The 138418-nt window shown below is 52.4% G+C and overlaps 6 protein-coding genes across 10 annotated transcripts; 2 read left to right on the forward strand and 4 right to left on the reverse strand.

Annotated features, from left to right (window-relative positions):
- Positions 1–941: 941 nt before the first annotated feature.
- CCND3 (cyclin D3) lies at positions 942–49016 on the reverse strand. 3 transcript variants are annotated; one of them, XM_075174457.1, is made up of 5 exons: positions 48842–49016; positions 14747–14962; positions 6566–6725; positions 5802–5944; positions 942–2796 (listed from the first exon to the last, which is right to left on the reverse strand). In XM_075174457.1, the coding sequence occupies exons 1-5, from the start codon at positions 48848–48850 to the stop codon at positions 2635–2637; spliced, it is 690 nt and encodes a 229-aa protein (XP_075030558.1). In that variant the 5' UTR covers positions 48851–49016; the 3' UTR covers positions 942–2634. The 3 variants fall into 3 exon arrangements, with proteins under 3 accessions (XP_075030558.1, XP_075030559.1, XP_075030557.1); XM_075174458.1 differs by lacking the exon at positions 48842–49016 and adding an exon at positions 47859–48068; XM_075174456.1 differs by lacking the exon at positions 48842–49016 and adding an exon at positions 16765–17056.
- Positions 48849–55194, forward strand: TAF8 (TATA-box binding protein associated factor 8). Of its 3 annotated transcripts, none has more exons than XM_075174452.1 (8): positions 48849–48908; positions 49650–49806; positions 50519–50617; positions 50911–50973; positions 51429–51553; positions 51875–52022; positions 52795–52937; positions 53393–55194. In XM_075174452.1, the coding sequence occupies exons 1-8, from the start codon at positions 48849–48851 to the stop codon at positions 53534–53536; spliced, it is 939 nt and encodes a 312-aa protein (XP_075030553.1). In that variant the 3' UTR covers positions 53537–55194. The 3 variants fall into 3 exon arrangements, with proteins under 3 accessions (XP_075030553.1, XP_075030554.1, XP_075030555.1); XM_075174454.1 differs by lacking the exon at positions 48849–48908 and adding an exon at positions 48959–48978; XM_075174453.1 differs by lacking the exon at positions 50911–50973 and having other exon boundaries at positions 48865–48908.
- Positions 55195–57008: 1814 nt separating this feature from the next.
- Positions 57009–59532, reverse strand: CIMAP3 (ciliary microtubule associated protein 3). Its single transcript, XM_075174355.1, has 6 exons — positions 59508–59532; positions 59008–59150; positions 58578–58676; positions 57898–58031; positions 57496–57622; positions 57009–57077 (listed from the first exon to the last, which is right to left on the reverse strand). The coding sequence occupies exons 1-6, from the start codon at positions 59530–59532 to the stop codon at positions 57009–57011; spliced, it is 597 nt and encodes a 198-aa protein (XP_075030456.1).
- Positions 59533–60007: 475 nt separating this feature from the next.
- LOC142093191 (acidic mammalian chitinase-like) lies at positions 60008–64888 on the reverse strand. The gene is made up of 11 exons (XM_075174117.1): positions 64795–64888; positions 64109–64138; positions 63088–63289; positions 62653–62709; positions 62382–62547; positions 62148–62272; positions 61552–61675; positions 61240–61425; positions 60965–61084; positions 60724–60865; positions 60008–60368 (listed from the first exon to the last, which is right to left on the reverse strand). The coding sequence occupies exons 1-11, from the start codon at positions 64817–64819 to the stop codon at positions 60091–60093; spliced, it is 1455 nt and encodes a 484-aa protein (XP_075030218.1). The 5' UTR covers positions 64820–64888; the 3' UTR covers positions 60008–60090.
- A 24831-nt stretch (positions 64889–89719) lies between these two features.
- BTG2 (BTG anti-proliferation factor 2) lies at positions 89720–94280 on the forward strand. The gene is made up of 2 exons (XM_075174385.1): positions 89720–89960; positions 91024–94280. The coding sequence occupies exons 1-2, from the start codon at positions 89798–89800 to the stop codon at positions 91362–91364; spliced, it is 504 nt and encodes a 167-aa protein (XP_075030486.1). The 5' UTR covers positions 89720–89797; the 3' UTR covers positions 91365–94280.
- A 10561-nt stretch (positions 94281–104841) lies between these two features.
- FMOD (fibromodulin) lies at positions 104842–112015 on the reverse strand. Its single transcript, XM_075174259.1, has 3 exons — positions 111625–112015; positions 108260–109270; positions 104842–106159 (listed from the first exon to the last, which is right to left on the reverse strand). Exons 2-3 carry the CDS (start codon positions 109248–109250, stop codon positions 106008–106010), a joined length of 1143 nt encoding a protein of 380 aa, XP_075030360.1. The 5' UTR covers positions 109251–109270; positions 111625–112015; the 3' UTR covers positions 104842–106007.
- Positions 112016–138418: the final 26403 nt, after the last annotated feature.

A 138418-nucleotide genomic window follows, 5' to 3' on the forward strand; every position in this document is an offset into this window, starting at 1 on the left:
ACGTGCTGGCCTGCTCGTGGCAACCTGCCCACGCACACACGCCACCTCCCACTGGGTTTGCCAGCAGGGCTTTTCCTCCCGTGTCCCACGAGGAGCTGCACTCACCTTGGGGAATCGCTGGCGGTGACGCTGCGATGCTGCAAGGTTTGCGCGTTGCAAGTTCCTGGCCTTGCTCCTGAAACCAGCACAAAGTCCTGCTGGTGCTGCCCACAGAGAAAAGCCCCTGCAGCTTCCCAGGCTGTGCTGAGGACAGCTGCCTCCTGCCTTTGCTTCTCTCGAGAGTTGGCACCTTCTCCCGTGACGGCAGCAGCGGCAGGAGCAGAAGCCACGTGAAGCGGAGCAGCACGCAAAGCCTGGCCGCCCGGGCTGGTTGCATGCCGCAGCGCCTTTTCCCTGGCTTCCTGATTTTTATCTCTTTTTCTTTAAAGAAACCAGAAGCTGATGAGCGCAAGAGATAGCCCGAACTCGCGCAGCGCATCCAGCACGCTCTCGCCTGCCTGCAGCACCGCCTGAGCTGCCACCGCGCTGATCGGCGAGCGGGAGGCTTCAAAGCTGCCGGGGGCGTGAAGTCGCTGCCTCCTCTCCAGCGGCCGCTGTGCAGGCAGGCACCTTGCCTGCAGGAAGGCGTTCGGTTCCCCGTTCATCCACTGCCATCCGTGAGCTGCCGAGGGCCTCGGCGAGCGCAAGGTGTCCCTCAGCCATCTCCCCTCCGCCGCCTCAGCTGGCTGCCCGTGTCCTGCCTGCCCGCTCCCCGTTTCATCCTGCTCTTGTGGCTCCAGGAACCGCAGGGCTGGAGCCTCCAGGAGCAGCCTGAGGGGATCCTCCAGCTGATGGGGTCCCACCCCAGGAGCTCTGCGAGGGAAGAGGAGGCCGAGGTCGTCCCTGGGCGGCCCAAGGCACAGCGCAGAGCGGGTCGCGAAGGGAAACCCTGAAGGCGTTCATACTTGTTTAAAATACTTTATTGCAACATCATACGATCATCTGTTTCTCCCAGCAGCGGGACGCTTGCTTGTGAACACTAAACGAGTTTACTCTTAAATTAAAACTCCTTTATATATATAAAAAAAAAAAATGTTTCTTTCTGTACAGGCAGGCTCTGCACACCTCAGCCCCCCTGCTAGCAGGAGTCAGCAGTAGATGGCTCTTCTTGACAAATCAGGCTAGTGGAGGAACAGCAGCCCCATCTTTTTCTACCTGATAAGACTTTTGTTTCTAGTAGCATCCGAAAAGGAAGATTTCTACCTCCTTTTCCACATCCCCCACGGGAGGACAACAGCCACAGATCCACATGTCCAGCGGTCACCAAGCAGCAACAGTCTGCCTCCCATCCCTGCAGAGTCTCTCTGGCTTCTCCTCGTTAATACAATTCTACTATTTAATGGTTTTCTCTTAGAAAAGCAGCATTATTTTTTTTTTTTTTAAAACACTCTTTATAAAAACTACCAGACGGGATCAACAACAACAATACAAAAATGCAATCGCTTTCCAACCCAAGTGTGCAGATTTTCCACCCGATGAGGATACAACTCGGACCCACATGGATATATATGCAATGCAGCCCCCTCCTGAACGTGATCCGAGCTCCCTGCCTTGGAGGAGTGAAGATGCATTTCAGACTATAGCAGCACATTCAAACGTCTGTCTTAAAACCTAGGCTGGTGTCTAAGCTACCTAAAAAACCAATCAGCTTTCAAGTGAGAGTCTCCCATTGCCCAGGGAGCTGGGGAAGGGGACAAAGGGTGAAGGCACTCTTTCGGAAGGAGAGGAGACCAGCATCCAGGCCCCACACCAAGGAGCTGCAAAGTCTTCCTCCCTCCTGATTCCCAGCGGTTAACAATAAATTAAGCAGCCTCGGTGGGGCAGCGGAAAGCCAAGGGGATTGCGCCCAAACCTCGCCCAGGAGGCTGCTCCCCGAGGCAAGGACTTCTCTTCTGCTGTCCACGCAGACGGGGAGCACGTCCCCCAAGCAAGCCGAAATCCCAAATCTAACGCCAACATGAAACAAGCCACACGTTTCTCTTCCAAGCAGAAGCCGCCACCCCTCCAGGAGCCACAGCAATCTGGCACGAAGCAATTGGGACCAAGGGGCCAACAAGCACCTGCTCCCTCCTCCCGGACACTCGGTTGTCTCCTGTGAGCCACGCGGGCCTGTAGCACCCCGGGCCGGGGAGGGAGGTTGGGGTGGTTATAAGGATTTTGGTCACGTAGGCCAGCGTAAGAGGCTTAATATCCATGATTGATGGCCCACACGGGGCTGGAAGTCGTCACAGTGAACACCCCCGAGGAGACGGCGAACAGCAGCCAGCCGGGCTAGAAGGAATACAAACTGAGAAACATTTTACAACTTCATTTTGGGTCCTGCTCCCCCTCCCCAGCAATCCTTGTGCCCTGCCACCATGAAAACGGTTGCTTCACCCCGGCCACCTGACGAGCAGTGTCGAGCAGCGCCAGCCCGGCTGCCCGCTCCGACAGACGAGCGTGGATCCTGCTCTGCGCTCCCAGCGAGCAGAACAAATCCTCAGCGGGCGTCGGATGGGGCTGACGGATGGGTGGGTGGGATGCAGCGACCTTTCGGTGTCCAGGGCGAGGTCCTGCTGCGGCAGGGCCGGGCGGCTCTCGGGAAGGGGAGGCTGGTCACAGGTTGATGTCCGTGACGTCTGTAGGCGTGCTGGTGGGCTGGCTGGCCGGGTAAGCAGCAGTCTTGGCGGCGCTGTATTCCTGTTGGGTTTGGGACGCCTGTTTCAGACTCTCGGCTAAGGCTGCCTCAATCTGCTCCTGACAGGCTTTCAGGCAGTCCTGCGGGAGAGGGAGTGAGACAAGAGGCCTCAGTTCTCCGCTGCTCAGAGGTGGGAGCCTTATAAACAGCTCTGAGCAGCTGCTGGGCTACATCTCTGGCCCCCGGAGCATCTAAACACACAAGACAAAGCAGCCTTTCCCCGGCAAGGGGCATCTGCGCTTTAGGCCCCTCCCCAGGAGAAGCCCCACGCTCTGGTTGTCTTCTCCTCACCTCCCTGCTTGACCACATTCTCGAGGAATAGATGTTGTGCCAGTCAGAGCTTCCCAAAGCATCCGGGCTCGTGCCTGGATGCAGTGTGTGATTTCAGCATCACGGCAATCAGCTGCTGCTGACAGGAGGGTAGAGCAGAGCAACTCTGCGCAGGCTGCTATCAACCTTTACAACCAAAACTTCCCAGATCCACGAGCGATGGCCGGCGTGCAGCACCACGGATGCACACAGGGACCTTGGAGCCCCACCTGCCTCCCCCAGGCCCTACATCCCAGGTCTCCCAAAGCTTGGCGTGGTCCTGTATCTCTGCGGTTACCCACCCGCTGCAGAGAAGCTGCGCGCAGCTCTGCCCACGTCCGAGCCAGGACAAGGCGAATCCCTGCTGGGTGCCCTGGCTGACGCACACTGCATCGCTCTGGGGATCTTGGAAGGCAGCTGGACCCGACCCTCTCAGACCCAACAGCCACCCCTGCCACGTGTTCCTACAACATCGCTGGGTCATTAGAAGAACGATGCTGCGGCCACGTAGCTTCTCGCAAGGCTTTTACCCTCCTGCTGTCCCCCAGGGAGCCCCGTGTGACTCACCCGCACCTCCCCGGGGCCCAGGGAACCCAGCGCTGGGGGACACAGCAGCCCCACAAACAGGAAGGCGCAGGGGACTGCAAGCAGTGGCATATCACTTGTAATAAAAGCAAACCCACCTCCGTTTTCTCCCCACACAAGCTGTAACCGGAGGAGGAAGCTCCTCCACTTCGACACCAGAGCACCATGACGCACCGAGAGCCGCGGGAGGCATCGCCCACCCCAGACCGGCTCCTACACTGCGTCTCGGCTCTCACCGAGGGGTAAGAGGTGGCATTTTGCACCTCGCGGCCGGAGCTGAGCTGGACGCCGGGGCCACGCGCGCTCGCTGGGTATTGTCACAGACCGAAATCTCTTACCAGGAATCCACTGCCGGTTCTTAGAAACTGACAGAGGATGTGGCGAGCGAAAATAGCAACGCCCACCTCCCCTTCCCCACGCAGCTTCCCGTCAGCGCAGCCTCCAGCCCGCCTGCCCGCAGCCCCGGGGCAAGCTCGCTGCAGGGCCTCGCGCCACGGCCAGCCCGTCCCCGGGCTCTCCGCAACCAGGCTCTCCGTCAGCAATTTCGGCAGAGATGCTAAAAGCTGGCTTGGCCACAGGCAGCCAGGCTCTTTCGCTGGCTGGTGAAGCCTCGGGGGCTACCTGGGAGGCAGCTCAGCTTGCCCCAGCCTGCGTGCCCCCTGCTCCGCAGGGCAGCCATGCTGTGGGGCTCTGGCTCAGGCACACGCTGGGGGCTGGTCCTGCTCCGTGAGGGATGAGGACTGATCCAGAGCGGCTCCAAGTTGCACCCGAAGCGCTGGCACAGCCAGCAACGAGCCAGCCTCAGCGCGGCAGTGCAGCTCCCGCCAGCCACAGAGCTGGTACAGCCCTGCACCATCATCCCGCTCCGTCCCTACGGACTCCCCACACCCCCAGCACTGCCCGGCTGAGCCTTGGCAGCTGCAGGAAGGGGATCGCTCCTCCAGTGCTGAACCAAAGGGGAAACTGAGTCACAGCCCAGGGGCACTGCGAGGCCGGGTTCAGGGAGAAGCATCACCACAAACACGGGAGGCCGAGACCAGGTGCTTCCCCCGGGAGCCCTGCAATGCTGTGGACACATCCCCAGGGCTTCCTCCTGCTACAGGACCCACGGTCCAGCCTGGGCAGGGGCTGTTTGTGCAGCACCTGGCACCCAGGCGGGCTGTGGGGCAGAACAGATGCCCTCTCCGGGATGAGAAGGGAGAGGAGTGGGCCGGAGGGCAGCAGAGGTGTGCTGGGCTCCGTTTCAGCTCCCCTCCCTCCGCGGTGCCCTCCCTGCTTCCCACCTGTTCCCTCCACCAGCCCCAACCCCGAGCAGGTTTCAGCCCCTGCCCCATTCACCGCAGCAGCTTGAGAGCAGCTGGCTGCGCTGATTCACTCTTCAAAAAGACTCCGGCTAACAAAAAAAATTAAAGCTGCACAAATAGATCAGGACGCCCTCCTGCCCCGTCCCCTCTCTGCCTGGACAAAGCCTGGTCGCAGCCTCCCACCCACCGGGGCACCGGCACCTCTTCCAATTCCCGGCGCTGCTGTCAGGGGACTGTAACTAACCCCGCGCCCGGCTGCCGGCATTAGCGCTCGGGCAGAAGAAAAGATCAAAAGGGGCCCCTGGCAGAAGAAAGGCTCCCGATTGCTTCACTGCAGCAGGAGCGACCTGGGAACGGGGAGCCTGACAGGGTCCCCCTTCCCCATTTAAAGGGCAGCAGAGGGGCAGGCAGATGCCCCCCACCATCCCAACGTCCCCAGCAAAGCCGCTGTGCCAGCATCCTGAAATACTTTGTGTGCCTGACCCCCTTCCCGCCCCGGTCTGGGCACCTGCAACCAGACACCGCCGGAGGTTAGCAGATGCCGAGCCCAGCTTCTCCCTCTGCCCCATCCCACCTTGTCAACCCGATCCCACCAACACCTGCCCGCGCAGGGAACAGACGCTCCCCTTTGTGCTGCTTTTCAAAGGCTCCCGAGCTCGCCCCGCTCTGCAGCTCGGAGGCAGGAGCCGACTGCAGCCACAGGACTGACCAAGGGTGCTGCATTTAGAGATGCTCACTCATCTCTAGGCGCTCCTCAAACCAAGGTCAGCATCGTTATGAACAGCTTAATTTCCTCTCCCTCTAAGAAGAGCAAGCAGCAGAAAGAGGAAGGGTTTCCACCAGATCCAGCAGCAAAACCGCTTTGCCGTTCTCCCGTGAATACTCACCACCTCCGTGCCAGTGATGCTGGCCAGCAGCTCGGTGATTGCCTCGCCGGTGAAATCGTTCACGGAGACCGTCAGGCCGTGGATTGCCGCTCCGATACTGCCTGTCGCAATCATGGAGGGGGGGTACATGGCAAAAGTGTAGTCTAGAGCCAGGACAGGGACACGGGGGGCAAAAAGAAGAAGCTGTTAGCAAGGATGCGCATGGTAAGTTCTTGGGACTGCGATTTCCCTGGAAGACTAGAGAGGGCCAGGCAGAGGGGTCTCTCCTCTTAGTGGGGAGAAACGGGGGTGAAGCGACAGGAAACAGGCTGAGCATCAGAGCAGCGAGCTTCATTAAGCTATTTCTCTGGGCCTATCTCACCAAAAGAAGTTCTGAAGATGAGGTTGCCCTAATGACTTAGAGCAAGGCTGATAAAAGCTCAGATTCAACCCTGCCTTTACCCTGGACGCCCTCCCGCAGTCGCAGCCTGCGCAGCAAGGGGTAGCATGGCAGCTTTGCTCTTTCCTGGCATCTTCCAGGCACCTCCTAAGAGCCCCCAGGACCGTTATCCCACTTTGTCAGGGATAGAAAACATGTCATGGAGCAGCAAAACGCTCTGATTTGAATGAAAACAGGCATTCAGCTCCCCAGAAAGCCAGGGCATTGGAGACCAGCCCCAAGTTACCCAGCAAGCCTGACTCAAGCCCAGGCTATCCCGCTTGCAGTGGCCAGCCCACCCTCCCCAGCATCCTGGCGGGTGGCTCCAGCGGGAGCAGGCACCCACCTGTGGCACACAGGGCGATAAAGGTCTGTGCATGTTTCTTCACCAGCTCCATCTTGTCCTTAGGCAGCGGGAGGTGATGGAGGATGTGAGCCAAGAAATCATTTGCTATCACTGAGACCAGGTCCCACTTTAGCTTCTCCAGGACTAGAACCTCCCAATCCTGCAGAGTCAGACAGACAGCACGTTACTCAGCGGGGCTAGGCCAGGCTAGAAACACTCGCCAGATTCAAGGGCAGATAAGGCCAGTGCTTGGGGAAGGGCCAGTAAAACAGTACAATCCATGAGACAGGGAAGAAAAGAGGGAACGTCCCTGCTCTGCGACTATGGCACAAATCCAGCCTTGAGCTGTTGCAAAGCCTGGAGTAAAGATCAAAAGAGGAAGCGATAAATCTGGTTTCTTCTTTCCAAGGTGCAGTCGGATTAGCCTTCGACACTCCTCTGCTTTGCAAGGTTGCTGCAACAGCCCACATAGGAAAACCAGGGCAAGGAACAGTAGGCACACCATTCCCATATTCCTTTTCTACTCCCAAAAGGAGAGGCTGATGTCCAGGCTCCCAGGAACAATCCAGCTTGGGGCTAACACCACTACAGCAAAGAGAAAACAGAAGCTCACCTCTCTGTGTGCCCCTTGGAGCCGGCCAGTGCGCTGACTCCCTCCTACTCGGTGGCCCCTTGGCCACCGAGCCGCAGGAGGCAATAGCTGCCCTGCAGCCAGCCCCTTTGCACAACACCTTGAAGCAAGGGAAGGTGGGGGAAACACAGCTGAGCTTTCAGGGCTGCATCGAGACAGCCCAAGCTCCCGTATGAGATCTTCAATCCCTACAGAGCTCAGGGGCTGTGAAGAGGTGCTGAGGTCTTCAGCCCAACAAACACTGGGCACGCAGCCCTACGGAGGAGGTGCAGGCAGAACCTCCCCTACTCATCATGGCTCTTCTCTGCCAAGAGAGCCTTCAGCCATGCTCAACAGAGCATCCTCAGCAACTTCTCGAGGGCAGAGGCACTAAACAGCCATGCTAATGCCCACCTCTCCCACTGACATACATGCAACAGCTCACCGGTGCTTCCCAGGTACATGCCAGGTGGCTGCGGATGTCTCCGTCCCATGTTGGGGTGCTCCCTCTAAACATCTAACAGAGATTTCTGCAATATCTTCCACGAGCCAGGCTCTGTGCAATCTGCAAGCTGGGGAACAGATGGCAGGAAGGCCGGGTGCCCCCCACAGATTTCAGCTGGAGCCCGGGCTGCTCCTCTCATCTGCTCAGCCTCTTGCAGGCGCTTCCAGCTCTGGGCATTAGTCCTAACACCGACAAGGAAACCAAAGTGCAGAGCAGCCACAGGCAAGCGCTTGGCAGCGTCATCGCCCAGCAAGTCCTGCAGAGGTTTGGTACCAAAGCACTCATCTGGCAAGGTATAAGCAAGGAGAACTCCACGACTAGAGCTTTAGCACAGAATTTGGGACCCCTGCATTCAGTTCCCCGCTCTGCCATCAATGTCAAGGTCTACGTGACTTAGCTAGAGTAGCAAACTCAGAGGCCACACACGTACTGGTCTCACTGGGCTGGGCAGCTTTGATGTTACGTCTGGGTACGACTATGCCACCGACAGAGCAGTCTCAGGAGAGGAGAGCGCGGCGTCTTCCCAGGATTGTTTCCCTTCCCATCCCAGCAGGAATGTCACGAGCAGCCCACACCCAGCCGCCCAAGCTTCTCTGCCGGTCCCAATTCCCCCACGTCCCGAGCCACGATGAAGTTCTCTGGCCTCCAATTTCTCATCCTCTGCATCAGCAGCAAATCTGGTTTTGGCAACAGGGTCCAGGTACGCCAGAAAGGCCGCAGAAGATGCCCCCATGTCCCTCCTCCCTGCTAGTGGAGGGGGGGTGACAGCAGCCCTGAAGATGGAAAACACCCCGCAGGAGCTGAAGCTCCAGGTTTGGAAGGACAGAGCTGAATTGGGATTGGTATCAGATATCTCCATTTCAGGGCCTTGTCCTACCCAGCAGAGCATCTATTCTTTTTCCAAGTAGTCTAGGATTACAAGGTCAATGCTGCCCACAGACGTGCCAAAGGGCTGCCAGAACAGATGGATTTGAAGAAGTGAGATTTTTCGTAAGGGCAGATCTTCATTTTCTCTCTCTTTTTTTCTTTTTTTTAAACCCACTCTTTCCCCTTACACAACAATACCAGTTTTGAGTTGCTTAAATGAGCAGCATTGCTCAACCTGCTCCAAGTCCCCCATGAGGCCAAACGCGCCGTTTGCCATTTCACAGCCTGCACTTTTCCAACCAGAAAACGGTGCTTTGCTAGCGCACGCTTGCTAGTCTCCCATATGGATGGCCAGCCTGCTAGTCTTTCTATATTTTTAAGCCAAACCCACAGGATAAAAGCAAGAAGAAACTTAGCAATGAGCTCCAGAGCCTGAGGATCACAGCACAGGTCACCGAGGATGGCTGGTTCAACGGGGGGATTGGAACAGCGGGGAGAGATCAGGCTTGGGTAAAAGAAGAAAGAGCAGGTAGTGCTGGCCACTGGTTGAACTGCAGAAACACAGCAAGGCGACACAACAAAAGAGCCACTGGAGATGGAGAGCTCTGTGCCTTGCCCCTGCCTGTCGCTCATCTGTCCCTACCTGTCAAGGGCAGCAGGCTGGGAAAGCCGGCTGCTTGCCCGTGCATGAGCCCCCTTCCTTGGGAAGGGGCACAGGACACCGCTGGCACCTTCGGCAGGCACTGCCCCAAGGGCGAGAGGCCGAGGCAGCTCCAGCCTGACTTCACACAAGCTGGGAGCATGGCCCTTTTGCAGACCCAGGGAGAAGGTCAAAAGGAGAACCTGGAGATTGCTGCTCATGAAGCAAACCCAAAAGCGATCACCACACCTGAGAGGGGAGCTCCTGAGCACATGAAGCAAACCCAAAAGCGATCACCACACCTGAGAGGGGAGCTCCTGAGCACAGAGAGGACACCAGCCCAGCGTCATCTGGGCTCTTGCTCTTTGCCTTTCCTCCCAGAGCTGCAAGCCAGCTACTGGGAGTCACCAGAAGCACATGGTGTCCACACTGGTGTGGCAGAGAGCCTGTCCCTGCTGGGACACATTTTGTCCTAAGAAGATCTGGAGTGCAAGTCAGCTCAGCGGTGAGACCTCACCTGGGAGAAGCTGGCTCCTGCCACACCAGGACTGATCCAGGACAACAGCCTGTCCCTTCGCAATGCACAAAAGCAGCTCTTTTCCAGCTACTACAGAGGTTCATCGTCTTCTTAAAAACCTCGTTGTTACAAAAGGCCTGATCCCGAGACCCAGCCGGCACTCGAGATGCCAGCTGAAGGCGGCAGGCGCCAAGGACTGTCACCAGCTCACAGGATTTAGCTCAGGGAAGCCTCTCTCCTGCCAAACCACCCTGCTCCTCGCTTCTCTCCTGCTAACCCTGGGGACTTCCCGCTCTCAGAGCAGCATGTCAGAATCTCTGAATCACTTTATCTGTGGAAGAAGAAGAACAAAAGGCTGCAAGAGATAGGCAAGCAGGTTTGCAACAACAGCACCACGCAGTACAGCAAACATCCTTTTCCTGGCATTTTGTTTTGCACCTAATTGAATCAGTCTTTGCCTGGCTAATGAAAGAGAGGAAGAAAGTGGAAAATGTTCCTTTGTTTCTCCAGCCGGCAGAGCCCACCCTCTTCGTGGAAGGGCTGCAAGCTGCCAGCGCTGCCCACCGAGCATCCCATTGCTGGGAATGCACCAGGTCCTCCTTCTGCAAGATCCCCCAGGGCAGAGCTTGATCCCTCCTGGCTGCATCCCACAAGAAAGGGAATTAAAAAAAAAAAAAAAAAAGGAAGGAAAGCAGCTACCATTTCCCATTGCCTCCCCTGCTCTGACAAGGTGATCTCAGAGCACAGTCCTGTTCCAGCGAAACAGCCTCAAGCCCCTGGTTGCTGCCTCTGCACCCTCTCACTAAGACAGATCCGAGTCACAAGTAGAGACTGTTTTACTCAATTTACAGCTCTGCAAACGCATACTGGGATGTGACAGTCACACCAGCTTCTCTGCTTTTCATATAGTGACAGTCACTCTGTACATCAAGCTCTACCCTCAGCAACACCCACACACCCGCTATGCCTACAAGGACCCTGTGTAAACCTAGCTGACGAGGCCGCACAGGGAGCAGAGAGCCCAGCTCCTCTCTGCAGCAGCCCTGTCTGCAGGAGAAAAGGAAGTTGCGCTCGATTTTGTCACTCAAGTTGATAATTTTACATTATCACAGGCTTGATGAGACGCCAGCAAAGCAGGAGCAGGCTGCACTCCGTTGTGCTCGCGAGCTGACTCAAAAAGAGGGTGGAAAGAGCTGCTGATGTTGCTGCTGGCCACCCACCCTACCTGGCAGCTGAGACACAGCTACAGAAATGAGCAGCCATGAAAGTCCATTTGCAAATAGGAAATCTGGGGCAAACGTTTGTTTCCATCCCCTGACCAGAGTGCAAGACTGGATGTCAAGGGTAAAGGTGCCAACTTCAGATAAAGAAACAGTCACATCTATCCCACCCATGCAACAAGCAGAAGGTAAAACAGTAAAACACAAGCATGTCTTCTGGAAAGTCAATGCTCTATCACAAGTGAACATCCCCTTTTACTCAGCTGTTACCTCCTTCTCTTATTTTCACTCCTCACGGCCTGCTGTCACTGCTGCTCCCTTCACTATCTACCTCGTGGCTTGACCCTGCTTACTGTCTTTGCTAGGAAATACTTGGCAGTTTGCAAAACTGACCTTAGGTCAAATGTATTAGGAGCAAACCAGGCAGATGAAAGTGACCTACAACTGCTCTCCCCAACCTTCAAGCAGCTGAACACCCTCTTGCACAGGCCAGAAAAGCCTTTATTAAAAAAATAAAAAAGAAAAGAAAGGTAGGTTAGATAACGCCCTTGACGGAAATCCAACTTCCTCCAAATGGACAAGTCCCTCGTTGCATCATTTCCTTCTCCCTAGAATAACTTCATCAAGATTTTGTTTCAAATGTGTCCCTTCTAAACCGCTGAGCTGGTGCCAAGCATCCCGGCAAGAGGAGGAAGCAAACGTACTGGGAAAGTGAGCCAGCTTCCTCTGAAAGGCCGGGGACAACACGCTGGAAGCTGAAATGGCACCGATCCATGAGAAGAGGCCAGGATGCACCATTGTCCAAACCTTGATGAAGAAGCTCCTCTTCCCCTCCCCACCCTCTTCCACTGCAAGATTGTGAAAGAGAAGTAACATTACCACGATTAGCACAGAGGAGGAAAACAGCAGCTCGCCCTGGTTTTGTAATCAGGGTATTAACTCTTGTCAGGTCCCACAGCGAAGACAAATCCTTCACATATCTTCAGATGTTACCTCCACTCCCTATTTACAGTGTGGAGCAATGACAGACTGGAGCAGGATCTGCTCCAAAACAGGGTTAAACATCTACCGAAAGCAAGCCTTGTGGCGGGCAGGGAAAGATGACCTCCAGATCACAGGTTACAGAGCATCTCCTGCCCAGACACCTGCAAACGCCTCAGCACCTCTCCTTAAGGGCTGTGGCTGGTTTGTGATGCCTTCTGCTCCGCCCTTTGGCTAGCACCAATTACCAGGAATAAACCCCTGCACTGCTGAGTGCTCACGGCCATCCCCTTGGGAAGGAGAAAAGGGATCCTATTTGCCTGAAAAAGCTATTTTCAGCTATCCCAAGAAAGGACTTTTGACGCCCGAAACGAGGCCATTCTTGTCCACCTCAACTGCATATTGATTCCGGAGCACAATGATGAAAGAGATCCGTGCCAACCATCCGGCTGTGCCTCCTGTTGCACTGAGAGCAACCCAGGATCCTGGTGGGAAAAAAGTACAGGGAAGGAGAACTCCAGTACCGAGACCTGCACAATCAGAAGTGAGCAACAGGCGGCAGACAGCGCTTTCCTCCTTCATCTCCACCCCAATGCTGCCAGGAGGAGGGAGAAGGGAAGATTAACGTTGTGGCACTGCTTAGCCACAGCTTCCTGCTGACAAACCTGCTGGGGGGAAGAAATAAAAAAGACTCTGCATGAGGAGGCATCGGCATTCGAGGGTGAGAGTGAAGGAAAGCCTCCAGGGATGTTGCACATGCTCTGCCCACTACCCACCTGCATATCTCCTAACTGTTCTCCTTTGGAAGGAGCCTGCTACAAACACAGCTCAAGATTCAACTGAAAAAAGCAAATCCTCACCAAGAATAAATCACCAAATAAATCAGAATGAAATACTGGGATCCATGGCAGATATGCACGAGGTGCCCACCAAGACCAATTCCTTGTAGCCCAAGGTCCACACTGCAGAAATCACTAGCATTTGCTGTGACGATCTCCCCTAGTCTTCAGGGATGATGACAGGACTCCCTGTAAAGTCTGGATGAGAGAGGGAGATAGAGGTGAAGCATGGCAGTAAGTTCACCTTCCTGCAACCCATATTCCTGTTGGACAGAGAGCTTATCCATCATTCTGAAGGGACAGAAATCTGACACTGGCCCACAACATGCATTTGGATCAGCTTCATGCTCCTGAGGGCATTGAGAGCACTGTCCCTGCTTTGAAATGCAGCCTGCTTGCCTACAAGAAGCCTGTTAGGCACCTTCTGCTCAGCTTGCTGCCTCTGCAAGGAACAGAAGCAACTTTTGCTGGCCTAGCAGAAAAGTGAATGCAAACCAACTCCCATTCCCCCCTGCCTTTTTTCCCAGCTAAATGTTAACCCCCTCATTATCACAGGGCCAACAGGAACCCTCCTGTTATAGGCTGGGATTAGATTCATGTGATAGATCCCAGTCCTGGGAGGATACCCACGCAGAATCCATCACTGGATGAGAAGGTGCTCTCAGGGATGAAGCTTTACTGACAAAGCAAGAGAAAGCCTTTGCACACAGAGATTTTCTGGCAGCCCCCCGCAGCAGGATGCCGTGGCACGACCACAGCTCAGCATCCAGAGAAGCAACAAGCACTTGTGTTTCCTCTGTGCATTCCCATCCCTCACCACTATTCATGGTAATGATCCTTTTTTCCATGAGTGCTACTTAAGGTAACAACCACCCACAAATGACTACAGGGAGAAAGGTATGGAGGTGAGGGGATTTTCCCCAGCCTTCACTGGCACTTGGAAAAACCATGTTCATACTAGAGTTCCCCAGTTACCAGAACTGCCTTCCGATTCACATCTGAAAGTTTTGTGGGTTCACTCCCCACCCTGGGGACAAATCACACTCAGATCATCTCACCCACCCCAGCCCAAAAAAACAGATATTTAATAAAGCGATGACTAACCCTGAGAAATTCTCATAGGCAAACCATCTCCAGGGATGTTTGTTACTCGAAGCGAGGTGGCCGTTTCCTCCCAAGGGCTCTGATCTACCAGCACGGAAGGCCCCCAAGAAAAGGGGTTCTCCAATTTCCTCCCCCACTGGCAAAGCTGAATTCAGAGGTTTGGATCTTTGCTTTGAACTTTTATCAGACGAGAAAACGCTTTGCCTTTCAAAGCCTACACAGCTTCTGCCTGAGTGTACGATGAGAGAGGCAAAGTAGCCCTGCTTTAACTCAAGGGCATGGAGCAGGACCCTTGAGCAGCAGCAAGGTCCCACTCACTTCCACCACCTTGGCAGCACTGTCAGCCTCGACGGTACAACCCAGCCAGCTGGATCCCAGGTCAGAAAAGCTCCCACCCATACTTCTGGTTAACTCTCCACTTAAAGCGTCATTTCTCCTACTGGTGTGGAAATGCATCTCCCACATCATGCCCCTTTGCAACCGGGGCAAGTGAGAGCCGCACGCCCCAGCGGCAGCCCCCGCCTCGTGCCCCGCCGGCTGCGCAGACAGGAGCCTTTGTTCTCTGGAGCTGTCACTCGAGAGCGAACAAGCGCCTGGGAGCGGGCTCAGCATGGCAGCTCCACGCTGGCAACGAGCACAGGGAACTTTCTCTATAACCCGGAGGTGACAAAGCTGCTTCCCACAGCAGGGAGTGAGTGTCTGCCCAGGATGGAAAGGTCTCCACCAACAGATATTACACTGGGGCAAGGAGGTGAGAAGGTTGGTTGGGGAACACAGAAGAAATGGGAGAAAGAAAACAGGAGGAGACGCAGAGGCAGGTATGCTGCCAAGTAGCAGGATGCAGGAGATAAGAGAGCTGGGGAGGAGGTAGAGGGCTCTTTGAGATAGGAGTGGTTACCAGGAGCTGCTTAGGCGTGATGGAGTTGTCTGTATAAATGCAGAGTTTCTCCACAGTCAGGGGCATGGTTTCTCGCAGCTTGGAAGCCAGGAGCATGCAGACCGCTCCCAGAAGCTGCAAGTGATTTTTCCGCATGGGGACTGACGACAGGTAGCGATCCACGTAATTCATGGCCAAGGGGAAGACCTCTTCTTCGCACTTCTGCTCCTCGCACACCTGACAAAACCCAATTACAAAAATAAAAAAATAAAAGGAAGTTTTAATCAGCACAGGACTCCCCAGATCCTGCCTGCACCGCAGCTTCAAAGCTTCTGGTGATGATGGTGTTTCACACTTATCTGCAGGGCTTTGAAGGCACCTTGGTGCTAAGGAGTAAATTAGCTACAGGCATTTAAGCCTATAACTTCAGTGGGATTACACCAGCAACAAGTTTGACCAATGCCTTAAGACTTCACCTTCCTGTGGAAAGCTGCAGAACTTACTCTTTTTAGCTACATATAAGTTAAGACCAAAATTGCTTTATTTGGCCCCTTTTTTAATGTTCCTTGTTGGGGATGTCTCCAGCCAGCTGTACAGCAACGCTGCCATTTTCTGCTCTGTGGGGACTGGGGACCTCTGGAGAAAATGAGCAGCTCCAGCATATCTCCAGCTGGAGATCTAATAGTGCAGGATCCACAGCCACTTCTGGCAATTCCACCTTAAGTGGTCCAGAGACACGAGAAGAATCAATGGAAGAGCCCAAATCAATGGTTGAGTCCGAAAGCCTTCCTCCTCCCTCAGCCACATTTGTACCACAGCCACAAACAGAATCCAGGAGCTCTGAATTTCAGTCCTCTGCTCTTATCTCTCAACCAGCATCAAAACACTGGTCATATTTAACTTCCTTCTTTCAACGCAACCATAAAAATATTGAGGTTTCTCCTCATACATCAGCACACACCACCACTCTCCTTCCAGCAGCGACTGCCTCCCCCTGCAGACTGCCATAGTGCCGGGGACACCGACACGCACAGTCATGACAACTGCCAAGTGTCATCCACTTCTTGACCGCCTTTAGGGCTTCACAAGAACAGGCTCCAAAGCAGCATTTATCTAACTACCCTTCTCAGAAAGGCAACTGCAGAAACAGAACAATAATAGCAGGCCAAAAAAAAAAAAACTTTAAAAAGCAAGATGTTCATTATTTCTTTTGACAGAAGCAGGCAGCTTCTTGCAACAGCGGCCGGGGTGGAGAGCAGGCAGGCTCGATCCCAACGTCATTTGTCCTCTGCAGAATCTGTTCTTTCTTTCTCTATTGAGACTGTTCACTCTGATCATTTCATGAAGAGGCCCATGAGATTTTCCCCCACTGAACTGTATCCCACAGAGAACCGCATTCATTTTTAATTTAAGGAAGTAAATGGTAGTGATATTATTTTCCCCCTTTAACCAGGCATTTTCAGCCCCGTTCAGGAAACGCAAGTCTCTAGCCTGCCGGGCACACAGCTGAGCTCTCTGCCCAGAATTTTTTGGGAGCAGGGTGCGAACATGGGCTCCGATAGCAGCGTGGCAGCACACCTCCAGGGTGGCGTGAGCAGAGGCTGTGGGTTCGGGGGGGGGGTCTGCTCCTCCTGCATGGGGCAATCACATCTTCCAGCACAACCAGCACTCACAGAGATACTGCCCCGCCGCAGACTGCCCTCCTCACGCGCCTCCGGACCCTCCATGTGCAGCCCCCTTCCTCCCTACCGGCATAACACACCCTCCCCCCCCATACCGGAGATCTGACCTCCGGCGCATACCAAGCCCTGGGACTTCACGGCTTTCCTGTCGCCTGGATTGTCCCTTGCACCCCTGCACAAGGCGACCTCACTGAACCCCCCAGCGAACACGAGTCGGGTGCTTCTGTCCTGTGCTTCCCCCCGCCGCCAGCTCTCTCCCGCCGGAGCAGGAGCGCGCACGCGAGCAAGGAAAAGCGCCGGTGGCCGGGCAGGGAGCCGGAGCTGCGGCGGGAGAGGAGGCAGCAGGGGGTCCCGTACCTCCAGCATCCAGAAAGCCAGCATCTTCCGCATGTAGGGCTTGATCTCCCGCTGCACGCAGTGGAAGTAGGAGACGCGGGGGCTGTAGCGTTCCTCCTGGCTCAGCAGGTTCTGCAGCACGCGCCGGTCCCCCAGGAGCTGCGGGTCGCGCCCGGCGCGGGGCACGCGGGGGACGGCTTCCACGCACAGCAGCTCCATGGGCGCGGGCACGGCGGGCAGCGCGGGCAGGCAGGCAGGCGGGCAGGCAGGCAGGCGGGCAGGCACCCCGCCGGCTCCGCTGCAGCCGCCGCGGGACGCCGGGAACTGGCCGCGCTCCCAGGGGGCGGGGCCGCCGCCCACCCCGGGGCGACCCGCCGAGCCCGGGCGGCCGAGGCGCGCCGAGGGGCGGGGCCACCACCGCCTCCCACCAATTCCCGGGCCGACCGGCACCGACGCGCCGAAACCGGGCGGTGACCACGCCTCCAGGGGGCGGGGCGAGAGGCGCGCCGGCGGGCTGACAGCACGTGGGGCGGCCGCGGGGCGCCGCTGCCATGTTGGGGGGGGGGGGGGAACTGGGACCGGCCACCGCCGGGGCTCGGCCCGTCCCTCCCGTCCCAGCACCAGCGACCGCACATTTCTCCTGGTACCCTCTTTGCTTCCAGGGACCGCTCCCCGGTGCCCAGGCTGTGTCGAGCTCTCTGCAGGCCAGCCAGGCTGCCGAGGGAGACGGTCCCGGAGCTTGCCGGGAGGCTTCTGTCAACCCAATCTTCACAAATTTCTAAGAGTAATTTTTTCAGTATTTAGTTCTATACCTTTATTTTTTTGTGTCTGACCAAAGTCCTTCAACGCTATGAAAATAATCAGCTGCTTACATACTTGGAGTTGGTCCGTACTCAGCCTGCTGTCTTCGAAAAGTTACCCTCACGTTACTACTGGTGCAGCTCCATGGGAGATAGCAACCTCAGTGTCTGCCGAGATAAGGGTTTGGCTGGTTTTTCAGAATAATTAACAATTGTTTGCCAATTGTACACTGAATGGCTACTTACTGCAGCAATTTTAAAGTCTTATGAATAAGTTTGAACTGTGACTTCTACAGCATAGGATTTGCTCGGTACTGGTACCTGAGTCTGCTTCTAGTTCACCAGCAATAATTGCTTTCTGGTATGGGAAGTCAAAGACAACAGGCTGTAATTCTGGCCACGTTGCTCTCTGATGTTTGTTACTGGCTACAAAAACTGAGATGTCTTGACTTTGCTAGTGCCACCGGGAAGGGTCAGAAAACAGTATAAAATATACAACAGCTTCTCTAATTGGAAGGGGGAATGGATTGCCTTCAAGCTTGCAAATTAAAAGCTCCTCACTGAGTTGAGAGAATTAGCTCAGGAGGTCCATTTTTTATTAAGGTTCCCAATACTGGTTGCGAAGGCAACGTGCCCGAATGGGATGACCTGCCTGTATAAGCCTCTTCGCCAGCAGGATGGTGCCGCAATGTGGCATTTACAGCAGCAGTTGCAACCAAATGATTATAATCACCAATGTGAGAGGTGGGAAATACATTCCAGACCAGCAGCATCTCTTGCTTTGCTGACATCATTCCCTGCCAATCCTGATTGCCCTACCCTCTGAAATGAAGCACCTCAGCAGTACGCACTCCTGTAACACTTCATTGCACAGGGCAGTATATTCCATTTTACAGTGGAGTATTGCTGGGCTGAGAGCATGATACAGGGAATCGGATGGAGACAAGCCCAAATTCAACTCACAGCAATAATCCGTATCTGCGATCCTGGGGAGCAAGCTGCTCGTGTTCAGAAGGGAACGGAGCAATGGCATTTGTAGAAATGGAGAACTTTTGGGATGCGATATCATATGAAGGGGACTCAGCTGGAACACCTCTGACCAGTTCTGCTGGAGTTTTCCTCAGTATATACACTTGTATGTATTTTTCAGCTAAGGAACAAAGAACCAAAGGAGTTAGCAGTGGAGTGATTGGCCACAATAGCTACTCCCCACACACAAGTTACTTCAATGTGTGCCACTTTGACACATTTAGTACTTTTTTTGTATTTTCAGTCATATAAAAAGAGTCTTTTAATGAAGAACAAACATACGAAGTTAATAAGCATAAGTAAAACAAGACTGAAGTCTTTGTTCTCCCTGCTCAGGATTTTTTTTGTGTTGAAAATGAAAAACATCTTTTTGATCAGAGGTTTAGAGGCTCAAAATACTACTCATGACAGTGAACACAAAGGTCACATACATAACACACATTTCACGCGCTGGAATCCCATTTCTACACTTGTACAGATGGCTTTCATTTTCTGCAAGGTATATGATACATTGCAAATTTTTAATGATGCCATCAGCGTTGATTTGTTGTGCTGAATGCCCTGAGAACGACATACAGTACGGTGATGCGGAACTGGAGAAAAGAAAGGGGGAGAGAATTAGATCAATCCCATTCCTGCCTTAAAAAGAAAAAGAGGAATTTTTGTAGGTGAGATGAGATTCCCAAATCCCTTTCTCAACTAACTTTCTTTCACCTTACAAATAAATCTTCCAGTGGTGTGGGCAAGAAATATTTGAAGAATCTATGGGAGAGATTTCTGTGGACCAGTCAGCTGGTTTTAATCCGGGATGACCCCCCCTGTGCCACTCCCCCCTCCTTCTTTGTGAGCAGCATCCCCCATTTGTGCAGGGGAAGAGAAGGGCCCCATGTCCCACATTTTTAGTAAAAATAGACAGCAGCTATTTTCTTTAGTCAGGCAAAGGGAAACCACAGCACTGGGTTCTTGGTCCTTCTGGTTTCTGGGCTGTGCCTCTTGAAATTGAAAGTTTCAGGCCCTTTCCCAGACTTCATGGTCTTCCTCCTGTTTCCCAAGTGTCTGCACGGCGGTTCTGACACAGCCCGTTCAGATGGAGCTGGGCTCGGTGGCAACCGTGGGCCATAGGACACCGAAGAGGAAAATGAAGCCTGTTGCATAAGAAAGTGTTCCTTCCAGATGATGACTTGGCAAAACTGATGCCTCTGCAAGCCACATTATCAGGCTAGAAAGGCAAATTACAGACTGCAGGCATCCTAAAAAGCCTATTGTGTGGGTGTGCGGAGGGAAAAGAGAAAATTCCAGGAAAACCAAATTTTGGTCACTGTTGTCCATAGATAGTCAGCTTCCTGGCTTTGGCAAGAGAGAGCACAGCAACATTAAAAAAGGAAATTCCTTCAGAGTAAAAATTAAAAAACCTGATGGCCTCCAGACTTCCAGGATCTCGAACCAGCAATGTTATTCTTTGCTGAATCATAAAGGGGGCTCATTTTTTTGGTATGTTGATGATGAATTAAAAAGAGTGACCAGCAGCTGGAGCTTTTAAAGGGGCAATGCAGATGCAGGTCTGATTCTGATGGGCAGCTGGTGTCACACGCGAGCTTGGATCGAGGCTAATGCCATTTATCGGCGTGGCCATTCAACAGGGGCATGTCTGTAAGCTCTTCGTCGCAGAAAGTTTTTTATTTATGTCAGTTTGCATCAGCAGTGGGCCTGGCCCCAAAGGCTGTCAACAAAGATGATCAGTACCTTTTCTGCACTGGTTTCTATGTCTTATATTTTAGATCTACCTTCTGTCCAATTTTGATCTACCAAGAGCTAAGCCATCTTCTTCCTTGGTCATACTGCAACTGCAGTGTCATCAGTGACATCAAAATGAAACTGCTTAAACATAGATGAAGGACTTAAAAACCAAATCCAATGAGCAAATAACTATATAATTTGCTGTAGGAAATCCCCAAAATAAAATGAAAAACAGGTACCATTTTGTGTATGTGTGAGAAAGAGTGAAGGCAGTATTTCACACTTTCTGGTTTGAGGATTTGAAAGCACTTCAAACATCCTAATCTATTATATTTCACATCCAGTTTTCCCTAAAGCGGAGAATTATTGCAACTATTCCCAGCAGGAAAGAACAAGGGCTCTGGCACTCAAGCGTGCCGTGGCAATTTGGTGTCACAGTCTGCGCTTGCCAGAAGTCCCTGCTGCTTTAGAAGGAGATGGCCCAGTTTATGGTCCATCATACGCACTTAAACTGCTGATAAAGATGGACTGGTACTAGCAGGTCAGGCCACGGGGTGCAGCAGCCGGGGAGTGCACAGCTTCATCTGCTGACATGGCAGCAGCAGGGCAGATTGCTGCAGGGACGCAGCACGTCGGCCCATCGCAGAGGTTTGCTCTGGCGCACATGAAACGGAGCCCACAGGCACAGGGAGCTGAGGCATCCTCCCCACTCATCCAGCCATTCCCTGGGCCAGTGGGCAGGAGAGCTGAGGATTTCCTGGTCTCGGTCCCATGCTTAAACGCAAGACTGCTGTCTCCCTCTCCTTTCTCATATCTTTCTCATTCTTAACTTAGAAAAAATGCTTTCACTGAATTGAAGGGAAGTTTGGTTGAGTAGAAGTTTAATGTTTGACCCAGGGGACGTGTTTCCTAATATCTTTCCCATTACTGGCAACCACTGCATTCCCTTTCCTCTGACTTGGTCAGACTTTTGAGTACAACTAATTAGTTCAGAGTGAGATCATCTGAATACTGAATCTCTGCAATGCTTAGATATATCCAGAAATGATATACGTAAGAATTCTGAAGAAGAAAGCTTGCTGCTTCAAAAGTCAAAATACAGATTTTTCATTGACTTAAATCCCCTTATTGGAGCAGCTTTTGGTACAATTTGGACCAATTTTCTATTTAAACAAAAATAAAAGTGTGACTGTTGATACTGTTTGGGTTTATGCTCTATCCATCACTTCTGATCTAAGCGTGCCTGTTCCTGGGATATATATATCAATTTAATAATATGAGTTCCTTAACCAAGATTATTAAAGGAGAGAAACAGTTGGATGTAGGGAAGGCCTTCGCTTAGGTGGCTTCCAGAACAGAACAAAGTGATTGGAAAGAGGTATGAATGGATGAAAAGAGCTACATTTGTAAACAAGCACTTAGCAAGCAATTCACTACATCTTTTGGCAAATCATTTAGGAGAAAATTTGCAGAAGTGGCTATGGCTTTGGAGTGTCTCCATTTCACAGCAGCTGGGCCAGATTTGACTCCAGTGGAGCCAGCTCAGTTTGCCTCAGCTAACAATTTAGACCAGCAGAGATTTAAATGTAGTTTCACCTGACTTTTTATGAAAAGCATTAGAACAGGTTTGTCTTCATCTGTCATTTTAGCAGCTGTTTTCTGCCTTAGTTCCCTTTTCCTAATGAAATCTAAAATTAAGTCACATTTTCATTGACTCAAACTCGTACCGTAGTGAGCCATCCCCAGGTGAATGTTCAGTTTTGCTCCCAAATCAGGCATTTTAGAAACCAGCCAAATTCAGCTGGTAAAGATAGAAAAAAAGACCATAGAAAAAAATGCAAAGCTGAAACCAATCAATTTCAGAAAGCAAACTGGGCTTGGAAAGCCCCCAGTTGTGATATATTTAGTTCATTTCAGGGGATTATCTGTGGTTGCCAATTATGCAAATTGTTAAAAAATACTGCCCTGAAATTTTGCATATAAAATACATCTTTTTTACAACACCCTTCCCTTGTCCATCCTTCCTGCCTTTTCCTGCCCTGCCCTAAATTGATCTTGTTGCCTACGTCTTGTGCACCCTATTTGGTAGATTAGATGCGTTTGGGTTTTTCTAAGAATTTTTGCTTGCATGATATTTTTCATTTGATGTGGCAAGCCCAGAGCCTAGCGCCCGTTTGCCAACGCAAACTGCCAGTCAGCGAGTCAGAGCCAGCTCAAGGCTTCTCAGCAGTGCAGACAGAAAGGGAATTTGCCATGGCTGTACTGGAGAAAGGATCCGTCCTGCCTGGTGAAGTGGTGAGGAAGGGGGGACTGGCCCAGCTGGAACAGGAGCAGGGAGAAAGCAAAATCCTCGAAAGCTGGGTTTGGTGCTCCTGCTGCAAGAAGTTGCGTCTGCTATGGGATGAGGCTGTTTGCAGCACCGCAAGCCTGTGTCCCAGCTGGTCACTGCACAGTAGCACGCAGCCACATTTTCCAGGACCCCACTAAGCAAAGCAGGCAGCAAAATCATGGCAGTAGGGCTGGAGCCAGCCAGCACTCCTGAGAAAATGGGGTGTGATAGACTGAGCACTGGACTGGCAGGCAGGATGACTGGATTTTAATCTTGGCTTGGCCAGGTGGTAAATGGGGATGGAGACTGGGCAGGTCTCTGCCCAAGTCTGGACTAGGAGGATTGTTCCCTTTACAGGGGCAGAGGGGATCACGTCAGGACAGGAGGGAGGGTGGGCTCGGAGGGGGTGTGCTACCCCGCTGCCGGCGTTGCAGTGGAAATACCGCGAGACCGAGCTCTGGGGTGCCAGCAATGGGCAGGCAGGAATCTCATCAGATCAGTCGAGTCTGCTAGATTTGGTTCCTTGGAGGGACGGAGGACTATGCTGTGAGCGTGCGAGTGTTTTGGGGGGTAGAAAGAAAACGATTGATACCCCACTGACTTCCCTCACTTGTGGTGCACCTGGCTTGCTGTTACCTTACAGCACTCATATACATATATATATGTAGGGCTTTGAACTAGAGGCAGACCTCGCAGGCGAGAAGCCTTTACCATGAGGTTGCTGGCTGCACTCGGTTCACCCTTGGTGTAACTGAAAGGAAACATCTTGTACCAACCCCACATCAGCCAGAATATGCCTACGCAGCCAGCGGGCGCCGAGCTGAGCTGCTCTCACGTCCAGCACAGCAGCTGCGTCTGTGTGCAGACCCTCTGCTCTGACACCCCAGGGACCATCCCAAAGCCCACCATCTTTACTGCCAACCTGGCTTTACCACATTAAGCCAACGCATGCATAACATATGTGTCTTCCCCCACCTAGGCAGTGAAGAAGTACGCTCATCCCTCCAGTTGAAACTGCAAAGCCGAAGAAGGAAAATTTTAAGGACCTACAAACCACAGTGATTAAGTACAGGCGAAGAGGAATGTCACACCACTGTGTTAATAAATGGAAATAAAATACAATCCACACAGCAGCACAGCCATCGTTCAGATAACCTGCAGCTTTGAAGACAAGTCTCCTTCTCTAAGTATTAGACTATGCTCCCAGAACACCTTTCCCTGAAGGCACAAATGTCACTGTATTTCTTGTGATTGTCACAGCCAGGTACCTCTGTATATCCCAACAGATGTATAGAGATCAAATTCACTGAGATGCTAGTATCCGTAATAAAATATGGATGCATTCTCCCAGCAGTTCTGGTAGTTGTATATTATCTACATATGCTTCTGCATTCATATCATCAATAATTACTGACATTAACAACATGCTAATGAGATACACTCTGTGAACACATACACATCACTGGGCAAGCAGTATTCCCACTGTATTTAGGCAGATCTTTGGTGGAGCGATTCCAGCAGTCGCCCGATACGTTAACCATTTCTTCCCACACTAACCTACTGCTTTGCTTTTGCTCTAAGCCTTATAGCATAGGAGTTGTTGCTCCTGCTTGTCCACTCTGCCTTCTCCTAGCATCACAGCAGTGAAGAAGATGCCTTCTGAGACACCATAAGCTGAAATCAGTAGTGGTTTATATGGCTGGCTGAGTTAGGAAAAATGGTATATTGTCCTATTCAACTATTCCTACTAGAGAGCCAGGCTTCAGCCACCCCAACTAGACCTGCTGCCAAAAGTAAGTCCACACCTTACACTCCTGCCCTGTATGGGTGAGCAGAAATTCTATCATTGTCACTTGGCTACAAAAGCCTGAGCAGAAGGGAATCAGATCTACTGCAGTGCGACATCAGTCAGCCTCCTACCAGGATATTGCCTGTAGCAATTAAAATATGAACGAACTTCCCACTGTGAACTGACAAACAAAGAGGTTCCTGCAATCAGGCATGAGTGCTTCTGAGTTTATTTTTGTAGCTCTTCAGCATTATTTATAAGGTGAGCTGGCAGACCATGTCCCCAAAACAAGTGTTAACGTCTGGACAGTGAACAGCCTGCTGCGGGTGTTAGGGGCCGGAACAGACAGCTTGCAGGGGTGGAGGACCTGAAATTCAGCTGGATATGCTCTACTCTGGGTGGCTGCTGACACAGGGATGAATCCATGGTATCTGGTCCACCCTGAAGAAGCCTCTGTTGCTACCAGTATTTTGAAACTGCACAACATAAGCTGCTGGGGAAGGAGAAGAGATGAGGGCATGGCAGTGCTTAGCAAACCTGCAAAGGAACGCAGGAGCATCCCCGCTTACCGATGAGGAAACTGGGGCATGGGGCACTGAAATGACTTGCTTATCACTCCCCGGCAGATGAGTGCCAGGCCTAGACAGGGAGCCTGCAACTTCCAAGTCCCAGCGTGGTGCTCTGTCTACCAGAGCCCCACCACAATCGAAGAGGTCGCGTGCACAACATCAGCACCATGTCCTGCTCAGGCATGCTCTGGTGTGCTTGGTGTTGGTGACGCAGCGCTCTGCCCCAAGGACTGATCTGTATAGCACTCACTTGCACGTACTTTCCACTGCTCTGCAATGTAGGGCTGTAAAGATGCTGAGCAGTCACTCCTCCCTGGGTGATTTTCCATAGCCCAGCAAACACAGGGACCTTGCAACTGTTGTTGGCTCTTCTTCACCTCTTTGGTGAGGGAGACTCCCTGCTGCACGGCCACCTTGCCAGTCCCCGTCCAGGCTCAGAGCAATGATAAGTGCAGAACTGCTGAACGGCCCCGTCATCGGAGCCACTGATTATCTGCGCAGCTTGGGTCAGGCCGTAAGGAGTGCAGGGCTTGCCAGGCCTGCTAGGAACTGTCATTACCATAAAAATGACCCCTCCTTCCTAATGTATTTGAGCCAAAGCCCATTGCAAGCAGCTGAAGGATGCTGGCCCAGCAGCTTTAGAAGCAGCTGGAGATGCTGGAACTAGAGATGCTATTTTGGACCCGTAAGGTATTACATGGCCAGATAAATGGCTGTCACGGGGCACAGCAGTGCCAGGGGATGTAACCTCTCCGGGAAGCCATGGTCCTTGCCTGCTGAAAGCCTATGAGGGAATCAGGAGCATGTGACAGATGAACACACAAGGAACGTGGGGTCAAGGACACATGGGTCGTCACAGCCTGGTGGGTGCAGCGGTGTTAGCTTTGCTGTTCCTTGACCTGGAATGCCCCCTGCCTTTGTTCTGCAAGCGTGACTCTGGAACAAAGATCTCTGGAGTCTCTCCTTTGGATTCTCCTTCTGTGTTTTGGACCAGCCTGGTCCCCTGGCCAAGCTGAACTTGCTAATGTGACCCCAGGGAGAGGAAAAGGAGAGATAGACCTCTACCACCCAGCGCACCAGGGCAAGCAGGGGAGAACTGAATGGGTGGAGAGCTGCAAACAGCAAGTGGAGGAAGCACACAGAGAACTGGGCAAAGCAAGGAAGATGAACTGTATTGCTCTGCTCATCCTGTGACAAATGTGTGAGGCTCAGCTGGCAAGGTGACAGGAGGAGATGGCTGGTCACATTCAGCCAAGGAACTTTCATTTCCCAGGCTGAGCTCCGAGCGGTGCATGTGATGGAAAGTAGAGTGACTTGTTTCTCCTCCCACCTGAGCTCCAGGGGCTTCTTGCATTCAGAAAAGGCAAACGTGAAATTGGCACAAGATTTTGACTTCTCAGCCCAGGCTGAGACAGAAACTGGGAAGATGCATGCATGCTTAGAGAGCCAGAAAAGAAAGAAAGGGAGGACAAGGAGAGAAAAATAAAAGCTAGATCAAGGGCTGAATTTTCAAAGGCACTCAGCAGCCAGCAAATCTTTTTGTTCTCAATGCAGTGGTGGAAGAAGCAGGGTCTGGATTATTCTCAGCAAAAGCTGAGCTTTTTTGGAAACCTGCCCCCTCCCCTTCCATGCCTACAATGAGGATTTCACAGAGTATGAGATCTGTTTGATTTAAAGGTATAATCCTGTGGTCATGGATGTAATGCACAGTTCTGGGTGTCTGAACAGAAGCTGCAAGAGACTCACTGCCCCCCTTACAGCAGCCATCTGGGAACACATGGCAGCCCCAGTGTGCTCTGAAGTGACTTGGCCATTGTCTCCTGGAGGACCTGGCCTCTCAGTTACAGGCTGCGCTGTATGAGCACCACTGTCTTGCCCTGTTTGGCAGCTTACAGACCTTGTAGTGCAAAACATGTAAAGACACGGGGACTGGCCGAGCCAGCCTTTCGATAATGGTCTGCAAACTCGGGAGAGAGTCAAACACACAGCACAGCAGGTAATTCCTGGGAAACGGTGACTGACTGATGAGTTCAGCTTCTGCCTTGACCTCATCGAGACTGGGGAGTACAGTCAGTTTGCAGCTGCCTCTGAGAGTTACCAAAAGACTCCAGGTCAGCTGGGATCTTGCCTTTTCCTTGCCAGAAAAGAACAAACTCCTAGTAACTACAGAGGAGGAAAGAACAGGAGGCTTTAGAGGGATGTAAACAAGTTGGAAGTGAAGGGAGATGACAGTTAGACCTCACTGCTACTTAAATGTCTTGTATGCCCTGTAATTCAAGGGCCTTAGCCAAGGAAACTGGAGTTACGCCTGGCTCCTGTGAGTCCCTCCAAGGAAACAGCTACTGAAGGAGGACTCTCCTCCCTGCCTGATGTTGGGAACAGCCTCTTGGGAGATGCTGAGGCTGCACCCTGAGGCATGAGAGAAGAGAAAGCAAGACCCTCCTTCAGTATTGGCTTGGGAAGGACGTTTCCTCTGCAGTGGCTGTGCCCAGCAAATACACAAGCAATAAGGAGACCCTGGGAGTCTCCCCCAGGCCCTGCCACCACCAAGGCCCGGGGGTCCGCCCGTGAAATCCGTTGAATCGCCTGGAACTGCTGAAGGGCATCAACGCATCACTTGCTATTTTGGACAGAGCCCCTTTTCTGTGGTCACGCTCCAGGGCAGAAGAGTTGTATGCACATTAGCAGTTACCGCTTGGCTGCCTGGTTCAAGATGCAGCTGTTTGGTCACTCGGGGGAATCAGTCAGCCCCCTCCCAAGCATGGAGGGTTAGCAGGAGCTCCCTCGTACCCAGGCAAGGATCAGGCGATGTGTTACTGCATAAAGCACAGCTGAATACGGAAGGGCTTAATTTTTGAACAAAAGCTGTGACCAGCTTCAGTGGAGCCAGGAGCAGATTCTACTTGGGAAAAAAAAACCCTTTCTGCTGGCAACCATAGTGAAAGGAATGAGATCTGGGTCTTCTTAGCAAACTGCTGGGCCTGGGAGTGCTTGAAAGGTTTCCTAGAGACAACAGTGCAGTGCATGGAAATGTTTTCCATTTGCAACAGCACTCCTACCTCGTTCTTCTCAGTGCACCAACCTAAGCATGACCTTTGGGGGTTTGACAGCTAACAACCAGTCCTGGCTCCTGCCACTTCCTTTTGAGCCTACAATGCCAACTTCTTGTGATTCCTAAGCAAGATTACAAGCCAGAAAGAGCTTGGATATTCTCTGGATATCAAGACTATCTTGTGTTCTAAAATGCATGAGAGGAGATGCTAAACCACATGCTTCAGAGTCAACACCAATAACAGTTCTTGCAAATTATCCGTAGTCTACTTGTGCAGGGTTCTTCTGCCTTCCTCTGAGCCAGCTAATATTGGCCTTTCGGATAGAGAGGAGACTGTTAAATGAGCCTTAGGTTTCATCAGCACAGCAATTTCTATTTTCTAGTATCTTAACAAGTTTCCCAGAGAGAATGAGCAGCATTATTCCCTTCACCCAGATAATATGATGTACAAAAAAAAAGTAATAAATGTTCACAGTGAAAAGAAAACGTATGTATTGGAAAGAGCCAGGAAGTGTCAGGGCTTGGGGATTGATTTCCTAGCTCTTTTCTGCCTTGCTTGGTAGCCTGGGCAGACCACTTACGTGCTACATGCCTCAGTTTCCCTCCAGCCAAATAAGATAATGGGAGATACATAAGTCTCCATTGAATTCAGTGGAACTCCTGCCAGATACTCCAGAGTACACGTGTGCAAGTGGAACTCCAGCAAATGCATTTATTCTGCACTTACCTGGCACTAAGCCTACTCCATTCATATTTAGGTGATTAATCATTAATGATGTTCGTTTATTAATTGTGTTAAAGGCCTTCAAGATGGTAGAAAATTCCCAGGTGAAAGATCCTACAAGATTATGTCTTTATAAACACGTAAGCAAAGGATTAATGTTCCCTGAAAATGATATCGTGCAATGGAATGACTGGATCAGACCCTTGGAAAGGGACCTAGTAATTAACTTGGTGTAAATTAATCAGCTTCAGTCAGGATTTAGAGACTTTAATAGCTGAGTGCTAGCTTTTATAGTGACAACTCCCAGAATGTACTTTGAAGTGGCCTGCCTGCTTGAAGTGGTACAAGCTCCAGGACGTGGGAACCAACAGCTATTATTTGCCTTACAAGGGGTATAAAAGCACCCCCCACCCCGAGATCTGGGCCTTTCGGGCCCTGATGCACACAAGGAGTGACTGAGGAGGTGCCAGCCTCGCTAGATAAGGCGGACAAAGGAGGTGCGTGAGAAACAACTGCATAGGGAGAGCAAGGACAGTCTAGGATCTGGTTTCCTGGGTGAAAATGCTGAAGTCCGGGCTGCTGCCAAAGGGGCTGTCCTGCTCTCCCCCCTGCCCGATGCCAGTCCTCCTCCCTTCCTTGCACCGCGGCTGGTCTTTGTGCTGGCTGCCCTGTTCTGACCGGGTTACCTTCTGCCAGATCAGGGGCAAGACCTGGCTGGCTGCAAAGCTGCGTTACTGAATGGGCAAGTGCAGACAGGAAAGCTGTGCCTGGGAGAGATTTAGGTCGGCTTTGTCTCCGAATCAGGTGGGCTTCTCCATTTGCTCCATCCAGATAAAAGCTTTACTCTTTTCATCATGCAAAGGATACTGTGGTAGCAAAACCATTTAAGTAGAACTATATTTAAATCAGTATATATGTAAAATAAACCATGTTAATGTAAAGTATGACCATATTTGTATAAGAGCATCTACTGCTCTAACTATGCTGGCAAATAAACCTCCCACAGCTCAGGAACAATTTACATTGGTGAAGCACAGACTAGACCTACATCTTCTGAGCCCCAGTGGTTACCAGGGCAGGCAGCCATTCTGGGGAGCAGACAGATATGCTGCCTAAGTGATAGCCATAAAAAAGGAAATGCTCATTACTATGTGAAATAAAAACAGAGACTACTGCAATTAATTAAAAAAGAAAATCAGAGCTGGGTCACTAGAACCTAAACATAGAAGGGGGGGGGGAAACAATCTGGGGAAAAAATAACAACAACATTCTCAAGGCCCCACAAAGATAACTATCGCAGGCTACACCCCAGCTGACCCCAAGTCACCCTGGTACATGGCTACTGAAAGTGCAACTCCTCGGCTGGCAGGGTGGGGCTGCCAGCATCTGTACCGGGGATCCATCCCTCCGCCCGCCACAGCGGCAGCTGGAAACGGCTCGAGAGAAAGAGAAGCCTCAGCAAAACAAGAAACTTTAGAGGATGTTTTTCTTCAAAGAGGCTGGGAAAGTGTTTGATTTTTCTACCTGAAAATAAATAATATCTGTATGTTATATTCTGCCCAGTTAACCTCTCTCTTCTTGTTTACCTCAAGGTCATGCTGTACTGCCTGTCCTTTGTGGAGTGGAAGCAGGAGGATTTGGCTGTGATACCATAAAGGGGAATTTTTACTGAGGCTGCTGGACATAAACACACCCTGTGGTCCTCTCTGTCTGTCCAGGCCCCATCGCTGCAGCCCAGGCTTACCGCAATGGGTCTCCCTACGCTGCGGCACGGACTGGAGCTGGGCAGGAAACATTTTTCCCATCCCACAAAAATCTTCCTGTTCTGCATCAGGATGAACCCAAGACCTTTCAGCGCTTCTAGCCTTGTTTTCTAAAGAAACAAGCCATATGCAATCCTGCTGCTTGTGTCTGTCCTCCCTTTCCCATAAATTCTTAATCCTTTGGCCAATTTCAACCAAGTCTGACTGACTTGATCAGGTAAAAGTACCAACGGTGTTACATTCCCGCAAGCCTCATACAAACAGGCAGCTCAGGAGAAGAGAGACCCCTCAGCATCCACTGAGAAACAGATTCAGTCCTTCACAGATACCAGAACACACAGAAGAGCTTCAGTTTTATTGGAAACCAGCCGTGCCTGGCCTTCCTGCTCATAGTAATAGCGTCTAGAAAGCTCTTACACACTGTGGCATGGCCTGGGATGTGGGAGGACAAAGCTCAAGTCCAAGACTTGCTTCTTCCTGGCCACGATTCTCAGTCTGTGCCCAAAGGGGTGGCTACCGCCAGGGCAGCGGGGCCACCCTTTCTCTCATCCTAATACACTTCCAAGCTCATAAAGAAAAATCAGCATTTTCTTCCAAATGTTTGCACTGGGCAGTTTCAGCCAGCTCCAGTACAGGTATAGCGAGCAGAGGGGTGGGCTGCTCACCACTGCCCGCAACTGGTGGAGCAGGGCTGGGTTTTGCGGAGCGGGGCATTGGTTGGGGGCAGCTTTTCTCCAGCATCCAGCTCATTACACTCTTCATCAGCAAGAAACTTGCAAAGGCCACAAATGCTTCCTTGACCCTTTGGCAAAGACCCTCCTGCTGCCCGGACTGGGGTAGTGCCCACCACATCCCTCTATCCCGGCTTTTCACCACACTTTGCAGAGGAGACTTCCCTTATTGCTTTTTTCTCCCTTCACTGCCACCTCACAGGTCTTTACGAGGTCTTTGCAGACGGTGTCTCAACGCCTAATCGTGCATGCCAGCGTTTGCATTATCTGGGCCCTGGAGGCCACCCTGCGACACACGTCCATGCCAGAAAGGTCAGAGATAAGCAAAAGGTCCTTTTGTGCTCCTGTCTCCCTGGCTGCAGCTCCCTGCCTGGGTTTCTTAGAATCTAGCTGCCCTCAAAAAGAGAAAGAAGACAAACAACTGCACGGCTACAGTGACTAATAGTGCTTCAGCAAGTCCCTGGCACTGTCTTTTAATGCCCAGACAAGATGGAGAGGTTGCTCTAAGGTATTGGCAGGCTCATATCCCTAGGCGCAGAGAAGACTAAGGGCAGCAAGGTGGGGGAAAGAGCCAATTGCACTTTTAGAGGTAGCTATGCAATCAAAATTGCAGGCCAAGCAGCCGATCAGCTTGCATAGGGAGATATATACAGACACAAGAGAATCCACCGGTGGCCTTTAAGAGGTAGAGATGCATTGCACTAGTGCACATCAACTGCTGCAAACTGCAGGCTGGCAGGAAAGTCTATGAACAAAAGTAGCACTTAAAGAGAGCAAGATTCATGCAAGTGCTGAGAAGTAGCACAAAGCCTCAGGCTTACCTCCACACCCCAAGCTGAGGTTGGTGATGTGTAAAAGGGATGGGACACTGAGCTAGTGTCTAGGCTAAGGCACAGAGAAAAATTCATTGCTGATTATCGGCTCTGAGCTGGGGAGGGGCAGTTATCAGGGAGACAGCACTGGAGGGGTCTGTGAACTGATTGCTGAACTGAGTGAAAATAACCTCCTGCTTTTAATCAGTGATAAGTTAGAAGGTACTTTGATGATGGTGAATGGAGAAGTGAGATCATACATACTGAATCACATCTCCCTAGGCCTGTGTATTTTAAAGTGTGCTTAACTTTATTTCCATCACAGCTGCTGCGAGTTTTACTCCCAGCTTAGGCCGATAATGACAGCTTTGGAAAATCCCATCACTGCAGTTTAACAATGATGAATTAGTCTGTACCTGTAAAGTGCTTTGATGATGTAGATTTCTCAAGCAGGCAGTGCAAATACTGCTGCTGCTTCTGGATGAAGAAAACACATGGGATACATGTTTAGCTTATAACTGGAACAAAACATAAATGTCCCTGCCAGTTGTACTGCCTGACCCCTTCCCCTCTCACTAAGAGCAGAAGTGAGGAGCATGAATGTCTAAGAACAGCTGTATCAGTTTGTGTTCATCCCTGTAGGGTTGATGTTCTGCATGACCCTCAGCAGATGGACTCCATGCACCATGCCTCAGTTTCCCCTTCCGTAGTACTTTGAGGCTGCTGGCAGGACACCTTCACAGAACTCAACATTTTTGTAATTCTTGCATTTTGTGGCTTTTTTTTTTTTTTTAATTCTTGACTGGGCATATAAATACCAGCTGCCCAAGGCTATAGTGCAGAAAGTGAAAGGCGTATGTCTTTGATTTATGAGGTCTCCATTCAGTTCAGTTTGCCTCCCCCTGTAGTTCCCATGGGAAAAGTTGCTCTTCACTTCCTATCCAAAATCTCTTGTATGGTATGGCTGGGAGCTGTTAGACAACCACCTCTTTCCGCCTCTGCTACAATTTTCTCAGAAAAGTGAGCTGGACATGCTGCTTCTCCCTTCTGCTGTGCTGAATTTGTTGAAGAAACAAAGGTACCAGATTAACAGGAAATGCAGGCACTATGGTTTTGCTTAGTGAGGTGGTGACCAGGTTAAAAATCTTGGTTATCCAACCTAATGCACAATGCAGAGGAGGAAATCAGCATGTGTAAACACTGATGGAAAACATCCTACCTGCACAGAGCACCCCACTACTGTATAAAACTGCTATACCACAACCTACAGAAACACTGAAATATCCAGTCTTCTTCTGCTCCCAGGAGAAAGGCTGGTGCCAAAGCTAAAGGCTGGCGTAGGACTCAAGAGAACTCATTCAACGCCAAAAACATGTGTGACAAGTCTCTGCCCCCAATCTTTTTGCTTTAAAATGGACACAATACCTGTTGCTTTGGCTCCCTACACTGCCCCAGTAAATCCATTCGGCCTTATTGTCTGTATGCACAGTGCTTTGGAGAGCCACGCTGCCAGGGCCTGGGGCTATTACAGCAAGTGATTTTCAATAACCTCCAATACTAATATTTGCACTTTTTTGTCTCCACAGGGAAAAGCCTTTTTTTGTAGAGACTCCTCAGTCTCCTGCCAGGGCAGCTCCCTTCTCCTACAGCTGTGCTCTCCTCTGTATCACTGTCCCCTGCTACTGGGTTGTTATGAAGTGATGCAAGTGTCTGCATGAATTGTTTCAGGACAGAGATTATGGTCTATCTGAAAGAGGGGAGACACATTCATTTAAGTGCCAGCTATTACTGTGAACGCATCAACCAGAGACACCAGAAACACTAACTATGTGCCCTGGAAACTCCTACTTAGGTCAGTAGATTTGCTCAGCTCTGTGTATCAATTTGATGTCTATGGAAGCTGTAGATCTTTCATTTTCAGGCATACACTGCTTGAGATTACTGTTGATCCTAATTAGCTAAAAAACTGTAAACCAGGAACTGTGCATTTGTACTTCTGAACCTGACAGGGCTCTCCTCCTAGATGGGTTCAGGAGATGCTGTAAGACAAAGACCAGACTCCTATCTTTTGCAGTTATAACCATCAAAATCCTGGATGATTCCTTCCCTGATGCGAGCAAGAGAGCGCTCAGCCCCTGCACACCCAAAAGCAGGAAGGTTAGCCTATGACTAAAGATGGCAGGGCTGCAGGGTACCATTCCCTTGTGCCAGCAGCTGGGACAGCGAGATATAAAAGGCTTAAAGACAGGGCTGATGTTTGCCATGAGTTATACCCTTGAGACCCCCTTGATTTCAATGGGCTCCCATGGGCAACATGAAGTAGCTCTCAGCCCATTCAGCCCCACAATATGCAAACTTATTTTTACCACCATTACCTGACAAATATGTTAAAAGTATGCATAAGTGTTTATTTACTTCCTGCACAGTAAAAGTTAAGGAGAAAATAGATGCTCAGCAACGATCTCTGCTCACCTGCAGAGATTGATGGTTGGATGCACAGCTTAAAACTACAGTAGTGCCCTAAAGACAGACTAGTTTCCACTCCCCATTTCTTGTCACTTCTTGCACCTGCAGATCTGGCTCAGCCAAGCACATGCAGGCACAGCGAGGTGCCTAAGGAAGATATATCTGGTTGCACACGTGGATGATGCTTTGAGCTAAACCTGCAAACCACTGCTTTGGAGCAGAGATAGCATTGAGAACAGCGATTATGCTGGTAGTCCTCAGCCACCAAAGAGGTCTGCTGTGTTTAGGCCCACTCTGTGTCCTGTGCTTAACCCTTCAGCTTTGCCAGCTGACAGTTTCAAAGAGCTTTAACAGTTGCATCAGAGTTGAAAAACAACTGCAAGCGAGGCAGAAAACTTGTGGCACAAGACCTTTGAAGAGAGATGGTAGCATGAACATTACACAACGTATCTCAGCAGTAGTTTCCCTGCACACACCGTCACAGCTATAAACACATAAGATTTTTCCAGTTCTGGTGTGTCACCACTGCTCTCATACTCCCATTAGCTGTTTGCACGTCAGCAACACCACAATACCAGGCAGAGCTGAGACTCCCCTCTGCTGAACTCTGATGGCGTTTGTGATTTGGGCCATCACAAGCAATATTGGGATTGCATCCTTCCCTGCATTGATCAAGCCATGAGGCACAGGGCAAGTGACCTATATATCTGTACCCTACCAGGCTAGAGCTAGAGAGGTGGCCTGAACAGCCACTGCGGGCTCTCTCCTGTGCAAGATAACAGAAAAATGCTGAGAGAGTTTCTGGGTAAAAATGAGAAGTATCATCTCCCCAGCTGAAGAATTTGGGGGAATCTCTGCAAAATCTGAGACTTTCTGGGGTATTTCCAATGGAGAGGCTGACCCGGGCTCTGATTGTCAATGCAATTAAATACATCAGACAAAAAACGGGCAGACCTCTCATCTTTATTTATTTATTTTCTGGCTCAGGCTAGAAATCTAAACAGGGTTGGTTTGAAAGGTACTTTCCATAAGCCTCAAGTCCATCTGTGCTTGCCTGGGCCCAGCTCCCCCATAAAACATGTGCATATAGAAACCCGAGCTGTCCTGAAGAGTGCAAGTCCCTGAATACTTGAGTTTAGGACAGACTGATTTCAAGTGAACAGCCCTTGCTAGAGAAAGCAACAGCCGCATATGGAAAGGAACACCATGAATCGTGCAAATGACTCCTGAGTTAGAGCAAGAAGATTTACATACATCTGCATGAAGTGGGGGACCTGCCCCAGTCTGCCGGCCTTGTGCCAGCAAAACACCTCCAGGAGACAACACTGTTGTGGCTGCAAATAGAAGTGCAGGATGGAGCCATCTGCACAGCGGTATGTTGCTCCTCACCTCTCATGATGGTGATATAAGTGGTGTTAGGCTACAAGCCCACACCAGAGCTGATTTGGCCTCGTCCGATTTTGGAGTTCAGGCACCAGTGCAGGTCGCAGCACCTGGACATTACAGGCAGAGGCGCAAACAGTTATTTTTCTGCTTTGCACAAGGAGTTTGACACAGGCCACTAGCCATGGACAGCTGAACCCTGCACACAGGCGAGATGAGACCCGCAATGCTGCAGCGAGCAACCAGGAGCAGGCTGCACATGCAGCATGGCTGGCCTGTGATCTGATGCCAAGAATAAAACGGGACCCTTCATCTCACTGAACTCTGGGGCTGTTCCCTACCCTTAACCTCCCATATGCCCAAGCTGTGGTTCTTGCATTGCCAGCACGCTGGTTACCTCAAATAAATGCAAGAGCATGGGACAGAAGGACACAAGGCAGCACTCCTGCACCAGCCTTCCTGCACCGGGCTCTGACTTCTGCTCTCAAATAGGAAGTTGATAAAAACCTCACTTGGTTGCAGAAAGAAAAATCAGATTTCAAAACCGCTGTCAAAAGGGCTCCAAAGTCTAGCAGGAGTCCTGACATTAACCCTTTCCAGAAGGCAGGCCTCCTCCCAGCTGCACCTGGGGCCAAGGAGCGACTGGGGCTGACACCAGATACCCTGGTCATGCCTTGCTCAACTCTTTGGGGGCTTTTTTTTTTTCCCCCAAGCTGTTGCTTACATTCTGTTGTAACATTGCTTTTATCTTGGGACCTATCACATGTCAAATCCGCTTTCATCGATAACCAGGTTGGGGGTGGAGGGGAGGGAGGAAAGTGGGGGGTTAGGAAAAACTGCTGTCTCAGTTAATGTGCTCACCCACTGCAAAAGACAAGTAGAGGGGGGAAAAGAAACCCAGTGCTAGGTTGGATGGCAAAACCCATCACTCTCTCAGCAAAACATTTGGCTCCTGGTGGGAAGATCCAGCTCCTTGGTGATTGCATGTGCTTTCCCAATTCTGGGTTCCAGCCCCAAAATCCTGATTCCAAGGGACTCCTCACAGAAGAGCCTAGTTTCACTTCTCTTTCGGGTCTTGTGTATTTTCCATCCAGCTGGGACATTTCTGCTGGCCAGCCTAACTGAGAATCAGATACACAGTGACCTATATATCTGTACCCTACCAGCGTAGGGATAGAAAGGTGCCGTTCAGGACCTCAGAGTTCAGCAGGAGAACCCACTGATCCATGCTCAAGAAACCACTTAACACACAGGACATCCCAGGGAGCTGACACCTCATGTTTGCTTAGAGGATCAACACTGCCATGGCTCTTTGTAGACTGTACGAAAAAGATTTGGCCTGGGAGCTTCATTTTGGGAAGTCACAATTTTAGCATCCTTCCCACTAGGTATGGAAAATACCACTAGAAGAGGGCAGTTTTCAACTTTGTTTTTTGTAGTCCAGGGCAGCAAAGGAGTGGGCAAAGATGGTGCTCACCCTGACACTGGGGGTAGAGCAAAGAGGACTGCAGCAGCCAGAACGCGAGGACCACCAGATCAGCTGGCTGTTGTTCTCCGCACACAAGCCATTCCTGCGGCTTAAGCAGGCAATCTTCAATACACAATTAGGGAGCAACCTGCTCTCAGACAGAAGAGATTTCCCATTTTCTAGGAGGCAGATGAAGCATCGGATTTGTCTCACCTCTCAACACACGCATCATGCTGCTACAAAAGCCCCCTTGGAAGCCTCCTGCTGTGCAATGAATTCGCATGGGCCTTCCCTGCCAGCCCTGGCCCCTTTGCTATATCCCTGTTATGCCTACACCCCAGTGTAGGCTGCAGGAAACCTTTGCAAAAGGTCCCAACCATCTGACTTTCCACCCCAGGCAGGGTCTGGGCAACTCACTTCCCCCCGCACCCTCACTACCAGCTGTGGATTTCCTGGCTGTCCCGCATGCGCAGCCCGACCTAGAACAGGGCTGGCTGGGGGTAAGCAGGTGCTCTGTGTTTCTCACCCCTTTCCCCTCCTTTCTCTCTGCGTCCTATATCAGTCTGTGATTAAATCGAGCCTGTTCAACCGCCACAGCCAGATGTGGGGACCCCCTTCATTTGTTATAGAAAAAAAAAAGAAAGAAAAGAAACAAAATTACACGTGGTGACAGTTGTCTGCACGTGAAGTGTGGCCTGTAGCCTTCCGTATACCCTGAAGCCACAGGATCTTTGCTTGGGCCGTGGGAACTCAATTTATCAGACCTTCAGAGACCCAGTCTTAAATATTTTACCCCAAAATAGACCCTGCTGTCAGTGAGGCTGAGGAAATGCATGTTCTACCAGACTCCACATGCCCTCCCATACAACCTTCCCTCTGAAGTCAAGTGCAGATCTCAGTCCTCCTTGCCCAAGGAGCCTTCTCCAGCACAGACCCACTCTTCCCCATCTCCGTGGACCAATATAAGTCTTGCTGCCCTCAGTCTCACAGATCCCCTTCCCTCCAGGCAAACTAGATAGTTCCACAGCCACAGAAAACTTGTTCTACATCTGCCCCTGGAGCAGCTTCCCTTGCTCCCAGCCCAAGCAACTTCTCTGCCACACAAGTGTGTTGCCCTGAGCTCCAGAAAATACCCTCTCCATTACGCTTCAGTAGGTGTCTATTGCCACCATCCCTGGGAAGATCAGTTCTTGGGGTGACACCAGCATCCTCTTGGCTTGATGGAGGTCCTCACAGCCCAAGTGACACACAGTCATGCTCTGAGGAAAACTTTGTCCAGGGAGCATGGTCCAGGGTCAACAGTTTCTTCACTTTTTTTTCTCTTCAAAATTGCATTTCCTAGGACAGAGAATACTCTGGGATTTCCCAGACCACCATCGCTAGCTGGGACCCTCAAGGGGACCAAGGCTACAAGTCCCTAGGGAAATGCACAACAGAGGGTCAGTGAGCAGAGCCAAACCAGAAACACTGCCAGGGCAAGTTAACAAAGGTTATGGAGAAGACTTCAGACTTAGAGAGGAAGAGACAGAGACATGAGGGAGGAAGAGAGGGAGGAGGAAGGAAGGGAGATGATATCTGTCCCCATGCCCAGAGCAGGGAGCTGAACAGACAGAACAAGCAGCGAAGCCTATCGTTGCCTCCCAGCTGGTGCAGATCCCCGGAGACAGGCTGGGGGTCACAGCCCATTGAGGATAGGGCTGTCATCTATGTGAAGCTTTATCAGCAGCTGTTTCTTCTTTCTTTCTGTCTTGCTCCAAACTCGATTTCCAAAAAGGGTGGGAGATGTCACAGAATCAGCAACACATCCTGAACAGCTTGCTGCCATCCTCTATCTCTGCCTCACCCCTTGTGTCTCACTGCTGCTTCTGAAGGTCCCAGAGAAACAAACTGCTCTGCCTGGCTAATAGGGAGGGCCTGAGGAGTGACATTGCACCGCAGGTCCGGGGGACTGCGGCTGTCTGGTGGGATTCGGTTTCAGGATCCCATTAGGTGTGACCGATTCAAGGCTTCCATAGACTAACAGCCTTTGGGTCAGGCTCCTGTGGAAAGAGCCATTTGGAGAAAAGAAGTTTTCCCAGCTCAGGCTTATTCCATGACATGATCTGGAGCCTCTCTTTCCTCCCAAGGAGTGGAGAACAGGTGAGAGGGGATAGAGAGTTTTTTTAAACACCAAGGCTTCTCATGGAGCAACTGGTGTGAAGATGGCCTGGCTGCGCCTCCTGCCTGGGCACTGGGATTCTTCCATGGCCACAGGTAGAAGGTGTGTACAGACACAGCTGGCCAGGTCTCTCCACCCATTTGCACAAAGATACTTTAGCATCTAATTCCAGTTTGAATATGCCTCCGTGCTAGCAAAGGAAGCACTTTTTGAAGAGTGTATGATTTTGAGAGACACTAAGAAACGCAGCTCCTTCTGAAATCAAGAAAGGCCATAGAAGAGCCAGCTTCTTTGGGGAAATAAAAAAAGTCCTTGAAAGAAAAGTAATGCTATTCAAGTGATTTAACAAACTTCCCTCTCTTCACTCTCCCAACAGCCTATTTCAGGATTTCTTACCGAGAAGCCTTCCTTTTCCCTGAAGATCCTTTTTTGAACACAGATGAGTAAACTTCAGGCTTTGTTCTTAGGAAGAATCTTTTATCAGCTTCTTGCCCTGATAGTGACAATTTTCATTTCATCTGAAAATGGGGACAGGGAGGTGGCTTTGATCAAAAAAAAAAACAAACAGTCCAAACCCAAGCTCTAAACTCAGCTTGAACCTGTTGAGAAGGTCTAATAAGTTCACGGAAGTTCCTACATTTCATCCATTGCTACTGCTTCTGTGTTTCCAGGATCCCACTGGGAAGAAAAAAGTTACTTTCATCAGACTCAGAGCTCAAATTTACAGATATAGGCATTTGCTTGAAGTGCTTTGCTAAGAAACACCAGTATTCTTGAAATGACAGATTTAATGGGCAAGTAAAGGTGACAGCAGTCCCTCTCAGCCCCATTATTGTCACCCACTCTTGTAACAGTAAGCAGCTGCCTAACTTTTCAACTCTTCCAGTCAAATCACTGATGGTTCTTAAGCTACTCCCCCCCTACTCCCCATTTTAAAGATGGGGAAAAAACAAGCACAAAAAGGGAAGCATCTTGCTATACACAAAGACTGACAGCAGAGCCAGAACCAGGCCCTCTAAGGCTGGTGGTCTAGTCATTGCACCCCAGCAGCAGACAGAAGTTTGCACCATGTCACCCATCACTCTGGGAAGCATCTCCAAAAGCTAGTAAAATCCCTCAGTCCAACCTGGGAGAATTTTAGCAAGCCATGTCCATGCATGAGACTCAGCTGTGGCATGTGAGCTCTACAGAATCCATCCAAACAGCTTCCCTGTCCTTTGGAAATAGGAAGAGCTCAAAAAAGGACCTCAAGCCCAGCTGGAATAGACAACATCACACAACCACAGCTCAGAAGAATTTTCCAAACTTTCGTGTTCTTCTACTCTGAAGCAAAGCCAGTTCAGCCCACTCACAGCATGGGCCATGATCTGCTGCAGAAATTATTCATGCGGCCCTGGATGCTCCCTGCCAGGGGGAACATGGGCAGCTTCGCCCTGCTCTGATAGAGGAGCTACCCACAGCCCATCCTGGAGAGCAGATCCCACCACCCCAGCACAATCCCTGGGCCTGTGCATGGAGGAGCTGGATTCTTCCCCCCACCTCTACCCTGAAAAGACAACACCTACCGTGTGGTTTCCTGAAACGATAGCGATATTTGTCACAAACAACAGTAAAAAACCTAAATGTGGTAAGTGGCCTCTTCTGAGTTGAGAGCTGCCGGTGCTCATGTTCCAGGGTAAGGCTGTCACCCTGTGGGGCCAGCAGCAACACCTTACTCTTTGCAAAATATCAAAGGCACATGTGTTGCAGCTCTGGCTCAGAGCAGAAATGGCTTGATCTGGCAAGCTGTTAGCCACAGAGGGAAGTGTGCAAAAAACATGCAGGACACAGACATTGTCCTGGCCTAGCTTTAATGCTGACATCTGCTTTACAAGAGAGATGGTGCTCACCTTGCTGTGCAGTACTTCCTCTGACAGCCTGAAGGCCTGATCTTCTGAAGAGGACATTTAAAAGTCAGGCAGATACTTGAGGTGGGGAATGGGCTTATGGCCCAAGGCAAAATATGCCAAGTGTGGATACAGGGGTCAGCAAACAGGGATAATTCTGGTTTTGCTGCAATTTCACATTGCATTTACCACTTCTTGGTCAAGGATGAATGAGAAGAGGAGGATTCAAGATTTGAGAAAGTTTCAGGTCAGTCATGTGGCTCTAGCTGTGATCTTTCCATGCTAGCGACAAGGCAGAGGCAATGTGTCTCTTCTCCCAGAGTTCTTCTGGCTGGTTTTAAGGGTCCCCAGTATCCGACCATCATCATCCGTCGACAAGGCAGGACCAGACAAGTACTGGCTCTCTGCTGAACATGCCATTGGCTCTCCCTGACACCGCTGGGGATATTTTGATTTACAGCATCCCTGATACCAAGGGACTGCATCAGTGGCTGTTACATCCAGCATCTGGTGTGTCTGAAGCAGCTGCAAACAGTTTGCCCAAAACAAGAATGGGAAGTCAGAATGACAGCTTGCAGATAAGATGAGCAGAGGACTTGTTATCCTCTCCAGCACAGGAGGGAAGGTGAGGACCATTTGCATTGTCTGTAAGAATCTGCACCAGAAAGCATCCCCTAAACCTGGCAGTGTTCCTCTGCCTGTTCTCTCAGCAAGCCCTAACATCTGCCGTTCCTCAGAAAATGAAGTTCACATCTAACTGGTTGCACAAAAGCAGACTTAACCCATCTCCTCATCACCTTTGGACCCTAAAGCTTCAGGCAAACAGAGGGAACAGAATGGGGAAGAACATCCACTGAGTCACTGATGGGGCAGGACAAGCAGACCAGAGATCTGTAATAGTTCTCGGCAGCGGAGACTCTGGACAGCCTGGAGGTGTGGGTTTACATGCTTAGTGGATTAGACATGACACTGACTCAGAAACATAGCTATGAGCTGGTGGAATGGGAAGGAACAGTTTTTACATCAGCTGAATAGTGTTGAAATAGAAGGCCCAGCAAATAGCAATCACCCCAGGCCTGCTTCAAGCAGTAAAGATGCTCTGACATTCTAGTTTGGCCAAACAGAGCTCCTGCGACCTCCTTGATGTTGCAGGCTTGTCCTTAAGGAGCAAAACCTGCAGAAGGAGACACGGGGTGGAGGGAGCCTGAGTGGCAGGGGAGGAGAGCCAGGGACCCTTCGGGGTCTAATTCCAGCACAGACACTGCCGTATAGTATAACCTTGGAAGGGATGCTAGCTCTGAGTGCCTGCTTAGGAACTGGCTATAAACACCTCATTTCTGTGTCTAGCTCAGCAGCCTGCAGTTGAACTACAGCATTATCTTCTGGAAAGACAGTCAGTCTTGATTTGGAGCCTTGGCATGTTTGGGAGCGTACTGCACCCTTGAGGAGCCCAATTACATTCCCCTATGAAGAAATGCATCTTATTTCCTGTTTTAACTGTGCTGACCTGCACTTCCAGCACCTGGATCTTGTTATGACTCTGTTAGATCAAAGAGCCCTCTACCACCAGACACCTTCTCCCCTTGTGGTTATTTATAGGTTTGACTAAACAGCTTCAAGCTTTACTCTGAAAAGCTCCACGGCTGGAACGCCTAACTCACACATTGAGATGCATTTTGCATTCTGGAAACTCTTCCCCACCCTCTGTACATGTTACATCTTTGAAAGGTGAATGGAAATTCCAGATGTGACCCCTCAGCACTATTCAGTGAGCTCATCCACATCCCCACGCCTCGCTACGAGCCCAGGCAGGGCAGTCCTTTCTGCCAAGACATCAGCCTCCTCCACCAAATAACAAAACCAGCAAGAAATCTGCAAGGGTTTTACCTCAAGAGGCTTTAATTAACACACATGTATATTGCCAACAATAACACCACTGCTGTTTTAGAGAAGAGGATAACAACACTAAAACAAATAATATTTCTCAAAATAGTAAATAAAATAATAAAAACCAATAGCATCAAGATGGCTAATGTGAGTTTTCATTTCTGCAAGGCATAAGCCAATGTCATTAGAAAAAACCCCAAACATTCTCAGATGTGCAGTTTATTCCCTCCTTGCCCAGCAGCAGCTTCCTCTGCATATCAAGTGTTTGTCACTGAAACTGCATGACAAAACCCCTCAGATCTGGTCAGTCAAGGAATTTGCGGGGTTCATAGGAGCTTTTCAGCAACAAATGGGTGCAGGGAGGAATTTGGTGACATCCTGACAGCTAAGGGGTGTAAAGGTCTAAATCAATTCGCTGTTGGCTATTTTGGTTTCTGGATTAAGTTGCTCAGAAATAAGAATACATTGGTCATGACATGCCCTCTGGTGGCAACGGTGCTGGGGTGGCTTGGGGCAGACCCAGAGGACAACAGCACCATGCAGGTGGCAGCTGCCTGCTTTCGGGGCTGGGTGCTGCAAGGAAACCAACCTGCAGCGGCTCCATCCTTTGCTCTGGGCCTGCCCAAGGCACATCTCTCTGGCAAGCCAGAGGCACAATGAAATTTAAGAGCACAAAGGGACATTAGATCACTTGGCCTGGCTTCCTGTCTAACATACGCTGCAGAATTTCACCCCTTCATTGAGCTCAGTAATTTCCATCTGACTAACCACCTTTCTCAAAGTTATGATTTGAAAACATTAAGGTCATACAGCCAGCCTTTTGCTACGCTGAGCACCTCCAAGGCTCAAAAAATTACAAAGTCTCGGGCTTTCCCTACCCAAAAAGTCCAGAGTCGTCAGTTCCCATTATTCTTCTCAAATATGAATTTCAACAAGCTTTACAGCTTCCCCTCTGGGATTGTGCATATCAGAATAACTATTCAGCTGTATCTCAACAAGGTTAATATTCTTCTTGTCTGGGGTCACACAACTAGTTAGTGTCAACAGACCTGGGAATCCTAACTCCTACCTCTTGTTTTAAATAATCTGCCTGCGATTCAGAGTAAAAATACATGAACTTTTTTCCTTTCTCAGTTTGACACCAATGTGAAAGTGTTGTTTGTTGTTGCTAAAAATGGGAGACAAGAGGAAATGTTCCAATCTTTGGGAAAACACAACATGCCCAGGAAGGCACACAGACTATCGCCATCCTGCATTTTTTCGTTTTGCTGCCAGATGACCGATTTCACAGCACTCCAGAGGAAACTGGCACATTAAATTGGCAAATTCTTCCAATGGCAGTGTCATTTCCCACTTCACATGGGCTCCAAAATAAAGATGCTGCCCTCCACCTATGGACACAAACTGCCAGCATAGTTCTGCTTCCAAATTCCATCCCTTTCAAATTGGATCCCTGGCAACATCTTTTAGCATGGCACTGAGGTGCTCCTTTTTTGCTAGTCCCCTCTTGTCTCGGCTGGCTAGTCTCCTCTAGTGGCTGCTAGCAGCTACTTCAGAGACATGCAAGAAACTCTTAAATCACTGAGTAACTGGACCTTTACGGAAGTGTTTTATTCCTACCCCATCAGTCAGAGGGGAGCTATGCATAAGGGAAGAATTATGCACCCACACCATAAAGAGGGATGTTGTACCCATAATTTTAGGAGTGTCTGCAAATCTGTGGACTAGTGGATTTCTGCCAGGCTCTGGATACTCCGCTTGCGATGAGTCCAACATAGACTGTACTGCTCTGGGAAGAGCTTTCCAAGGGTACTGCACCACCAACAAGAATATTTTAATGTCAGATGCTGCTTTTTATCAGCTCTGAAAGCATCTCACAAGGAATGCCAGTACTTACAGATGGGAAAATGAAATGCAGAGGAGTAGAGACTTGCCTACGGTTACTCAGCAGGCTGGCTGCAGAGCCAGGACTAGAGCCCAGAATAATACAATGCATTGCCCCACTAACCACGGCACCCAGCATCCCTCACTGCAAGACTTCCCTCGTCACCCTCTTCCCAAACCAAAGCCCCTGGAGTGCTAAGAGCTAGAGACTCAAACAGTTTTATTTTCTGAAATTTGTCTGTGAAGTTTTGAGAAGGAGGAAAAAAGAATATTTCCAAGAGAGTAAAAAATAGGCAGCACAGGGCTGTGAAGTACTCTTATTTACACAATAGCTCCCACACATGAATAAATCAGGTAATGCAATACATACAAGGGAAAAACAGCAAAAGGCATCAGATGCAGAGGGGCACACACAAGCCAGGCCAAACAGCTCAGCCAGAGCAGGAAATAAATGCTTCTGCTGGAATTTCAGCAGCCTCATTTGCAGCAACCCACTTCTGTAGAGGGAGCTCACAGCAGGAGACAGTGGGTGCCAGGGGAGCGCCGAAGAGTTGTGGCTGCTCGTCTAGACAAGCACACACCCCAAGGAAGGAGGCAGCACAGACACACAAGAGCGGTGGACCCTGCCTGGGTGCAGCTGCTTGTGCGACACTATGTGATGGAAGGCACTGCACTGGCCTTGCCTCTGTCCTGGCAGGCAGATTCTTCAGCCGCAGAATGAGCTTGCGCCTGGGGGAATCCTTGAAGCCTGCCTGAGCTGGGACAGTTGGTGCACAGCCCAGTTACCAGTGTTCCTTTGCTCTTGAGCGCTGTAGGGACACATGACGCAAGCGGGCACAGGATGGTTTACATTTGGTAGCCTCGTCTGACCTCATGGCTGAGCCTGCTTCTAGCAGGAGACTGGACTAGAGACCTCCTGATGTCCCTTCCAGCCTGAATTGTCCCATGGGGGGCATCTGATCCCTGATGGGAATACAGGCTAGGTTAAGCAGGGCTCCTTCAGCAATGCTTGGGTGGGAGCTGGGCATTTCAGAAAGACTTGAAATAACTAACTGGGAATTGCTGACAGATCTGGGGGGTCTGAAATCTTGCCTCTTCTTTCCTACAAAAACTGAAGGAAGAAAGACTGTGCCTGTGTTCTCATTAACTGCTCAGCCTCTCCACTTTTCAACTCCCAGAAAGATGCTCCAGGTCTGCTCAGGAACACACAGGATGCCCTCCATCCATATGGACAGAAATAAGACATTGTACAGAAAAAAAAATTGAGTCAACTGGGGCAGAGGGAAGGTGTGTGGCTGTACAGATCCTCCAGAGCAGGAGAAGGGTGCTGGGTCTCAGTCTGTATTCTTCAGGATTGTGTCTGTGTTTTACATGCAGCAGTTATGTGCATAAACACTCCTGAAGGCAGGGACTGAAAGCCAGGTTTGTTTCATTCTAGGCAAATGCTGTAAATAACAGGCTGAAAAGTGACATTACAAAGGACTGGAGATAAGAGTCTCAGAGCAATAAAACAACCAGGAGTTATAAATCAATTATCATGTGCTATATTTATATTGCACCCCTCACAATCTCAGTAAGATAACGCAGATAAATAATACCCTCATCCTCCTCACTGCACAGATGAGGGAGTAAAGGAGAGACTAAGTAGCAGAGATAAGAGCAGACTGAAGTCCTGACCTGCACGCATCTCAAACACGTGCATCCTACTCCCTCATTCTGCACTGGGCCCCTACCTGATCTCTCTTCTGCCTGAAACATTTCAGGATCTAGCACCACACCACTAATCACCATTTATTTTTCTCTTTTTCCCCTGCTGAGTGTGATAGCTGGCATATTATCTCATGAGGAGGAAATGCTGCCTTACTTAGTACTCTGATGCACACAACATTCATCAGCAAAAGCACCTGTCCACACTTGCATCCCCATTTACTCATCTCCTAGATTTGCCACTAAAGCAAAATTAGTTGAATTAACTTGATGGCAAGCTGAGGCCAAGGGGCACAACGCTTCCCATGGTATCATGCATAGTACCAACCAGTCTGAAACTCCCCCAGTGCCCCTACAGACATTTCTGGCTCAACTCAAGCCTGTCTTTGCAGCACCAGCACTCCACCAATGTTTTCAGTCCAGACCTGCCAGCGTTCACACCTCTTCCCATCCAAACAATTGATGGGGTCTGACACTTCTCAAGAGTTACCCAGCAAATTGCAGCCTATCAACATTAAGCACTCACATTTCCCCTCTTTTAGCTTCATCTGCGATGTTAGCTTACTCACTAGCGTGCAGATCTCCTGGAAGCTACAAGGCTTCAGCATCTCTCTCTCTTTTCTTAACATGCTAGGGGGCAGAGAGCCTGCTCCACCTCCACTACAAAGCCCTGGCAGAGACAGACATCCCTGCTGAGGGATGGCAAAGTGGCTGCCTCATGGTTTGGCAGAACGCTGACACCCTGGGAATTCACATAGACAAACTGCAGCAAGATCCCCAGTCAGCACTGACCCCCTCACACACAGCCATTTCAAGGTACTTTTAATTTCTTCAGCACAATTATACTCCACCAGCCCTCTGCCAACAGTTGTGATTGTTCCTGAGCACAAGATTGCCCTCTATATCACATTTTCAGTCTCTGAAACTATGTTGCCTCCTACCTTTGATGATCAAGAAATTTGCTTCTGCAGGCGTGTTTGCTTTGAACAATCCAGCCTCCTCCTTCCTCTGCCGCCTCGCTTTCCCTATCTGTTAATGGATTTTGCTGCTATTGTTGTTGAAAAGCCAGCAGCGTGTGGAAGCTGTGTTGCCATCCAAACCAAATGCAATCAGGACCTTTAATTTCCAGCGTGGCAGCTGTTGTTTACATCACTTTTTTTTCCCCTCTCACATGCAGCAATTGGTTCTTACAATGTTCTTGCTCTCCCACACATGTACTTAAACAGGAAGCGAGGGGTAGGAGTTGTAATGTGGGGGTTTCCTGTTCTGTCTTTCTGAAACACTTAACCGACAACAAAGCTTTGATCAAAAGATCTAAGCATGCAAGCTGGTACACCGAGGTTCAGCTAAGAGTACATATTGCTTACAACAGGAAAACCCTAAGCGCTCCCATGGTTACAGGGTTCCCGGCACACCGCTGGCACTTTTCAAGTTTTTTTTAGTAAATAATTTCCTAATGGGAACGCGGGCTATTCTAAAGCAAGTGCAATGCCATTACACAAGGTTTTGCTTTCCCGGTTTCCCCGCAGAGGCAGGGTGAGGGCTCTCCCGCCAGGGTGCCCAGAAAAGTGAAAAACCACAAGCTTCAACACATCTCAGGAGATGAAAGAGGCGCTTTTCTGAGCCTCGGAACAAGGCAGGCTGAACTTTAGACCCTCGTCCCTCTGCCTCCCGTGGGCTGCAGCCGGCGCTCGGAGCCCACGTACGAGACCAGCACCCGCCTCCCGCGGGCCCGCCCGGCAGCGGACACGCAGGTGTGCAGCGGAGCGCCCAGGGGACCCCCACCCTGCCGTGGGCACACCGCTAAGGGGGGGACAGAGCAGCGGTGCAGGCAGCGGTACCCGCCCCCGCGCCCTCCCTCCCACACTACAAATCCCACAATGCCCCGCGCACGCCTCAATGCACACCCCCCTCCCCGCCGCACCTGGCGCATGCGCACAGCTCCATATGGCTCCAAGATGGCCGACACAGCGTCCGGTGGCTCTGGCACGGTAACGGCGGCTCCTCGCCGGGACGCGGGGCCGTTGTGGAGGGCATCTCCCGCGGGGGCTGGGCGGAACGGTAGCGATCTGTTCCTCCCATGGCGCTGAGGCGCCTGTGGCCTGCCCGTGGGGCTTTGAGGCGGAGGCTGAGGGGAGGGAGGCGCTGATTGGCTGAATGGCCGGAGGGAGGCGGGGCTCGGCAGCGGGGCTTGATTGGCTCAAGTTCTTCCGCTCGGATTGGCCGGCGAAGGGAGCAGCGAGGCGGGGGTGCCCTTTTTTAAAGGGGCCGCGCCCCAAGGGCGTCCCGCCATGGGTGGTGCCTGCAGCATCGTGTCTATATATATATCTATATATATATATGTATGTATATGTGTATGCATGCATGTATGTATGTGTGTGCATGTATGTATGTGTATGTAGATGTATATGTATGTATATTTATTTATATATGTGTGCATGCATATGTCCATGTGTATATATGTGTGTGCATGCCTGCAGTGGGGGACAGGCAGGGCCGCCCCTGTCCTTTGAGCGCAGGCAGCCCTGCCTTCAGCCCCCCGGTGTGTCACAGAGCCCGTCCCAGGGCAGTGCCCCGCAGCCCGGGGGTGCCAGGGGCAGGACCAGCGCCCTCACCCTTCCCGGTCCCTGCTCCTGGGCCAGCAGCGCTCCGGCCTCGCTGCTCCCCCGGGCTCTGGAGCTGGCTTAGTTTCTCTGAGCTCCCGTTTCAGAACGGGGGGTCTGTGTCCACAGAGGTCGGGCAGCAAGCATGCAACCACGCCTGCGGATAACTACTACCTGGCTCGGAGGAGGACTCTGCAAGTGGTGGTCAGCTCCCTGCTCACCGAAGCCGGCTTCGAGAGCGCCGAAAAGGCAGCGGTGGAGACGCTGACAGAGATGTTACAAAGCTGTAAGTATTCACCTTTGCGAGTGTCCAGCAAAGTTAGACTGATCCCCTTAAGTTTCTTGTTTCTCTGTTTTCAAATTGGCCTTCACGCTTTCATTTTGTCGTCGGTTTTTTTTTCCCATTTTTATTATCTTGTGTTAATGATGTTAGCAAAAGCAGAAGGCTAGAGCACAGCGTTGGAGTCACAGGCTTCTGTAAGCATGAGATGTTTGTCCGAACTCAGAAGTACTTACTTATCTTACTTAGTGGGTACTCATTAGATACTCATTAGGTATCCTAATAAGCTCCACATATTGAGACGCTGCCAGAATAAAGAGAGAAATAACAAAGTTCCAGACATTTGGTTAGTTAAGGCTGTAGAAGTCCCTGTGTTTGGCAGCTCTGCTCCTACTCTTCTGGGTGATGTGCCTAGGATCTCAGGTTACATATTTTTCTGAAATCAAGAGGTGATTAGGTTTTGTATTTTTTCATGCCTGTGATGCAGATTTGCCTTTGCATTTGTGGAAAACATCTGACTCTCTGATCTTTAGTGTCCCCATACTTTGCACATGCTTTAGTTTTAAATATGTGGGCTGTAAGACACTGGATTCCAGGAGCTATTCATTCCTTGCTAAATTTGCTAAAAATTCAGGTCTCTGAAGCCAGGGTTGGGCCGATAAATATGTGTGGACACTCTCTGAATCAAATATGTGGTGGTGGTTTTTTTTCCTCCCAGATATTTCTGAAATTGGAAGGAGCGCAAAGTCCTACTGTGAACATACAGCCAGAACACAGCCTACGCTCTCTGATATAGTGGTTACTCTAGTGGAAATGGGTGAGTAGTCGACTGGTTCCACTAATTCCAGCTGCCTGCATTGCAGAAGGTTTGGATGTGCTGCGTTGGTAGGAAAATCTGTCCCGCATGTTTCTGGTGTTTGTGTGATACCCACTCTTCTGGGCCCCATGCAGGCGCTCGGATGTCGCTGCAGTATGAATATATACAGAGTGCGTGATTTTCTTTCTCATGTAATTTGGAGCCCTTGGAAAAATTCTGGAGAAGTCTAAGAGAAGGGATTTTTGACAGGATAAACTCTTGGTATGATTTCTGTTTCCTCTTTGTTATTTCAGGGTTCAATGTTGAAACGCTTCCTGCATATGCCAAGCGGTCCCAGAGGATGGTCATCACTGCCCGTACGTGGGAAATCCTTTCTCTTCTTATGCAGGAAATTGGAAATAATTCAGCATTCCTATCTGCTGGCATCCAGAGCTCCTGCTTTTCTGATGGATGATGCAGTCCAGTGCTCCTGGAAGTTTGTGTTAAGGATTCCTGTAATGACTGTGTAATAGGTGAAGGAAGGTACCCTTCACCTTTATCAGTTGCCTTTGCTTCAGCGTCCTCATTCCACATGAGAATCCCCAAGATGGTTTTGTTCTTCCTGTGTAGGAGAGAGGGATCAAGTAATCCTTGTTCTCTCTTGGGATGCCAAACACAACCTGAAGCTGTTGCTTGTGGGACGTGCTCTGTCCCTTTTATAGGACCTGGAGACATGGGTCACAGCTCAGTATAAGCTAGCACCTTACCCCGAACTCTTGGCAGAATGAAGCTGACTGATTTTTCTGTGTGCATTTTGTTTTTTTAACTGTAGCTCCTGTGACAAACCAGCCCGTGACTCCCAAAGCCCTGACAGCTGGACAGAACAAGGCACATCCATCCCACATTCCTGGCCATTTCCCTGAGTTTCCAGATCCTCACACTTACATCAAGACACCAGTAAGTGAAGAAAGACTTCTGTGCCATTTGGGGTCTGTCTGAAGTCAATGACACCAGGAGCAGTGTATAAATATTTTTACTGTAGTGCTGGTACTGTTTGTCTAAAACATTGTTTCTCCTGGCTTAATATATTGCTTGTTGTTTGCGGGTTGCCCTTGCTGTAGATTTCTGCCTAATTGACATCTGTAGCTCCCTGAAAATCTGTGCGTGTTGAAGGTCAATGCTTGCCTGTAGCGTCTGCATCCTACTAGTGTTTTGAACTTCAGCTGTCTGCGTTGCATCCACTAATGGTGTTCTTTTTTTTCCCTCCCTGCTCCACAGACATACCGGGAGCCAGTATCTGATTATCAAGTCCTACGGGAAAAGGCAGCGTCTCAACGGCGCGATGTAGAAAGAGCTCTCACACGTTTCATGGCTAAAACGGGAGAAACACAGAGTCTCTTCAAAGACGATGTTAGCACATTCCCATGTGAGTTATCTAGGACACTTTGTGCTGTAAATAACTGTCTGTCTAACTGAGTATACACTCCATTAGAGTTCATGCTACTGCAGGAGGTGAGCACTGAGTGATCACATTGTGTTTGCCCTCTGAGGCACTGGAAGGCTGGGAAATGAGGAATTTTCTATATAAAATGGGGATGAAAAACAGAATCAAAGCCAAACGGTAGGCTTCGACCCTCACCAAACGCTCACTTTCTTCTGCTGGTAGAGAAGGCCTTGGTTGACAGGTGCTAAATTCAAAGCTCATCCCAATCCTGTCTCTGACCCTCTGTAACTTTTAAACAAGTCATTTCTTCTCTCTTACATTTTTGTGGTAGGCAGTGGAGATTTTCCTGTTTCTCTGTCTGCAAAGCAGTGATGAGAATTCACACCTTCCCAAGGCTCACTGACAGCACAGATGTCAGTGTTACCTTAAAGGGGACTGAGTGATGCTTCAGTCTGTGAGATAACTGAACTTCTATGGAGGTCAGGAAGGACTTTTTGTGTTAGTATAATGCTGTGTCCTTGGCTGGAAACATAAAGGGGCCTCAGAAAATTGGAAATTAGAGACTGCCATCTTTTTGGGACAGCATATTTCATTCCTGATCCCTGGGAGCAGCAGGAAAAGAGTGTGTGTGTTTAAAACCAGAACCAGTGAAAGTGTTTGGTCTCTAAGTAACTGGTTGGCTTTGTGCTTCATAATCTCTGAGTTGAGGAGTCTTCTCCCCGCTTGCTGACTGTGTCCTTTTCCCTAACGCTAGTGATTGCTGCCAGGCCTTTCACTGTACCCTACCTGACAGCTCTTCTCCCCTCTGAGCTGGAAATGCAGCAAATGGAAGAAACGGATTCATCTGAGCAAGACGACCAGACAGACACCGAGAACCTCCCCCTGCACATGAGCACGGTACGCCCAGCCTGAGAGATCAAGGTCTCTTGGGCCTGACTTTCTTAAACTTATGAAACCTGGTTCTTTGCCTGTCTTCCTTGCAGCTGGGTGGAGTGGGTGGAAAATGGCAGAGTGGGTTGTGTTTTACCAGGTGTAAATGACTAAACATTGTCATGGTTCTTTAACTTTCTGCAGGGTGCAATGCAAAATGAGGTTGGATCATGAGCTTTCAGTACAACCTTCATTTCAGTGTTAGGGGAGAGAGGATTGTCCTAGAATCCCACTGTTCCCGAGGGGGATCTTCTTGTGTTAGAAATCAGGAATCCTCACCGTTAATGCAGCTCCTTGTGTGCTGCTGTTTATCTTGGCTGTTGATTGTCTGTTTTGCCCATAGGTTATGTGGTTTGAACTTCTAAGCCTTGTTTAGCCTAACTTCGGTTGTTTATGTTTTGTTTTTTTTTTTAATGTGGCAGGATGATTCAGGACCTGAAAAGGAGAATGCTTCAGTGTTACAGCAGAACACCTCCCTGTCAGGCAGTCGGAACGGGGAGGAAAATGTGATAGACAATCCCTACCTCCGGCCAGTGAAAAAGCCCAAGATCCGCAGAAAGAAGTGAGGTGTAGCCAGCTGGCTGCTCAGAGGAAGAAAAACCCGGGGGGTTCACCTCCGCTGCTGTGGGTGAGAGGCATGGAGCAAGACAGGAGAGGCAATCCGGCTGAGTGGCAGAAGCAGAAGAATGATCTCTCTCTGCCTGGTGAACTACACTCTCCTCCTGGTTTACAGTGCTCCCTCTTTCCCCTCTGCTCTCCTGCTGACTTGGAACGGTCAATGGTCAATTGCCTTAAAAGCGTTGAAGGCCACTGGGTTACAGATGGGAATTGTCTCCTTTACTTTGGTTTGTTCTCACTGTCGGCAGGATTTACTTTCTGAAGAGATGGGGGACACAAAGGTTCTTGCTGCTCAGTGCTTCCCAGCAGGCTCTACAGAATACAAAGGCATAATTCGTTTGTGGCTGTCTGGCAGGCTAGAAAAGAAACTTCTGCAATCAGCCTTGCCTGGCCTTATAATCTAAGGAGCATGTATTAACAGAGACAGAAAAATCCCAGAGGTTTCTTTCTTTGGATTCTTGTCAGGTAAAAGCAAACAGACTTTTCTTCTATAAACTAAAGGCGTCTGATGTGTTGGTAAGAGAGTGAAGTGTAAATACAGAGCTAAGACAGCATTTTATTCTCACTTTTCTGACTGCAGCTGCACTTCTAACTTAAAAGCGCTAAGTGTGGTGTTTACCCTGTTCTGATTTGAGATTATTTCTTAGCAGTATGAATGGCAAGATTTAACAGCTGCTTCAGGCTATTGTTCAGTTCTATTGTTAGTTTCAACACAACTCCTCTGAGAGTTCACGCCTTCACCAGCTGTTTTGAAAGATGCTGTGCTGAAAATCTTGGAATATGGAATAAAGCTGTATCGATTGCAGTCCGCAAGGCCATGCTATTCATCGCACTTTTTTACTTTGTCCATTCTCAAATACGGGCTTTTATCGACAGCAGTTGCTCTTTTTTTTCCCCTTTATTTCCCCAGAACAGAAGACTTTATTTCAGCAGTGAAAATGACTGGTGATGGGAGTATTGTAATTATTAGCTGGTTCTGGAGGGCTTTGTTTTAATTTTCATTCAGCCTTTACTTAGGCAAAATATGGGTTAAATTTCTTTGACAAAAGACTCCTGTAGTTTGGTCCAGTCTCCCGAGCATCCCTTCGGGTTGAAAATGTGGTGCTGGGAGAGGCAGCAAAGACTGCGTGCTACAGACTGCCAGGCAGGTCATGGTTTCCTAGAGTAGTAGCTGAGTGCAAGAAGTCTGTTGCAGTCACCGGGGAGATCGGAGTTATGTGTGTACATGTTCGCCTCTGTTTAGTTAAGGCATCCCCCCAGGCCTCCCTCTTCCCCTGTCACCCAGGGAGGAGGAAGATAAAAAGGAGTAATTAATTGTTTCAGTGAGAATGGAGGTGTTCCTGCCAAACAATTTGAAATGACATCTCTAGCAAAAAAGTCCTGCACGTGCCATTGTCACTTCTGCTGGTGCCTTGGTTGTACAGAATAACAAATGTACAGAGACATTGTGTATGTATGTATATATAAAAATTTATATCTTTTTTTTTACTTCGATTAAGCATTTTTCATAATGAGAAAATCCCTCACTGGGTAGGGGAAAAATGTAGAATGAAAATAGTAATTTTTATGTTCATAATAAAAGAAATTTTATCTCCTACAAGCAAAACTGGCTGAGTCCTTAAAGTTTCAGAAGTGGAAAAGCACCTGAATGGAGCCTGAGTGTGTTTTCAGTGGGGTCTACAAGCGGTGGGAAATCTTATCCTTCCCTCTGCATCTCTTCCTTTCTCCACAGCAACACTTGATAGTTGAGAAGGTTGGAAATTTTCCAACAAAACCTTGGTTCATTAGAAATGTGTTCAGTGAGGACAAAGTGCCTTTTGAAATACCATCAGTTTTGCAAAAGCTTTAGTAGAAGGTTTCTCCAATCACAGGTGGAACATGTGGTTGAGGACTGCAGAATCATAGGTACTGCTTACTTTCTTTTACATCTTCTCTTACACATGTATTTTTCTCCTGATTAGAAAACCAAGACAGGTGAAGGTGAAGTATGCAATATCAGCCATGAATACAAAGGTGAAGCCTTAAACAGCCATAAACCCCAGGTCTTAGGACGGTACAATTTCCAGGCAGTCATACCCCCTCCTTCAGAAGATTGCACCAAAAGGGGCAAATGCAAATCAGCAAGTCCATCCCTTTTTGACAGCTGCAACTACAAAGCAGTCTCTGCGGTTGGGAGGGAGGGGGCCAACGTGCCTAGAAAAGACAGGTCTTGAGCAGCTGCTGTTGTGCGTATGCGAGAGCACTCGAAGACCGAAAGTGGGAAATTGGAAGAATGCATTTTGGTTTTGTAGCTGAAATTGGGCTACAGGTGAAATTTGCTACGGAAACGCCTAAAAAGACCCAGAAAATTTGAAAGCCTGCATTGTGACTGGTAGTTATACCGAGAGTGAATGTTGCCTGCTCGTAGTTTTCCCCTGAGATTGAATCAAGCTTGTGATCGTACAGATTAAGTCTGTGTATGAAGGTTTGTAAACTTTTATAGAAATCCCCTAGGGTCTGAGTTGTACATTACAGAAACAACTGGTGATGAATACCAGTACCTTTCAGTTTCAGACTAAATTTATTTTCGTGGCCAGATTCTTAATTAGCAGCATGTTGCTTGCTCCTTGCTTGAGAATATCTTCCTCAATGTCAGTAGGGAAAAAGCTAGTAATGCAAACGTACATTTCGCAGGCCGTCTGCTCTAACCTGTCCCAGCCCAGCTGCTTTCCCCAGGATGTTTGCTGTGTGCTACTTTAATGAGTTGCTGGCTGTGCACAAAGCCATTATACTCTCTCTGAACACAGCTGAGGGCAGTGCAGTACCCTGGCTGTGCCACGTACGCCCCCGTGTTTCTCAGCTCTCCTCAGGCTGTGGGTGAACCCTGGGCCTGGCCTGGAGCATCTGTTGGAGAGGAGGAGATGGTGGAGATGAGGAGGCCGGGGAAGGCAGGTGGCAGCTGAGGAGAAGATGGTGGCGTTCGCTCCCCGTGCTGAGGAGACGGGGCAGCAGCCAACCCACCCTTTAGCTGCATTAATTTGGCTCCTTTCCGGTGCCAGTGAGGGCTGGATTTTGGAGGGAAATGCCCCTTGCGGCGAGGGAAGCCATGTTGGGGAGGGCAGTGAGGTGAGGTGAGGTGTTTCCATGTCGACCCAGAGAAGATGGCTGCCAGCCCTGCCTGGGCCACGGGGCTGAGGGAAGCGGGGCTGAGGGGTGCTGTGCATGGGACCCAGCGGCACCCAAACACCCGCAGAGGCAGCAGACACCTGGCGCGGTACCAGGTAAGCACAACTAGTGGCAAGAAATGCCTCTTTTTGAAACGGTTTTATTCGGAGAGGCTGGGTAGTGCAGATGAATGGCTCCACGAGTGGGCGGGAAGCGGTGGCGAAGCCCGAGCTGCCCCGCTGGAAGGGGAGGACGTGCGGCGGCAGCCCTGGCGCCTCAGCTGTAGTATAAACTCAGGTAGGCCACTCGATCCCGGTGTTTCCTGAATTCTCTGTCTATGGTCAGCTAAAAGACAACTACTATCCGTTAGATATTAGCAATGACAGTTGCTTCAGAAAAGCGCAGGAAGATGTGAGATGGTGTCGAGCACCTGAAACTGTGTTTTAAATCAGAAAGGTTTTCTTTTCAGGAGAGCTACATGGGGAAGTCTGTACTCTGGTTCTCTCACTTTGTGGATGGAAACTCCCAGAGCAAATTTCTCAATAGAAGGTTTTTTTGAAGGACTGTAACTGTTTTTGCAAGCCAGCATTTTCTGATAGAAAATTGCTTTGTATCTTGTGCCCCAGGCTAGTAGAGCCACGTACCCAGCAGGCCAGTGAGGAAAGGATGATGAAACATAGTGCAAAAGCATTGAAATAATCACACGATTTCCTTTGTCAGGAGCATTGAGTCAGGAATAACATCTCCTTATCCCTGTCCTTACCTTCTGTACCTCCATTTTTAGCATCCTCTTTGCTGGCATCGGCACTAAAGACCAGTCTGGAGACCCAAACTTCATCGGCCAAGTGATTTTTTTGTGTAATTGCTTGTCTGCTTTGTAAGTTCCAGGTCTAAAGAAAACCGACACAAAATATCTCATTTCTGGAGCTGGTGTATGATATTTGTAATACTGGAATTTGCCAGTCCTACCTCGATCCATGGGAGAAATGCTTGCTGTGGTATTCTAGTCATCATGCTAAGTTAAAGACTAAAGCAGGGGAGCTTTTTGAAGATAAAAAAGCATTACTGGGAACTCAAGTTACCTATCTCCCATTTGTGTCTTAGTATTTCTCTCTGCTAGTACTCCTGGTTATTATGAAAAGTGTAAGAAAATTAGTTACATTACCCAGGGAAAAATTCTTTATCTGAAGGCTTATCTGGAAATCGTGGTGTCTTAATGGAAAATGGAGCATAGGCAGGCTGGCATTTTCTCTCTTTATTCCAGAATGACTGGTATGTTGCTGGGCTGGGAGTCACAGTCTGCAAGAGATAAAATTTTTATATGGAAGACTTTGTTCTGCAAACCATTCCTATATGCTCTGATCAGCAGCCAGCTGGGCATTACAGACCTGCTGTTCAATGCATGCTTTGGCTACTCTGATAGTACAAAAAAATCAGAACAAGTCAATTATGCACTCCCTACTCCTTACCCAGTGTGTCCTGTGACGTCTCTCCTAATATATTGTTATTCTAGAGAAGTTGGGCCAGAAAACAATAGCTTGTTTGTTCAGGTAGTATAGCTGAGCTCCCTTCCTGATTTTGCCTCAGTATGTGCATTTACATGTGTGTGTATGTGATACAAAGGAATGTGTATATACAAATGCATGTGTGGATGTTGCCAGAGCTCATATGATCAGTCATCGGTCTCTCGGCTCAACACCTCCCACTAGACTACGTGTAAGGAGATCTGTAGCTACCGTATATATTAAGTTGGAGACAGCCCCAGCAAATGTGAGTGAAACTGAGAGTCTATGACGGGAACAGCCTACAAATTCTTGCAAAGCTGCAGCTCTGCCGCTTTCTTACCTGTGGCTCTGGTATGAAACGCTGGGCTGTTCTTGCTCCTATCACATAGCCTTTCTTGCTCAGTGGTTTGTTTTCCAAAGAGTATGTGAGGCTGCTTCTCTGCGATTCAAAAGCAGAAGTGTCTTACTGACATTTTCAAGACACCATTTGCATCAGGGGAAGGGCAGAAGTACATGAGCAGCAGACATTGTTCCTGTTAATTCCTCTAATTTCTCACTATTGTAGAGCGCTAGGGCAGTTAGAGCTTTGAGGACTGGTACATTTGGAAGGGCAGGGGAATTTCTTTTTCTAGGTATACGTGGAGACCTTGTACAATGGGTTTGCAGGGCAGGTGTGGGGGACTCCATGTCCGGCTGGCCATGGTCCTATTGCTCCTGTACTGTGTGTCTTCTGTGAAGGAAAAGCTCTGAGCATGAAAACAACAACTTACCTCTTGACTCAGATAATAGCCTGGCCCAAGCGAAGGGTCTCCCCCGATGGCTATCAGCTGGATCCCCAGCCTGTCTGGGGCATGGTGGATAGGGAACATTTTCCGCTCTTGACATGACCCAAATGAGATCCGCTTCTGCACATCTGTGACACCAGGAGAGGGAAATGCCAACAGTGTGATAAACCCTTGCAGAGGTGACCATTTGATGCTTTTTTCCCTTCTTAAGTGTCTGCTGCTCTCTGCCTGAGGCCAACCATCCCCTTATCTCCCAGATGGGAATTTCCCCTGACCCTGGATATTTGCGAGGGGTCTGCCCTTTTGGATGCCTCTTCCCTCCTGCCACAAAGGCTTCTTTTTCCCCAGTCTGAGCAAACAGTAGCCTACCAGCCCGGTTGTGGGGAAGGTTGCTGGGGGAAGCCCGACGCCACCGGGAAGCTGCACAAGAAGGAAAGCCCTCGTGCCCACAGCCCCCCTGGGTGCACGCACCTCACACGGCTCACCTCTCGGCTCCCACTCCGCCGCCATGCTGCCCTGCCAGACGTCAGGATGTGTGTGTACTCCAGTTGCTATAGACACGGAGCAGGGGGTGCTGGAGGGAATGCTGGCGATGGCAGCACCTGAAGGGTGCAGGGAAAAGAGGAGGATTAATAACATCCCTGAGGATTGCGCTGTGTTGGCTCCTACTCCGAGGAGCTGCTGTTTTCACACTGTAAGTCAGTAGGGGAGAGGTCTTGGGGGGAGCAGCCTATACGTTGTGCTGTCAGGACCCTTCTCCGTGATCTCTCTTGTGACACAGCCTGATCTGCCCCGTTGTCTGCTCCCTGTCTTTTTCCCTGTGCCTGGCTGTCATGGTAGGGCAGCAAGAACCCCCTGGAAAATGCCATACTGGAATTAAGTCCAGCTTGTGGATTCAGGCCCTTCCCTGAGCACAAGTGTGATTATCATGAGAGAATCAGGGAGCATCAAAATATTAAGCGTGAGACGAGTTGAAACGTGACAATTGTTGCTTTTTCAGAACACTTTATTTAATCATTCCATGCAATTCGATCAGAGGTGTCTGTTTGCTGTAATAGCATTGTATCCTCATGGCCAGTTGCAGCAGGAGCAGCTGGTATCAAAGACGAGACCGTTACTGCAGCTCTGCACAAAGGTTTTGCCATTAATGCAGTTGTAGAACATGCTCTTGTTGGTTGGATCAGCATAGATGCCATTGGTCTTGCCAGCACAGAAGTCACTAACACCAGAGCCTCCGTTCCCACTTCCACTTCCACTTCCACTTCCACTTCCACTTCCACTTCCACTACTTCCACTTCCGCTTCCGCTAGTGACTGGAGGATTGGGCTGAGCTGGAGGCACACCATCTGAATTAAGAGCAGGAAAGGACTTATTTTTGTTTTGACAGCCATCCCTCCCATCCCTCTATAGGCCCTTTAGTGGTGGGGGTCAGCTATTAAACTGTGTTCCCCCAAAGTCTGGCCTGGCTCACACCAGGCCTTTGAAATATCTGGACCCAGGTCCAAGTTACAATCTCCCTCTTTTATCCCGGGGGATGTAGAGCGAAGGGATCTTTCCAGGGCAATCTCTAGTTATGGCTTCCACAGAAAGTCTTTATCCACCAAGGCTCCAGAGGTAAAGGTTCACGTGTCTCTGAAGCCCTGCATCAGTAGCGAGCTAGGGAGTCACCTTCAAGAAGCAGACGCCACTCAAGCTACTCACCACCGTTTTGCAGACCAAGACCGTTCTTCAGGGCGGTAATCAGGGGATATTTGCCTTCCTTGCAGAAAGTGCCAGTGAAGTCATCCATAGGAAGGGCCCAAACCATAGCACCTCCAAAATTGTTCTTCTTCAGCCAGTCCACCTGTTCAGTAACAGGAGAGAAAACCCAATTAGTCCAGGGACTTGCTAGTGCAGAAGGCCTCCTGCCTTATTATTAGCACAGCCACACATCCCACCATACCTTGATGTTGAAGCTCTTGATGTTGTCATAGCCAACCCATTCATTGCCCTTGTAGGCATAGGGCACATCCTGGGGGGCATCCCAAGCCTGGGTGGCTCCAGAGGCCAGGAATGTGCAGATCTAGGAAAAAAGGGTAGAGAGGGAGAAGTTAGCAAGTGTCCTACAAAAAAGGGCAGTTGGCATATTCCATAGGTCCATGGGTTAAAAATTCCCTGCTGGGTAGTTTGAAGGGTATTTGTGTTCTTGGTGGCCTAGGTGTGTAGGAGCACACATACCTCGTAGTAAGCCAAGAATCCAGCCTGCCTTGTGTAAGGTCCAGCTGGCCCAGGTCCTGATGTTGGTGCCCCAACAGCAGTGTCAGATGGGTTTCGGAGGTTGAAGTTATGTCCATAGGTTGGGAATCCAACAAGGAGCTTCTCAGCTGGAGCACCATTGCTCTTCCAATAGTTCATAGCATAATTCTGTAAAAAAACCCACCACAGTTAAAGTCTGTGTCAGGATCTGTAGGCAGGAGGATGACGCCTTAAACTTCTGATCACTGGTGTCATGATAATCATCTGTGACACAGTCTTGGAAAATATACTTACAACATTGAAGTAGATGAGGTCACCAGTGTCAGCTGGGCCTTTGTACAGAGGGCTGTTCTCCCCAGTGTATCCATCCCAGGGGCCGTGGAAGTCGTAAGTCATCACATGGAAGTAGTCCAGGTACCTGTGGAGAACATTGCTTGCGTCTATCTCCTGGCCTGCTCAGTCACCCAGACCTGATTGTTCCTTTAGTGCCGGCCGTTTACCCCACCACATCCCTGGCCATATCCCCACTTTCTACAAATCTGGGTTCTTCAAGACTTGTTTCGAGCTGGCCTTGTAAGTGCTGGAGCCGATTCTCTCCACCAGTGGAGGGAGGCAGAGGTCAAGGCAGAGTAGGAATCGCACTGGTATTCTGGGAACCGAGAGATGTTCCCCAATGACTTTGAGCAGCCTGTTGTTACACTTCGCTTTCTGAGGTGTCCCTTTCCCACCAAACAAGCCCCACTCTCATAGCATTCTTGCCTTACGCAAAAGAGTAGGGACCCCACATGCAATGAGGTTGGTTTCTGCCAGCTAATGGCAGAGTTGCCCTTATCTGCTTGAAGGAAGACCACTTAAGTCACAGAAACGATACCTGAGGGTTTGCTACTCACTCTCCAAGCTCAGCAATCTGGTAGCCAGCCTGAATGGTGGAAAGTCCTGCAGCAACAGCAGCGGTGAGCATGAGACGGGGCTTGTTGACCTGTTTGGCTTCCTGCTCAAAGGCTGCCAGCATTTCCTGAGGGATGCCAGGAAACAACTCTCACCGTGGACTCTCTGGGCTGAGGCTTTGCAGCCAGAGCCGTGCAGAGCAGAGGTCTTGAACAAAACCTTTTGTTTCAGCTTACCTTAACCAGCACGGTAAAGAGAGTCTTGTCCTGGGGTGGGCTGCCCCTGGACCCAGGGTATTCCCAGTCAAGGTCCAGCCCATCAAATTGATACTGGCGCAGGAATTTGATGACGGAGTTGATGAAGGTCTGGCGGTTCTCAGGAGTCGAAACCATTGTGGAGAACCTAGGGAAGCAGAGCAGGACAGAGGTGGGGTTTGGTTGGTGCCTCTTCCCTCCCTCTTCCTCCTTTCCAGGGTGCCGTTATGGGAAGAAGATGGTTTGAACTTACTTGGCTGTCCCGAAATTCCATCCTCCAATCGCCAGGAGGGTCTTCAGTTTTCCATTCCTGCAAAGGAAGGAACAGGAACATATTTCACCACAAGGAATGGTTTAGTCTTACCAATTTCTAACATTACACAACAGACCGACATAAAGCACAGTGCTCTTGCTTTCCTTGAAAGTGTCTGCCTTTGTAGGCTGTGATCTCTTGGTGTGAAACCCAAAGAGCAAGTCAGCAGTGCACTGAGTCGCTGCCATCATCCTCAAAGGACTGGTGCTGGCAGCCTGCCCTGCTCTGCCCTCCTTTTCCCTGTCACTACCCGCCTCTTCTCCTTGGCACCCCTTGACTGTGGATTGGGCTGCCATTGTGCAGAGAACAGATGCTGAGTAACGGGGCAGGACCTGAGAGAGAGAAAAAGTGATGCCCTTTCCTCTCCATACGTACTGGTTCTTCAAACCATTGAAGGATTTGTAAAGGGTCTCGTCGTTCCATTCGTAAGTTGTGATCTTATTGTTGGACATCCCAGCAAAGGCGTAGATCAGATGGTCGCACAGGAATGGGTTGATGTTGTCAGGCATGAATTTTCCCAGGCCAGGCCTATATTGCGACCAGTTGGTGAAGTAACATGACAGCACATATGCAGTGCCTGCAGAGAAATAGAGGAGATGCGGTTGGGAGAGAAAAGAGCAGAGAGGACATGTCTCTGAAATGCAGAAGGACCAGGTACCTAGCTGCATGAGGCCATGTTATTTCCTATAACCATCCTTCAAGTCACACAGGAAAGGGAACAGTGCCCTGGGCTGCAGTTAGGAGTTAGTAACTGCATGAGGCAGATCTAATCAGAAATGATTGGGCAGTTTTTCCTTGCAGGGTGAGGAGTTCAGAGAAAGTGAAGTCGGGTTGGTTATCCCTCTCAGAACTGGCTCTCCAAGGATAATAATGGATTTCTTTCCTCCCTATTTTGTTTCAGTAGATGAGTCGCTCTAGGAGCCCTTGCACCCTTAAATTCATGAATCAGCGTGGTTCTGAGTGCTGGGTCTCTTCCTCAAACCAAATCTTTCTCCTTTGCTGCCAAGTAAGAAAGAACAGAGGCAGAAGGGATCTCTGATGAAGTGCCTGGAAGGTGGAAGGCTCTTTGCATGTTTGCTGTGCCACCTGTTTGATCTGCCTTTGAAAGCTTCTGCAAAGACCAAGCTAGCAGCTGCGATCATGCTTCATTCAAGCTGAGCAGGAAGGGGCTGCTAAGAGGAAGCTTGCGTGAAAGAAAGTAACATATTTGTACTTTAGATTGAGCATGCCATGCTTCGTTAAGCTTTTGTCTTCAGACACCATCGCTGTGTGCCTGCCTGCCTCTCCTTCCTCCCCCGCGGCTTGTAAAAGAATTAGCTAGTAAGTCTGTTCCAGCTGCATGTGTCATTACTGAAAAGGGTTTGGTAGAGTTGTTTTTGGGGCAGAAAGCACATACCTATCTGGGCGTTCAGGAGGAGGGCCAGACCTTTAAAGAAAAAAGTGTGAAATTAGTCTTAGAACTGAGAAATAAGGTAATGCCTGAACTAGCAGAAACTCTCTGGTATATATCCTGTAATGCAAATAAAATTGCTTCTATCAATGGGCCTATTTTTGCTTCTCTTCATGAGGATCTGTCTGAACCCAACATAACGTGTCTCCCAGGTCACAATTCATTCTGATCGAAGGGGACACACAGAGGAGATCATGGTCATTAACGGCTCAATGTTCTGCTGCTTCTTTCAGCTAGGGTTAGGCAACAGGTGATCTTGGTGCCTCTAAGCATGGCTGAAATAGCAGAAGCCTTTTGGAATATACTCTGCTATGGTGACAGTAATAGCCTTTCTATCAGAATGACCAGTTTTCCTCCTCAGAGTGTCATTTTCTTGGTCCAAGATAATTTTTCAATTTAATAAAGCAATTAAATCAGGAATTTGCATATCTAAAGAAAAAGAAATCAACTCCAAAAGTAGTGCAACATATAAACATCCTGAAAGTAACTGCTATATATTTTCCTTTGACAGAAGAGAGCGTGCTGCATTTTTAATCCCCCAAAATCTCCTGAATAGCCAGCCAGTATAACATTGAAAGAGCCACAAATACTTGTCATAAATATAGAGAACTAAGTTTTGAAGCAGGACTTACCGGTAAGCAAAGTGAGCTTGGCCATCTTTGACCAGGACTGATCTGGTGCAGACCGTTTCCCTCTTTTATTTCATGCAAATCTTGTATCAACAAAGATGTACAAACATTACGAAAGTTGGTAAAGACCCGTATCATAAAAAAATGATACCATTACAATGGGCCTTAACACTCCAGCTGGGGACACCACTATTGTCAGGCTGTGCCATGTGGTGGTGCTGCAAGAGTAGTTGAAGAACAAGATTAGATTACTTTTATTCTTAGAAATTCTGTTTACAGCGTGAGGTTTTGTGACAACACTGGCTATTGCGCAGTGGTAGATCGCTGAGGTGTTCACTTGCGCTGCCATTGTGTCTGCCCGGAAGTGGTAAGCACTGCCAAACCAAAGGTGATTTACAAGGGTTTTGTCTCCTTGGCTGGAGCAGTCAGCGAGGCAGGACTGAATAGGGCTTAGGCTCACAGCAATGGGCTTTTTGGAGGATACAGGAACTGGGTGCACTTGCTGTAGGCAAACTGCCTGTCAGGATCCAGGGGGCTTTGTGATCTGAGCTGTCTCTTGCCCACACCATCTGAGCTTGTTGTCACTTCACAGGAGTGGAGAGAGTTTCTTGGTGTCCCATCAGTAAAGGAAAACCAACTCAGCTTCTGCCAAGTCATTCTCCCACTTGCAAAGGTAATTTTCTTCAGGGAGAAGCATTATTTTTTGGAGGTCAAGCTCTACGAGAGAGACCCCAAGGACAGGGCATCATGCAGGTTGCATTTCCTCCCACACTTATTCCCTCCTCTTTTTGATCAGCTATTTCCCAAACTTAGAGACCTCTGTGTTGCCAAGGATTCATGTCTTGACTTAGCTTTCTGTGACGCTCCATAGGGAGAAATTAGCCGAATCTCTTTTGTTCTATATGAGCTTGGCTCATTTTGTTGTTTTCAGGATGCAATGTCTTTCTTCTAAGCATATCTGAATGGAATTTTTTAAAAGGCAGTTAGAGGTTCTGAAAATGACATTTTTAACTCAGAAGATTCTGTCTGCACACTCAGGGCTACTGCAAATGGTGGAGTAAGACACAATGTGCACATGACCAGTTGCTCTGCACCAAGTTGTTCTTTAATTCCTGATAAGATGATGTGAAGGTGAGTTTCCAGAACGTCACCCAGACTTGGTTGAATGGGAGCCTGGAAAATGCCCTCAAAGTTGCCCAAATCACATGCTGGCACTGAAGCCACTGACCTGCCATTAAAGTTCATTAGACTTCTAGATTTTGTGTATAGAGTGGATGAAATACAGTGAATGAGGTTTGCACAGCCTTGCACCCATCTCCTGTGAGATGTGTCTGACAACTGACTCTCAGCAAACGCTCTAAAAACTGCTGGTTTCCCCAAAGACCTTAGCCATCCTGGTTTTGCCAACCTTGGTGTACAGGAGCCATTGCTTTAGAGAGGTTATTTTGTTCTCCCTGCCCTTGCTATGGAGATTGGGCAGGTCACTGTGGAAGGCTACCTGGGGAGAAAGGTAAAGGTCAATGCAATGGTGCCGTGTGTTTTGGAAAGCCTTACCCTAACCCTTATCTCGCGGAGGCACGGGTATTGGTCTGTGGTACAAAGATCGTACCACAACCTCTGCTGGTACAGGGAGATTGGAGCCAACAGCCGATATAGGCATTTGTGCTGATGGCAGCGTTACGACAGCCAAGGTTCATGTTAGCAATGCAGAGACATATATTACATAGATGGGCCTTTGGCAAAGTATATGCAAGATCTGGCTTTGGATTTCCTTGTGAAGCGAGGCTGCTTCCTATCACATTGGCAATGCAAAGATGCTGTTGAGCTCATATAAATGCATTCTGGATTTATTTTTTGGATGTGAGAAGCTGTGTGATTTTGCCCATAAAAATCTAGGGAGAGCTATGCCTGTTTTGGGCTGCTGATCTGATGTTCCTCACTGCAGGCAGACAATTTATTACTGCCACGGAGATAATCTGTTGCCAGAATGGTCCTCCTTAGTGTGAAGTGGTGTTCTTGAAAATTCCTTGGGAATTTTCCTATGGGAATTTACCCCAGATATGTCTGCATATACGTATACATGTATAGCCTATGTTGGGAGTAGCAGGGAGAAGCAATATTTCCTGGAGTAATATAGATTACCATAGGAGCACGTAAGGGCATTGCTATCTTCTATGTTGTCAGACTTTTCTTCCTTAATGGTGGTTACTTTTCTAGCTCTGGAGCCTTCTTCTCTCATCTCTTTTCACAAATTGTTAATATGAACAACAGGAAGCTATTCAGAATTGTGGAAACTCCGTTGAAGCTAGTTTGCTGAAAGTTTCCGAGGAGAAAAAGGGTAATGTTTGGAGGGAAGACATAGAGGTAAGCTCTTTCTGCCAGCTTGCTAAATTTTTCCTTCATCTCTTGGGAGAGTAATTTCATTCTGTGCTTAAATTCTCTTTAATGGGCTGGACAAAAACAGCTGTGCATGAAGGAAATCACGATGATTAACTTTTTAGTGTGAAGCACTTTAACGGTGTTAAATATGATCTGGCACTATGGTAAAACGTGATAAACTCTTTCTTTCAAACCCATGCTCTATACTTGGCTGGGTGGTGCTTTCTGATACGCTCCAAGAGGCCTGTATGGGAACCTCATTTCCTTACGAGTTAAAAAGTTGAACCTCCTGAGAAATCAGCGTGCTCTCTCTCACTTAGCATACAGTACAGCCTTGTCTGATACTAGCAGCATTAGTCTTCAGCTCTTTCATTTTTATCAGTTACCCTCATAAAAAACTATCACTCCCAAAGAATCATCTAATTCCATGAATTAAACGAAGGAAGAAACCGAGTTAAAAGAAGTAGTTTCCCTGCACATACAGCTTCTCGATTTGCAATTAAGTGCACCTTGAAAGCACTTTTGAAGGAGGCGAAATAAAAGCAAAATAAAAGTATTAGCATGTAGTTTTAACTAAGGACAGCATCTTCCTTCTGCTTTACAAGAATCTTGTAGTCAGTGGCTGGATACTATCAGCAATTAAAATATCCAACAGTAGGTGTCAATGTTGTTTGCTCTGCCCAACCATGTAGATGGAGTGCTTTTCTAGCAGTCTTCTGATAACATTTCAAGAAGAAATGTGCTTGCAGGCCAGAAAGCTTAGTTGCTGCTACTCTTTGTTTAATCACAAATAGAGATCTGAGATTAACAGGACGTTTTTTGCACTTTCAAAGAGAAATGGAATGCTTCATTCTTGCTATAGAAAAATAACCAGGATAAAGGCTAAACTTTGTTCAGTTCATTTCTCCAGAGCTGTATAACCTACATAAGATGTGACTATCTTAGAGTGAAAGAGGAGCTATTAAAGACATCTGTCCAAAATCTAGCCTAACCTTGCAACATGTCAGGATGCCTATTAAGACATTAGTCATTTTGTCGATACGCCCAGGAATTGCATATAGAAGAGCAACCCAGTGCCTTGGCAGGGTACTGATAAATCCATGCTTTTTGGCTATCTCAAATGTTTAAGTCACCTGCTTATATCTCTAACAAAGAATTTAGGCTCACTTTCTGTCTCTTCCACCTTTCCTTACCAGCATAGTAAATATTTATTGCAGGGGAAAATGGGCTTGAGTAGTCAGTTTAAAGACAGAAACGTAATTTCCCTGGGTCTGTGTTATATGTGTGCAGTCCCTGCAATATGCCTAGTTTTATTCATTAGGTTATTTGGCTTTGGGTGAAGCAGGCCTAAATTGTGTATGGCCTTGGCATATGTCCCTTATTAATCTGCTAGGAAAAGGAGATTTCGAACCATCTCTGATGTGTTTATGGTTTCCAAACCTTTCCTTTCTATTGGGCACTTTTTTGCTGTGGAGCAAACCATGGTTTTCACACTGGCAAAACATGAGACAAAGCAGTCACACCAGATTATTCACTCCAATGATAAGTGTTACATCCTGGCAGCAGTTCAGCAGGTTCTCCTAACAACTGTCTGGTTTTGCTCAAAGCTCTATATACTTGATAAGCATTTTATCATGAAGATCAGAGCAATCTTATCTACTCCTTCCTGGCAAACTAAATCTAAATGCAGCCATCTCCATGCTGGACATAGTAAGCAGCTTCAGACTCCTACCCGATACTTGATCCTTTTGGAGTTCAGCTCATGCTCCAGGGCCTGTAAAAGAGAATATACTTCTGACGCCAGCACATGTCAATGGCCTATACCACGGCCCTGCCTAGACCGTGCCGTGTCAAATATCAAACCTTTGGGAGCAGCAAAAAGCAAGCAGAACAAAATCAACAACCCCTTTGTACATAAACGCCTGCAGCAAGAAGTAACCCTTTATTTTCACTTTGCTAGAAGTGAGAGAGCTTTTGTGCCATGATCAGGATAGCTTGACTCCACGGTGTTTTTATTTCTTAGCTTTTACCTTGCCGTCTTGGCAAAAGTTTTCCTGCTTGACTTGGCTTAAAATCTAAGGGAGGAATATCAATGAATCACTGACTTCTGCTTTGAGTTGTGTTGCTTCCAATGCCCAGTCTGGGAGGTGTTAGGAGTTAACCTGTTCTCCTCCTCTTCCTTTGGCTTCTGCTTTAGAGAGAGGAATGGTGGAGTTTCTTCCTTTCAAAAGCAGGGTGAAAGGTATCAGGAGTCTGGTCATCCTGGACCTAAAGGAATGACTGGGAACATCTTTACCTCAGCTTTAATGTTCTGCATATCCTGAAGTTGGAGTTGAGCTGGAGGCAGGGGAAGAAATGGACTCTGCAAGCTGAAACTCTATTAGAGATGCATGGAGCATGTTTAAAGAGACCTGTCTGGGTCTCCTATCCAGAGCTTTGGTGATATTGCTGGTCTCTCAATGGCTTAACAGCTTTTAATAGCTAAGATCTATTTGGGGGCTGCTGACCTTCTTGGAAAACCATCCCACTCTCTTCAGGAGTCTAACAGAGAATTAAGAAAATATGGCCACAGCGTCAGTGGCCAAACGTGTGAAAATCTGGCTCCACATCCAGCTGGGTATGTATACACTTGCTTAAGTTACTGCCACTATAATCTGATGCCTGTAAATGGAGTCCTGAAAAAGGATCTCTCCTACCTCCAAGTCACGTAACCCTTGAACGTGTACTTCACTGTGCAGCACACAGAGCTGATGGTGGCTGCTGTAATAGTATCTGTGCAAACAGGAGATAGCTGGAACGTCTGTGGGTCTGGCATCTGCTCAGCTACCTGACTGAGAGCTTTGAGAGTGATTTGGGAGCTGTCCTGGTCCGAATCCCTTTCTGTTCTTCTAAACAGATCATTCGGTATAGCTGGAAGATTCATATTGCTGCTGCCATGAGAACCATCCTGTGGGAAGCCCAGGCTGAAGAGCCAGCACCGCTACCTGCAGTGTAACATGGTCTACCCAGGAGCACATGATGTGCAGGAAATGTCTAGCATCTGTTCCTGTCCAGATTCACGTCAAGAAATGAGGAGCTTTAAAGCTCCTCAGATTCCCTCCTCCAAAAGATAATCACACCACGTAGGTCTTGGGCAGGGACTTCACACAGACAGGCGTTCAGGGCACTTTGCCTATATAGGATAGCCCGGAGAGACTCGTATCTCTTTGATTCTTACGACACTAGTTCATTTGTTTAAAGGTTTCTATTTTTAAGCCTGCTTTCCCCAATACTAACTCCTTGTTAGGCTGGATCTGTTCTGCTTCATGCCATCTTCCTCTGGCATTTGATTTCCCTTCTCTCCACAGCTCATTGAGTGGAACTAAAGAACTGCTGATTTTCAGATACCAACCATTCCCTGCCTCCCGGGGGAAATTCTTGCCTTCTGCATGTACATTCCCAGAAATATCATCTGTGACTCACTCTGATTACTAAATGCTGCAGCCATTTCCCCAGCTACTTCTACAGAGTGTCATCATTTATTCACCTTTTGTCCCCAGGTGTATAAGGACTTGGAAGAGTTATTTTCATGAGGAATTCGATGCAGTACTGCAATTGCCCATTGCATATTCTTTCCTTACAGCACATCTTTCATCTTTCCTTATTCTCTCTTGGCACTAAACTGCTATAATTAGGCGCTGTAAACAAATCTCAAGCTTCTCTGATGTTGTGAAACACTCAAACTTGATTTCTAACTATCCTGTTCCTCAAATAAACCTTGACTCTGCACTGCACATATCCTACTAACATTCCCTGGTGATCAGGATTGAGGCAATGAGTTCACCAGCTCTCTGGCGGTGGGGAACTCCAGCGAACAGGGTGCTCTCTTCACCTAGCAATGGGCTGCAGATCCTTCCACCTAGCCTTGTATCCAAGTGTTAGTCCTAAGAATTATTTCCTGGTCTGTCAGCAAGTGAGAACAAGCCTTCGAAAGGGGGCATGTGTGCATATGATATAGATTCACAAATTGCTTGCTTGCACATAAATATCTGTGCCCTAGTGCAGGTGTGTGCAGGTGGGCAAAACGTACTGCAAAAAGGTTATATATGCATGAATGAACATGCACGTGGTTATTATTTAGCTAAGGAAATATCACATGCAGAATGCTTTGTTTCAGCTGCTCTGGATTTTTCTTTCTCTATTTTTATGCACCTTATGTCACATGAAAATTTTTTATAGTCTGATCTTTTAAAAATTGGATTTATTAAAGCATATAATCTTCAAAAAGCCACTTAAGATTGATAATGCATATTACAGCCTAAACTATTACAATCTATTATTTAGAAAAATACCAGCATCAAGCATGCAGATCTTGAACTTCTTACAGTCAGGATTCAAAGTAGCAGGTTCAGTCAGGCTGCTCCATATAACATGACCTGTTTTCCCCATCCATCTCACCCCGACAATCCCCATTATCTGTGAGGAAAGAACCAGATGCCCTGGATTGCGAGCTGAGACTAGCTGAGAGTATTGGGTGCTAATCCACCACTGAACGCTGCAGCCGTCACCAAGGAAGGCACTGACGTATGGCTATCGTCTTGCATTTGCTTCCAGTGTTCATAAGGTCTAGTCGTTACCAGTAATTTATAGCAGGGCTACAGGAACTTCTTTCCGGGCTTGTCTTCTTTCCTCTGAACCCTTCAGAGGAGGCTCTGCCCCCACAACAGCATCCCAGCTCATCTAATTATTTACTAAGCTCTTTTTCTGGTTAGCCGACATCTGCCCATTTCCAATTAATCCTTGCTCACAAGCTCAATAACCTGAGCCATCTGTATAAGTAAGAGAGATAAGCTTCCCATTAAACATTTACAGGACGTAACAAGAGAGTATTGAAGCAACTGTTGCTGAGACAACGCAGGTGGGTGTCTGCGTGCAGGGGAGTAGCTGACCCCGTGCCTCCTCTAACTGCCACGATGTAATCGAACGAGAAAAATATACGGGTCTAAAAATGTATATGGACTGTCATGCACCCCCAGAAAGGTATACGCGCTCCTCTCGCTTACGTCCATGAACGTTTTTGCTACATTAGCATGATAAAAGCTTTTAAAGTAATTCAATAGCATTTTGGGCCCTAGAAGTTCTAGCAACAAAATAGCCTTTAAATAAAACATTCACTACTTAAGCAGCAGCTCTAGGTGCCCTTTAACCTCAAATGCTTAAAATAGCTCAGAAGTCAGTCTGGCCCTCCCTGTTCAGCTTTCCTGAACAGAGTGAAACATGTCCTTAATTCTAGGCAGAGACATTATCTTTGTCCCCACGCTTCATCAGTTACTGTCCTTGTTTCAAAAGAACAGTTTTGTTTCAAGATCTTGCTAGGATGGGGTTTTATCTCACAGAGCGCCTCCGTCCTTTTTCCCGTTCAAGGTTTCCATCTCTGGGGCAGCACAGAGAACAAGATCCTCTGCCAATATATCCCATTCCCTCAACAGCGATTAGTGCTCTCAGAGGGGTAAAGTCTTGCCTAAAAACCTTTATGAAAACTAAGGAGTCTCAGGAATGAAGCCAGGGCATTGACAACTTTTTCAGCGTATCTCAAGATGGGGGGAAGGGTTGGCAGATAATGGCTTTTAAGGTTGTAAAGAGTTTAAGGGGCCACAAAAAGGGGGACGGTGACTCCTCTGCTCCCTCAGCGCCAAGGGGAAGCACAAGCAACCGGGGCAGAAAGCTTCTGAGCTGCGAATGAACTTCTCCAAGGCTCGGGGGACCAGAGGGGCCTCGGTGGCACAAGCACAGGGCTGGCCCCTTCACGGTAATTCCGGCGCGGAGCCACGGGGGGGCGCCCCCGGCCCCGTCACCGGCCCTCGGTCGGCCCCCGCCGTGCGGCCCCGCCGCAGGGGCTGGGGCGTGGGCAAGGGGCCGCCCCCGGGCTGCGGTCCCGCTGGCCTGCAATCGGATCCGCGCTCTGCAAACTGATCCTTGCTGCCAGCTGGCCTGACGCAAAATCGAGGGCAGGCACATCCAGGGCGTGCGCATCGAGGGCAGGCACATCCAGGGCATGAACATCGAGGGTGTACACATGGAGGGTGTACACACATGGAGGGTGTACACACAATCAAGGGCACGCACACTCTGGTCTTAAGCCTGGGTCCGAACTGGCAGCACGAGTACCTCCGTGCTGGCTGGCAAGTTGCTGCTTGTATAAAGTTTGTTTGGAGCTAGCTTGGGAGGGAGAGATGGTCAGCTTTCCACCTCCTCCTCCATGTGGGGTCCGAGATGCTGGTGTACTAAACACACAGGCCTATACTGGCACCCTTGAAAAAGCACCTACTTTTGTTAGCTAATGGCCACAGGAGGTTCCTGTCCCCAGTGCAGACCAGTCAAGATCTCTCCAATCATACATTTGCATTAGTAACTTTTTCCCTCTGATGATGTAGGCTGTCAGCCTGATTATCTCAAGTGCTCGGAGCTTGAGCTTCAGTTGCAAGGGGATGTGGCTGATCTGCTACCTTTGCTGTGCGAAGCTGCCTACTTTGTGCAGGTGCTCTGCTGTTCGGAGTGTGGTGCCGAGAAGCAGAGATCTGGTGTGGTTTGTAGTGTTGCTGTCAGCAGGTCATGGGAGAATCTGTGTATCCTGGGGACAGGAGACTGGGTGCTTCGTCAGGATAGGTTGCTTCCAGCTTGGTTTGCTCTCGACTTCTGCTTACAACGTAGGAGTTGTACCTCAGTCCAGGAACTGAAACACCTGGTGCAGCCTGCTGTCTGCCCAGTCATATCATATCTAGAGACAGACTGAATTTCACAAGCCCCAGTCTGTGCTGGCTGGTGTCACTCAGAGCAGATTCAGCAAATAATTCTGAATATTGCAGACATGAGAGAAGACCCAGGTAGGCTGAGGACTGTGGCTAACTTGAAAGCAGTAAAAGTGAAATTCATCAAAGAAACTACCAATTACTTACTTCACTCAGGGACATGCTGCAGGGAAGGAAGCACTAGGTTTCTAGCGTGTGAATACATTTCTGCTCAGCGCTTGCATGCTGGCTAGCCTGTTCAGTGGGGCGTGGGAGTGAGGAAGTTGGAGTAAGGGCATTGTCCTGAGTTTAATCTTGTATTCATATCTTTCAGTATGGGGACTCTCCTGGGGCTGATGGAGAGGGCAGAGATAGCCTTGAAAGGCTGCCAGGGTTGTTTGGGGGATAGAGGAGGAAGTAGAAGTAGAAGCATCTGTATAATGTCTCTTGAAATAATGTAATGTATAATGTCTCTTGAAATAAATGTCTCTTAAAACAGCAATCATTTCTCCTCATTGATCAGACATGGTGAGGTGGGGTGTGAAGGGGCTTCCCTTCAATTTGCTGACCCTTTATTTTACGCGCAGGGAAATGAACACACCCTTGTCCCATCCATAGCTGGGATGCAGCCACCTCTCTGCGCACACCCGAGACGCTCTCTGTGCCTCTGCTTTCCTCCCTAACTTACAGGCTGGATGCAGTCACCCTTTCAAGCATCCAGGCACCCTAAACGTGCTTCTCACCCTTTGTTGTCATGCCAATCTCTATAAAAACTTTAAAATCTGCTGGTGCCTACCACAATACCACAACCCCGGCACTCCTGGCAGCGACACAGCAGGCTCCGAAGGCTGTTACCGTGCTTTTGTTACCAAGGGAAGCAGCATACGGGCTTTCCTTCTTTGGAAGCGTGGCTCTGCTCCACATCCCCACTCGCTCTGCCCTCGGTGCGAAGGGTTTAACCATGCTGTGAGGCTGTCTCCTACGTCACATGTTTTTAAGAAGCTCTTGCCAGCTTCCTGCTGAGGAGCTGATCCTGCTGACGTCTGCAGAGCAGGCCACGTCAGGCACGGCTGGGAAGGGAAATGCAGTCCTTTTTTGGGTGCAGACTAGAGCAAAGTCTATTGGCCTGAACAGAGAGGAGGGCTGAGATTCAGGAACAGCTGGGCTCTGTCAGTAATTTAGCACTAAGAGCTTAAACAATACCCAGGATAAACACACTCCAGGACTGGCAGACCTCCCTCTTTTTCTCAGCTCAGTACAATATTTTCCTTTCTCTTTTAAAAATTTCACTGCTGATAATTAATTTGAGAGGAATGCTTCTCCAAAGTTATATTTAGATTTTCTTCTACGACAGCACTCCCCCATTCCAACTTCTCTAATGCAGCTGTATCGCTGTGCTTTTTGAAATGGAAACGATCATTTACCTGCCACAAAACTTAGCAGTTTCATGTCCCGAGGCAGCACCTGAACTGGGGCACTTTTGGGGATTCAAAAAGGCTGTTTTTGTGGAGAAAGAGAACTAGAGTAGCAAAGCAGAACCACTCTGTACCTCCAACTTTAATGTGGGGGCTTTCAAGTGCCTGGAAAAGGGGGGACAAAACAGCCCTGCATCAGAGCACGCTTAAAGTGGCATGTTATTCAGAGTAGGTTATATATATGCGCACATATTTGGAAATTTGGACAGTTTACAACAAGTCTTTGAGATAGTCAAATCCCCACCTGACTGCACCTCAGCTTCTGGGAAAACCCCAAGCTAGACGCAAAATCCATAGCAAGGCACCTTTCCCCAGCACACGTCCTACCTGCCTGGCAAGGCTTTGCTTTCTCTGCCTTCCCTGCAGCTCTGACATGGCTGTATGCTGCAAAATTCCTCCTTTCATGTGGGTGGTTGTGAGATAAGACAGCTCTGTTCTGCGCCTACGTGGCGTAGTTTAAAAAAAAAAAGTAAAAATCAGGCTACCAAGGTTACAGAGCTGTGAGGAGGAGATAGTTAATCTGAGAAAAGCTTTCTACCCTTGCATAAACACTCCAAAATGAAGGACAATTACAGTGCTGCCATTGTGCCATACGCTGCTCAGCTGGAAAGTCCCTTTACCCCCCCCAGCCCAGCCTGACTCCGGGGCCTCCCAGCACTCCCGCCTGGTTTAAGGAGTGTGTTGCCATAAGTGAGGGTCACACCCACGTCTCTAATCTTATCGAGCAGCGGTGGAAACCTGTTCAGCAGGGTCATAGAGCAAGACGCAAAGTGGGTCCATCAGGAATACTTCTGTTTTTCTCATGTTGGTCAAGACGTGGTCAGAATCTTTTCTATGCCATGTGTGATGCCTTTCTTTGCATAGTTAAAGCTGCATAAAGTGTAATTAGGCAGCCCCATATAATTAAGACAATTATGTAAGGTAAGCACCCCACAGAGTAATTGTGGCCAATTTTTAGCATACCCAGGGGCACTTACAGGGCCCAAGGTAGCCCTTCAAATGATTTACCTGCTTAGATGTCTCTAAAGCACTCATCTTAGGTGTGTCTTAGCTCACATCTTTGAAGTGGACATTATTGTTCTGCTCCTGCTGAGAAACAGCTGGCTGGAGAAAAAGCACTCTTTTTCTTCCTTCTTGCAAAAAAATGAGTTTCATATCTTGTTTCTGTTCTGAAGCAGACTGAAACCGAGACTCTGGATGTGAGTGACCCAGATTCAGATGTGACCTGCCAGAAGAAGGGCTTGACTTCGAGAGCTGTCGCTCCACAGGGGGAGTGTGGGTTGCTCTAGGCGGAGGCTCACTTGCTTGCTGTCTTCCCTTCTTGCTTTTTGATGAGAAATTCCAGCCTGGTTCTGAGAAATCTTCCCAACAAAATGGTGCTGTCGTGGAAAAAATTCCTTGAAGTGTTTCATTTGTAGTGGAAGGATATGTCATTTCTCCTGCAAATATCATGAGGTTCCTCCTTTAGATCCTGTTCTTTTGAGACAAAAGGCAGCTCTCTGCTTTCTTCTACCCTTTTACTGGGTTCCTAAAAGCCATCTTGTCCCTTCCCTGCCTGAAGATTGACCTCTGCTCAAGCAGCAAAATGCCTGAGGCAAGCCAGATCCTAATCTGCATCTCAACTCTAAATCTGGAGTCATTCCGTTCTCATCCAGAGAAATATGAGCCAGTATCTGGCTATGATAACTGAACGTCAGCACCAATCCTGAGACAGAAGGCAGAGAGTCACCTGAGCACTAGGACGAACAATGTTAAGATCCAGAGGCTGTAGGAAGTGATAGGTTGGAAAAAATTGTGTCATTGCCCACCCCCACTAGCCAGGAAGAGCCCTTCTTGCTGTGTGCTGTCTGTGTTTGGAGGAGGGGGCGTCATGAGCACACAGGATCTTCTCCTGGAGTCAGCAGAGCTGCCTACAGGGCACCTGTTAGCTCTTTGGGTGGACCAGATCCTCCTCTAGCTCTCCAGCAGCACATATGTACACATCTGGGATGTTTTCTAATGCATATGTTCCAGCCTGCAGAGAGCTCAGGCCTTCCCTTTCTGAAAATAAAGCTGAGAGAGCTCTGTGAACCAGCTCTGGGATACAGCAGGGTGTGAGGAAAGGCTGAATATCAACCCGTGGTGCTACAACACCCCGCTCCGTCGGGCTCACCAGGCCCAGTGTTCTGCTGTGCTGGTGTCCTTCCAAGGGAGCTCCAAGAAAGTCAGTGAATTTAATGATTTTGGTAGTTTCTAAGATGTTTAAAATCACAATGGATCTTCTATCCTTGCCCCGCCCCAAAACACACATCAACATCCAAAACTGAAATTGGATTTTATTCTTTATTCTTTTGCTCTGCTTCTTTCAACTGACTCCTGTGTTTCAGACCTTAACATGGATTTGCAGAGCCAGTTCATGTTTTCAGTTTTCTTCTTAGCAATAACCTTTTTTTAATTAAAAGCTCACCCCTTGCAGGAGGGAAAGAAAAGCTTCAAACATGAGAAGACTTGTGATGAGATTTCGAGCATTGGCAACTTTGAGCTGGAATTTCTAATGGTGGAACAGTTCGAGCACAATGTGGCCTTGCTAGAAAGAGGGAAAACTGCCATTTATGGCAGACGAATATGTACAGTTGCCAAGCAAGGGCCCTCCTGGGCTCTGGAGCAGGCAGGGTGAAGGGTGCATGAGTTATTATTAGCTGCTTTGTATGGTAAAGAGGGCCTATAGTTGCCTGGTCTCTGCAAAGGCTGCTTCAGTCAGGAGTACCCTTGAGAATGAGGGAGTGGAAGGCAGGAATTTGAGACCCTTTTAAGGTCTGTTTACTCTTCCAGCCTCCGCAGATTTCAAGGGCATGTATATGAGGCAAATCTGAAATGGTTATCATGGTGAGAGCTGCAGGCACAGGAGGGAGCGGAGATCCCTGGAGCCCTGTCAGCCAGGACTGACGGGCCACATGGGAATGTTTTCCTGCTCCACTGGGCCATTTCCGTACTGAGTGTCCGTGATCCCGGTTGTGAACGGCCCCTCTGCAGGGACCATAAGAAAACAGTCCTGGGCCTTGTGTTTTCGTATGGCTTGTTGCTACAGGGAAACTGGAAGGCGATTTCCCCCGCCCTTCCCCTCTTGTGCAGTGTTTTCTGTTGGGAGACCTTCATGGCATTCATCCTCTTTCTAGCAGGGATTTGCCTCACAGCTACATTCCCAGCTCCTTCCACTCATTAGAGATGCACCTTTTCAGGTTCATAAGTCTCTAGATGCTTTTATAATGGGAAGTGAGCCTCCATGCGCATCAGGAAACTGAGGCACATACTGAGAAAAAGTGAGTTGCTTTTGCAAATACAGAGCAGGCGGGTGCCAGCAGCAGGATCAACCCTATCGTGTTTGTTCAGCTGCTTTCAGGCCAGCTGGGAGGAACGCGATCCTAAGCACACACAGCAGAGCTGGATAGTAAGGGATTTCAACCTGACTTCATGCCTTGAGATGGATAGCAGGGATGTAGTTAGCTTTTGGACTATGGGAGCCTCCACAGGCTGCATCGGAGTGGAAAACCTTGATAGATATCCATAGAGTCCCATACTGGAGGTCGCAGAAGCACGTGAGCTATAATTCTTGTTTTACACAGCCATAACATCTCCAATGCTGAGATCCAGACTTCCCAAATGCTGGTGATCTCAGGCACTGTTTTCGGCAACTCTTAAACAATGAATATTAACTTTCAAATCTTGGGTTACCCAACAAGATTTTGCATCCAGACCCAAGTCTGGTCAGGGTGAACAGACAGCTGGAACTGTAGGTAGTAGATCTTAGCTGCAGAGCTGCTGTGCCTCTGCATGACTCTGACACAGCAGACTGGGCTCCTCTTGTAGCGGAGCTGCTGGGGATGCTATGAACAAAAGGTGGATGACCCAATGGTTGGAAATCTGAGCTTCGGGGCACATCTCAGTTCAATTCCTGTCTCCATCACAAACCGCTGGCCTGCTCCAGGCATGCCATTCTGCTTTCCTGTGACTCAGTTTACCTTCTGGGAAATAGGAGAGGAGAGAAGAGAAGAAATAGCACCCTACTTTGTGGGCCAACTTTGGGGGATAGCTATATTAAAGACACTTCAGTCTTGCAGGCCTTGGGACACCCTGTGCAGGTGGGGGTGAGTTGCAGTGTTGAGGGGCCGACGGGGCCCAGGCAGGATGGTGCTGGCTGTGAAGGGAAGCAGCAGGATGCATCCTGCTCTAACAGAGGCGCTCCGATCCCTGCCTGGCACCTCTGTCCCCTTCCCCAGCCTGTGCTGATGTCTCGGCTGCTGGCAGATTGGGTTGCGCCTTTCCAGCTGTGAGGAAGGTTTCCTGACAGAGCCCCGTGTATAATTCACTCAGCATGGCGTCAGCCAAGGCTCAGTACAGGAAGGGGAAAGTGGGTTATAGTTATTGTTTTTCCAAACCTCCTTTTGTTTTCTAAGGAATGTGGCTGTAAAGCCCTGCTGCCAAAGCCTCTCTGGAGAGTCCTGCTCTGACGGCAGGTCTTCCTTGGGGCTGCTGTGCCCAACGGGGGAATTATGCCAGCAAGTGAGCTGCACGTTGTTTCTTTTATAACCGAGTAGCTATTCCCCTTGTGACACAGCTCACCCCACTCTCCATCCTCCCACGCACTGTGGCTATCACAGATCTTCAGTGTTTCCTTTGCAAAGCCTTTTCCTCTGTCACCTCAGGGGAACAGTGTCGGTGTGCTGGATTTCCAGTTGTTGTTCTTGGCATGTCTTAGCCACTGTGTTTGTTTTTTGGTGCCTGCTCAAATTCCAGAGGTGCTAAGAGATCCCACATGGCTTCACTGACCTCCCCGTGGGAGACAGGGACATAGCTGTCTGGGGTGGGAGTGGGACCATCCCTGCCATTACTGGTGGGTGGGGTGGGGCAGGGCTGGGGTATAACTGGGCTCCCAAAAGCATTAATTATAGTGTGAGCTGGTGATGAGCATGTGAAGGACAATCACTCCAAGGAGCTATGGGGAACGCTGGTCAGCAGGGATGGACTGAAGCAGCCTGGCCAGGATGGCTGGTCTCTCAGGATCATCTATGCTGCTGTCTTAGCTCTAGCAGAGTCCTTGGGGCCAGGTCTTTGACCATCACATCCCTGGCGTACCTCAGGGCAGCCTCCTGGAGACTATTTCCAGGACATTGAAGTTATGTTTAGCTTAAGCAGGTTTAAATGTGCTGTTTCATTCCAAACCTAGCTTCTACACAAAGCTCCTAGGTTTTCGTAAAGCAAGACCAAAGTCCTGAGCAGAAATTGAGCAATAGATCAAGGCCTTGGACAGGCACCAAGGTCTGACCTGAAAATGGCTCAGGAAACCAGCCCCCACCGCCTCTCCTCAAATGTACAAAGATAAAATCGTGACTCTCTTAATTCCTCTAAATATGAGTGGAAAAATGCCCCCAGAGACTCTGCTAAAGCCTTGGTTGTTGCTGAAATGCAGAAATATGAAGAGAGCACTGATGTGCTGCTTCTGTGAGTAATAGATGTGGCTTTAACCTGAAATTTGGGATCCTAACCCAGATGAACTCTGTATGCAATCCAAAGCCATGCCTAAACCCAGATTTTTGAGTAAATGACCCCTACTTTAATAACTAACCAACTCCCTCCCTCCCTCCCTGGTTGCACACACCCTGGCAGCGCAGGGCGAGTTCCAGCTCTGAAGCCAGGTATCTGTTCGGCTCTGGCCTCCCTGGCTTTCTTGAATAACAAAACTTTCTGTGGGACTTCTGCAACAGGCGGAGTGAAGAAAACCACATGTGCTTCCTCTGCTGAAGTCTACAAGACAGCAAGCAAACGCGTGAATGCTGATAGTAAATCTGTTGTCGCTCTGATGCTCCACTGGCCTTTCGTGTTAGCTACAAAGGAGCTGTGTTCTGGTTAGGGAGAGCATGCTGGTCGCATGTGAAATTGCGGATAGTGAGGAGGTTTGCAAAGCACTGGAGGGTGGATGCGTGTGGTACACTCTGTGCCTGCCTCCCCCTGCCCAGGTGCAGCACCCCACCAAAAACCAATTAGCCGGCTTTGCCAGGGAGGGTGAGGAATCCTTGGGAACAGCCTAGAGCAGTCCTGCGAAGTCCACCTGCTACCCAGGAGGTATCTCTCCAAGCAGTGATGAGCCTGCCTTTTGGGAAAGGGCACCACCCAGATCTAAGCTCTTGTAGGGTGTTGCCCTGCTTTATCTGGGCTTTGTGCACTAATTGATGTTTGCAGGGGTTGGGAGGTTTCCTGGGCTCTGAGAAGCACTGGGTTCTTTCATATTTGTGGGTGTAGCCTGAGAAGAACCCCAAGGACCTTCTCCCAGTGTCCCTTCTCTCCCACGCTGGAGCCTGGACCATCCGTGTGCTGCAGCTTTCGCTGGCTGTAACACAGAAGTCCTCCCGTGGATTTGCAGTCTGGGCATATAGAGGCCACAGGGACAGGGATGGATTGGGCAGAGCTTTGTCCGTGTAGCAACTATAGATTATGCCTGACGTAATCCATGCTGTGGAGTTGAGCTGGGGACCAAGAAGAGGACTGATGGGGAGGGAGAGAAGGGGAAGCTGGATCCATCTGGCCAGATCAATAGCCTGATCCATGATGGTAATGAGATTCTGGAGTTAGCCTTAACCAGGTCAGCTTGCCATAAACGAGACTGGTGTAACCGTGCTGGAGTAGACTAAAATCTGGAAGTCCTAGAGCTACTTGCCTTCTCTTTTATTAAGCAGCACCTGCTACACTAAGGCTTTGAAGTCTGTATGGGACTCTTCATCCCTATGGAAAAACACAGAAATTCCCAGAAAGATCCCATTTTCTGTTTGACTCTGTATGTCCTATAAAACCCTCAAGCAAAGGACTCTGTGGTGGTAGCTCAGGTCTCTGATGCTGTAATCTGTAACTGTCTCCTGCTCTTCTCCTCCAAAGTGTGGGTAAATCAGCTGCTCTTCACAGGCTTCCAAAAAACACATTCAAGCCCCGCAGAGATCCCCACTCAGTGCGGAGATGTCAGGCGGCTCTGAACAGCGTCAGTAAATTCACTTACCAGCTGCTACAGCAACAGTGCCTCGGCCCTTATTTTTTTGCCGATGATTGGGGTTGCTATGGTGCTGCAACACACATTACCCCGCATTAATGCTTTATAAGCAATAAACGCAGATTTCGGCAATGTGCTGCTTTGGCAGCTCGTCACAGCGTTGCTCCCTGGCTGAGCTGGAGTTTGGCAGACAAGTCAGATTCTCACCACCTAAAAAATTCTGTCCTGTGGTTTCAGCCAGAGGGTTTTTTTTTTTAACTTCTCATTTCTAAGAAAAGAAAAATTCCTTTTTCGTAGTATGGCTGCATGTCAGTGAAGTGTGAAATCCCTATATATAATGCTCCAGCCTCCCTTAGAAGGAAAGGTGTGAGAGAGACCAGAGGAGGGAAGTTTGCCTGAAAAGCGCTGGCTGGGGGCAGGAATGCTGGCCCCTTACCGGCCAGGCTGCAGCACCGGGGCAGCGCAGCTCACGGGAAGGGCCCTGTGTCTTGCCTCTGCTTTGTGGCTTGGAACAAGACAGAGCTACTCTTAGGCCTCAGTTTCCTGCTGTGCTGGTTGTCTGTCTCTCCCACGTTAGACCATAACTCCTCAGCTCATGTGGTTGTTCATGGGGGTCTTTGCGGTGCTGAGGAGGATTTGGCTCCGGTGTCCTGTGTTATTGGTGGGTTCGTCACCCGAGTGAGTGGTGGGTTTACCTGTTCTCAGTTGTGGAGAGGGAAATCATGTTTTGATTGGAGACAGTATTTATTTGGGGACTTTCTAGAGGGGAAAAGAGCAGGGCCCAGGTAGGCAGACACACCCCAGGGTGCTGCGATAAGGGAGAATTACCAAGGGGCAATTTGCCTCTGCACACATCTGTGTCTCACACGTGCTGTTTACCTTGTGCTGGAGGCAAGGACTGGGGGAAGATGTCATCGCCAAGGGCTGGTGAAGGGCAGAAGGGGTGGAGCAGGACAAGAACCTGTCCATGGGCACATTTTTACTGCAATGCCTTACTCCTGGAGTCCTGCTGCTCCTTGCTCCATTTCTGAGATAGAGACAGACCTCTGCACTCTTTTTATCTCATAAACTAACAAGCCTGTTCCAGACTTTACAGCTGACAACTTTCTCTGGACCTGACTGTGCAAACACCTCCATCCCCACACAGCTCTGGGTCTGCTACCTTGGTGAGCACTCCGCTGGACCTTTTTTATTGTCCCCTTTCTACCCTCTCAAGCTTTGTTCGACAGGAACAGGGGTAGGCGGAGGCAGTGGCATCCTGCAAATGGGAAGTGGAAAAAAACAATAACCAAATGCAAAGAACAGGAAACCATTTCTGAAATCAGCGTGAGGTCATCTACACACCTTCCCCAACGCGGCAGCTTCATTAGGAACTGTAGGCTGAGGCTTCGTCTCCGGCCGATAATATTGAGCTTTGAACAAATGTCTTCTGACAAGACGCTAGTCAATATGGGTTCAGCAAGAAGATAGTAAGGCCAAGGAGGAAACCCCAGAGTGCACTGAAGGCAGCTGGAGCCAGCGGGTGCTCAGCACCATTGGAAAACTAGGTCCAAAGTCCTAAGGAGTTTGAAGAAAAAGCAATACTTTCTGCTTGTGGCTCCCTTGAGTACAGCAATGTTTGTTTCCTAAAATACTTCTGAACAGATGTGACATTCGCAGTGGGTCAGATAGGTTGTTTTCCATGAGGAAACATGGCATGCAGTAAAGAAAGTGGATCAGAGGGAGGTTGTTCTGCGAAAGACGCTCCTAGGAACTACGTGGTCCCTCGCTGAAGCCCTGGGCCTGGGCTACAAAAGCTACTGTGTTCAAATGCTATGGGGAAAAGCATCCAGCTCTCAGTCCACATACAAATCCGCTCAGAAGCAGAGGGGAATATTTAAAGGTTCCTGATAGTCTAGAAATGAAACTGCCCAGACATGCCCAAAATGTATCCTGACATGTCCTGTCCACAAATCCCCAGGCACTCGGAGCTGGCGTGAGGGGTCAGGTTACAGGCGACACAGACCGAACAAAGGACCGAGCTGACAAAAGACATTCAGGCACCAAAATAGGTGGCGAGGTGCTTAGCAAAGCCCAGTCATGGAGTCATGAGGGATGATAAGCTTCTGGGAGCTCAGCCCCCCTAGAAGATGCTACATGCTTGTCTTGGCAGTGGTGTAGACTGCCAAGAATCGATACGTGCTGTAAACCATGGTCTGATCTAACAGCTAACAGGTTAAAAAGGCTTTGTTTTCTCTCCACGTCCTCCCTCTCCCCCCCCAGTTGCATTTCACACGGTTCAGTCACAGTCTTATTTCACAACTGTGTGTTTTGAAAGGACTTATTAGCTCTAAGTGTAGGTTGGGCTTAAGACTCTTGCTTTATTGTTTACCCTGCCTGCTAGGCCTGTTTCTGGGGTCAGACCCAGGTTACCAATTACAGCTGTGATTAAACATACTAGCCCAGTTTACCCCTGGGCTTTTTTCCCCTTAAATTCCCAGCGATAGTGCTTAACTGGTGTTAGCAACCAGGTGGCTGCTGGCACTGCAGTCACAATTGTCTGTGCCTTCTCTGGCAGAGCCAGATAATGAGATTTGAACCGGGCCAAACATCTATTATTTTTACAGTTCAGAACTGTTCCCAGAGGTTTTTTTCAGATTTTTTTCTTAATGTAAAGCCAGCCAGCCCTTGGCTTCCCATATCTACACAGATAACCTTAAAATCCTTCTCAAATACTAGAGTAATCGGGAGGGACCCACCCGGAGAAGTGACAGCTAATTTAGCAATCTGTGGGACATGTCTAATAAGGAGGATTTGAATGTTAATTCTGTGTAACTATTTCACCACTGATAACAGGGGGTGTGAATTCACACTGTGGCTGTTTGACTGGCAGCTGACTCTAATGGTATTCGAGGACAGCTTGACATTGTTTTCTGTGTCTCATGCCTTATGAACTTCAGTCCAGCAGACTAAAAAAGGTGTCGTCACCCCCCAAAAAACAGCAAGTCGAAAGTGTAGCGTGGGGACAGTTGCTTTTTAGGTGTACATAAAACACCGTGAGTTGCTGACTCTTGAAAAGCGTAACTCTGTGTGAGCAGCTTGGTCTGTCCATGCTGAGTTTTAACCCTTGATTGAAAGCCAAATGTTCCCCTTTTATTGTAAAATTTCCAGCTCAACTGGTTTTGAACCTCATTTGGGTAAACAGGGCCAGAGTGTTTGAAAGCCTATCTGAACTTCTAATTCCCGTCAAACCAGTTAGAAATCTAGTCTGGCCGATTGCTATGGAGAGGTTTATTGTTTTTTGGTTTTTTTAATAATTGAAATCTAAATGCTCTCAGCCATTTCCAGCTAAACACAGGGCGGAAACTAATCTAGCCAGAACAGCATTAAAAACAGCTCTAACTTCTCTTTTTAAAATGAATTTTATTTTCTAATTGTTTGTTTACTCTGTAACTCCTCAAAGCAATTTGAAAGCATGTATTAAGTCTTATGCCCTGTCTTTAAGACTGCAGACTTCTTGTAGCAGGGCCAGAAATTATGGGCACATAACCCGCTTAGAGGTCCTGGAGCTCCACAGGAAATCTCTTATTGGAAGGGCTTAACGAAGACAAACTGATTTTGGAGACCAGGGCCTGTGTCAGACCATATGAACACACGCAAGACAAAGGCCCTAAGCTGTGCCAAGGGAGCCTTTAGAATCACGATGATTAAGAATAAATGGAGGATCTGAATTTGGAGAATGGTGCTACTACTTACTTCATCCACTTGCAGAACCGGGGGGACCAGGGGAACCTGCTTGCCAAGGTTAGATCATCAGCAGCACTTAACAAACACTGTTAGCCCTAATGGCAAATAAACCTGCACTTGCTATTAGTGCTATTCTTGGCAGGCTGGAGGACAGAAGACCTCTTGCTACAATTATTGTCCAGTGACTCAGGACTGGATGATACCATCAAAGTACTTTTAATGTGATCCTTCTGTTGGATGGGGGAAACAGCCCCTTTTCCCTGCTCTCAGCTTCTCTGGTTAGATTGCAAGCTCTGCTCAGGCCTCCTGTGCTTTACTACAGTAGAAAAGTTGAGGGTTTGTTTTTGCTTTGACTTTTACTGATATATATGTATTTAAAGGTATCTTCTACCAGGATGGTTTTGCTTGCTTCCTAATTTTCTGCTGATTATGACTGTACCCACGCGCTGTGAGCGTGTCTGCTGGCTGACAATACAGGTGTGTTTAAAGTAATGAAGCTGTGCGTGGACAGGTTCGCGCTGTGTGTTTATGCAGCCTCTTCCAGGGGCCTCTGGCTGCTGCTACAGTATGAATAACCTCCCCCTGCATTGTGCTGTGCTCTGGGTTTCACATGCACCCATGTGCTCTTTCATGTGTGTTGCTGACTTAAAAAAAAAAAAGTCCTTAGACTTTAATCCTTGGGTTTATTTCAAAGCTTACAAAGGCAAATCTGGTTTACAGCAAGAGATTTGCTTCATTCCTTGTGTTCTGCGGATGAATGGAGTGGCAGATGGAGCGGGGAGGGGACCCCTTGGCTCTGTCTTCTTGCTAGCTTGACCCTGCTTCTGTGCCTGCTCCCCAAAGCGCTTTCTTTTAAGCTGCGCAGAACATGAAACAGGGTCAGTACAGACCTCTGCTTGGGCAGTATCTGTTATATCCACCTCTTCTATGATTTCAAAAGCTATTTTCTTACTCTTTGCTCTGGCTTGTTGGTTACGCATTGCTACATAGCCATGGTCTCATGCTTCAGAAGGTGTGAAATCCCATGTATGGTGTGTGCACGTAGGAATGACAGAGGTGCGAATAAAATGAGCTGCAGACTCTGGAAGCAAAAGGCCTCAAAAAATCCTATTACACCCTTGAGTCATGGGAAATAATTGGAGTTTTGAGACCTGCTGTATAAAGAGATGCTGGAAAGCCTCCCGCCGACCTGCCGCATGAAATCCCCTCTTTTAAGGGGGACAGGCAGGGTGGTGCTCTGCTACCCCTTGCCAAGAGCAGTGCCCAAGTGGGACAGGACTCCACACGGTTCGATAAGAGCTGCGATAAGGTGGAGCCACACTGGCAGGCTGCGTGCTGGCAGGCGCATGCTCCTCCTTATCAGGGAGCGCCGCGGTGAAAGCGCTGTGCCAGCGACGGGAGCGGCACTGTGGGAACCAGCGATGGCTCAGCCTCCGCGGGGCTGCTCCTCGGGCAGAGACAAACCCAGATGATCTAATTCCCTGCCTTGGTTTTCTCCAGCTGCACCCACTGCCTGTGGAGATGCCAAATGAGGCCCCAGCCATAGGAGGAGAACGCGTTTTTGCTGGGGATCACATCAGAGCTGTGGCTTCAGATCCTCCCTCAGTGCACGCCAAGGGAGGCATCTGGGGCTGCAAGACAATGGCTCGAAACAATCCCGGTTCTCTGCCAGGGAATATTAATCCAGAAATCCCATCCTGTTTTGATACTAACTCTCTCATGGTTGATCAAAGCAAAGGCAAGAAAAGAGCTTGGCCTCCTACTGTTGCTTTAGCTTCAGGCCAGTTTCAGCAGAAGCTGGGCGAGTGCCTTTATCCTGGGCAGCGTGGCTGGCAGCTGGGCCAGCTGGTGCAGCTCCCTGTTTTGTAGTGGCTTTAAGGTGCTGCTTGCATCTTACAAAGCATCAGGGCCGTGCACCGCTTGCACCGGTTCTCCTCTCCCCTCCTGCTGGGCTGGACGGAGGCAACCGAGGACGCTTGGTTCTGCTCCATGCTTGCCTTGGCTTGCTCTCCCTGCTCCATGATCGAACACGTCCTCTGCGCTGCAGCCACCTCCTCCTGGATCATGCTCTTCCTCCAGCCAAAAGCCAGGCTGGAGGGAGGCACCGAGTCCTGGGGTGTCTGCCCTTGCTCCTCACCTCAAATGCTCCTCAGGCACTGCGATGAAAGCGGTTATTGTCGTGTTCCCCCTCATCTCCCTTACGTGTCTGGGACAGTGCAGGTGATGGCAAGTTCTCCCTGCACGCTTCAGGGATCTCTGGAAGCAAGTCACTTACTGAAACCGCAATGGACTGAAGGAACAGTGCAGCCAACGGGAGCTGGTGCGAGGGGAAGGGTGCCCCCGAGAGCCGGCACCCCCGGGGTCCTGCACGCTTCTGCAGGGGCATCGGCCCAGCATATGGGCATTGGGTGCTGGGTCGGCATCAGGGCACGCTCTGCATTGGTGGAGCAGCATTTCTGCTGACCTGGAATGACACGGATCAGTCACCCAGGGCAGTCAGCGACAGTGACCCGTCTCTGATGTCTGGCCCTTCCTACCCTCCCGGCTTCAGTACAGGATGGGGTCTGGCCCCCTATGCAGGGGGTCTCCTCTCCCCAGCAGGTTTCCATCTCCAAATTTCCTTCCCCAAGAGACATCACAGATCCTTGTTCCCTGGACAAGACCACATCCCTTCCAGAGATCCCTGAAGCGTGCAGGGAGAACTTGCCATCACCTGCACTGTCCCAGACATGTAAGGGAGTTGAGGGGGAACACGACAATAACCGCTTTCATCTCAGTGCCTGAGGAGCATTTGAGGTGAGAGGCAAGGGCAGACACCCCAGGACTCAGTGCCTCCCTCCAGCCTTTGCTTCACCCTCCCGAGGCGTTGTGTTCGTTAGTGGAAGTGGCCCGTGAACTCACCCACTGGTGGGGAGGGTTGGAAACCTGACCTTGATGGTACCGGTGCTGCGGGGTTCCCTGCAGCGGGCCGGGAGGATGGGCTGCGGGGGGCTGCAGGACCGGGCCGGCTTCCCGTGCGCCGCCAGCACCCTGGAGACCCGCTCCAGGGACCCGGGAGCAGCCGGGGGTCCCCGACATCGGCTTCCCCGGGGCGGCAAAGGGCACCTGGGCCGATCCGGGATCTGCGGGGGGGTTCCACCGGTCAGGACAGCCCGGGGAGCCCTTGCCCGGCCCTCGTGCCCCCACGAACGCCACCTCCCGGGGGTCACCTCGAACACCGGCAGCTGCCAGAGACCCCCGATCCCCCCCGACACCCGGAGCCCACGCGTGCCGCAGCCCCGGGGCTAAGCGGGGACCTCTCTCCTGGAGCAGGGGGGTGCGGAGAGCTGGGGTGGGCTGAGCCCCGGCCCCGGCCCCGGCCCCCTCCTCCTCCTCCTCCTCCCAGGTCAGCCCCAAAAATAGCCCTCCGGTAACTCCCCCCCGCCGCCGCGATTGTCATCGCGGCGGCGACGTCACTCCTTCCACTGCGCTGAGGTCAGGCGCTATTAGCATACCGCGCCCCCTCGGCCAATGGGAGCCGCCGCGCCGATGACGCCTCCCTGGGCTGCCCTATGTAAGCGCGGCGCGGAGCCGGCGGCGCAGACCGAGCAGATCGCGGTATCGGAGCCGGCGCCGCCACCCCCGCTGCCGTCCAGGAGCCCAGCATGAGCCAGCGCCAGAGCCAGCGCCGCGGCGGCCCGCGGGCCGACATGGTGCCCGAGATCGCCGCCGCCGTGGGCTTCGTCTCCAGCCTGTTGCGGACGCGGGGCTGCGTCAGCGAGCAGCAGCTGCAGGTCTTCAGCGGGGCGCTGCGGGAGGCGCTCGCAGGTGAGGGGCGGCCCTGCGGGCCAGGGAAGAGAGCGGCTTTGCGGGGAGAAAAGTCTGGGTCGAGAAGAGCCCACTCGTGTCCGTCCTCTACCTCTCCCCCTCGGGACCGGGCGCCCACTGGTGTCCTTCCCTGGAGCCCCGTGTTCTTCCAAGGAGCTGGTGTCCCTCCCTAGGTGCCTGCCTGCATCCTCTTGGGTTGGGCACTTGTCTGTGTCCTTCCCTGACACCCAGCTGTGTCATCCTTGGTGCCGGATACCTATTTGTGCCTTTGCCTGGGTGCCCACCCGTGTCCCTCTGGGGATTGGCAGCCATCTATGTGCCTCCCTGGGCACCCACCTGTGTCCCTGGGGGTCCTGGGCAAACAGCTGCCTCAACCCTGAAAGTGAGCAGATTCCCTGCCTACTCTCTGTTGAGGGTTTTGTGCAACTCATCTGCTTGAAGCCCTCCTTGCTAGAGATTGATATAGATGATCCAAAGCTAGACTGTGTGCCCCATCCCCTGGCAAGAAGTTCTCAGCCCTGTGTCAGTGGGATTTGGCATTCCCCTCTTCATGAGCACGTCTGGGGCTCAGCACTGACTGGGTGGTTCAAGGGTCTCCTCCCAGCCTAACACAGCCTTGTGTTATCAGCCCTAAGAAGGGGTGGTTTGTTTGCCGTTGTGCTGAGATAAGGGCTAGTGACGTGCCCCTGAACTTAGAGAATGACCTGGATGTTACTCCCTGACTGTGGTGTTTTGTTGTTGGTGATACGGTATCTACCCTGGCCACCCCAGCAGTCGGGGCGAGAAGGCGTTGGGGTTCTGTCACTGCAGCCCCTGTGGCACCGTCCTGCCTGGGGTTTCTAGGACCTGAAGAGCTGTGCTCCTGCGCCTTGGAGCAAGCAGTGGCTGAATAGTTGAGCGCTCGGCTCTGGAGCCTCCGTCTGATGGAGGCAGCCTAAGGAGGACTCGGTTTCCTCCGCCTGCAGCGAGGTGTGGGACCCCCTTGAGACTGCAGCAGGACACAGACTTTCTCACAGCTGCTGCACGCCTGCTCACTGCTCTTGCCTTCTCGCTTCCCTTGCAGAGCACTACAAACATCACTGGTTTCCTGAGAAACCGTTCAAAGGCTCTGGGTATCGCTGCATCCGGATCAATCACAAAATGGACCCCATTATCAGCAAGGCAGCTAGCCAAATTGGACTCAGCCTACCGCAGCTCTACCAGCTCCTGCCCAGCGAGCTCACGCTCTGGGTGGACCCCTACGAGGTCTCATACCGCATCGGTGAGGATGGCTCCATCTGTGTCTTATATGAAGCGACTGCAACGAAACCTGTGAGCTCCTATGGGATGCTTACCTGTAAGAACCAGATGATGCTAGGTCGCACCAGTCCTTCCAAAAACTACATCATGACTGTCTCCAGCTAAATACTCCTCTTGTCCTTACACTGCCAAGACACAGGCTACTGTATACCTCACCTGAGGATCTATTTTTAAGATGAAGAGCTATTTATATTTTTTAAAAAAATCCAAGAAAATCCAAAATTAAAATATTGGGCACCGCTTTAAACAGAAGCGGTGTTCTAGGTGCCTTTTTAAAGCTGTTGCAAGCTTATGAGTTTTTATTATGAAGCCGATATCTACCTAATTAGTGTTGTATGGCAATTTTGGGCTGGCTTGCTCACTTGGGCAGCTTGGAATGGAGGATGAGGGGGAAGAGCCAGGCTGGGAAGTGTGGCTTGGTGGTGGGAGATGTCTGTCACCTTCTCATCATCCTGGTACCCAACAGTATTGCTGTATTGCCAAGTATTGCAATACTGTTGGAGAAGGGATGAAGGAGTTGCTGTCTTTCCTCCACTAACTGCTTCACTCCCCAGCTGGTCTGAACTCTCTGGGGCCTGGATATAGTGTTTGGGGGAACCTTGCCTTAGGGCTGGGTGATGCTGGGGACCCTGGGATCCCTCACCTTTACTCTCGCACATTTCTGGACCCACTTACTCCGTGAGTGTTGCAGCTCTGCTCTGCCCCACTCCCAGCACAAAGCGAGGGGGAGCATGGCCTTTCTCCACCCCCTCCATCTCTCCTGTCTGCTGCTGGACTGAAGAGGCCATGTAGGAATCGGTGCCCTGTGAAATGGAGCAAGGCAGAGATGCACTGGGGGTCAGGCTGAGGAGGTGCCCAAAATGAATATTGCAGCTGCTGTGGCAGCACTGGAGTGCTGTTTGTTCCTGGTGCTCCCCAGTACCTGGCTGTCACCCACTGCTTGCTGCACACTGAGAAGGGTACTCCAGACCCTGAAACCAGCACTGAACAGCTGTGAATTACAAAGCCTTTCTGCTGTGTGTGGCTTAGACATCAGCCCATGACCTGCTCTTGTGTGGCCTCTCTGTGCTCCAAGAGTGGAGTCTGGCCTCTTGCTTGCAAAAATTGCCTGATCCAATGCTGACAACTTGCCGTGTCACTTCTCCAGAAGAGCTGAAGCAACTCACCTTGTGCCGTAGAGGTTGGTGTGTGAGAACCCCCTTTGCCCTGTCTCTTAAATCCTAAGTATTGGGGGTCTCTTCCCCCTGTGTGAGGGATGCTCAGATGCTTTGGTGTCCTAACTTTGCTTTCAAAGTCACAGCACTTCTTCCCTCTCTCCCTCCTCTGGGTGATCAGCACATGGCTGTCCCTGGGAGCTGTCTTTACTGATATCTTGGTAAGGGGCATCATTTGGTTCTGACTTCTTGGTACATAACTGTTTTGCACAATTAATGCCTCGTCCTGTGCTCTGTCTATTCCAGCAAAACTCCTTTTGGAGTCCCAGTGGTACTTGTATTCAGGGAGACTTTGCCCAAGTGTTGGTCAGGATTTGGCCCTTAAACTGCTCTGGCTAACTAGAAATGGGGTGGGAGCTGAAAGTGCTGCCCCAAGAACTTTACCTACCTGTTGGGAATGAGCCTTTACCAGGACGATGTATGTCCATTGCCTTTTTGCTAACCAGCTGGTGCCCCTCCAGTGATCCTGGCAGAAGTGATTGAAAAAGCAGGGCATTGACGTGGTTGGTTGTAGTGAAACTTTCCCAGGTTTGTCTCTCAGCACACTCTTCTTACCTTCCTCTTTTCTGACCTGGCAGCTGACTGGCATAACCAGAGTTGTTTTTGCCCAGCCTTTAATGAATCAAGTTCTCAGACATTTGTGCAATATATTTCCAAATCTTGGGCGCTCTGGGAGAGGAAGGAAGCCTCCCATCTGCCACAGTTCTTAGCTTGTTTTTCTAATAGATTTAAAAAAAAAATATTCAGCACAGCTCCCCAACTCTGACTACTAATGTGGAAAAGTTCAGATTTTTATAAGCGTCAAATCATGAATTCCAGAACTGGAAAACCAGCCTCAATTCTTAGATCCTTTTAAAATGTCAAGTGGCGAGTTATTTGTCCTTAACAGTACTAGCAGACTGTGGCTCTGAAGTTGCATCACTTGCATTTCTCATGTTAGCAAAGCAGAAGCTGAAATGAAGCACTGGGGCTTTTCCCTTGGTGAACTTGTGCAATAGGTGACCTCACCAAAAGGGGAGTACTTGGGAACTTCCAAAAAGCAAATTCCCTTTTCAAGGAAAAGGGATCTTGGTGCTTTTTGGAGTCCTCACTTAACTTGCTTACGTGGAAAGCCCATGATGAGAACTGCGTCCAGGATGAGCAGTGTTTGCCTTTGCTGGACTCCTGGCTGGATATGGAGTTTCCTGAAGGGTGGTACTTCCTTGGGTTGTAATTCATTGTGATCAAAGCAGTCTTAAGATTTACACACACCCCCCCAGCCCCCTTTACTCTGTTCCCTCCCTCTTGCCAGAAAAGTTTTTCAGGAACAACAGCCCACACCAAAGGAATACACTATAATTGCTCTTAACATGCCCCCACTTCCAGAACCAAAATAGCCAAGTCTCATTCTTTTTGTCCCTGGTGTGGAGGAGTCTGATGTTAAAGGTGTCTGGTTTTAGCTTCAAAACCAACCAAACTGGGGTATAATCCATTTCTCTCTTGTAGCTGGTTACACGTAAAAGCTGTGAATTAGTGTGCTCTGTTGCCTTCTGCCTACAAGCCTGATACTCAACTGCGGAGCTGAATGGTGTGTATTTTAAGACAGTGTATTTGAGGGGTTTCTTGTAATTTTTTTTAACAAGCTGGACTGTTGAACGGGACCTGCTTTTTGTATTTGGTGAAAATGGTAGAAAGTTTGTAAGCTACACTTGGAGGAGGGAGTGGATGGTTACTAATTGTATAGTAGTGTTTTTATACACAGAATGTACAGATCCTTTGACAGACGTATGCTTTTGTTACTTTAATAAAAATGTAGCAGTATAAATGAGTGTTGTTTTCTTGCTGGGAACTTGTTGTATGCTTGCAAGGAGGGTGAGGGTTGGGATTGCAGCCTAAATCCCACACTGTGAATGCTGGGGCTTGGTTAAAGTGTGGATGACTGTTAATATCCAGCTGTGTCATGGAGGAGGTTTAGAAAAAAGCTGCTTAGTCAACACGCTGACTCTAAACCTGACCCTCCAAACCCGAGGCGTTAAGGCTGGGAATTGGTCTGATGACTAATGCGGGGCTGTGGGTGTCCTGCCCTCTCCTTCCCCATGCTGACTACTGGGTTCTGGCTTGGGTAGCAGGGGATTTATTCAGTGCAGGATTGTAGAAATCCTGTGTCCTGCCAGGGCATGAAGGTGTTATGTAGTCAACTGCCAGATCTCCTACCCAACCCAAGGAATGGTATAAGCGAAGTCTTGGAAAGAAGCAATTAACGATCCGAGTCAGGCACAGGGGTGGTTCCTGGTTAAGCCTCTCTGCCTCGACTGTCCTTCCAGGGGTGACTGAGCCGACAGAGGAGGAAGGGTGAGAGATCACGGGATTGAAATGTTCAGGTATGTGGAGGATGCTCTGGGCCTGTCATGATAAAGGCAGCTGGTGTTGATTCACTGGAGATCCTGTTTTGGCTCTGTCAAGAGACTGGTCACTGCAGCACGGAGCTGTAACCCTGCTCCCTGGGATGGGGATGTCCAGCTCGTGTTTAACCCCCATCTGCACTCATCTTCAAGCTGACCTGATTTAAGGACGTTAGCTAAATTGGCTTCTGCTAGTTTCAGTCCAAAACTCCTTTTTTATGGAGTTCAGGAGCACTTGAGCTGCAGCCTGCAGGGTCCTTGCGACCCACCCCAACCTGCTCCCTGTGCCACTGCTGGAGCGGTGATGCCAAGGTGGGGGGACAGGCTTGGTCCCACCGCTCTCCCCCATGGGGGCAAAGCTGCTTTTATCGTAACCCTTCTACTTCATCGTAACATGCCACCTCTGAGAGGAAAACAATTTGTGGGCCGATTTTGGTGCTCTGTCAAGGCCGCTCCTTTTTGAACTCATCCCTTCATTAGTTTCCATAAACACACCCAAATTGCTGCTGCTTGTGAAACAGGGCTGTTGGGGAGGAATGGGTGTCCCATTCAGTTGCTGATTAGCTTGGGAGTCATCCGGGTTCAAAGGCTTGGTGAAGTCAGATGATGGTGGCCTTCCTCCCTCTGGCTTGTCCAGACCAGTGTGGTCCGTCTAGACCTGTGTGCCGTGGTCCATGGCCCATTTTCAGGCTGGCATAGTCCATGCCACGGCCAGCATGGCGTGGTCCTGCGTGCTGTGGCCCGTGGCTGGTATTTGGGCCAGCAGGCAGAGCCAAGATAATCTAAAATTTGAGTTGCTCGTAGCCAAGATAAAAATACAGCTCTTACGCCATGGAGTGTTTAGTGAGGAGTCAACGCCACCCGCACCGCAGCCAGATCCCCCTGCCAGCCTTCTAATAGGTGACTCATCTACTATTTTTATTTTGCTTGTCAGTTTTCTTCTGGTAGGATCGTGATACCTGGTGTACAAGCTGGGTTAGCTTGGGGGTGCATCTTTATCTACCCCCTCCCAAAGCCCTTTCTAGGCCTTTTGCTGCTGAGCCGCAGCTCTCAGCACATTTTCTCATTGCGAGATTCCCGAGCACATCACGGGATCGGCTCAGGGGCACAGGAGGGAGGGAGGGAGCGTGGAGGCACAGCCAGAGTAAGCACCGGGGACCCGGCTGGCCCAGCACGCTTGAAGCAGCTCTGAAAAAGACTGAAAGTAACTAAAACCACACTCATCCACCTCCTGCCTGTTGAAATCTGGACTTGTTTTCTGCCGAGCCTTTTGCTGGGTTTCTGCTGGGATTTTTTTATTCAGGCTGGGCAGGAAAGTGTCCGATTCAAGGAGCCTGGCTCAAATGTTGTCCTCTGTAATCAGAGATCGGTGTATTGCATAAACGAGCATTTGCCTTTGACATGTCCTCGATGAGAGCTCAGCCCTTTGCCCGGCACACCTGCCTGCTTCCCGGCACCCCGCAGGAGAGCGAGCTCTGCCAGCACAGCGGGATCCAGGTCTTAAACCCAGAGAGTGGCCCTCTGTGTGTGATACCCACCTAGAAACAAGTTATTCCCCACAAACACCCTGCTGCAGGGAGGAAGGGCAGCATGGGTGATGCTGGCTCTCAGGGAAAAACGCTCTCCTCCTGTCCCAGCAGTCTGGAAAGGCGTTTAATGCCTATTTGGAGTAAAAAAGCGTGTGAGCTTGAATGTCCTGTCCCCTGTGCTGCTGTGTTGTCCCCCTGCTATCCATGTAAGGCTTCCCAGCCGTGTGCATGCTGTAGTAGTGCGGTCAGTCCTTCCTCGCAGGAGCTGGGGCAGTTTTGGGGGTTGGTCTATTGAGGAAACACAGATTGTGCAAAGCCCAAAATAGCCGTGAGGAATGTCCTGACCCAGCGGCACCAACCACTCCAGGACAGAGTCCCTTCAGGTCCATAAGGATATTTTGGTTGACTCATGGCAAAACATTTGTTTGATTTTTTTTGTGTGTTTGTGTGCGCTTAGTTCCTGGGGGTCCCTTTAGCAGAAATTGGGCATTTCTCCATTCTAAGTTATCAGAAAAGCAACATCAGCATTTAGGATGTGAAACTGCTTGTTGGGGTTATTTCTTTCCACAGAAGCCAGACCTCATCCCCCGCCAGTCCCGGTATTATCATCCCTGCCTCCAAGTGCTTTTACCCCTGCTCACCACGAAGCTGGGAAGAGAGCTGGGCCCCTTCGAAACGTGGCAAACGGGACAGGTTGTTCAGAAGGGAAAAAGGTGAGCAGGGATGGGGACGGCACTGGCGTGGCAGCCGAGGCTCTGGGCTCTCCCTTGTTTGCCTCTGCAGCTGGAGGAGGGACAGAAGCGAAACCGGGTGCCGCCGAGCCTCCTCCCCGCACCAGCACATTTGTGCAGGGCTCAGCCTCTGCCAGGTGCTTCCTCCCCTCTTTATTTGCCAACTGGGCGATGGGAAGCGACCGGCTATTTCGGCTCGGCTGAGGCCAATCGGGCGCTCGCGTGGGTGCAGCTGCGCTCGCCTGTATCTGGGGAGAAGCAGCCAGCAGCACCCAGCCCCAGCCCTGGGAAAAGGGGGAGGCGTGGGCCCCGGGGCGCTCCGTCACCTGCGGTGCTCCGGAGCCTGGATGATCTTCCCAGGATCTGCCAGAGCTGTAGAAACTCTGCAATCACGTGGCCCGGCAACGGGAAGATGGTTTGTGGGGTTTGGAGGGGTTGGTGCTGCGCCAAGCCCATGGCACTTTGGGATGCAGACTCTGGCATCGCTGCTGCTTGCAGTGGCAATCTCTGGGATCGCCACTCTTTGCACCAGCAAACTCTGCCGTGGTGGAGCCCCCCCACAAACTCTGCCTCCAGCTCCACACCCCGCAGGGCTGAGCCAAGCCCTTCCCCGAGCCCCCCGGGGTGTGGGCAGGCATCGGGTCCAGGGTCTGGGTTGGCACGTGGGCTCCTGTTGGTTTCTGTCCCTTGGCCAGGATGGCAGAGTGATTCCTGGCTGGGGACCGTGCTCCCTGCCTGCCCTTCCTCCTGACAGACCTTCCTCTCCCTCCTCTTCCCTCATCCAGCTCTCTGGCCTCCCTTTGCATCTGCACAGCGGCCACAGCCAGACCCTGAGCTCTCCCTGGCCAGACCTGGAGTCCCCCACAGCCACGACCCATCTTGGCTCAGGTTGTACATCCCCGAGCACCCCAACAGCCTTGCACACGGCTGGGGCCCCCAAACCAGCGTGAAGGGGAATGCACCGCTCTGCCTTTCCGATCCTTACTAAAAACTGAACCACCTGGTGGAAAAAAAACCTTCCTTCCTCCAAAAAGGTCATGGGCAGATGCAAGCGCGTGTGCCGCAGCCGCCGCACGCCCACTCGCCTCCCCCCGTGCGGCGCAGTAACCGTCTCGGCGCTCGCGGCTTGCTGTGCTTGGAGGGACTCCAGCAGCAGATGGGGCAGGCTGCGGCGTTGCTTAATGCTAACTTGAAATGAAAAAAATTCCCCCCAAACAACCACAAAACCTGCTGGCAGGCTCAGCCCCAGCCCTGTCTCTGCTCCCTGCCTGCTCACTTCCTCCCGTGCCAGATTTCGGGCAGGAGGGTGCACAGAGCGGGTCCTGCGCAGATCTCTGGTTTATTAGAAATTACAGCAGGGAGGGAGAGGAGAAGGGGGTTCCCAAAGGGAAGAGGGGGTCTGCTGCCGGTGCCCCGAGAGCAGACATGTCCCACGGCCCTGGAAGGGGTCATCCTCCATCGAGGTGAGCAGCTCGAATGTGGCAAAAGTGGGGTCTGGAGAGGGACAGCCCACCCTGGCCCTGCAGTGGGTCCCCATGTCTCCCCACTCCTGGGGTGTCACCAAGGGGCTTGGGGGTCCTGGGGGCCGACTCACCCCAGCCGCCCCCCTGCTGCAAGCGCCTGGGCAAGGGGCTACAAAGCAGGGACCGATGGGCAGGGGGAGAGGAGCCGCTTTCAGCTGCTTTTTTGTTTTCCACCAAGCATCCCAAGGGGAGAGCCGTCCCCATCCCCGTTCCCATCCCGGCCCCCTCCGCCGGCTGCTCCCCTGCGCGGGGGCTGGCTCCGACGCTCTCATTTATGACCTGTTGGGGGATAAAAGGGGCTTGTTGGTGGCAGCGAGCAACTGGTGTGCGAGGACAACTGTTGCCATCTGTCTGGTGGGGCGGTGGGGGGGCCGCAGCGGGGCCGGGGCTGAGCCGGGGCCAGGGTTTTGTTTCTCCTTTCATGCACCACTAAACTTTGCACCTTTTGTTTCCCAGAGAAGGGCTGAGAGCCGGGGAAAAAAGAGGCCTCTGCGCCGCACGGGTTGGGACAGAGCTCGCTCAGCTTGCCGGGGGGGTTTGCATACGATTCTTATTAAATATTATAATAGTAATTATTGTTATTTGAGGAGTCTGTCGGTGTTGGGCAACCTGGTGCTGAACCCCCTCTGTCCTCCCTCTGCCGTGCCGCCCCCACGCCGCACCCTGCGAGCTCTCCGGGCAGAGTGAGGTGCCCTGACATGTTCCACGCTGCAGCAGGCAGAAGCCACGGCTGCTGATGCTAGCGGGGTGCGTCCCTCGAGGACCGGAGGTTGTGTGGCCACGGAGTGACAGCATGCCCTGCCATCGCCAAGCGATGCTGTGCCCCTGTCCCCAAGGGACACTGTGTCCCTGTCACTAAGGGATGCTGTGCCCCCATCCCCGAGGGATGCTGTGCCCCTGTCCCCAAGGGACACTGTGTCCCTGTCACTAAGGGATGCTGTGCCCCCATCCCCGAGGGATGCTGTGCCCCTGTCCCCAAGGGATGCCACGTCCCCATCCCTGAATGACACCATGCCCCCTGTCCCCAAGGGATGCCCCCGTCCCTGAGAGATGCCATGCCCTGGCAGTAGCAGCAAAGAGAGGGCAGGGCACAGGCAGCCGGGACGGTGGGAGCAGCCAGAGGCTGCGTTCACTGCCCCGGGGCAGTTTGTGCTTCCTGGTGGAGCAAGCTCTGTGTCTGGGACGGGAGCGCAGAGCCCGGGGCAGATTGCAGCCGGGCGTGTGAGTCTCACCAGCTGCCTGGGTTTTGTTCAGGGCATTGAGCTGCATGCTTTGCTCGTCATCTGCTTTCCGCTGAGCTGCGACTCCAGGCCCAGCCTGGAGCTGGTGGTTAGGATGAGCCCTGCATGTCTGGGGGAGCGCGTTTCCCAGCTCCGGGGAACGCCGGAGGAGGGAGGAGGGCTCGTGGGGCTCCCCCCTCCGCCACATCTCCGCACCGGTGGCACTGACCCAGGAGTGTTTTGCAGGCCACGTCCGAGCTTTGCCCGTGGCTACTACGGTGACGGAGCAGTCCCTGCCAGCCTCACATCCCAGCCGGTGGTGACAAGGCAGAAGGAGAAGGATTTAAGGGTGATGCTAGGGTCTGCGCCCCGGGACCCGCCAGTTCGTGTCGGGATGTGTTAGGGCACCCCTCGCGGGGTTGGTACCTGCCCCTGGCCCCTCTGCAAAGGCCGCTCGTCCCTGTGGGTATCCCTGCGCCTGGCACAGCAGTACCCGGCCCCGCGGGGAAGGGGCAGCTCTCGGGGTTGCCGCTGCGGGGATGCAACAACACCCGTGTGAATGCGACACCCGTGTGAATGCAACACCCGCTCCTTTGGGGAACTGCCGGGAAATGTGTTACTGGGAACTGGCTGCGGGCAACAATATCCCTAAGCCCTGCGCGTCCCTGGCGTTCCCAGCTGCCAGACGAAGGGCGAGGCCCATTTTCCCTCTGACAATGCCCTTTTACCAGGGAGTTTATTTCTATTATAGCACCGGATAAAACAGAAAAGGGGAAGGACAGGGCTGGAGCGGAGCAGCTGCCCTTGCTGACTCGTTCGTGGCTTTGTTGTGAGTTAAAAGTCTGGCTCGGGGCTGAGACACCGGCCGTGGTGCTCCCTTAAAGCGCGAGGGCTCGCCGCCCCGCTCCCGGCCCCCGCGGGGGGACTCTGCAGAGGGACTGGCTGGGATCTGCCCCAGCACATTCCCCTCCGGGTGGTCAGCACAAAGCGTGGCACCGTTTTGGGGCGCAGCCCGGCTTAAGCCCAGGGGTGCAGAGCCTGCCGGGGGTCTCTGCCGAGCTCCGCCAGCGTGCAGGGGGCTGAGCTTTCCTTTTTCTTCCTTTTCCCCTTTGGAGTGACTTTGGTGACGGGGTTCAGCTCCAGCCCCCAGGCCGTGCTCCTGGATCCTACGGATGGTTGCAGTGTCAGAGCAATGCACGCCCTCTTACTGACCCGAAAACCTGCTGGGGCAGGGGGAGAGAGAAGAGCAACGCTGAGCCTGTTCCCCCAAACCCAGACTCCCCAACAGCGAGCCAGGCAGCACAGAGAGCCCCCGTGGCCGTGCCAGCCCCTGGCAGCTTTAAGGCTGGCAGCAGCCGCTGCTGGGGAAGGCTGGGGGCCGCGGCAGGGCTGGGGCATGGGGTCCACGCTGCCTTTTGAAGCAGAGACAAAGCCCGTCTTGATATTTATGGCACGTGCAGCGGGAGCGCGGGGCGTGCGGGGCTGTGGGACAGATGGCGAGTGAAACAAAAGGGAAGGCAAGAACGAGAGCTGCACAGATTGGGAATTTCCTGCCCGTCTCTCTCCCCCATGCCCAAACACTGCTGGGGGCGTGCGGGGAGCGGGACCGCCTTTCCCCAATGGTGCCCCCAAAGTGTTTGGTCCCTTGGGCAGGACTGACCCCCGCAAGCTGCTCTAGCTTCCAGGCTACGCATCCTCCCGGAGCCTGGTGGAAAGACCCAAAATTCTGAGACCCAAAATTACAAGCACCGAAATCCCATCTCCGTTTTACTCCTGATGTGGAGCTGCGAGAGCAGGACCCCCCCGTTCCTCCAAGCCTCAGTCTGCTTCTCTGTGAAATGGGACCCCAGCTCGTCCCCGAGTGACGCTGGGGAGGCGAGGGGCCCTGGCAATCTGCCGGCGATGTGCCGGGCCCCTCCCCAGTGCCTTTTCCTGCTGCCTCTGCAGTTTTCTTATCTCTTCCCAGCAATGTCGCAGCTGCCGCGGGCCGGATCCAAGCAGCTTATTAATAATCAACTTTTATTGCTCGTCACATCACGAGCAGCGCCTGCAGATGGCCAGGCGCAGCGGTGGCAGTCGTGACCTGGCCACTGATCCTTTTGCCCTCACAACTCCTCCACTTAATAAAGGTTTTAGGTTAAGTCTGAGAAGAATTGAGCAAAGGGAAGTGCCGAAGGATGTGACGCCGGGTTACACTTCCCTGGGCCGTGACTCACGCCGGCTCTGCAAACGCTCACATGCCGAATTTAAAGCACAGGGATGGTGCCGTGGCCAGAGCTCACGTCCCTTGGCTGGGGGGTGGCTCTGCCCAGCCCGGACTCCTCCAACCATGCTAGGGTCAAACCCATTGCCCATTGCCTCGCTGCTTTCTTGTGTACTTCTCCAAAGGAAAATATTTTGAGGAATTGTTTTTAAACACAAATCCTGCACTTCCTGGGGAAACATCCCCCTAAAGGGATGTTTGCAAACGGCCTGGGAAGCGTTTGAGCTGAGGGATGCTGCAAAGGGGAAAAAAAAATTGAGCAGGGAAAGAAAATCTGGGGGAAGAGGCTGGAAAGAAGTGGAGATAAATTTTGGGGGGTTTCAGGGGAGCTCTGGAGAAATCCTGCCTGTCCCCATGGGGAACCCCATGGGAGCTGCTGGTTTTTAGGGTCTCGTGCAGGGACCCTAGGCGGGTGCCCAGGTCCAATGATGGTGGCCTGAGCCCCTCTGCGGACATGGGGTGATGGGGGGGGGGGCAGCGGCTCTGGCAGGAGCAGCGGGGTGGCTTTGACATCCCACCCAAGGAGAGTCCTTGGAAGGAACCCACAGTCCAAATGTGACTTTGGGGGGGCTGCAGCTGCTGGTACCTCCTGCAGCAGCCCCACAAAGCCTCTGTGCTAGGGGCACACCTCCAAGGGGGCTGGGGAGTTATTTTTTTGGTTGGTTTGGGGTTTCCCCTTTCTTTATGCTTCTCTGTGGATCTGGACAAAGCCCTGCACTCCCCCCTCCTCTTCCTTCCTGGTGGGATGCAGGCTGCTGGGGCCCCCCGGACCCCGCACCTCCTCCCAGCAACAGGAGGAGGAGGAAGGGGATGAGGAGGGGGGGGCCAAGCCCCCATCCCTGCTATCCCCACCACAACAACAGGGCAGTGATTGGGCACCCGTGGGCTGACCCAGGACCAATGGGGTCTCCCCCTTTTTTGGGGGGGGAGGGGGAGCAGCAGGGCAGTGGGTTGCACTGACCCTCTGCCCCCCTCACCTCTATCCCTGTGGGATGCAAAGCCAGTTCCCCAGCTGGTTTAAATCAGCAATCCCAATCGCCCTGTGTGGATAAAGCAGCATTGGGTGGCTGCTTCTCCTGGGTTTTGCTCTGCTGCTACCAGACCCTGCTGCCAGGTCCCCCCCGAGGTGATGGGCTGGGCCCCCCTACAAACACCCCCTGGACCCCCAGCCCTTTCGGCTCCTGCAGGCTGGTGTTGGTTTGGGAAGGGGTGCGGATGCTTTGAGGCAAAAACCTGACCTGGGAAGAAGGAGCTGTGTGTGCTGGTGCCTGGGCAGCTCCCGAGCACGGGGAGGAGCGTGGTGCTCGGCCGGTTTGTAGATCCTGCACGGAGACGTGGCCTGGGCTCGGGGGCTTGTAGTCCTGCCCCTGCCCCCCTCCTGCCTGGCCTGCTGGATGCTGCCGCAGGAGAGGAGGAGGAGGAGGATGAGCTGTGGCATCTGTCCTGGGGCCTGATGGCAGAAAGATCAGAGCTGGTCCCAGATGCCAACAGGCACTGTGTTGGAGCCACCCAGCTGCACGTCCACGGGGGTTTCGGGCATTCTCCCTCTCCGCAGAGCCCGCTCCCCCACGCTGCCCCGCTGCCAGCCTTCGAGGGAGCCCAGCACAAGCATCGCTTGCCTCTTGCTATCTCAGAAGCAGGGTCAGGTTTGCCTCCCTCTGAGCCCTTTTTTCCCCTGGGCAGAGCTGGGTTTCACCCCGTGTCTCAGCCCAGCCTTGCCCAAGCAAGTACTGGCTGTGCTGGGCACCCCTGGGTGCAGGGCAGCTCCCAAATCTAGGTGCTGCTCTCTGGGGACATGATCTTGGGGAGGGAAGCCAGGGCCACCTTTCCAGCCTGGACAGGACCACATGTGACAGGCAACGCCAACATCTAGTGACAGCCCTGGGTTCTTTGGCCAGCTGGGCGTGCAGTGGGGTCCCCTCGGTTTGGGGTCCCCGGTCCTGGTGCCTCGGGGATGATCTGCATCTCTGCAGGGAGCGGGGTTTGGCTGTGGGAGGACACGATGAGGATGTCCATGTCCCTGCGCTGCCCTGGGATGGAGGAGAGGATGGGGAAGGGGGTGGAGCGGGGTCTTCTTGCCTCTCCTCCTGCCTGGCTTCTGCAAGAGCCTTGGCTGGAGTTGAGGGGGGGCTGCCCCTGGCCAGGGACCAGAGCAGTTTGGGGAAGACCAGCGGGGAAACCCACCTCCTGCACCCCACGGAGCGCCCGCAGGCTCTGCCTCCTCGGCGGGCACCAACCCAGAGCCAAGCGAGCCCCCGGTGTGCTGAGGAGAGGCTGGGAAATGGCACTTTCTGTGCAACTCCAGATCTGGAAAAATCCTGCCCATGTGAATTTTTTTTTTTACGTATCCTCCAGTTAAAAATAAGCAGGGCTGAAGACTGGAGAACATGAAAGCATCCGGAAAATAACGACCAGAAGTAGTGTGCCAGAGGCACCGCCATCCCTTCCCTCTCTCAACTGACACTTTTCCATGTGTATTTTTTCCTTCTATAAATGTCCTTGCATGGACCCCATCTGGGATGTGCTGGAGCGGCAGCTCCTCGGTGCGGGGAAGGCGGCGTACGCACGTGTCGTGTCTGGTACAACCACTAGACGGCAAATCCAGCCCGGGTTATGGCTGCAGAAAGATCTGGTCTGCAGGAGGGGAGGTTACAGTGCTCAGAGCAGCCCAGACGCTCAGACCCCGGTCTCTGCACTTGGGATTCCTCAGACACGTTTCGTGCAGTTACAGAAAGGGCTTTATTCGTCGGTATGATATCTACAGTTCATGCGTCAGTGATAGTACAGGTTTTTTTGGGTTTTTGTTTTTATAGTGTTAGCATGCAGTTTAAATGCGGAGGGTCTGGATGACCTCTTCAGCTTTGCAGGTCATCTCCAAAGCTCAGCTGCCCCTTTGGTTCTCAAACTAAACCGTCCAAGGAACCAAGTTGGGCGGTTTTGGCTTTCGGCGAATTCAAACGTGCTGCGGATGCACGTGTCACTGAGGTTTTTTTTTTTCTTTTTTTTTTAAAATGGGAGACCCCGGTTGCCTGGGCAGGGAGAGAGCTCGGAGCCAAGCCGGTGGGTGGGATGGAGCTGGGCACGTGGGGGGTCCCCAGGCAGCCGGGGGTGACAGCACCAGGAACTGCCCCATCCCGTGGCCCTGGTCCTGCCCTGAACCAGTGGTCTGGGAGGAAGATGTGAGACCCCCCTCGCCACGGCCCGCGAACGGGCTGTTTCTCAGGGTGTTTCTCTCTAACCACAGCAGCTGACAGCCGCTCGGCAGCAGCAGGAAAGGTTTCTCTCCTTTATCTCTGGAGCAGGAGGCTGATGGAAGGGGGGAAAAATGGAGGGGAAAGAGTGGATTTGCTCTTCCCCATCCTAGACTGAGGGATGCTGGCAGCCAGGAAATCTTTAACCCTTTACTCGTGTAGCTCCCAACCTCCGGCTGCTCCTCCCAGTGATCGCTGGCACCTGGCTCAGGGGGAGTCACTTTAAATCTGCTGGTTCTGCAGGACCCACACCTGAAACCCTCCCCGCTGGGGTTGGATGCTCAGTGCCGTGTTTCGGAGGTGGGATGAGCTTTCCCCCATCCCCGCTGCATCCCACACAAACTAGGGGAGAAGGTGAATTGAGGTGCAGCGCTTTGGGGGGTGGCTGTGGTGGGGTCAGAGGGGGAACCGTGCTGGGACCTGTCCCACCCTGCGTGGCTGGAGAGCCGGGAAGAGGGAGCATTTGCGGACGAATTGATCCTGCCCACCTGCGTGGGCTGGTGTTGCAGAACCCTTATTGCACTATTGCGGAAGCCAAGTCAGACTGTCAAGCTGCATTAAAATGGGAGTGAATGTCTCCCCAGGAACGGGGGAGCCAAGTCCTGAGGATGGGGAGGGGGCCGGGCGGGGGCCAGGCTAGATCTCGATGATGGTGGCACGCCGCAGGCACAGCGGGGCGTCGGGGGGCACCGCGTTTCGCTTGATCTCGTTCCCGTCGAGCCGCAAGACCTGAAGCCTGGAGTAGTTCATGACGTCCACCACGGTGCAGAAGCTGCTGATGGAGAACTCTGCGGGGGGGAGAGGAGACAGAGCTGAGCACCGGCTTTGGCCCCGGCTGGCTCTAACCTTCGTGATGCGACTGATCTTTGGGGAGCGATGTGGGAAAACTCAAGGGGGGCTGCTTGGGTGGGTCTGTGGCTCCTGACCTCTGAGAGCCATCTTTTTGTTAAGATGGTCAGGAAAAAAATGAAAACACCCCCAAATCACCAATTATTCCTGCAAATTTGGACTCGACACCCTCTGCTCTTAAGCTAAAAGAGTAACTGATGCTTCTAGCTGCAGTCAGAAGGAGCCCGTGAGTTTGTGCCTGCTCCAGGGTTTGGAAGCAGTGGCAGCGCCCGCCCTCGGCTGCCTTTGCCCAGCCTGGCTGGAGCGCTCGTAGGGAAAAAGCCGGGTGGAGTCAGATGAAACATTGCTTTTTATTGGGAATTGCCTTTGCAGCCTCCTTTTTGAGGCTTCATAGGCTGCAGCCTCCAGCCCCTGACTCCCCCACGCAGGCAGCGTGGCCGGGAGGGAGGACATCCCTGTCCCTGTCCCCATCCCATGCCCGCAGACATCCCCTCTCCCTTCATCTGCCACCCACTGATGCCAGCACCAGGCAGGGAGACTTCGGGGCTGGGTTTGGAGGGAAGAGATGGAACAAACTCCAAAAATTGTGTGCACGATTTGGGAGAGAAGCGACCGACTAGAGGGCAGCAAAGCTCCGGGCTGGGACGCTGCTGGGGAAGGCAGCGGGGTGCTGGGGGACCCCTGAGCCCACAGGCTGGGGGCTTAGGGGGCTGCAAGCCCTGTGGTGTGTGGGGAGGCAAGCGGGGGGACCTCCCGGTGTGGCTGGAGGGGCAACGACCCCGGCCCTGACGCTCCATGGGTGGGATGTGCCCCCCAAAGAGGTTGGTGCTGCACACCTGGACCCGCAGCCCCTCGCTCCTGGGGATGCTTTAAAGGTCAGCGGCAAAACCTGCAGCTGGAGGAAAAACTGCTGTAAAGCCTGAACGGCCCCGCGGAGGTTTCATGGCATTTGTGGGCAGACGTTAACAGCTACAAATTTTGAAAGCAAACATTTGGGAATCTGTTCTTGTTTTTGTGTTTCTGTCGGTTCCCCGGCGCGGGGTTGTGCGTTTCCTCTGCAACAGCTGATGGCTGCACTGACACGTCCCCGTCCCCGTCCCCATCCCAGGTTTGCTCAGGGGCTCCAGCACTGCTCCGGGAGGGTCCTGCCCTTGGGGCCTGGCAGGTGAGAGGAGAAAGCCTGGATTTTTCCAGGAGATGGCTTGGTTGTGTTTTTTTTTCCCCTAGCTTATTTTTATAAATAGCAGCCCCAGAACAATCTGTTCCTTTTATTTATTTGTGTATTAAGTGGAGTGAATTTTAGTCCTGGCAGAAGATGCTGCGTTGATGGCTCTAATAACTAAAAGCTCCTGTCTGTCCCAGCCCCAGCAAGGATGTGTCCCTCGGCTGCAGACCACGACCCCTGGGGGGCTCTGGGGCCATGGGCTGGGCCCGGGCTGGGCCAGAGCCCTGTGAGATGGGGAGGGAGGTGGGCAGAAGGGGCTGGAGGAAGGGGCTGCGCTGTCCCCGAGCGCTGCAGACCGCCGGGCACCACCGGGTACGTCCCTGTCCCCTGCGTTAGCGCTGGCCAGGGTGATGCGTGTTCCCACGTGCAGTGACCATGGCTGTGGGGACCCCCCACCTCTGTCCACTCTCTTGGTGACCCCTCAGCCTGTGTGCAATGCTGGACCAAAGCCGTAGTCCTCTCCCCAGGTTGTGCATCAGCTTCTACCGACAGCTGGTTTCTGGCATCTCTAACCAGAAGATGCTCAGGCTTCTGATAAAAGCTCAGTAAAACCATTGCAATGGCTCCATGGATCACGCGGGAGCATTCAGGGCTGGGAGACTCTCGGCTCCAGGTGTGTTGGGACACAATGGGCCCCATTCCTGCCTTGCTCAGGGCGACCTAGAAGTCTCCCAAATTCCAGCTTCCTACTCAAACCATTACCCCAGGTAGTCTCCCACAGGGAGGCACAGGTTCTGCATCTCCATCTCCCCATCCCTCTATTGCACCATCATCCCCTGCACCACCGTGCTTTGGTTGACGCATTTCTGCTCACCGTTGATTTGGTTTCCTTGAAGGTAGAGGTTCTCGAGGTTGGTGCTGACCCGGGGGATCTTCTGGAGCCTGTTGTAAGAGAGGTCCAGCTCGAGGATGCTGCTGCTGTTGAAAGTGTTGGTAGAGAGACCTTGATTTGTCAGGCTGTTGTGGGACATCCGTACATAGAGCAGCTTGGGAGACACTTTGAAATAGTCATCAGGGATGGTGTTGATGTAGTTGTACTCTAGGTAGAGCTGTTCCAAAGCCATTGGGAGCCCATCAGGGACTTTCCTGAGGTGGTTGTAGCTCAGATCAGCAAGGATCAAGGACTTGAGCCCTTTGAGGGATGCTCCCATCTCAAAAATGAAGTTGTGGCTGAGGTACAGGGCTGTGAGGTTCTCCAGACCCTCCAGGGCATTGGAGGGGACCTTGGAGATCTGATTGTAAGACAAGTGGAGCTCTCTCAGGGACCGGGGCAAGGGACTGGGCATCTTGGTTAGGTTGTTGTTGTTCATGTACAACCTCTCCAGGTTTTTGAGCTTGGCAAAGACCCTCTTGCCCATCTTCTCACTGTTGATCTGGTTGTTGTGCAGCGCGAGCCATTCCAGCTCCGTGGCGTTGTCAAAAGCTCCCTCTTGGATGGCGGTGATCTGGTTGTTCTGGAAGTAGACGTATTTCATCCGGGAAGGCACGAAGGGCAGGTACCTCAGGTTACGGGTGTCACAGTACATGGCTGATGAGAAGTTAGGGGGGCAATCACACTCTTGGGGACATTGCCAGGAAGGGGCTTGCTGAGGTTCAGGGCCGGGCTCTGCCCCCGTCTCTGGAGCTGGGAGGTAAGAGTACACGTAAGGGGTGTTCTCATCCTCGTAGTAGGGCATGTAGTTATAGGAGGACATACGGGACTGCCGCATGTAGTACTGTAACCAGGCCATGTCTTCTTCTTCATTGTACTGGCCCAGGGAGGCTCCGCAGAGCCCAGCGATGATCAGGACGGTGGCCCAACGCATGGTGCTGATGCTGGAGGGACCTGGGGGGGGAGAAATGGGGAGAAAACCATCAGCAGTGTCAGGTCTGATGTAAGGGCTAGGGGCAGGCGAGCTGCACCCCGTGGGCTGGGAACCCAGCGGGGTTGGATGTGGTTGCAGCCCTGCCTGGGGTTGGTGGCACTTGGCAGCAGAGCTGGAGAACCAGGGGACCTGAGTGAATCCTACCCAAAAAAATGCAGCTGCAGACATGTCCCCTGATTGCAGTTACCTGATCTTCCCCCTCTTCACCTCAGGCCTGCTAGAAACCTCCATCCCAGTGGATATTTGCTCACAAAATCTTTACTTATGGGTATTTCTGTTACCACTGAGTAGAGGACGGAGAGATGGGCACATGGTCCGAATTTGCGTAAGGTCACGCAGCTCTGCCCCAAGGTGCCCGGGATTTGCCTGCGCTGGCTCTGTGCGGGAGGGAGGAGAAAGGACTCGGCCACTCTCCGGCCAAGCGGAGGAGAGCGATAGCTGCAAGAACAGGTTGATGGAGCTCCAGGCATGTTTCGATGGAGCTATATTTATGCTACACTCACTGGCGACATGATTCGCTGTGGGTTTCATCCAGCTCTCCCTTCCCCCACAGAAACGCAGGATGCTCAGGCTGCTCGGGACTGATGTAAATCCTGGTAAACAAGTTCTGGCTTATTTTTGAAATGAAACCACTTTCAAGCTTAGATTCCCCGAGCTCAGACCCAACAAAAAAAGGGGCAGCATCTGCCAGCCCCTCGAGCCCAGCATGACCAGGGAGAGAAGGAGCCATCACCAGACCTAGTGCTTGGACCCAGCTGGTGAAATTCAGCCTGCCGAGGGCTGACATCCAGAAGAGAGCAGGGCAGGGGGCTCAGAGCAAGTCAAACCTGTCCCAAGCCCCCTGGCTTGGCGTGGGCTTCGCAGCCACCCCGTGCCGTGCCCGGGGCAGAGTGCTGGCACGCCACGGTGCTGGTGGCAGGAGGACTCCAGCTACGGCCGTTCATCCTGACTCCTCGTCTCGGTGCTAAAGGAGCACGCAGAGCGGCCTGGAGCGAGGCAGCTTGAAATGCCTCCAGGAAATACGCGGGGCCGTGCTGTTCGGAGGGGGAGAGGAGTTGCTCCTGTCTGCTGGCTCCTATATACGTGGCTGGGAGCGCAGAGCGGTTGGGCTGCCGGTGCATCGCTGCCAGCTCCGCTCTGGCAGCCGCAGCGTGGGCAATGTGCAAGCACGGGCCAGTGTCCCCCCTCGCCGTGCCAGGGGGTGGCCGTGGGGTCGTCCGATGAAACCTCGCCGCATCCCCACCCTGCAGCGAGGAGGGGATGTCTCGCCCGGCAGACAAAGAGGGCACAGTCTGCTCCGAGGCAGCGGCTGCCCTGCCACCGAGGCACCCTGGCAGGCTGCTCGCGCTGGAAGAAAAGAGGGATTGAGACGATGGCGGGCAGGCATGGCTCCCTCGCTTTCTCCTTCTCTCCCTCCTTCCCCCTCCACGTGCTCGTGCAGCCGAGGGGAAGATGCGACGTGGTCCTCCGGGATGCTGTGTGCAACGGGGGAGCTTGGCAGTCGCAGAGGAGTTTCTTCTCCTCCTCCCTCCTGCTCCAGGGCACTCTGCCTGCTGAAATACCAGAGCCGCCCTGCTCTGCGCAGGGGCTTCTCTCCACCCATGCAGAGCTGCTTGGCAGCCCCTTCCCAGGGGACCCTTCTGTGCGGGGCAGGACGATCCGTGGGGTCCCTCCACCTTTTCTAGTGTCCCCCTTCAATATACTGGTAACCCCAGAGCCTGTCCTCAGCAGACACCGCTGCCCCCCGCTTCATTTGAAGGTTGCTTCTCCCCTCCCCAGTGGGCTTCAGCCCTGGTTTTGGGGTGGGATCTGAGCCGAGTGTGCCAGCCACGAGATCCGTGTCATCTCCTGGTGCCCATGCTCCCGTGCTGGAGGCTGCTGGGCTAAGGGGTCAGCTCCTCACCCCAAGAGGGAGCAGGTTTTTGGAGCAAGGGGCTTCACGGTTTGTGGCCATCCATGGACTCGGTCCATTGCTGCTGTGCCAGGCATGAAACCAGCTCCCTCTACCCCTGCACCCCGGCAGAGGGGACGGGCAGAGCAGCAAGCAGGCACTGCCCGCACCTGGGTGTCGGTGGCTGTGGGTGTCCAGCTCCCGGCCAAGGGGGCAAGGAGCTGCCAGAGGGGCAAGAGACGTGGGAAGCAGGAGAGGGCTTCCCCACCGCTGCGGCTGGGGAGCGCTGGCTTTCAAGCTGTGCCACCCGTGTCGCTGGCATGTGCTTCGCGTGGCAGCCGCCCGCCCGCTGAGGCAAGGGTATGGAAATCAGGCTTCAAAAAAAAAAAAAAAAAATCATAATAAATATAGAGACGGACTTACCAAGGTAAAAGCCTCCTTTCCAAAGCCTCGCTGCTCTTCTCCGGGATCTCCCGTGTGTCAAGCAGCATGTGAGTGTGTCTCCCAATTTGCAGAGGCTGGTGCCCGCCCTAGATCCCAGATCAAATATTGTGCTTGCAGGTCACGGGCTCGGCAGGTTTTTGAGGAGTGACCTCCCAGCAGCAGCCAGTTTGCAGGAGAGACTGAAGAGACCCTAACGCTGCCTGGCGTTATAAATAACCTGCTTTTTCTTTCCTCCCTCTCTCTCTCTCTCTCTCCCGTCTTTTCTCATAGGAGTGTTGGCACTTTTCAGGCTCTCTCTGTTTAACGAGTTAGTGGAATCGGGGATGTTGTTTTTAAAAGGGCTGTTGTTAGGTCTCCTGCGTTTCTCATCAGGAAGTGATGAGGAGGCCTCTGGCCAGATTAAAAAATATCTGATTTTGAGGCGCTGAGGATGTGATTCTTAGGGAGAAGCGAGAAAGTATCTTTAACTTTTGCAGTACCAGGGGAAGAGCCATTAGTGCCTGCTCCAACTGCCGCCTGGGCTTCTTCCCCAGGAAGCCTCAGTTTATGCAGTCCTGCTATTAAATATTTAGGATAAACATTTCCATGAACGATAAGGCTGCAGCATCCAAGGTAAATAAATTGCCTACCAAAGGACCACTGTGACAGCAGGAATTTGTCTTCAGCTTGGCAGGAGAGAGATGCCAAGCTGGCATTTCTGCAGGCTGTGACCATCTGCCCAGGATGGGGGTGTCCCCCCCCCACCCCGAGGCTGACCCAGGGGTGGGTGCGGGGGGACGGGGCAGGGGCGCGTGTGCCGAGGGTGACCCGCGGTTGGGCAGAGACACGAGAGCTCGCAGCTCTCCCTGCCACAGGGCTCATCGCTTCCCAGTGCCAGCCTTGCCCTGGGGGGGTCTTGCAAAGCAGGGGAGCAGCGGGCGCTGTTGCAGCCCCCCCCCAGTCCCCATCCTGGCTTTCTGTGCTCTTCAGCTTTGGAGACAGCTCTTCCCAGGCTGTCGAAGCATTTCCTCCAACGAGGAAAAGAAAGGAGGAGCCCCGACCGCCCATCGCCATCCCGTTCCCAGCTCCAGCAGCACGCCCAGGTCCTCCCAGGAACCTGGAATTACTTAGTGAAGCTCAGCAGGTGCCAGACTCCCTCCGGGCTTGCTTTTTCCTTGCTTTCCATTGAAATTTTCCAGCCAAAACATCCTCTTCCCCTGGGGAGCCTTGCAAAAAAGATCCTTATCGCTCCGAGGTCCTTGTTGTAAGGAAAAGGAATGTGCGGGGTAGTTGGCGGTCGGGGTTGCGAGGGACACGCTGTACAGTGGGGACATTGCCAGAAAGCCGGTCTATTTGGGAAGGAAGAGTGTGCCTGGAAAGCACAGCTCGCTGCACCACAGCACGGGGCCGGGATCTGCAAGGAGAGAGACGATTCAGAGAAAGCCTGAATGGCTTTTGAGTGGGAAAAGAGGACAGGGGGGTAGCGCTGCCTAAAAGGAGGTAAAACCCTAGTAAAGCGGGGTGGGGGCTTTCATTTGGCTGGTAGCATCTCTTCTTCCCCATCGAGCATGGCCGTGGCAGCTTGCAGTGGCGCGGGGCAGCTGGAGAAGGGCTTTCACCATGGGCAGGGAGGTGGTTGGAGGCTCTGGGCTGATGCGGAGAATGACCCCGCTCGGAGGGATTTGTTCCCGCTGCCAGGGAGCTCTGTTCCAGGGAAAATGGTGGGGAGGGTAGTGGCAGCCAGTAACATCTGCTGCTCGGCGCTCGGATGGTGTCAACCAACGTCACATCTCTGGCAGCTCAAGGTGTCCTGGTGGCCAACGGCTCGGAGGCTTTCGCAGGGCTTGGATGTTTTTCTGGAAAAGCGGATTGTCCCCAGCTAGGTTAGATAAGGAGTGTGGCTTCTCCATCTTCTGGAAGTTAAAAATATTCATGACCCAGGACATGCACCCTTTGCTGTCCTGCAGCACCCGCTGGGGTCTGGCACCCGCTGTGGGTGCCAGGGGCTGGTGGTCCCCCGGGGGAAGCTGAGGAGCCCTCCCTGCATGAGCTGCCTCCGAATGGTGCCATTCCCCACAGCCACGTCCCCCTTTCCCAGCCTAAACCAGAAAAGAACCACATGCTTAAACTCAGTTTCTATGTTCCCCACAATCACCAGGACTTTCTGTTGAATCTCATCCTGACCAGTTTAGGACTATGTCAGGGAAGTGAAAATTTACCGTCTAAAGAAGCACATATGCCTTTTTTCTCCATCTAACCTTGAAATCTCGTGCTCCAGGTGGCCAGCATCTCCCGAGCCGCTAGCAGGACTCTCTTGCTTGGTCTGTTTGCCTGGCGTGAGGTGGACGTTGAGAAAACCTCGGTGCTACTGCTCATTTCAGGCCAGTGCAAAACAGCTCCTCTCGGTTCCCAAGTGACTTCCATGAAAGTTTTTCAACACCTCCCCCTATAAACACCTCTTCCCTACTGCTGATGTTTCAAAGAAAGCCCTGAACTGGTGACAGAAGCTGGGAACATGCTGTCCTGCTTGCTCGAAGCCAATGGTCCCTATCGCTCCGTAATCTCATCCGGAGCATACTCCAACGGTCGCAGTCTGCATCTCATCAGGGCCAGGCAGATGCCTGTATTGGTTTGCTTTGGTTTTCTAAACCAAACTGATGTGAACAGTGTCTATTTTGATTGTGTTTGTTCCAATTGTTTTGATCAAATGCTCTTGAGCTTTGTATTTGAAACCACCGAACCTGGCCCCAAGTTTGCCTTTAATTTGCAAAACCTGCGCTCGGAGCCGGGAGCGCTGCCTTCTCTGCGGATGGACGCAGGTTTGTCAGGATGCCTTTGGCACGGGGACCGAATGCTTCACAGCATAACAAAGGAACAAAACTCTCTGATGCTCCTGCTAAGGCTAAAGCTCATTCTGCCTGGCTGAAGGGGGGAACTATTAAACGTGCCACAGGCATCCAAACCCAGCGACTGTCAGAAGCGTGGCTACTTCTGAGCAGCTTCCCTTTTTACTCATGGAAATGTTATTTCTGCCTCTTCCACATTTCCAAGAAGTTTCAGCTCCGCTGGAGCTGCTGGCTGCTCTGTCCTCCCACTCATACTGTTTTCTTTAATTTCCATGGTCCTCCCCGTCCTGGGAGGGGGTTACCAGCCCCGCTGAGCTCAGGGTGCTTGGAGACAGGGCTGCTTGGGCAGCAGTCTCGCCGTGCCCTGCCCTGGCTGCCTGGCAGGTCCTGCAGGTCCCTTCCTAGACCTTGTCTTTAAAGGCAGATCCCTGAAGGGTGAAGGTCCCAGCTGCTCTTTTAAGGGACTCCAGTGACAAGAGTCCAAGTAGGAGCCAAGGAGACCTTATCCCTTGGTATCTCCAACCTTGCTCAGGCAGGTTGGGTGGAAACGTGTGGGGCATCGCCTGCAGAGCCTGCATGGTGGAGGGACCCATGAAGCCACAATCCAGAGCCCCTTCTTTGCATCGGGCCTCCCGACAAGGCTCATGCTACAAACACCTGAGCAGAAAGGCTCTGGAGCCAGTCCTCTGAGGTCCATGGCTCCCATGTTTGCGTGGTCTTTCTGGATATTTGCAACCATACCTCCTCTTCCTCGCTAGTCCTGGCTCTTTCCACCCTCTGAAGAACACAGAGAGACTTGTGGTGCGGGCACTGGCAGCGAGTGCCCTTCTCCAGGTATCTCTGCATCGCTCCATCCCTCTGTGCCGTGCAGGGAACCCTCTCCTTCCTCTAACCGTGACCCCGGAGCGAGAGCGCTGGTGTCTGCAGGGCGGTTTGGGCTCCCCTGTGCCTGTGGGAGCAGCCCCGTGGCTTTCAGAGTGGTTATCATCTCCGATGGCCCCCCCAGGACTGTGCTGCTCCTTTTCAAAGAGCTCTGCCGAAACCAGACTCACCTGGAAGCCCCCACCTGATTTCCGAGGCCAGCCGCAATACGAGCAGGCAATGGAAAGGCAGGCAGGGAAATGGAGTAACCGCGGTGCGGGGAGGTCCTCAGGGGCTGCAGGCAGTGGGTGGGGGGGAGCAGGGAGCGGCGGGTCCCTTTGGGCTCAGCCTCAGTCGAGCCGGGTGGAGGGAACACGCTCAACATCTGGCAAACGTCTGCACCGGGCGGGTGCAGCCTCCTCTCCAAAAACGCAAAGGTCAGCGCGGAAGGGCAGGGCGAACCCTCCCTCGACCTCCCTTCTCACCCCAGCCTCCCTTTTCCCTTTTTTCTTTTTTAGCGATACATTCTTCAGCCCAAACAACATTCTTGAATCGAGATTTGAGGCAATCTGGAGGGAGTCAGTCACTCGGAGACGACGCGACTGCCGGGTGAGCCCCAGGGCTCTGCTGGAAACTCTGACTCGGGTGCGGGCTGTCAGGGCGATGCTCTCGCCGCGGCTCCCGTGTGTCAGCACGGTCCCATGCTCCCGGGGCTCCCGGGGTCACCCCATTTCCATGGGAGGTGCTTCAAAGCTTCCCTTGTGTGCAGCGAGCTGCAAGGGCTCAGCCCAGGCTTTCCCTGGCTAGAAATGGGATGACAGGCAGCCCTCGGCTGGGAATCCTCACCCGCTCTCTGCTCCCCTCCTCTCCCTCCTGCGGGACACCCGCGGTTGTGAAATCAGTGGCCGCCTGCAGCCCCGCTTGCTCGGTCACATCCTGCGCCCCGGCCCCAGCTGCTCCGCACCATGGGGCTCCAAAAAAGAGCCTGCGCCCATGAGGTGTAAAATAAGGGGGTGCCAGCTCCCAGCCCCCACCCACGTCCCCTTGCTGCTCCTCTGTCCCCTGCCCTGGACGTGCTCCGTGGACCCAGTGCCACCCACCTTTGCACTGTGCAGAGCAGCCCTGCAGCCCCCGTCCCCCCATCCTTGCTCGTCCACCCCATCGTGGTCCGGCAGCGAGCGGGGCTGGGCTGCGCAGTAGCCACAAGCAGCTCCTATTTGCCTCCAGATCTCTTTGGGGGGGCACGGGGGAGGGAAAACAAACCCCAAATTGCCCCTTACCCTCCCCAGCCGCTGACTTTGCACAGCCACCAGCACTGGGAAATGCTAGTTTGGCTGGGGAAGCCTTTGCCCCATCCCACCGTAATTACAGGCTGCCCTTGGGGCTCTGGAGCCTCATGTAATAACTCCCTGGTCTCTCGGGGTCTGCGGGTTATTATGGGGTGGACTCAACCCTCCCAGCACCCGGACCCAGGAATGTCCCTGCAGCCCATCCCACAGCTCCCAGCCCCACAGATGTGGCTCTGGGTACCCAACGGTCTCAGCGTGTGTGCTCTCATCCCCCTCCCTGCAAACCCAAGACGCCGAATTTCTTAAATCTCCGTCTACGGGCTCTGGTGCCTCTCCCCTTGCAGCGTGGCGGGTGCCCTGGGCTGCGCTGGGAGAGGATGTCTCAGCACAAAGAGGGTCAGAGCTTATTACAACCACTGTAAAATGTGTTTGAAAAGGTTAAGTGCTTAATTTGGAACAGAGCTGGAAACTATGAAGCGTTTCCTCATCCAGTCGCTCCCTCGCCTGTCCCTGGACATACGCTTTACACTGCTAACATCTCCATGGCTAACGGAGGCTGGTTATGAGCACGCAGTGAAATACCTTTGAGAGCCTCCAGGTTTTGCAGAGGAGCCAGGAGAGCAGTTTGCACAAGAGTAGCCAAGTGCAAATCCACTCGGGAGGACAGCGAGGGAGCTGCCAGCTGCACAGATCGCAAAGTCCCATCAGGTGTCACAGGCTCTGCTGCTGTTGTGATTTATTGCCTGTGCCCGGGCTTGTGATGCAGATGTTTGCCCACAGCTCGGTTCTGCCCGTGGTATCACACGGTGTCGGAACCAAACCTCACAGGACGCTGACATCTTCCCAGCCCCATTTGTGGGACCGCTGTACCCCAATCTGCAGCAGCCTGGCACAGGACCTGCCCCTGCTCCCCAGGGTGATGGGTATCCAAACCCAGAGCCCCTGTGCTAAGCCATCACAGGGCAGAGCAGCTCCGCTGGGATGTGGCAGCAGCTCCCAGCCCCTTGCCGGACCTTAGGAGGGGACAGGGGCATGGGAAGCCCCAGGACATTTGTCGGTGGTGATTGCTCTGTGCTTTGAGGCTGAGCAAGGTGTCCCGCCGGGACCTGGCTGCCTCTCCCCTTCTTCCCCACCGTAGCATCAAGGTAGCTCTGAAGGCTGCCAGGCGCTGGCTGCAGCTGTCCAAGGAGCAGAAGGAAAAAATGCAGCGTTTCCTTGCTCAGAGCCTTCAATTCATGTTTTCAAAGGCCCTTTGAATGCTTGGCTCCTCTCTGAAGCCTCCCAGCTCTCCTGAACAAACAGTAGGAGAGAACAGGTTCATTCCAGCCCATTGACTGAGGCTCCTGGATAGGGAAAATCTCACGTCATGTTTCCTACAAGCAGGGAGCCTCGGAGCCCTCTTGTAAAGTGCTGAACCCAAGGGCCCCAACTCTGCCTGTCCCCAAAGCCGTCCCCAAAGCTGTTCCCCAGCCCCAGGTCTCTCCTCTCCAGCTTTGGGTGCTCGATGCAGGCCTCCTCCTCCAAGGCGAGCTTGGTACCCAAACCTCTCTGCAAACAGGGTTGCAGACACACTGGGAGCCAAATATAAACCCACGTAGAGATTAATAAATTATAATGGGCAGTCTGAGCTGCATCAGGCAGCAAACAAAGAGAGGGTCCTGGTGCACAGAGCCCCGCTGCTGGGGGTCCCTCCCGGCTCAGCGGGGACCGTTGGAGAGGTGCAGGGTGAACATCCCCTGTCCCGGGGTGCCTTTAAAACCACACATCTATCATCGCTGTCAAACGATGCTAACACTCTTGAAATGCGCAGCCTCCCAAATCTGCTCCCCTGTCAGTGAAATGCAGCCAGCCCTGGGGTGAGGGCAGCGGTGCTGGTGGGCATGGGGGGGGAAGGCAGGGCCTGATCCTGTCCCCCTGTGCCCTCTGCAGCCGGGTGCATCCCCGCAGCCCCGTGATGGGCGCCCGAGCCCGGCTGTCCCGTGGTGTGCTCAGCCCTTCCCCAGGGCCTCGTGGTTCCCCCCAGCTTCCCAGATCCCCCAGGCTCTGGGAAGGTCACGGCACCAAACTCCCCTCCCAAACGGTGCGCGGGCTGTTTTTCTCTCTAAAGCATCTGAAATATGAAAAAAAAAAAAAAAAAGAAAAGAAAAGCAAAACATCGGCTGCCTGGGAAACCCATTAGCGTTCCTGCCTGCTCCTGCCACCTGGCTTCCCGCGCTAGCAAACAAATCAGAACGTCCTGCTGCCCGGAGCCTCTTCGCCCTGGCATCGTTTCGGCCGAAGCAGAGCTAAGCCCTGCCAGGGGCCACTGCAGCGAACCTCTGCCCTCCTCTGCCCTGGCTCCCGTCGCCGCGCTCGGGCCTTCTTCCGAGCTGCAAACACTCCTCCAGATTAAAGGCAGGCATAGTTTTCTTTTTTTTTAAAAAGGGAAAAAAAGCTTTGGAGATAAACAGGAGCAAGAAGCAGGGCGTGGGCGTTCTCTGCTTTCACTGCTGTTCAGCCGAATTGAGTTGTTTGGGGGAAACTTGGGGTCCTGGCAGCGCCTTCGCAATATAGGGAGATAAAAAGAGCATCTAGAGGGAGGCGGCATTGGAGGGACAGGACCGTCCCCTGCGGTTCGGGGTGGTGATGTCCCTCTCTGCTATGCCCCGGGCTCTGGGGTGCATCCCTTGTGCCCTGTCTGCCTTTCCCCCCCGGAGAATGGGTGCTGGGATGGGAATAATCTGCTGGACATGATGCTGCAGCCCCGTGGAGCGGGGACAGGCAGGGGCCGGGGCTGCGAGGGGCTGCCGGGGGTCCGTGGGCAGACGCAGCAGAGCTGGGGGTGGGCCGGGTGCTGCAGAGCTCACACGGGTGCTGTCAGCCCGTGAGCAATAATTAGCAATGATCAAAGCGGCTTCTTCCCGACAGCCCTGAATACGGATGCCTGGAAATCTCGGCGAGCGTTCTGGCTGCCGGCAGAGAGAAAACAACACCCGCTCCTGCCTGCGGGCAAGTGCCTTGTCTGCTGGGGTTGAGCTGCTCCCAGGACCCCCAGCACCAGTGGGGTGATTTTTGGGGGGCTGGGGGCGAGTGTCCCTGTGGGCAGAGCTGTGTGTGGGTCGCTGGTGTGCAGGGCATGGGGGGGGGGCTCCGCTCCCAGCCTGGCAGCGACCGGCTCTCCATCGCTGCATCTCTGCAAGTCAAGAAGAGAGAGTTAAGGCGAGTAAGGAGGAGAGTCTGGTAGCTCCTCGGGGACTGGAGCAGGCTGAGAAATGCGGTGGTGTAGCTGCTGAGCCACGCCAGCCTGCGATTCGGCCCCTCCTGCACCACAGGAGCCCCACAGCTGGGGCACCCGTGTCCCTGCCGCAGGCTCTCTCCCCGGTTATCCCAGTGGAGCGTGTCGCTGCCCGGAGCTGGCACTAAACCCCTGCACTTGAGTCAGAGGCTGGCAGACCTCTGCTCCCGTGCCCCTGCCTGTATTTCCCTCCTCGGAGGCACCCGCAGCAGGAGGGCTGGATGAGACGTGCCCCGGCCACGCTACATGTGGTTTGATAAATTCTTGCTTTGTTTTCGTTCGATTTCCGCTGGTCCTCTCCGAGGACAGTGTGTGCGGGCTGATCGGAGCGGGGATGGCTGCCAGCTGCCTCCACTTCATCGTCCCCAGCGGAGGCACCAGTGGTTTCTCCTCCTGCCCTCGGGTGTCTGTTCGCGCTGGGAAAAGCTGTTTTACAGGACCCAGCTCCTCTCCCCTGCTGCCGCTGGCTGCAGCGGCTCCGTGGGTGTGCAAAATGCCCCCACGCTCTGCAGAAACAAGCAGAAATCCATGGCAAACCCCTGCCCAACGCTCCTGGCCTCCTCCCAGCCTCAGCCTGCCAAGAGGGGCATCTGGAAAAGCCCTGTTCTCCCCCAAATCAGTCCCAGCAATTTCCCCATGCACCCCCGACCCTCTCTGCTTGCTCAGGGCTTGCGCCTCGGCTGCATCCCCACCTGCGTGGCCTCCCCAGCCCCCTGGGTGTTTTTCTCCCCCCCTTCTCCTTTCGGTCCTTCCCTTTGGAATTGCGCAATGGAGCACATTGTGTCTGCAGAGCCCGGGACCTCTCCCTGGCTCTCGGGCTCAGTTTTGTCTCTGCCTTCAAAGGCAGAGGGAAACCGCTGCCACGCTGAGCCCGGCGGCCGGTCCCGGCTGCTGCGGGACGTGCAGCAGGAGCGGGGAAAAGGGGAACGTTTGGAGGGGAAGGGCTGAACCTGAGCCATGGGTCTGGTTTTGGGGGTGCTGTCTGTGCTCCCACCACGTGCTCCCTTTGCTGTCTGCAGGCAATGTCCTCTTGGCCGTCACACACACCGTGGGAGCATCGCACCGTGTCAGGGACACAGGGCAGCCCCGGGGGCGTGAAAATGCTGGAGGTGTTTCTGTATTTCGCCGGGAAGAGCCAGGCTGGTTGCGGCTCAGCCCCAAGCGCGGCGTTTGCTGCCCACCTTGAGAGAGGCGAGGAAAGGGGGTGCCCGAAGCGGGGCCAAGCTAAATACAGGGCTGAGAGGTAGGTGGGCTATTAGTCCCCCCTCAGGTAAACCAGCTCCTGCTATAAGGATTTCCTTCCTTTACTATTTTTTGTTGGAGGTTGCTCCAGCTCCTGCTCTCCCTGCCGACAGCCAGCTCCCTCCCGGCCGGCACCGCGCTGGAGGGAGGGGTTGGCTGCCTGCAGCGCTCTCCCTTTTCCCTGCAAGACCGAGATGGTGATGTGTAAGCTCTGGGTCTCTTTGGCTCCCCAGGTCCTCCATGGCTGAAGCAGCGGCTGCGGGGAGGAGGCAGCCAGGAAGCCGCCCCTATAGACACTGCTATACTCCTCCAGGCTCCTGCATATATATTTCCACTGCTGTCTGCCTGTGCTGGAGTGGGAACATGCGTCTCCGAAGCAGTGTGGGGATTAATGGGCTGTAAGGAACAAGGTAGCTCTTGCCGTGCCGCTCCTGTCCCGGCCGGCAGCGGGTGCAGCCCCGGCACGGCCGAGCCCCCGCTGCCCTGAGCCGGCTCCGCTCCAGCAGCTCCTCCGAAATATCCCGGCTCAAAGCAATTTTACAACAAGCCTTCACTTCCAGGGAGTCTGACCTTTTCATTAATAAATCAGCTGTGTTATTGAACGTATGAATAATACATGATCACACCCAGCCCTGCGCTAAGCTCTGTGTGTAAAATTTAATTAATCCTCTCACGTAACGCCCCCGAGGGCGGGTGATGAATGGTTACGCACGGCTCCGGCTGCCAGCAGTACCCGGCGATGGCTCCAGGGCATCCTGGTCCCAGCAGCCGCATCCCGTTCACCCCGGGGGGGGTTTCCCTCCAGTAGTTTTTTCGGATGCTTCTTTCTCTGGGTGTTTTAAAGGGGAAAACTCCCCCTTGCTGGAGGAAACCCCGGCAGCATCCTCTCGCCGAGCATTTCCTCTGGGAAATAACATCGGCTCTTTCTTTCCCCGACCTTTTCCTGCTGTGGCTGTTAATAATGTGAAATCCTAAGTAAATGTCTCCATTCAGGTGTGTTTAACAGCAATCCATGAGCAAACACTGTCACCGCTGGTGCAATCTCCAGGAGACTCCCAGGTATTTAAATGGGAATCAGCCCCAAAGATGGCCTTGATCCCGGCGGGGTCCTTCCCTCCAGCTGCGACATGGGAGGGGTGGGAACGTGTTTGCTTGTTTTTAAACTCGCAAAAGCTTTGACCCCATGCACGGTGCCAGGGAGGGTGTTCGTTTGACTCTGGGGGGCTGTGCTGTTTGCACCCCGAGAGGAGCCCGCCGCTCCTCTCGCTCCCCTGTTTAACCTCGCAAGCGCTGGGGGTACGGAGGGGGCTTCTGCAGCGGCTGCCTTGGCTCTGCCCCCCGAGTCAACGGGCCGGGGGTCTTGCAGGGGAAACCGCAGCAGCCCGGGGCTAATTAGCAAGCAGCGCAATGAGGTCTGGAAGTGATTACATGCACCCTTCGCCAGGAAGCAGCTGCAGACTCACGTGGCGGGTGCACGGGGGGGCCGAGCCCCTCCTGCCCTTCGGCAGACCCCCGGCTCAGCACCCTGCTTGGCACCCTGCAGCCCAAACTGGATGGCACCCGCTGCCCCACGCCACGGGGCTGCCTGGGGCCACGGGTGCGAGTGGGAGGGTTTGGGTGGGCAGTGCATGCGTGGCCGGAGCTGGGATGGCTGCGGGGGGCGGGGGGAGCCGAGCTCGTGGTGGCTGCAGGGGCACCCAGCCCCGGCAGGACCCCGCGGCTCTGCCGGGGTGCTGCGTGGTGCCGGAGATGGAAGCCAGCTGCCACGCTCTCCCTCTAGCGGACACGGCCCGTGGGTGGTTGGGGGGTGGGGGCCCCACTCAGCTCCCTGCTCCTGGTGCTCCCCGGGAGGTGATGTGCCGTGGGCTTTTTGGCACATCGGCACAGGCGCTGGGGATGCTCCTGCTGTCCCTGCTCCCGGCTGACTTTGGATGCGGCTGTGAAAGGATGGAGCGCTTCACGCGCGGCTGTCGCTGCTGGGAAAAGGGATGTGGTGTCACGGGGAAGAGGACGGGATCACGCAGGAACTCCGGGGTGGGTTTCGGAGCTGCTGTAAGCTGGCACTGCTCCCACCGACATGGGGGAAGCTCTACCTGCTCCCACCAGCAGAGGAGCTGGCCCCTGGTCGCTACCTTTCCCCATTCGAGCATGTGGCTTTTCAGCGAATGTGCTGAAAAATAAACACGTTTCCTTATAGCTGCACATGCACAAATGTTACCCTTGGCTGCATGCGAGGGGCCGGGTGCCTTGGGACTGAAGGGGCTTTTGTTGGGGAAAAGGCTGCAAGAGTAATTTGAAAACTCCTTCTAGGTTTCTCTTCCTGCCTCCTTCTCCCAACCTTTCCCTGGCTGGCAAAGACGATCCTGGGGGATTTGCAGCTCTGCCCGACGGCTGCAGCCTGCACGGCTCAGGGAGCATCCCCCTTTGCTGGGGCAACCATCGGGGCCCAAGCCCCTGCGCTGCAAGCTCCTTCCCAGCTTTTCTGCCCACTCCCTGCAGGCTGTGCATACCCTGGGCTTCCTCCTCCCTCCGTCCCAGCCCCCCCAATTAAATGTTACCCAGCGAGGTTGTCTTGAAGTGTCTGCAGCTTCAGAAATCCCCGGCAGGTTGCCTCTGAGGAGCGGTTTCAAAGGCTTTAACCGTTCTCTGATACCGGCTCTGTGCCACTGCCGGGAGCTGCTGTAGCTCTGGGGTGGCTGCACGCAACCAGCGGGACCCGGGCACAGGGATGGCACAGCCCGAGGCACCGCTGTCCCCAGGTTTTTAAGAAATGCCAGGTCAGGGTCACCAAACCTCCCAGCCCTTCGTGCATGGCTCGAGCCCTGGGTGCGGCTCTCTGCAGACAACCAGGACAGGGCTGGAGCCAGCCCAGTATGGAAACATCGCTTGTTTGCATCCGTAGCTACGGCTATTTTCTTCAATAGCCAACAGCTACGTAAGGAGGAGTTTGATGTCGTACCTCAGGACGGTGTCTGATGGAAAGAAACCGGGCAGTAGCTGGGCGGGTGTGCGAGCAACGCCGGACCGACGGGGAACGCTCAGCCTTGAATTCGGGAGCTCTGACTTGGTGTGTGAGGCTCGTGGTTTGCCGGGCCAGCGGCTGCCTGCTCAGAGAGGAGTTAAGAGAAATGCAGACTGTAAAGCTGCTGCTCAGGATGGTCCCTCCTGGGCCCTGGGGACAATTTCCAGCTGCCGAGCAGAGGATGATGCCAGCCCCAGCCGCGGCTTGGCAGATGGAGCCACCAGGCTGGGATGTCCTGCCACCCGTCCTGGCCGTGGTGGGACAGCTCTGGTGTGGGGTCCGAGGGATGCAGGGCTGTGTGACGCCATCAGGATGAGGCCCCCGGCTCCCGGACAGAGGGGGACAGATGCTCCCCGGTGCAGCCTCCAGATGTGCATTTCATTCTGATTTAATCAGATATTTACTGTGGGACCATAAAGCCGTGAACTGCTCTCGGACGCGTTTCCAGGGCTATTCCCCAGCCTCTTCCCCTGCACTGCCACCACCTCCCACCACTAAGCCCTTCCCTTGCTGTTTAATTGCCTCACCTAATCAATGCAAATGCGTTATGAGCCATGAATGGTTTCTGATCCCAGTGCAAATCCCTGTAAAACATGCAGCTGGAAAAACTCTTCCCCAGCCTTTGGCTGGTTTTTCTTGCGTGTTTGCTGAAGCTGTACCTGCCAGGGGTGGTGTCCGTTTGTCCGCAGGGTGCCGGCAATCCCACCCACGACGTGTCCTGCGCCGGGGTGGCTGGCAGAGCTCCCCTGGGAGCGTCGGAGGGCACGACTCAGGGCACCGGGTGCCCCCGTCAGCTAGAAAGTCATCAGGGCTTTTCCTTCTATGCTGTCCTCACAGCAGCATGGCTCTGCCCTCATCTGCCTCCCCACTGATGTCCTTGGCTTCCACGCCTGCCCTGAGCCGTGGGTGCTGCACGGTCTGTTCCCTGCGCTCCTCGCTGGGCATATTTTTAATAACCCCGTTTCTATGTATTGCCTTTGTCCTGCACACGGCCCCTGCTCACATGTGGCAGGTTGGCCAGGCTTGAACACCCCCAACTGTCACCGCCAAGCTCTATCAATATTAATTTCCAGTCTCACATGAAACCGACTGAACCCTGGAGGCACATTTGCAAGAGTCAACCCTTCGGGGGTTTATCGAATGGTTCCTTGTTGCAAATGTCAGGGAGGTTGGTTGTGAAGCATCAACGATTTCCTTAGAGGACAACAGCTGGATCTATTGATGTGGCCATCCATCCATCCACCCACCCATCCATCTATCCATCCATCCATCCACCGTTCACCCATCCATCCACCCACTCATCCATCCACCCATCCACCCATCCATCCATCCATCCACCCATCCATCCATCCATCCACTCATCCATCCATCCATCCGTCCACCCATCCATCCATCCATCCACCCATCCATCCATCCATCCACTCATCCATCCATCCATCCGTCCACCCATCCATCCATCCATCCATCCACCCCATCCACCCATCCACCTATCCACCCACCCATCCACCCATCTATCTGTCCACCCTCCCATCCATCCATCCATCCACCCATCCACCATCCATCCATCCATCTGTCCACCCACTCACTCATCCATCCATCCGTCCATCCATCCATCCATCCATCTACCCACCCACCCACCCATCCACCCATCCATCCACCCACCCCCCAAGCAACCCCTGCTACCCCACATGTGCAGAAGGAAGGTAGGGGGGTAGGGAGGGAGGTGGGTCCACACGTAGGTGATGGAGAGCTGCGGGACGTGCCTGTTGGCTGTTGGGATGGGCGAGGGGAGCGAGGGGCCGGGGGGCGAGCGCGGTGCAGCCGTGGCCGTGCTGGTGCAGCGGCCGGGGTTGCTGGCAGGGGCCGGGCTGCTGGCGAGACGCAGCTGGATGGCTCCACTTTTTTCCAGGCCTGTGTCTCAGTTTCTCTTTATTTTATGTGTTTTTATTTCCTATTAAAAGCGCGCTGTCTCATTTCCTCCATGAAAAACAAGGCTCTTTCAGCAGGATGAATTCCTCCAGCTCCAGCAAAGCCCCAGTCTGCACTGAAAAATAAACAGGCTGTGCGGGACGCAGCCACCTTCTCCCCACGTCCCCTGCTGCCCCACGTCCTCTGCTGCCGCTGCGGGGGTCGGCTCAGGGCAGAGCTGCTGAATCCCCTCCCCGGGGACAGACGGACGGCGTCTGCTGCAGACATCCAGCGGGCCAGCGCCGTTTGCTGCCCTGCGCCTCCCCTTCCCTCCCTTCTTTGTTTCGGGCAGGGTTTGGTGGTGACTAAAGGAGGAGGAACCAGTGACACTTTTCCAAGCTGCTGTGTCCCCTTGCCGTGTTGGGAAGATGCTGGGGGCTGCAGGAAAGAGCCTGGAGCCCTCTCAGTCCCCCGGCATCTGCAACCCTCCCATTCGCAGGAGAAACAGAGCCTGGGAGGCTACGGGAGCAGCTACGGCTCAGCTGGAAGCAGCGGCGCAGATGCCTTCGAGATGAAAACACTTCCTCTGCCGCTCCACCTCCACCTGACATTTGGGAAAGCAGAGCCGCAGCTCCCTGGAGCTTTCCGGCTCTCTTAATTGGAGCCATTACACACAGAGCTCATCATGCCGAGAGGGGTGAAGCGGCGGCGTGGGGCAGCGCTGGCTCCGGGGGGGAGCCTGGAGAGGAGCCGTCCCGGGCTGTTGTCCGGGGAACCGGGTGTTTATCCCGGCCGGCAGCGCCGGACCAGACCTGGGCGGGTTGTCTGCAGCCCGGGACACGGCTGGCCTGCTGCGGGACCGGCTCCATGGCCGCACTGAGTTGGTGGGTCCTCAGCGCCCGTTTCCGATGGCTCTGATGGGTACCTGTGTCACCCCAGGGAGAGAGGTCTCTGGGCGAGGGGTGAGCGCTTTGTCCAGTTGATCTCTTGCAACAAGCCAGCCCTTGCAGGGGCAGAGCTGAGCTGACTGGTGCTGGAGCACAGCCCGGCCGCTTTCCCCGAGCCCGAACACCCCAGGGTGGTGCCTCCGCGGGGGCAGCCCTGCCTGCCCTGCCGGTCCCCACATCGGCTGCAGCTCAGCTCCAACAGAGACCCCCAGGTCTGCAGATTTTCACCATTTCGAGGTTAATCTTTTTTTTGTGGCCATGCTGCGATTTAACATCCACCCTTGCGAGCAGAAGGCAGTCTTTCTGGATGGTGCTATTGCAGCGGGAAGATGTTGGGGGGCTGATGCCACCCAGGGCAGTTGCTCTGCCCTCCAGAGCTGCCTGTGCTTTGCTCTGGCTCAGCTCCAGCCCGTCCCTCCGCGGCAAACACAGTGGTGGGCACAGCCGGAGGACGGCAGCTTCTGGGAAGGCTCCTGACAGCTGATTTTACAGTGTTGGCAGCTCGGCTCGGCCTTCCGTCCGCTTCTGCTTCAATCAAAATAAACGTGCAATATTAAAGTATTAGAGCCGAACTCTCCAGGCAGAAAGAAACAGAAAGACATTTATTTTCCAGCCCTGAGCTATGTATTTATTATGAAATGTTGGTACTTGTCGGGGTGGAAGGCCTGGCAGGGCTCTGCAGCCGCAGCTTGCCAGCCACGGTGCACGCCGGGACAGGGCAAATGCCTCCGGCCAGATCCTGCCTGTGCCCGGCTCCTCGGGGAGAGGCAGCAGGCTGAGATGGCCACCGCAGGGACTGTCCCTTAAGATGGAAAAAAAGGAAGGGAAGGAATGAGATGAGGCCAAGACGTGTTGCTTTGACAACCTCCCAAGGTTTCCTTTGGAGGCTGAGGGCCACCGGAACAAAATCCCTGGGGATGGGGCTTCCCGTCGCCAGGCGCGATGCTGGGAGAGGAGGGGGGGGGCAGGGAGGGTAGCAGGGGGCTGGGAAAAGCCGTGTGAGCTGCCAGCACGTCAGGCTGAGGTCTGACACATCAAAGGAAGGGCGCAGAGATACCCGGCGCTGGTATTGCCTGCAAACACCGGACCTCAGAGCAACGTCTCGGGTCTTCCCAGGTGTGGGGTGAGAAGCAGCTGTAATTACTGAGTGCAAGTGATTGCATTAGCTGGGGAGGTATCAAATACTCAGTTGCTCCTGGATGGAGGAATGAAAGTTTGCACCTTCAGTCGTTCCAACCAGTTTTCAAGCCTGGGAGAACTGCAGAGGCATCGGGAGATGAGCCAGCGAAGGTCACGCTTTCCACGCCACGCTGGTGCTCTGCTGGAGCTGAGGACGCCCGGGCCTGTGGGGAACTCCATCAGGTGGGGTTTGGTGTCTTGCACGGAGGTTTTTAGCCATGGCCGGCAGATGTTCGGGGTTGATGGACTTGAATTTGCTGTGGAAATGTTTATGTCTTCATCTGAGGATTTTCAGGACTCTGCAAGTCAGAGAAGATTGAAAGTGCAGGTCCGGTGGTGGTCCACGGGGACCGGCTGTGTTTACTGGGCTTCGGGAGCTCTCTGGATAAGGGAGGAAATAACACATGCACAAAATCCTCTGAGGATGCAGAACTGGGAGGATTTGCAAATACCAGAGAGGACAGAGAGGTTAGAAAAATCTGCAGGAAACACAAAGGCCCAATTCGGAAAATGCAAAGCAAATCCATCTGGAGGGGACCGGGGAATGGCAGCAGCACATCGCGGATGCTGTCAGCTCCTCTGGACAGTGGGTCTGGGAAAGGCATTCAGGAGGTGCCTGCTCAAGTGTCCCTCTCTTTTAGGAAGAGGCTAGAGGGGCTCTGTCAGCTTTAATCCCTGTTAGCCAGATTGTCCGAACAGCTCGGCTCCCGGCTGAGCAAGCAGCCAGGTTTTTGGCAACGCCTGGGGCTTCGCAAGCGCCGAACCCTCCATAAGACCCACAAGCAGCAGCTGGCAGGAGCCCGTCGAGCTGACCCGGGTCTCTGGCCGCAGCCTCGTGCTCTTGCAGCCGCTTTATCCCACGGGCGCCAGCTGGGATTGCAGTTGCCAGGCTGAAAACGCTCCCTTCGGCTGCGGGGTGCCGTCCCCGGGCTCCCGTCCCAGCCCCGGGGCCACGAAGGCACCTCGCTGGCGCCGCAGGGGTGTAGCGATTGCCGCCCGTCGGTCGCCGTCTCTTTGCTAAATTGCTGTAACTGTCCTGAAGTGCAAAGGCAGTACGAGGGGCAGGGAGTACGAGTAATAATCGTGCAGCGAAATGCTACAGGGAAATAATTTCAGCTCTTGGCGGTGGGGTCTAGCAGGGGGGACTTGCTCTCGCGCTGACACCCCTGGGCAAAACCCAATTCACTTTGGGTGTGCGGGACGAGTCGCTGCATGGCTCTGCTCCTGCGGTTTCTGATGCGTCACCCTTTCCACTGCCCTACGAACCCAGCGGGGCTCAGCGCTTCTCCCCGGCCCCCTGCGTGCTGCAGAGCCCCCGGCTCACGAGCAGAAACCCCCGTCCCTGCTGCTGGTCTGCAAGAGCTGGGGGGATGCCGGTGGTGGGGATGGTTAAATGATGCGCCTGGACCATCTCCATCCCTTTAGGCAGTTCCCGGGAAAGCATCACTTCGCGTGGGGCAGCCCGAACGTCACCCAGGGCAGTGGGAGCGGGGAAGCTTTATGTGGCGTGGAGGCTGCGGGAAGATTAAAGGCAGATTGATTGGGCCTTAATAGCTCTGCCATAAATTCCTTCTCCAAACGCTGTTTGAGAGCAGTGAAACCCCGGTGTTCTCAGAACTCCCTTGCTTATTAAACAACCTAATGAAGTGATTTGATTAAATGCAGGGAAGTCTTTCTGGCTGCCCTGGTGCTTTGTAGCAACCTGGGATTATTGAAACTGTTACCTGGGAGATGCCGTGCTTTAAGATGTGCCTTGTTAACTCTAGCTCCTTTCTGATTTTGCAGTGGTTAATTGCTGCGGTCGTTGTTTGTCATTTGGTCTGTGGGAGCACAGGAGACCCCCGCGCGTGTGCCCCGATGCCCAGCCAAGGCAACGGGCTTGAAACCAGAGATGCAAAAGGCTGTGCCTCGCTGCCTCGCGAGGCTCGTAGCGCAGGGGTTAAGTGACTTTGTGGAAAATAAGATCCAGAGCCAGCGGCAGGGTTTCTCCTATAGAAATGTTGCCATTCGGGCCTGAGCTGCAGCCGCAGAGCAGAGAGCGATGGGTATCCCGGGAGGAGCGAGGGAGATGAAAGGGAGCGGGGCGAGCGCCGACTGCGAAGGCTCTGGCACCGACCGCTGCTCTGCGTGCAACGGGAACCGGCACCAAGTGGGATGGGCAGCTGCTGCCAGGGGCTCCTCTAATACCAATAATTAACAGCAAACGGTAGTAAAAAGAGCTGGTGAGTTTAAGAGGGAGAAGAGGAGCGTCCAGGCTGTGGAGGGAGAGTGGGAAGGAGCAGCATGAGTAACAGACATAAAAAGAGAGGAGGCAATGTGACCTCTGCAGATACACAAATTACTCAGCTCCTTCTGGCTGCATCAAAGATTTTCTGACTCACCAGCCTGGGGATTTAACCCCTGGATCTCGGGCTGCACTGGCATACTGCTGGTGGGATGCAGGGAGATGGCTGCTCCGGCTCCTCGCCCATGTGGGAGCGTGGCGGGGGCTGCCAGGCGTCCCCTGTCCTCTTCGAGGCAAGGAAGACTCCAGGTTTCCCCCCCCGGGCTCTGGGGGGCATGGTGGGCTTGCATGGGGACCCCAGGACCGAGGAGGTGGAGGGGTGAGGTCCATCCCTTCCAGCCACCTGCAGTGCCGGCTCCCAAATCCTGCAAGTGTGCCTGGCTTGACCCCTCTCCTCCCTCCCCAGAGCCTTGTGAGCTACCTGGAGCTGGCTGTGGGGGGCTCTGCCCTCACAGATTCTCCACGCAAAGCTCCAGAAACTCCCCTGTTTTAGCCCAGCCCCAGCTTCACCTTCCACGTTCCTGGCCCCGTTGGTGGGCAGAGGACCAGCCCGGGAGCTGGGGATGGAGGGCTCGGGTGCAGCCTCCAGGCAGCCCCCAATCCTCCTCTGCTCTCCCTCCTCGAAGGGGTTAAACCCTCCCAGGCTCGGAGTTTTTGTTCCCTTACACCCGTCTGGGGGAATAATTAGAACCAGGCTGCTGCTGAGCAGAGCTACTTGGTTGGAGACTGAACTGCTTCGCCCCTCATTGAACCTGCCCTGAAAAGATGGGGAAGAGCCCGAGATGCTGATGGGCATCGGAGCCTGTCGCCCCTATTCCGAGAGCGGGAAGGGCAGGTCCGAAGGGACACCAGCATAGGAAACTTTCTGCTCTCTCTTACCCCAGATCACCTGAAAAAAACAGGAAAGGAAAGAGGAGAAAGATATTCCAGCAAAGGAGGGAAAAAAGCTGCAGGAGGCAACGTAAAGGCTGTGCCCGTGGAGCTGTGCCAGGGAACGGCTGGAAACGGGCTGGGAGCAAGTGGGGAAAGACGGGGCGATAAGGGATGGAGCTCGGCTAGGTGGAAAATACAGGAGGAGCTTGATTTATTTGCTGTTTCCCTTCATCTCCTTTGCTTCCAATTTTCATCATGGTTTGTGAAGAGTTTATCCTGAAGCTTGTGCAATGACTGGACCAGCTCCACGCAGAAACAGACTCGGAGCAAAACTATGGCCAGCAAAACAAACCTGGAGCCTGACCTGGGCTGTGATGGATAATCTTGACTATCGGGGCCTCTGGAGTTTGTTTAAACCCAGCTGGGATTTTCACCAAGACAACTTTCATTATGAGATTTCCTGTGCTGCCAGGAGAGGCAGAAACCTCGTCACAGCAGCCTCTCCCGGTGCGTTGCCTTTTCCATTTCTGGACCTTGGTTGATCTCTGTTTAAAAGAAGAAGAGAGTGAGAGCAGTGGCTGGAGCTGGACAGGAATGGGGGTTTCAGTTTCACTGGAAAGGCCCCATATTCTGCTTTTTTTCCACTCCAAAATAATACAAAAACAAAAATAAGATGTTTCCCGTAAAACAGAACTGTTGGAAAAATCTCCCTTGGAGTTGAAGGAAACTTTTTTTTCCCCCAATACAATCAAAATATTTCACTCTTATTTTTACCTTCAGTAAAGCCCTTAATGGGAAATTGAGACTGTTTTTAGGGATGCGATTTCACCTGCACTTGATAGTTTTCGCAGCGCTCAGCTCCCCGGACCAACGGGTGCCGGGAGCTGCGGGGTTTCGGGGTGCTCGGCCAACCTCTGCCCCCTCAAAACTGCTGCCCTGTTTCGAGGCAAAGGCTGGGGCTGAAGGAAGGGAACCAAGGGATGTTACCCGGTGCCTCTTCCCACTTTCCCCCTTTGGGGCCGGAGCGCTGCCAGCTCGTGCCCCCAAAATGGGAGCGGTGAGCCCCAGCGTCCCAGACCTGAAGGCAACGCTCCCGGTGCTGCTCCTTCTACGTGGGAGATGCTGAACCCCCCCATCCAGGGTGAAATTAGGTGCCCACCTCCCCTTGCAAACGGCCAAACAGATTTCTGCTCCATCCCTTTGCACAACGAGCTCTTTGCACAACCGAGCCTCAAATATTTGGGTGATGAGTGGCCAGACGAAGCCAGGGGAAGAAGGGCTGGATGATGAGTCCATGTTCTGGATGGTTCCCAGCTCTACCAAGCTTGAGGATGATCCTGGGATAATTACAGCCCTGCTTTTCCCCAGGGTGGAAGGAAAGGGTTTATGGCGAGAGGGGTGTGAGGATACAGCCCTTGGAGGATGGCTCCTGGAATGGTTTTGGAAATCTGATGCTGCCTCCGCTGCTTCCCTGCTCAACAGCTGACCCATGTGCAGCGCCCGAGGAAGAGTTAACTCTTCCCTGCAAGCACCGTGCTGCAGGGGAGGGGAGAGGGCTGGATTCGCCCCCTGCTCCCGGCTGGGCACGCAGGGTGCTCGGGCATGGCCAAGTGTGAGAATGAAATAACCCAGCTCAGGGAAGGGGGAAAACCCCACCAGGCGTTTCTTGGGGAGGGAAGAGACCTGTTTGCCATGGGATCTTTATTCCTTGAAAGAGGCTGAGAGGAGAAAATGGAGTGTTTGCTTGCGAAGGGGAAAGCAGGAGAAAGGATGCTGGGCAGAGCAGATGGTTTTTGGATTCATGGTGAGAACAAGGGAGGCAGAAAGGGTTGGGGTAGCCCCAACACCGCTGCAAATGTGGCCGTGGGTCTGGAGGGAGGGGGGTAACTCAGCAGGAGGGGTGATGGGCGAGGGCAGAACCGGGGGGCTGAGGGTGTCCGGGTGTGGGAAAGCCCAGATGGAAGCTCGGTGGGGTGGGATGCTGCCCGGGGCAGGGACGGGCAGCTCTGCCGGCCGGGCAGGACGTGGGCAGCCGGGGTCTGTGACGCAGGAGCTGCGGAGGGACGGGTGCCTGCAGGGGTCTGGCACAAAGGTTGGGGAGAGATGGATTAAGTCAAAGCCCCTGGCAGCTTTTAGCAGTTAGAAAAATGAGCTGAATTTATAGCTGTAATATTTGGAACAGTTTCTGAATATCTCTGGGGTTTTGACAGAGGCCTGTTTTCTACTCACACGCTGCCAAGCCATAGAGGCAAATCTGCACCGGGTTAATATGCAATAATATAATGGGGCCACGGAGATTACTCCCCAGATCAGGCCTGTGGATCCATCATCCCGGGTCCCTCTGGCCCATCTGCGCTCTCTGGTTTCGCCTCCCCATCACGCACGCACGGAGGAGGACACGGGCGCGGGGACCTCGGGGACTGCCACCACCCCGCGCTGCCCGGCGCAGCTCACAGCCGCGTGCTCGGTGCGGTCTCCACGTAGGCGATCTCCTCACCTGAGGTGTACGGCTTGGGACATCTCCAGTGCTTTTGGTGGGTGAAATGCTTTTGGAGGTGACTGGGGTTTTCCTGGGGACAGCTGAGCAGGCAAGATGCTCGCTGAAAGAGCTCCTGTAGCTGCAGGGAGAGCGTTGTGTTCCCACCAGGGTAATGCACTGTTGTATCACCTTGCTGTAGAAGCTTCTCCGTGATATTTCACTCTTGCACAGGAGGAGAATATTTATTAATAGAAAAGAGCAATTACGAGGGTCGCCCCAACCGTGCCTTCTCCAGTGGGGGCCGCCGGCCAGGATGGGGCTGATTTTACCACGGAGGTCCGTTAGCCCTAAAGAGCAGCACCTCGATTAATTTCTCCAAGGGGAAGCAGCCCCTGGGGGGTGGAGCAGCCGGTGGGGACCGTGGTGGTGGGTGCCCCCTGCCCGGGGAGCGCGGGCGGAGCAGTCGGGCTCCCGAAGCAGTTAATGTCATGGAAGGAAAGCGTCCGGCTGGCTCCTGCCTTCAGAGAGGAAAAATACTGGACCAGGAGGAGGCAAGGATGAAGGCCAAACCCAAGGGAGGACTAGACACGACTCAGGTGTTTCCATTGCAAACAGCAGCTCGGCGGCGAAGCCCAGACAGTGCGAGGGAGGTGATGGAGGCCATCGCCTTGGGGCACCGCGGCAGCAGCCAGGGAGCCGGAGGGCTCAGGGGGCACCTGCATGATGGGCACCCCCTGCTTCCACCCCCCCAGGGGCTCAGCAAGCCCCGGCCAGCAGTGACAGGCGTGCGTCACCCAGGAAGGCAGGGCAGATGTCCGTGGCAGCCTGGTGACTCCTTTTCTTCTGCGTCCCCGATGCCTTTTGGATTGTCCGAGTCTTTGTCCTCATTGACTCCCGCTACCCCAATGTCCCCATCTCCCTACGTGTGGGCAGTCCTTCACGTCTTTTATTATGTATTTATTTAAAACCCTACTAAACCCTTGGCCCGAGCGGCATCTTGTGGTGATGGGTCCCACCGGCTAATTGTGCGTTCGGCTCAAAATACTTGCTTTCATGGTTTCCGGTGCGCTTCATTTGGAGTTTCGTTGAATCACCCCCTTGTTCTTGTTTTAACCAACGCTGGCAGCTCTTCCCACTGCTGAGCTGACAACCAAGAACCCTTCCACCATCGAAAGTGCTGTCGTGGCTAGAGGAAGCCTTTCCAGCGTGGTACGCCCCCACCCCTGCTGCCAGCGTGGTCTGAAGCATGGTGTGCCTGGCTGAGCCCGTGGGAGACGTGCCGAGGGGTTGCAGCTACCTCTTGTCCTATGTGAATAGCGAGGAGGAGAGGGGAAAGCTGTCCTCTCTTTTGCTAAAAGCTAAATAAAATGTGGCTGCTGGCGGGCAGCCAGCTGCAGAGCTCGGGGTGCCAGCGCGGGGCCATCTGCAAAGCGCCGCAAGGGAGCAAGAAGCGAGCAAAGCACCGCAGAGAGCGCGCGGGGCCGCGCTATGGCGTGCGCTCTTCCCCCCCCCTCCGTCAGCCTTGCGGGGCAGGCAGGGCTGTGCGTGGGGCTCGGGGTGCAGGTGGTCCCTTCCCCCATGTTGGGGGCCACCGGGGAGCTGCCAGCTGGAGGAAGTTGTCAGCCCCATCCCCTGGTGGGGCTGGATGGGGGGGGTGTGTGTGTCACTCTTGGTGTCCTCGTGCCATGAGAAGGGCAGAGCGGGTGCAAACAGGTCCCCAGATGGGCACCGTTTATCCCCAGGGGTAAATTGCTCCCCGGGGGGTTTAAGGGGTCTGTGGGTGGAAGAAACAGGGGTGGCGAAGGCAATGCCACCCCTGCTCTAGCTGCAGCCCCTGGCTGGAAGGTGATGGATGTGCCGGCCCTGGCTGGGATCCCCTCCCCAGCTGCTCGGGGGGGCCTGGCAGGGGCTCCCCCCGCTCCTGGCTGTGCTGGGGATGGGGCAGAGGCTCTGCTGCTGCTTCGTGCTGGGGTGAGGGAAACCACCAGCCAGGAAAACTCCTTCACTCAGCTCCAAAATGTTTTGTTCCCAGCGTGATGTTCTGCTAAACCCAGCACCGATAGGAACTGGTTCAGTGACAGGTCAAACCGCTGGAGCTAATAAGGAGTGGGGAGAGGACGTCCTCACTTTCCAAGGGCTGGAGCAAAACGGCCAGCGCTGGGAGAGCTGGACGTGGCGGAGCCTCGCAGGGTTTCTTGCAGACCCTGGGGAAGGGTGGGTGCAGGAAGCCTGTGTCTTGCTTCCAAATCGGTTCCCTGGGTGTGTGCCTCAGTTTCCCCTTCTGCAAAGTAGGCAGCAGAGCACTGGAGGCAGCTTTGGGATGTGACCTCCAAGACGGAGTGGCGTTACTGGGGGAGGTTGCGAGTAACTGATTCCTAGAGAACAGCCCCATGGTGAAACACAAACCCTGGGAGCCTCTCTGGGGAGCTTGGAATCACTTTGTTTTTGCTTATTTAAAATGTCAGCCCTAATATTACATGAGCAGAGAGACAGGACTTCTCACAGCATCTCTGTACCGTGCCCGGAGCTACCCAGCTGGGGAACAACGGGGGGCTGTTTTCTCTGGGGGTGCAGGGGCAACGTGGTGTCCCAGTGGCAAGAAGCCAGTCTGGGTGTCACTGGGCTCTGCTGCCTCCGAGCTTGGGGGCTACAGCCCGGCAGAGAGGGCAGGGGCCGTGCTGGGGCAGGGGGGACCCCAGGGGAAGGAGGGGCCCCCCGGTTCCTGCACCGCTGCCCTGCGCAGGCGCGGTTCCCGGGGCCCCCGGTGCTGCGGCTGCGAGCTGATGTGCTCAGCAGCCCTCGGCCCCGCTGCCAAGAGCTAATAAGTGTCTGCTCAGCCTTGCAGGGGGAAAAAAAAAAAAGGGGGTTTTGGACTTCTCTCCCTAGGAGAAATGAGTTGGATGATTTAATCCCTGAGAAATGTGAGGTTTGATGAATTCTGTATCCCCTCCCTGCACTTAAAGCAGCCACGAGAACAGCACAGAAGATGGGAGGTAGGGTAGGACGGGGCTGGGGGGATGCAGGGAGTGCTGGGGGGCTCAGTGGCCATGGCACAGAGCGAGTGGAGCCGGTAGCCACGCTACGGCCACTGCTGGGGACAGGACCTGCCCTGCTGTCACCCCGTCTGTGACAGGCAGCGGGGATGGGGTCCCCATGTGCCATGATGCCAATTCCCACCGCTGGGCTGGTCCCTGTCACAGAGAGCTTCACCTCCCTCCCTCCACTTTGCCTTTCACTTGGCAGGGACCAAGGCTCCTCCAGGCTGTCCCAGCAACGAGTTTGCTGGGTCTCAGCCTTTCTTGGAAGGACTGCTCCTTCCCTATAGGGAGACCATTGCTTCCAGTTTGGCCTCTTTCCTGGGAGGATGGGGATGATGGAGTGGGTGCCATCAGGCCAGGGAGGGGGTGGGCAGCGTGCTCTGTGCCAGGGATGCAGACAAGCCTCGAGGCTGGGACGTGAGCACTCTCAGCCCAGTGCTCGGACTGGTGTGCGTGCCTGCATCAGCCCCTCCGTGCCAAGGCTGAAAAGGAATAAAAATAAAAGCTTTGCATGACGCTGGAAATACTATGGATTGTCTAAACAGAAAAGGCAGCTGGCTCCATGGCCCTGCAAGCACAGAGCTCCCTTCTGCCTCAGTTTCCCCTGCAGATGATGAGGGATGCGGATCCCCCTTTCTCCCCTCCCTGCATCCTCGGCTCAAACCATGATGGGGGACAGGACTGGCTGCTGGCCGTGCCTGGCTCCAGGGCAGGAGCTGCTGGGACCGTCCTGATGTAGGCTGGCTCGTGGCACTCGCTGGCTCCTCACGCAGTGTCACGTCTCTGGCAAAACCCGAGCGGAAAGGGGTTTATGGCTGCGGGGCGGGCGGGAAACTGCAGCGCTGCGGCGGGGTTCACGTTCCTCTGCCGCGTCTGCACCGGGAGCCAGCGCCGAGGGCGAGCGGCTCGCGGGCAATTTCCATTCCCTAACCCTTCCCTGGCTGCCGCAGCGCCTGGGCTCGGGCACTCGACTCCTGAGGCTCTTCTCCAGGGGAGATTTGCCCATAGGTTTAATGACCAAAGCAGCAGCTGTGCTCAAAACAGGGGTTATTTCTTGTTTTTCCTCTCTTTTCTTTTAAACACCTGGCTGGGGCAGAGGTCAGCTGCCTTTTCAGCTGCGTTTCTCACTCGGGAGCGAGAGCAGCTTGTTCTATCCAGCCTGGCCCTGTCTCTGTCCATCCACACTGGTGAAGCTGCGTGTCCTGCTCCACGGGGGTTTTGCTCCCTGGTTCAAGCAGTGTGAGATGCTCAGGGATGGATGGAGAGGCCAGGCCATGCCTGGGAAGAAGGGACAGGTATTTGGGATGAGCATTTCTGCAAGGAAGGGATGCAGGCTACCTCCTCCTCCTCCCTCCCTCGCTGTGTGCTGGGGTCCCTGTGCCGGGGTGACCAAAGTGACACGAACGCCCTCCCTGGCCAAGCACCGAGCTGAACCCGCACATCCCCGTGCCTCCGGAGTCTTTGGGGCTGGGGGCTGCTTTGTTCAGGGGGAGTTTCAAGCACCTTCCACATGTCCCCTCAGTAGCCACGCTCACGGAACACGTTCGCAGAT

Source organism: Calonectris borealis, chromosome 26 (assembly GCF_964195595.1).
Source record: "Calonectris borealis chromosome 26, bCalBor7.hap1.2, whole genome shotgun sequence".
Classification (NCBI taxonomy): Eukaryota; Metazoa; Chordata; class Aves; order Procellariiformes; family Procellariidae; genus Calonectris; species Calonectris borealis.

Coding starts and splice junctions, on each gene's coding strand:
- CCND3 (XM_075174456.1), bottom strand. CDS start 16,962: ATGGAGCTGCTGTGCGTGGAAGCCGTCCCCCGCGTGCCCCGCGCCGGG. Junction 14,963..16,764: donor TGGCTTTCTGGATGCTGGAG/GTACGGGACCCC, acceptor GGGTTTTGTCAG/GTGTGCGAGGAGCAGAAGTG. Junction 6,726..14,746: donor TCACGCCTAAGCAGCTCCTG/GTAACCACTCCT, acceptor CTGACTCTGCAG/GATTGGGAGGTTCTAGTCCT.
- TAF8 (XM_075174452.1), top strand. CDS start 48,849: ATGCGCACAGCTCCATATGGCTCCAAGATGGCCGACACAGCGTCCGGT. Junction 51,554..51,874: donor ACACTTACATCAAGACACCA/GTAAGTGAAGAA, acceptor CCTGCTCCACAG/ACATACCGGGAGCCAGTATC. Junction 52,023..52,794: donor CGATGTTAGCACATTCCCAT/GTGAGTTATCTA, acceptor CCCTAACGCTAG/TGATTGCTGCCAGGCCTTTC.
- CIMAP3 (XM_075174355.1), bottom strand. CDS start 59,532: ATGGCGGCGGAGTGGGAGCCGAGAG. Junction 58,032..58,577: donor GTTTCATACCAGAGCCACAG/GTAAGAAAGCGG, acceptor TATCTCTTGCAG/ACTGTGACTCCCAGCCCAGC. Junction 57,078..57,495: donor TAAAAATGGAGGTACAGAAG/GTAAGGACAGGG, acceptor GTTGTCTTTTAG/CTGACCATAGACAGAGAATT.
- LOC142093191 (XM_075174117.1), bottom strand. CDS start 64,819: ATGGCCAAGCTCACTTTGCTTACCG. Junction 62,273..62,381: donor TCTTTACCGTGCTGGTTAAG/GTAAGCTGAAAC, acceptor GGCATCCCTCAG/GAAATGCTGGCAGCCTTTGA. Junction 61,426..61,551: donor ACCTCATCTACTTCAATGTT/GTAAGTATATTT, acceptor GTTTTTTTACAG/AATTATGCTATGAACTATTG.
- BTG2 (XM_075174385.1), top strand. CDS start 89,798: ATGAGCCAGCGCCAGAGCCAGCGCCGCGGCGGCCCGCGGGCCGACATG. Junction 89,961..91,023: donor GCTGCGGGAGGCGCTCGCAG/GTGAGGGGCGGC, acceptor CTTCCCTTGCAG/AGCACTACAAACATCACTGG.
- FMOD (XM_075174259.1), bottom strand. CDS start 109,250: ATGCGTTGGGCCACCGTCCTGATCATCGCTGGGCTCTGCGGAGCCTCC. Junction 106,160..108,259: donor TCAAGGAAACCAAATCAACG/GTGAGCAGAAAT, acceptor TCCCCCCCGCAG/AGTTCTCCATCAGCAGCTTC.